This window comes from Hemitrygon akajei, chromosome 2, assembly GCF_048418815.1.
Source record: "Hemitrygon akajei chromosome 2, sHemAka1.3, whole genome shotgun sequence".
In the NCBI taxonomy this organism is placed as follows: Eukaryota; Metazoa; Chordata; class Chondrichthyes; order Myliobatiformes; family Dasyatidae; genus Hemitrygon; species Hemitrygon akajei.
The window spans coordinates 76,513,194-76,637,985 of NC_133125.1; the positions used below are offsets into that span (position 1 = coordinate 76,513,194).

Consider the following 124,792-nt stretch of genomic DNA (forward strand, 5'->3'; position numbering starts at 1 on the left):
GTCCTCTACTTTTCTAAGGTCCATGTACCTATCTAAGAGTCTCTTAAAAGACCCTACTTTATCTGCCTCTACCACCGTCACTGGCAGATACCCACACTCTCTGTGTAAAAAAATACCTCTGACATCTCCCTTGAAGCACCATAAAGCTATGTTCCCTCGTGTTAGCCATCTCAGCCCTTGGAAAAAGCCTCGGGATACCCAGATGATCAATGTACCTCATCATCCTGCCGACCATCAAAGCCTGCCTCCCATATAACCCCCCACCTTAAATTCCTCCATATACCTGTCTATTAGTCTCTTAAACTTCACTAGTGTATCTGCCTCCACCACTGACTCAAGCATCATGCATCAACCAATCTCTGAGTGAAAAACCTCCCTCTAATATCCCCCTTGAACTTCCATCCCCTTACCTTAAAGCCATGTCCTCTTGTACTGAGCAGTGGTGCCCTGGGGAAGAGGGGCTGGCTGTCCACTCTGTCTATTCCTCTTAATATCTTGTACACCTCTATCATGTCTCCTCTCATCCTCCTTCTCTCCAAAGAGTAAAGCCCTAGCTCCCTTAATCTCTGATCATAATCCATACTCTCTAAACCAGGTAGCATCCTGGTAAATCTCCTCTGTACCCTTTCCAATGCTTTCACATCCTTCCTATAGTGAGGCGACCAGAACTGGACACAGTACTCTAAGTGTAGCCTAACCAGAGTTTTACAGAGCTGCATCATTACATCACGTCTCTTAAACTCTATCCCTCGATTTATGAAAGCGAACATCACATAGGCTTTCTTAACTACCCTGTCCACCTGTGAGGCAACTTTCAGGGATCCTTGGACATGTACCCCCAGATCCCTCTGCTCCTCCACACTAACAAGTATCCTGGCATTTACTTTGTACTCTGCCTTGGAGTTTGTCCTTCCAAAGTGTATCACCTCACACTTCTCCGGGTTGAACTCCATCTGCCATTTCCCAGCCCACTTCTGCATCCTATCAATGTCTCTCTGCAATCTTCGACAATCCTCTATACAATCTACAACACCACCAACCTTTGTGTCATCTGCAAACTTGCCAACCCACCCTTCTACCCCCACATCCAGGTCGTTAATAAAAATCACAAAATGTAGAGGTCCCAGAACAGATCCTTGTGAGACACCACTAATCACAACCTTCCAATCTGAATGTACTCCCTCCACCATGAACCTCTGCCTTCTGCAGGCAAGCCAATTCTGAATCCACCTGGCCAAACTTCCCTGGATCCCATGCCTTCGGACTTTCTGAATAAGCCTACCAAGTGGTACCTTGTAAAATGCCTTACTAAAATTCATGTAGATCACATCCACTGCACTACCCTCATCTATATGCCTGGTCACCTCCTCAAAGAACTCTATCAGGCTTGTTAGACACGTTCTGCCCTTCACAAAGCCATGCTGACTGTCCCTGATCAGACCATGATTCTCTAAATGCCCATAGATCCTATGTATAAGAATCTTTTCCAACAGCTTTCCCACCACAGACATAAGGCTCACTGGTCTATAATTACCTGGACTATCCCTACTACCTTTTTTTGAACAAGGGGACAACGTTCGCCTCCCTCCAACCCTCCGGTACCATTCCCGTGGACAACGAGGACATAAAGATCCTAACCAGAGGCTCAGCAATCTCTTCCCTCACCTCATGGAGCAGCCTGGGAATATTCCGTCAGGCCCCAGGGACATATCCGTCCTAATGTATTTTAACAACACCAACACCTCCTCTCCCTTAATATCAACATGCTCCAGAACATCAACTTCACTCATATTGTCCTCACCGTCATCAAGTTCCCTCTCATTGGTGAATACCGAAGAGAAGTATTCATTGAGGACCTCGCTCACTTCCACAGCCTCCAGGCACATCTTCCCACTTTTACCTCTAATCGGTCCTACCTTCACTCCTGTCATCCTTTTGTTCTTCACATAATTGAAGAATACCTTGGGGTTTTCCTTTACCCTACTCACCAAGGTCTTCTCATGCCCCCTTCTTGCTCTTCTCAGCCCCTTCTTAAGTTCCTTTCTTGCTACCCTATATTCCTCAATAGACCCATCTGATCCTTGCTTCCTAAACCTAATGTATGCTGCCTTCTTCCAGCTGACTAGATTTTCCACCTCACTTGTCACCCATGGTTCCTTCACCCTACCATTTTTTATCTTCCTCACCGGGACAAATTTATCCCTAACATCCTGCAAGAGATCCTTAAACATTGACCACATGTCCATAGTACATTTCCCTGCAAAAACATCATCCCAATTCACACCTGCAAGTTCTAGCCTTATAGCCTCATAATTTGCCCTTTCCCAATTAAAAATTTTCCTGTCCTGTCTGATTCTATCCTTTTCCATGATAATGCTAAAGGTCAGAAAGCGTGATCGCTGTCCCCCCTGATGCTCACCCACTGACAGATCTGTGACCTGACCCGGTTCGTTACCTAATACTAGATCTAGTATGGCATTCCCCCTCGTCGGCTTGTCAACATACAGTGACAGGAATCCATCCTGAACACACTTAACAAACTCTGCCCCATCTAAACCCTTGGAACTAATCAAGTGCCAATCAATATTAGGGAAGTTAAAGTCACCCATGATAACAACCCTGTTATTTTTGCACCTTTCCAAAATCTGCCTCCCAATCTGCTCCTCATTATCTCTGCTGCTACCAGGGGGCCTATAGAATACCCCCAGTAGAGTAACTGCTCACTTCCTGTCCTGACTTCCACCCATACTGACTCAGAAGAGGATCCTGCTACATTACACACCCTTTCTGTAGCTGTAATAGTATCCCTGACCAGTAATGCCACCCCTCCTCCTCTTCCCCCCCCCCCCTCTATCCCTTTTAAAGCACTGAAATCCAGGAATATTGAGAATCCATTCCTGCCCTGGTGCCAGCCAAGTCTCCGTAATGGCCACTACATCATAAATCCATGTATGTATCCAAGCTCTCAGTTTATCACCTTTGTTCCTGATGCTTCTTGCATTGAAGTACACACACTTTAGCCCTTCTACCTTACTACCTTTACACCCTTTACTCTGCTTCTCTTTCCTCAAAGCCTCTCTATATGTTAGATCTGGCTTTACTCCATGCAGTTCTTTCACTGCTCTATTGCTCCGGGTCCCATCCCCCTTGCAAATTAGTTTAAACCCTCCCGAACCATGCTAGCAAACCTACCTGCAAGGATATTGCTCCCCCTCGAGTTCAGGTGCAACCCATCCAATCTGTACAGGTCCCACCTTCCCCAGAAGAGATCCCAATGATCCAAAAATCTAAAACCCTGCCCCCTGCACCAACTCCTCAGCCACGCATTCAACTGCCATCTCCTCCAATTCTTACCATCACTATCACGTAGCACTGGCAGCAATCCTGAGAATGCCACCCTTGAGGTCCTGTTCTTCAGCCTTCTGCCTATTTCCTGAAACTCACACTTCAGGACCTCATCCCTCTTCCTACCTATATCGTTGGTACCAACATGTATCACGACTTCTTGTTGCTTTCTCTCTCGGACCAGGATGTCATGCACATCCCGGACCCTGGCACCCAAGAGGCAACAAACCATGCGGGTGTCCTTCTCACGTCCGCAAAATCTCCTGTCTGCTCCCCTGACTATTGAGTCTCCAATGACGATAACTCTCCTCTTCTCCATCCCATCCTTCTTTATACACCTGCATAAATTTCCTGCATGATTTTCTCCAGGCTAAATAACAGGATGTGGTTTTGCCGTGGCTCCTTCCCTGCTCTTTTCAACATTTTGGATCATTTTCACTGATTTCAAAAGACTGTGCCTCAGACAGCTAGGTTGTTGCAATGCGCCTCTAAAGTCTGACAGCAGACTAGTGAGTGAATCTTCAATGGAGTAGAGTCAGAAACCAAAGAGTTGCCAGCATGAGTCAGGACTTCAGAAAGAGATGAGGCCTAGAGTTTACGAGGAGGAGGAAGAATCAGACCAGCAGGATGTGGCTACAAATGAAAGATCAGAAACATTTGGAAACCGATTGATTGAAAAAAAGTGGTTAGTTTCTGCAAAATACTGGATGAAATTAGCAGATCTGTCAGCAAATGTGGAGAGGAGTAAATAGACAACGTTTAGGCCAAGCTCCTTCAGAATGCCTAGACTGTGTACTCCTCTGCTTAGTTGTTGCCAGCATTTCGTGTGAGTGCGTCTCTGTATTTCTAGCAACTGCAGAATCTTTTGTGTTTCATATCTGCATTTGTAAGAGGATTGTACTGTACTTTGTCATTAGACACACAGAATGCCTGTTGATATTGAGTATATTGTTTATGGGAGCCGCTTTCTGCGTTAAAACAGCCGCTGAGTTTTCTATACACACAAAAAAAACTGATGTATGAACAAGGAACCGGTGCTTGCAGAAACTTTTAAAGGCACAATCAAGCCCAGTGTTAAAATTTTCACCGTCTCTGCAGCTCCGATCAAATGCGCAGGCGTCGGGGTTGCTGCAGTCGCCTAATATCGCGCATGCGCGCAGTACACAACCGGCCACGGAGGATCGGACCAGGTAAGAGAACATCTTCGGGTGCTGGTTTCATACCGACTACGTGACAATTCCTGTGGCATCCAGACACAGCAGCCCGCAATCCCGGGACAGTCCTGCTCTCCACCCTCTTTCACTCAGCCCCACGATCCGTACACGGGCCCCGGGGAGCTTCCGGCTGATGAGGGAATAGGAGCCGATGGATCTCTCAGACAGAGCTGAGCTCCAGCTATCTAAATGCAAGGATTAGGAACTCGGAGAAAGGGAACAAAATCTTTTACATCACCAGTTGAGAAAATCTGCAGATGCAGGAAATCCAAGGAACAAAATGCTGGAGGAACTCAGCATTAGTACTCTTTTACATAGATGCTGCCTGGCCTGCTGAGTTCCTCCAGCATTCTGTGTGTGTTGCTTGTTCTACCTCCTCTTGTTCTGGACTTTTCTACTCGTGAGCACATGTTTTGACCCATTCTGTCTGGGTACATAATGATATCAAACACCTTTGTCCTGGGCAACAAGTAGCTTTCACATCACAAATGTGCCAGACTCCAATGAGACAGACTACTGCCCTTCCCTTCATATTCATTGGCATTGCCATCAATGAGTTCACCACTGTCGGTCACCTGGGGGAGGGTCCAGGGGAAACATTTATGTACAATACAGAAATTGGTGTTACCTGTGTGTATTGTGGTGATGCAAAAGTTGCTGGAGAATTTGCAAGTGGGAAGAAGTGGAGTGATATTTGGAAATCTGACTTTTTAAAGCATCACTTAGCAAGCAAATCACGTATGGACAGTGTTTAAAAGTTCTGGCGAGAAAATCCTCCATTACCCCCTACAGGCCTGCTACATAGGCTGTGTGAGAGTGCAGATGAACTCAATCAAACCCAAAGGAGATCAAAGTTCTTATCAACAGTGATTTGCTAACTGTTAAAATGAATACCTCTCCATATAAAATTCACTGTGCACATGTTGTCGCTGGGTAAACAATTGCACAGCACAAGATTTTTGTGCACACTAGTCATTACAAATTAGAGAGGACATTGGTGGGAAGGTGGAGAGGCCTCCAGTGTCCCTGATGCCCTCACCTACAAGATGTGCATCCAGCTACAGCTTGTAACCCTACACTTTACGGAGTTGGAACTTGAAATGGATGCACGGAAACGGATCATCCAGGAGTTGGAGGGGGTGATAGATATGACATGAAAAGAGGTGAGTTGCACCCAAGGTGCAGGATACAGGAAACTAGGTGAGAGTCAGGAAGGGGAATGAGTTTAAATAGCCATCGCAGAGTACTCTTCTCTCTCTCTCTCTCTCTCTCTCTCTCTCTCTCTCTCTCTCTCTCTCTCTCTCTCTCTGCCCATCACTCTGCCTGTTCTCCATCTCCCTCTGGTGCTTCCCCTCCCCTCCTTTCTTTCTCCCAAGGCCTCCCATCCCATGATCCTTTCCCTTCTCCAGCACTGTATCACTTTCGCCAATCACCTTTCCAGCTCTTAGCTTCATCCCACCCCCTCTGGTCTTCTATCATTTCGCATTTCCCCCTCCCCCCACTACTTTCAAATCTCTTACTATCTTTCCTTTCAGTTAGTCCTGACAAAGGGTCTCGGCCCGAAACGTCGACAGTGATCCTCCTTATAGATGCTGCCTGGCCTGCTGTGTTCCACCAGCATTTTGTGTGTGTTGCAGAGTACTCTTGTTGCTATTCTGCACAAAAGCAGGTGGACCACTTTAGAAACTTTTGGGAGGATTACCTGGCAGAGGAAAGTCAAAGGTGTGATAGGGGATTTGTTACTTAGGGCAACAGAACAGGAAGGGGGCTAATATCCTAGTGGTAAGGCTTGCTAGAGCTAGTGTGTGGGGGAGTGGGTGATGTGGTTAAAATAAGGTGTAGGGGGAATGGGAGACAGAATGACAGAACAGATAGTGGAGAGGGTGAATTGAATTAAAGTGACTTTATTACATGCATCCTTTATTTGCATGAGGAGTAGAAATCTTTACGTTATGTCTCCATCTAAATGTGCAATGTGTAATTTATAGTAAAGGAAAGGCACGTCATATCCGGAGTTTCTCTGGTTAGTGGACGATTTCTCTCCATGTGCCTCTGACATAGTGGGGAACCACATACAAGGCAAGTTACAGCAGTGGTTTGCCATTGCTTTCTACCGGGTGAGTTTCTGAATGGAGAGCGTGCAGGGGAGCTGGCTGGATTCGACCTGGGACCTTTCATCCCGAAGTCCGGTGCTGATGCCACTATGCCAACAGCCAGCTTATGGTAATTTATAATAAATAGTTTGTTCATAGGACAGTCAATAAGTTAGTCAGTTAATCAGTCTGAAGGCCTGGTAGAAGATGATGTCCCCGGAGCCTGTTCATCCTTTGCTGTGGTCCTGTTTCCCGGATGGTAGCAGCAGGAACAGTTTGTGGTTGTGGTGACTCGGATCCCCAATGATCCTTTGGACCCTTTTTACACACCTGTCTCTGTAAGTGTCCTGAATAGTGGGAAGTTCACATCTACAGATGCGCTGGGCTGTCCACACTACTCCCTACAGTGTTCTGCGATTAAGGGAAGTACAGTTCCCATACCAGGTAGTGATGCGGCCAGTCAGGATGCTCTCAACTGTGTCCCTGTAGAAAGTTATTAGGATTTGGGGCCCCATCCCAAACGTCTTCAACCATCTGAGGCGAAAGAGGTGCTGCTGTGCTCTTTTCACAACACAGCCGGTATGTACAGACCGTGTGCAATTCTCAGTGACGTTCATGCCGAGGAACTTAAAGCTGTTCACCCTCTCAACCCCAGATCCATTGATGTCAATATGGGTTAGCCTGTCTCCATTCCTCTTATTGTCCACAATCAGCTCCTTTGATTTTATGACAGTGAGGGAGAGTTTGTTTTCTTGACACCAGTTGTTCAGACCTCAGGTAGAGTCAGCAATCAAATGGTTAAGCATGATGCGATGAATGTGCTTAGCTGTGTATATCACAATGCAAGAAGCATTGTAGGACAGCTAGATGAGCTCAGAACAGGGAATTATGATATTGTAGCCATTATTGGGATTTGGTTGCACCCAACAATCTGAGGGATTTAGAGAAACAAATTTCAAGTCAAGTCAAGTCACTTTTTATGGTCATTTCGACCATAACTGCTGGTACAGTACACAGTAAAAATGAGACTACGTTTTTCAGGACAATGGTGCTACATGAAACAATACAAAAACTACACTGAACTACGTAAAACAACACAAAAACTACACTAGACTACAGAACTAGCCAGAACTGCATAAAGTCCACAAAACAGTGCAGGCATTACAATAAATAATAAACAAGACAATAAGCACAGTAGAGGGCAGTAAGTTGGTGTCAGTCCAGACTCTGGGTATTGCAGAGATTGATAGCTTGGGGGAAGAAACTGTTACATAGTCTGAGTGCCTTTTTCCCAGATGGCAGGAGGGAGAAGAGTTTGTATGAGGGGTGTGTGGGGTCCTTCAGAATGCTGTTTGCTTTACGGGTGCAGTGTGTGGTGTCAATGTCTGTAATGGCGGGAAGAGAGACCCCGATGATCTTCTTAGCCGACCTCACTATCCACTGCAGGGTCTTGCAATCCGAGGTGGTGCAATTTCCATACCAGGCAGTAATGCAGTTGCTCAGGATGCTCTCAATACAACCTCTGTAGAATGTGGTGAGGATGGGGGGTGGGAGATGGACTTTTCTCAGCCTTTGCCAAAAGTAGAGAGATCATAGACCATGCCAAGAAACAAAGGTTGATACAGTAAGTGATTTTAACTTTTCATATATTCTTTATGGTGGCGCAGTGGCATCAGCACTGCACTTTGGGGTGAGAGGTCTGAAGTTCGAGTCCAGCCGGCACACTTGCATGCTCTCCATCAGTACTGGGTTACATAGTTGGTGATCCCTTTAAAATAAAACTCATCTGGCAGAATGCAATTGCAAACCACTGCTGGAACTTGCCACGTACATGATTTCCCAATATGTCAGAGCAGCATGGAGGGAAATAGTCCACTAATTGGTAATTCCAGATGCAGTCTTTGTCATCCATCATCCATATTGACTGGGACTCCCATACTGTAAAAGGACAAGATGGGGTAAAGTTTGTCAAATGTGCCCTTAATCACTACGTAGAATTCCTGACGTAAGTGTGCAAAAAGCTGTTAGGAAATGATCCAGGACTGGTGACAGAAATTAGTGATCATAATGCCATGAGATTTAAAGTAAATATGGAAAAAGAGAGGTCTGGACCCTGGGTTGAGATTCTAAATTGGAGAAAGGTTAATTTTGATGGTATCAGAAAGGATCTGACAAGTGTGGTTGGGGACAGGCTGTTTTCTGGCAAAGGAGTACTTGGCAAGTGGGAGGCCATCAGAAGTGAAATTTTGAGGGTGTAGAATTTGTATCTGCTTGCCAAAATAAAAGTTCAAAGGTAACTGGTGCAGGGTACCTCGGTTTTCAAGAAATATTGAGGCCCTGGATATTTAGTTCCTCTAAATGCCTCAGACTGTTGGGTATGACCAAGACTCATTAATGACTACAACTTCATAATTCCACACCCTGAGCTCATCTGACTGTTTTTTAGTCGTCTTCTGTTGGTTTCTAAAAGCTTCCCAATAGTTTTTGCTCTTTTGTTTGCCCTCTCTTTCACTTTTATGTTGGCTTTGGCTTCTCATTTCAGTCACGGTTGTGCCCTCCTGCCTTTTCAATGCTTCCACTTCTTTGGGATGTATCGATCACTCAGCTTCCGACTTGCTCCCAGAAACTCCAGCCATTGCTGCTCCGTTGTCACTCCTACCTTGACCCTTCCAATCAAGTTTGGCCAGCTTCTTTGTCGTAGAAACATGGAAAAGTTCAGTATGGAAACAGGTTATTGGACCCATCTAGTCAATGCTGAAAAAACATTTAAGCTGACTAATGCAACTACCTGCACCGGGACCATCGCCCTCCATACCCCTACCTTCCAGGCTCTCATCCAAACATTAAATGGTGAAACCAAGCTCATATTCACCACTTGTATTGGCATCTAATTCCACACTCTCACGGCCTTTTCAGTAATGAGCTTTGCCAAATATTCCCATTAAATGTTCACCTTCCCCGCTTACCCATGACCTCTGGTCGTCATCCCACCCAATCTCAGTGGGAAGAACTGCTTGCATTTACCCTATCTATACCCTCATAATTTTGTATACTTATAACAAATCCCCAAAGCAATGCGAAATTTCCTTGTTTATGTTTAGGTGTATAAGCTGATGAAGGACATTGATCGTGTGAATAGCCAGAGGTTTTTTCCCAGGGCTGAAATAGCTGACACGAGGGAGCATAGTTTTAAGCTGCTTGTAAATAGATACTGAAGGGATGTCAGGGGTAAGCTTTTTACACAGAGAGTGGTGGGTGCATGGAAGGCACTGCCGGCTACATGTGTGAGAGTGTTTCAGTCACTGTGGGGCCAGGATCCCATGCAGTTCAGTGGGAACAGGGAATAATACCAATGGAGAGAGACACACTGAGCCAGGTCACAGATTGGAGATGGCAGAAATGCCCCATTCTTATAGAAACAGGATGAGCATCAGAGAGTTTGATGGTCATTCCAGATACCAGCACTGTGCCCAGTTAGAAGATGATTTCTCTCTCCAACTTGGGTTGAACTTCACTGTAACAGTGTGCTGTCAGATCACACCTTGATAGATCAAGTGATCTCATCTGAAATGTTGTCCTACACCCACAGATAGATTTTGTAAATCTTTTTACAGGTTAAAAATGACACGGATTTTGACTATGGAAATCTCGAACACTTTGAGATTTGAAGATTTGTTGTCTCTGTTCAGATATTTAAGAAGTGGAGCAAGAGATTCACTCGATCATCCTTCCTGCTGAGACTGTGGGGAGGGATTCATGCAGACATCTGACCGACTGGCATGCCCAACATTTTACACAGGGGAGAGGCCATTTACCTGCTCAGACTGTGGGAAGGGATTCAGTTGCTTATCCCACGTGTGGATACAGCAGTCAGTTCACACTGGGCAGTCATCTGATGAATTTGTGGGGAAGGATTCACTTGGTCATATGACCTAATGGCTCACCAGCGAGTTCACACTGGAGAGCAGCTGTTCACCTGCTCGGACTGTGGGCAGGGATTCACTAAATCATGTAACCTGAAAGTACATCAGCGAGTTCACACTGGGGAGCGGCCATTCATCTGCTCAGACTGTGGGAAGGGATTCACTCGGTCATCTAAACTGAAGGTACATCAGAGAGTCCACACTGAAGAGAGGCCATTCACCTGCTCGGACTGTGGGAAGGGATTCACTTGCTCAGATAAACTGAAGATACATCAGAGAGTTCACACTGGGGAGAGGCCGTTCACCTGCTCAGACTGTGGGAAGGGATTCACGCAGTCATCCACCCTAATGGCTCACCAGCGAGTTCACACTGGGGAGAGACCATTCACCTGCTCAGACTGTGGGAAGGGATTCACTTGTTCATCCCAACTAAAGGTACATCAGCGAGTTCACACTGGGGAGAGGCCGTTCACCTGCTCAGACTGTGGGAAGGGATTCACTTTGTCATCTCACCTACTGAGACACCAGTCAGTTCACACCGGGGAGTGGCCATTTACCTGCTCAGACTGTGGGAAGGGATTCAGTTGCTTATCCCAACTGAAGGTACACCAGTCAGTTCACACCGGTGAAATGCCGTTCACCTGCTCAGACTGTGGAAAGGGATTCACTCGATTATCTAAACTGAAGGTACATCAGAGAGTTCACACTGGGTAGAGGCCATTCACCTGCTGTGAATGTGGGAAGCGATTCACTCAGTCATATATCCTTATGTAACTTTCACTTCGGCTAGCAGCTTAATAAAGGGGGTGATAGCCCTCCAGCCCGGCCAAACTTAAGAAATCTCTTTTGGGTGGATGATGTGTGATGTGTCCCCTGTTACAAATCAGTACCCCGAAATAACAAACAGTACAGAATATGTGATTAAACTATTGAGCTTTATAATTCTTACTTTGACAATATGGTTAGTGAAGTAAACAAAAAAAAAGAAAAAGGGCCCACTCTCTGCATTCGCGTCTTCTCATCTCTCCCCAGCAAAAGACCACAAAAATCTCTCTTCCAGACTCACAAGAAAGAACATTACTGTCATTGGATAGCCCCACACTCCAAATCCCTGTTATTTCTAGGCATAACCTAAACATTGCTGCTACAGAGAAACCATTACCTCAGTAGTGAAACATTGCAGAGAGGTCATTGCATGAACAGTGAAACATTACAGCGTGTTACAGGTTCACACTGGGGAGAAAGTTTCAATGAGCTGCATGCTGAATATTTATCCATCCCCGTTGCTGAATGCAATTTTGAGAGTGACTGTCAGTCCTGAACTGTGTAATTATTGCTGCTGCTCACCACATCCAGTTCTGCACCCTGGTCACTGGTCATGGGAGGAGTTTCTTCTGCTGCACATTCACCTTTAATGGGACTGGAGTTTAATATTCTAAATCTAATACAAATAAATCAGTTCTATTTTAAACTCTGTCTCCAGTAATTAGTGAATTTATAACACACCTAATGTACAGTAGAGAGTCAACTCAGGCCGGCTGGACCCTGCTAGTGATTCAGTTCCATGACAGTCCTTTTAAATCCTCCCCTGTTGTTCATCTCTCACTCTCCCTGTGGTGATGGGTTCCAAACAGTGAAGAGGTTTCCTTTCAATTTTCTGCAGACTGAAGAAGTCGAGCTGACTACAGTTCTGTCTGAGATGTTCTTCGCCCCTCTAATCTCTGGGCTAAGGAAGAATGACATGGTAGTTAACCTCCTTAATCACGACTCATTTCCACATTATGAGTCATTTCCCCTGCTTCTAAAGGGTTGTTAGAAAACACCCCTGTCCTCTAAAGACTGAAAGCAGAATGGGAAACCATTAGTTGGATGTTCAATGAAACAGGGTCAGAAACCAGAGGCGTTCTGCACAGGGCAGAGTTTGGAGCACTGGACAATGGTCGGGGTAGGAACGTATCTTGAGAAGAAGGGAATCAGCAGTGGGGTATGGCAATGAATGACAGAGTAGCAACATTTGAAAGCTGATTGACAGAGAAAATCTTTCGGTTGTCTGACTGATGACACAAACAATACCTGTGGTGAGGTGCTCCACTGGTCGAAGAACATGTGTGTGTTGGGAATGGTTTTATCTATTGAGGGAGTTTTCCTGCTTGTTTATCCTGTAATATTATATCCAGATGGTTATTATGGATTGTCCTATCTGAAATAATGTATTGATTATCATATAATTTGTAAGATTCTGACTCTAAAACTGGATCAGGCTTGAATTTATGGTGCCTTTATGAAGTGATGGAGGGCATTCATGAGTTTGCAATTTAAAGCAAAATTTTGATGAATGATATTTGCCACTTGATTGTACCTTTGTAAGTAATCAGAGTAGGATGGATAAGTCCTCGGGGCCTGACGGAATATTCCCCAGGCTGCTCCATGAGGCAAGAGAAGAGATTGCTGAGCCTCTGGCTAGGATCTTTATGTCCTCATTGTCCATGGGAATGGTACCGGAGGATTGGAGGGAGGCGAATGTTGTCTCCTTGTTCAAAAAAGGTAGTAGAAATAGTCCAGGTAATTATAGACCAGGGAGCCTTATGTCTGTGGTAGGAAAGCTGTTGGAAAAGATTCTTAGAGATAGAATCTATGGGCATTTAGAGAGTCATGATCTGATCAGGGACAGTCAGCATGGCTTTGTGTACAGCAGATCGTGTCTAACAAGCCTGATAGAGTTCTTTGAGGAAGTGACCAGGCATATAGATGAGGGTAGTGCAGTGGATGTGATCTACATGAATTTTAGTAAGGCATCTGACAAGGTACCACATGGTAGGCTTATTCAGAAAATCAGAAGGCATGGGATCCAGAGAGGTTTGGCCAGGTGGATTCAGAATGGGCTTGCCTGCAGAAAGCAGAGGGTCGTGGTGGAGGGAGTACATTCGGACTGGTGGGTTGTGGCTAGTGGTGTCCCACAAGGATCGGTTCTGGGACCTCTACTTTTCGTGATATTTATTAACGACCTGGATGTTGGGTTGGCAAGTTAGAAGGGTGGGTTGGCATGTTTGCAGACAACACAAATGTTGGTGGTGTTGTGGATAATGTTGAGGATTTTTGAAGATTGCAGAGAGACATTGATAGGATGCAGAATTGGGCTGAAAAGTGGCAGATGGAGTTCAACCTGGAGAAGTGTGAGGTGGTACACTTTGGAAGGACAAACTCCAAGGCAGACTACAAAGTAAATGGCAGGATTCCAAAAGCTTTCCAAAAGTTCCAGCACATCCTCTTTCTTAATATCTACATGCTCAAGCTTTTCAATCTGCTGCAAGTCATCACTATTACCACCAAGAGCCTTTTTCCATCGTGAATACTGAAGTAAAGTATTCATTAAGTACCTCTGCTATTTTCTCTGGTTCCATACACACTTTCCCACTGTCACATTTGATGGGTCCTATTCTTTCATGTCTTATCCTCCTGCTCTTCATATACTTGTAAAATGCCTTGGGGTTTTCCTTAATCCTGCCCACCAAGGCCTTCTCATGGTCCCTTCTGGCTCTCCAAATTTCCTTCTTAAACTCCTTCCTGTTAGTCTTATAATCTTATAGATCTGCAACATTACCTAACTCTGAACTTTTTGTAAGCTTTTCTTTTCTTCTTGACCAGATTTATTACAGCCTTTGTACACCACAGTTCCTACACCCTCCCTGTCTCATTGGAATGTAACTATGCAGAACTTCACACAAATATTCCCTGACCATTTGCCACATTTCTTTCGTACTTTTCGTTGAGAACATCTGTTTACAATTTAAGCTTCCAATTTCCTGCCTGACGGCCTTATAATTCCCCTTACTCCAATTAAATGCTTTTCTAACTTGTCTGTTCCTATCTCTCTCCAATGCTACGGTAAAGGAGACAGAATTATGATCACTATCTCCAAAATGCTCTCCCACTGACAGACATGACACCTGACCAGTGCTGGAATTGGACAGAGTCCAGAGGAGGTTGCTAAAAATGATTCCGAGGTTGACAGGATTAATGCATGAGAAGCATTTGCTGTCTCCGGGCCTGTATCCGATACCATTTAGAAAAAAATGAGTGAGGCTCTCGAATACTGAAAAGCCGAGTAAGAGAGCACATGGAGAGGGCTTTTCCTGCAGTTGGGACCAGGGGAACATACCCACAGAATAGTGGGACCTCCATTTAGAACAGAGAAAGGGAAAATATCTCTCACTGTGTCTTTATGATCTTATGAATATTCAACCTGACCGTGTATGATCTAAGCTCCTGTGTCCATTCCCCTCGTTCCTCTAAATTAATTATCTATCTCCACCTCAAAAATACACAGCCAACTGTCTTTCACACCCTCGGGGCAGTGAATCCCAAAGACTGTACATTCAAATAGATAGATACCTCATTGATCACAAAGCAAAATTAAATAGAAGATATAGAATTCCAGGGATTTTCACACATCTCCATTTGAAATGAGCATCCCTTATCGACCCCTCTCTGTGCCTCTCTAACTGACAAGGAGAGATACTCTATCTAGATCACATATGTCAAACTCAAGGCCCATGGGCCAAATCCAGCCCGCGGTGGAATTATCTTTGGCCCGCGAGATAATATCTAATTACTATTAAAGCTGGCCCCAGTAATCGAAGCGTCTATAGCGTATGATATGGCTAATGCTGAGTTTATTCAGGTACCAGGTTTTCAGGGTTTTTAGTGTTTATTTGGCAGTCTTCTTCATAAGAAATGGAATTTGTAAAGTGAAACACTTTGTAGTTATAGCAGAGACTGAGACACATGAGAGCAGGCTGAAAAAACGGAGGCAACGAAAGCTGCGTTCGCACGCGTCCGTCTGATCCGGCCCGCATGAAGCTGCATTTTGCTCAATCCGGCCCGTGACCTAAAATGAGTTTGACACCCCTGATCTGGATGCTCCACAAGTACCCTATCATTTGTGAATATGTTCTAAATTCAGGGCTAAATCATCTCACCTCTGCTGGGAGATCATCCCATATATTACACTGGTAAAACTGCTCTGGCAGGCTCCATAGCTACACTTAAGATTTCTTTCTGCTTGGGGATTAAAACTGTGCATAGAATTCCAGGTGTGGCCTCACTAAAACCCTGTACAATGGTAGCTACACCAGCCCATTACATAATCTCCACTCCCTGTGCGGTGACGGCCAAAATACAATCTGCCATTTGACCTACTTGATGCAGAATCACGACATCGTCATTAGATTTCCTTCCTCTGTTTCTGTGTTATCAGCAGATTTGAACATCCTACATCTCATTCCTTCCTCCAGGTGATTAGGCAGTGAACATGTCACTGAGCATATAAACATGTACCTTAGCATGTCTGTAGGGTTAGTACTTTGCTCTGGGTGTAAGATGTGGGAATCCCAGGAATCTTCCAGACTCCTAGATGGCTATATCTGCACCAGGTGCACCGAGGTGCAGCTTCTGAGAGAACGTGTTAGGGATCTGGAGCTGCGGCTTGATGACCTATAGCTTATAATCGAACATGAGCAGGAGATAGCTAGGAGCTACAAGGAGTTAGTTACCCCGAGGCTGCAGGTGTGATAAGTGGATAAGGGGATTGGCTGTGCTGGATTGGGTGTTGTGCAATGATCTGGAGGTGATAAGAGAGTTTCAGGTTAAGGAAACCTTAGGGAACAGTGATCACAATATGAATGAGTTCACTTTGAAATTTTAGAAGGAGAAACTAAATTGCAACATGTCTTTATTTTAGTGGAATGAAGGAGATTACAATGGCATGAGAGGGGAACTGGTCGAAGATGATACAAAGGGACATTTGCTGGAAGGTCGGCAGAGCAGCATAGAAACATAGAAAATAGGTACAGGAGTAGGTCATTTGGCCCTTCGAGCCTGCACCGCCATTCAGTATGATCATGGCTGATCATCCAACTCAGAACCCTGTACCTGCTTTCTCTCCATACTCCCTGATCCCTTTAGCCACAAGGGCCATATCTAACTTCCTCTTAAATATAGCCAATGAACCGGCCTCAACTGTTTCCTGTGGCAGAGAATTCCACAGATTCACCACTCTCTGTGGAAGAAGTTTTCCCTCATCTCAGTCCTAAAAGGCTTCCCCTTTATCCTTAAACTGTGACCCCTCGTTCTGGACTTCCCCAACATCGGAAACAATCTTCCTGCATCTAGCCTGTCCAATCCCTTTAGAATTTTATATGTTTCAATAAGATCCCCCCTCAATCTTCTAAATTCCAGTGAGTATAAGCCTAGTCAATCCAGTCTTTCTTCATATAAAAGTCCTGCCATCCCAAGAATCAATCTGGTGAACCTTCTCTGTACTCCCTCTATGGCAAGAATGTCTTTCCTCAGATTAGGGGACTAAAACTGCACATAATATTCTAGGTGCAGTCTCACCAAGGCCTTGTACAACTGCAGTAGAACCTCCCTGCTCCTGTACTCAAATCCTTTTGCTATGAATGCCAACATACCATTTGCCTTTTTCACCGCCTGCTGTACCTGCATGCACACCTTCAATGACAGAGTGTACAATGACACCCAGGTCTCGTTGCATCTCCCCTTTTCCTAATCGGCCACCATTCAGATAATAATCTGTTTTCCTGTTCTTGCAACCAAAGTGGATAACCTCACATTTATCCACATTAAATTGCATCTGCCACGAAATTGCCCACTCACCTAACCTATCCAAGTCACCCTGCATCCTCTTAGCATCCTCCTCACAGCTAACACCGCCACCCAGCTTCGTGTCATCTGCAAACTTGGAGATGCTGCATTTAATTCCCTCCTCTAAATCATTAATATATTTTGTAAACAACTGGGGTCCCAGCACTGAGCCTTGCGGTACCCCACTAGTCACTGCCTGCCATTCTGAAAAGGTCCCGTTTACTCCCACTTTTTCCTTCAGCAGCAATGGCTGGAGTTTCTGTGAAAAATAAGGGAAGTACAAGACAGATATATTCCAAATAAGAATAAATTTTCAAAGGGAAGAAGGACACTACCGTGGCTGACAAGTCAAGTCAGAGCCAAAGTAAAAGCAAAATAGAGGACATACAAGGAAGCCTGGGCTAATGGGAAGATAGAGGATTGGGGAGCTTTTAAAAATTGCAGAAGGAAAGGAAGAAGGTCATTCAGAAGGAAAAGATTAATTATGAGAGGAAGCTGGCAACTAATATCAAAGAAGATACTAGAAGTTTTTTTCAGTATATACAGGGTAAAAGAGAGTCAAGGGTAGATATAGGACAATACAAAATGACGCTGGAGATATTATGAAAGATGCAGAGATGGCAGTGGAACTGAATACGTATTTTGCATCAGTCTTCATTGTGGAAGACATCTGCAATATTCCAGACATTCAAGAGTGTCAAGGAAGTGAAGTTTGTACAGTGAAAATTATGACAGAGAAGGTGCTCAGGAAGTTTAATAGTCTGAGGGTGGATTAATCTCCTGGACCTGATGGAATGCACCCTGGGGTTCTGAAGGGTGTAGCTGGAGAGATTGTGGAGGCGTTACCGATGATCTTTCAAGAATCGATAAATTCTGGAATTGTACTGGATGACTGGAAAATTGGAAATGTTACCCTACTATTTAAGAAGGGTGAGCGGCAGCAGAAAGGAAACTGTAACAGCACAACAAGACAAGAAGATAACAGAAGGTTTGCCTGCTGCAACTGCTCATCTCTCGCTCGTTCTCTCTCTCTTTCCAACGATACAACAGCAACTACCTCGACTTAAACTAAACTGAACTGAACTCTGCATCATCTTAAGACTATTCATTTACCCCTAGACTTTGAAAGAGCTTGGTTTTTATTTATATTTCCACACTTCTGTATATATCATTGCTAACCTGTTTTATATGTATATTTGCATTTTATTGTACTGTATTACTTAGTTTACTAATAAACACTTTTAGTTACAGTACCACTAGACTCCAACATATTATTCCATTTCTGCTGGTTTGGTAACGAGACAAATTGGGGCCATGTCCGGGATTTGAATACCAAATTGGGGGGCTGTTGAATTGATTGGGGGTAAATTCCCTTATTTAATCTGGTGTGGAAAGACAGCAGAAATGGACATTGATAAGCTTCTGAAGGGTCCAACCTCGGAGGCATTAGAGGATGCCAGGAAGTTGGAATTTATGACTATTGCGAGACAGTTGAAACTTTCGATGGTGAAACTGACAATGAGGAAGTCGGAGATACAGAGAACAATAGCCAAGTATTATCTATCCCAGGAGGTGTTCCAGGTAGAGGAGTTGGAGCTGTTTCCTGAAAGTAAGCCTGGTGGGGTTGAGCTTTAGCTTCAGATGGAAAGATTAAGAATAAAGGCCGAGGAGAGGAAAAGGGAGGATGAGTTCCGAGTAAAGAAGCTGGAAGCTGAAGAAGCCGAAAGGAGGAGAGAGAGGGAGAAAGGGGAAAAGGAAAGAGAGCGACAAGAAAGGGAGAAAGAAAGGTGGTTTGAGATGGATAGGATAAGATCGTTGCAGGCAGGGGGACAGGTAGTAGACCCAGTCAGGAGGTTCAAGGTTAGTCAGGTTAAGTTGGTACCCCCAATTGAGGAGATGGATGTCGGTAGGTACTTTCTCCATTTTGAGAAAGTTGCTATGAATCAGGACAGGCTGAAGGAGAAGTGGGCTGTTACAGAGTGTTCTTAAGGGGAAGGCTCGGCAAGCCTATTCGGCGTTGTCCGCAGATGAGGCAAAAGATTATGATGAAGTAAAAGGGGCTATACTGAGAATTTACCAGTTGGTCCCAGAGGCATACTGGCAAAGGTTCGGGAATTTGAGAAAGCTGTGGGACCACACGTATTTAGAGTTTGCCGGTGAAATGCACATGTATTTTGAGCGATGGTGCGCCTCAAAAGGAGCCAGTGAGGATTTGGACAAATTAAAACAGTTGATGCTGATTGAGCAGTTTAAAAGCTGCGTCCCTGAGGGTACTTGGACGAGAAGGAGGCGGAAACTCTGTCTGCGACTGCCAAGTTAGCATATGAGTATGCCTTAACCCACAAGGTAAAATTTCCTCCAAGTAAGAGCTACCAGAGGGGTAGTAGGGATGTTAGAGAAAGCCCACCGGCTAAGTCAGAGAATAAGCCGGGGACTAGTGGAAAGGGTAAGGAGGACGAAAAGCAGACTGGAAGGAAGTTTCCTAGTTTTTAAAATTGATGAAACAAGTTGCTCAAGATTATGTCTTGACAGTATGACAAATACCATATATAACCATATAACAATCACAGCACGGAAAACAGGCCATTCCAGCCCTCCTAGTCCGTGCCGAACTCTTAATCTCACCTAGTCCCGCCTACCCGCACTCAGCCCATAACCCTCCACTCCTTTCCTGTCCATATACCTATCCAATTTTACCTTAAATGACACAACTGAACTGGCTTCTACTACTTCTACAGGAAGCTCATTCCACACAGCTATCACTCTCTGAGTAAAGAAATACCCCCTCGTGTTTCCCTTAAACTTTTGCCCCCTAACTCTCAAATCATGTCCTCTCGTTTGAATCTCCCCTACTCTCAATGGAAACAGCCTATTCACGTCAATTCTATCTATCCCTCTCAACATTTTAAATACCTCGATCAAATCCCCCCTCAACCTTCTACGCTCCAATGAATAGAGACCTAACTTGTTCAACCTTTCTCTGTAACTTAAGTGCTGAAACCCAGGTAACATCCTAGTAAATCGTCTCTGCACTCTCTCTAATTTATTGATATCTTTCCTATAATTCGGTGACCAGAACTGTACACAATATTCCAAATTTGGCCTTACCAATGCCTTGTACAATTTTAACATTACATCCCAACTTCTGTACTCAATGCTCTGATTTATAAAGGCCAGCGTTCCAAAAGCCTTCGTCACCACCCTATCTACATGAGACTCCACCTTCAGGGAACTATGCACTGTTATTCCTAGATCTCTCTGTTCCACTGTATTCCTCAATGCCCTACCATTTACCCTGTATGTTCTATTTGGATTATTCCTGCCAAAATGTAGAACCTCACACTTCTCAACATTAAACTCCATCTGCCAACGTTCAGCCCATTCTTCTAACCGGCATAAATCTCCCTGCAAGCTTTGAAAACCCACCTCATTATCCACAACACCTCCTACCTTAGTATCATCAGCTTACTTACTAATCCAATTTACCACCCCATCATCCAGATCATTTATGTATATTACAAACAACATTGGGCCCAAAACAGATCCCTGAGGCACCCCGCTAGTCACCGGCCTCCATCCCGATAAACAATTATCCACCACTACTCTCTGGCATCTCCCATCTAGCCACTGTTGAATCCATTTTATTACTCCAGCATTAATACCTAACGACTGAACCTTCTTAACTAACCTTCCATGTGGAACTTTGTCAAAGGCCTTGCTGAAGTCCATATAGACTACATCCACTGCCTTACCCTCGTCAACATTCCTCGTAACTACTTCAAAAAATTCAATAAGGTTTGTCAAACATGACCTTCCACGCACAAATCCATGCTGGCTACTGCTAATCAGATCCTGTCTATCCAGATAATTATAAATACTATCTCTAAGAATACTTTCCATTAATTTACCCACCACTGATGTCAAACTGACAGGTCTATAATTGCCAGGCTTACTTCTAGAACCCTTTTTAAACAATGGAACCACATGAGCAATACGCCAATCCTCCGGCACAATCCCCGTTTCTAATGACATCTGAGAGATCTCCGTCAGAGCTCCTGCTATCTCTACACAAACTTCCCTCAAGATCCTGGGGAATATCCGGTCAGGACCCGGAGATTTATCCACTTTTAAATTTCTTAAAAGCGCCAGTACTTCCACCTCTTTAATTGTCATAGGTTCCATAACTTCCTTACTTGTTTCCCACACCTTACACCATTCAATATCCTTCTCCTTAGTGAATACCGAAGAGAAGAAATCGTTCAAAATCTCTCCCATCTCCCTTGGCTCCACACATAGCTGACCACCCTGATTCTCTAAGGGTCCAATTTTATCCCTCACTATCCTCTTGCTTTTAATATAACTGTAGAAGCCTTTCGGATTTACTTCCACCTTATTTGCCAAACCAAACTCGTAACTTCTTTTAGCTTTTCTAATCTCTTTCTTAAGTTTCCTTTTACATTCTTTATATTCCTCGAGCAATTCCTTTACTCCATGCTGCCTATATCTATTGTAGACATCCCTCTTTTTTCGAACCAAGTTTCTAATATCCCTTGAAAACCATGGTGCTTTCAAACCTTTAACCTTTCCTTTCAACCGAACAGGAACATAAAGATTCTGTACCCTCATAATTCCACCCTTAAATGACCTCCATTTCTCTATTACATCCTTCCCATAAAACAACTTGACCCAATCCACTCTCTCTAAATCCCTGCGCATCTCCTCAAAGTTAGCCTTTCTCCAATCAAAAATCTCAACTCTAGGTCCAGTCCTGTCCTTCTCCATAATTATATTGAAGCTAATGCTATTGTGATCACTGGACCCGAAGTGCTCCCCAACACATACATCTGTCAGCTGACCTATCGCATTCCCTAACAGGAGATCCAACACTGCCCCATCTCTAGTCGGTACTTCTATGTATTGTTGCAAAAAACTATCCTGCACACATTTCACAAACTCTAAACCATCCAGCCCTTTTACAGAATGAGCTTCCCAATCTATGTGAGGAAAATTAAAATCTCCCACAATCACCACCTTGTGTTTACTACAAATTTCTATTATCTCCTTACACATTTGCTCTTCCAACTCACGCTCCCCATTAGGTGGCCTATAATACACTCCTATCAGTGTTACTACACCTTTCCCATTCCTCAATTCCACCCAAATAGACTCCCTAGAGGAGCTCTGTAATCTATCCTTCCAAAGCACCGCCATAAGATTTTCTCGGACAAGCAATGCAACACCTCCTCCTCTGGCCCCTCCTACTCTATCACACCTGAAGCAACTAAATCCAGGAATATTTAGTTGCCAATCACACCCTTCCTGCAACCATGTTTCACTAATAGCTACAACATCATAATTCCAGGTATCAATCCACACTTTAAGCTCATCCACCTTTCTTACAATGCTCCTAGCATTAAAATAGATACATTTAAGATACTCTCCACCTCCTCCTCTCTTTTCATCCCTAGCAATGCATTCAAATTTATTATCCTTTTCTTTCTTCTCCCCTACAACTTCAGGCTGAGCGCATCCCTTCTCCATCACCTGCCTTTCCTCCCTCACACACTGTCTACTTACTTGCTCTACTGGTGAACTAACCTCCTCTCTCATAGTTTCCTCAAATTGATTTCCGCCCCCCCATCTTACTAGTTTAAAGTCTGCCCTGTAGCCCTAGCAAACCTCCCCGCTAGGATATTGGTCCCCCCAGGATTCAAGTGTAACCCGTCCTTCTTGAACAGGTCACGCCTGCCCCAGAAGAGGTCCCAATGATCCAGAAACTTGAATCCCTGCCCCCTGCTCCAATCCCTCAACCACGCATTCATCCTCCACCTAATTCCATTCCTACTCTCACTGTCGCGTGGCACAGGCAGTAATCCCGAGATTACTACCTTTGCGGTCCTTCTTCTTAACTGCCTTCCTAACTCCCTATACTCTCGTTTCAGGACCTCTTCCCCTTTCCTACCTATGTCATTGGTACCTACATGTACCACAACCTCTGGCTCCTCACCCTCCCACTTCAGGATATCTTGGACGCGATCAGAAACGTTTTACGTGTTATAATTGTGGGAAAGCTGGCCACATAGCATCTAAGTGTCTAGCTCCAAAGAAAGAGACAGGGAAGGGAAAGGCGCCGACCCCGACTGCCTGCATTAAGCCGGCTGCAGTGCCGCTAAAGGAGGAGGAGCCAAGCCAAGTTCAGGAGGGATGGGAGAAATTTCTTTTGACCGGGTTGGTATCTGTGAAGGAGGGGTCAACCCCAGTGCCAGTGAGAATCTGGAGAGACACTGGGGCTTTTCAGTCCCTAATCCTAAGCAGTGTGTTGGACTTTAGTGCTGAGACCGAGACTGGTGATGTGGTGATGTCCTTTTACTGGTGATGTGGGTTGGGAAAGGGACCGAGGCAGTACCGTTGCATAAAATCTTTTTGAAGCGTGACTTAGTGTCCGGACCAATCACGATCGGGGTGTGGTGCACACTCCCGATACGTGATGTGTATGTCTTACTCGGGAATGACCTGGCAGGGGGGTATGTGTTCCCAACAGTTCAGCTCACGAGTAAGCCTGTAAATGCTGAGAACCCGCTCACAGATTCAGAAGTTTATCCCGCTTGCGCAGTCACCCGGAACATGGCGAAAAGGGCTGCTGAAACAAACCCTGATTTAGCTGAAACGTTTTTACCGTCCCTGTATCAGAAGGGGTTAGAGGACAGTGAAGCTGAGGAGATAAAGAGGGATGAGGCGGATTTATCGTTGTCAAGGAAAGACTTTGTGAAGGCACAGCACACTGTTGATTTATATAGCTTGAAAGAGCTGTTTGCAGTTGAAGAATTTAAGAAGTGTGTTCCCGATAATGTAAGGGCATTCCGAGATGAAAAGGATGCCGCTACCTTGGGGGAGTCCGCTGGGTTGGCAGACGAGGTTGTTTTAACCCGCAAGGTTGAGTTTACTCCGGATGGGAGTTGCCCAGAGGGTAGCTGGGAGGATCATGGGAACCTGGAATTTGAAAAGGGGACTGGTATTGAAAGCCTAGAAGAGGCAGATGTCCCGTTTGCCTGTGTTCAGGTTGTTGAAGTTCTTGTGGATTCAAAGGGTACTGAACCTTGTGTTGAGACTCAGGAAAGGTCTGAGGTGTCTGACTTGGTTAAAAAGGAATGTGGTCCTTTTGGGTCAGATGGACTTGGTTCAATGAGTAAGGGGTTAACCCTGGCACCAGTGGAAAGTGAGGATTCTCAGTCACTTGTGTTGGAAGGTTTTCTAAAAGTTAGTGATGAGATTAAAGCTAGTGATGTGAATATTATTGAAGATATTGAGAAAAGTGGCACCGAACTTTTGGATAAGGTAAATTTAAAGTCTGGAGTGGCTGGCCATGCTGACAGGTCAGTGGTCAGGTAACAAGGTGCCTGCTAGTCTGTTACAGTTTGTTTTGGAATTTAAAGATAAACAACTTGGTGATGTTGTTCAAGTATGTGATTTGGAGAGGCAAAACTTGAAGTGTTGTTTTGATCAAGAGGGATCACCAGCAGGTGTTAAATTGGAAACTAACATACTTAAAGATCTTGAAGATAAAATTAATGAGTTGTTTGGAAGTTCAGCGAATGGGCTTAGTTTGGAAAACATTAGTGATAAGCTAGCACCTGTGAAGGCGTTATACAAGCTGATAAGCAAGCTGATCACGTGAGGGTTAAGTGCTCTGCTTCAAAGTGGAAAAGGGGCAATGGTTGACCAAACGCTGCTTTGAATAACAGGATCTAGTTTTGCAGGAATTTGACTTTTTTTTGTGACACAGCATGTGAAAGACAAAGCCAAAATCATGGTAGATTGACTGAATGTTAAGTTTAAAAGTGAAATAGAGATTAGTATTTGTATACACTTCTGTAATGTGTTACATGATAATCATACATGTGTTAGTTTAAACTCTGTAATATACACCTAAGTTAACATAGAACATAGAATAGTACCGCACATTACAGGCCCTTCGGCCCACAATGTTGTGCTGACCTTCAAACCCTGCCTCCCATATAACCCCCCACCTTAAATTCCTCCATATACCTGTCTAGTAGTCTCTTAAACTTCACTAGTGTATCTGCCTCCACCACTGACTCAGGCAGTGCATTCCACGCACCAACCGCTCTCTGAGTGAAAAACCTTCCTCTAATATCCCCCTTGAACTTCCATCCCCTTACCTTAAAGCCATGTCCTCTTGTACTGAGCAGTGGTGCCCTGGGGAAGAGGTGCTGGCTGTCCACTCTGTCTAATCCTCTTATTATCTTGTACACCTCTATCATGTCTCCTCTCATCCTCCTTCTCTCCAAAGAGTAAAGCCCTAGCTCCCTTAATCTCTGATCATAATCCATACTCTCTAAACCAGGCAGCATCCTGGTAAATCTCCTCTGTACCCTTTCCAATGCTTCCACATCCTTCCTATAGTGAGGCGACCAGAACTGGACACAGTACTCTAAGTGTGGCCTAACTAGAGTTTTATACAGCTGCATCATTACATCGTGTCTCTTAAACTCTATCCCTCGACTTATGAAAGCTAAGTTATGAAAGCCCGTAAGCTTTCTTAACTACCCTATCTACCTGTGAGGCAACTATCAGGGATCTGTGGACATGTACCCCCAGATCCCTCTGCTCCTCCACACTACCAAGTACCCTGCCATTTAATTTGTACTCTGCCTTGGAGTTTGTCCTTCCAAAGTGCACCACGTCACACTTCTCTGGGTTGAACTCCATCTGCCACTTCTCAGCCCACTCTCTGCAATCTTCGACAATCCTCTACATTATTTACAACACCATCAACCTTTGTGTCGTCTGCAAACTTGCCAACCCACCCTTCTACCCCCACATCCAGGTCGTTAATAAAAATCACAAAAAGTAGAGGTCCCAGAACTGATCCTTGTGGGACACCACTCGTTACAACCCTCCAATCTGAATGTACTCCCTCCACCACGACCCTCTGCCTTCTGCAGGCAAGCCAATTCTGAATCCACCTGGCCAAACTTCCCTGGATCCCATGCCTTCTGACTTTCTGAATAAGCCTACCATGTGGAACCTTGTCAAATGCCTTACTAAAATCCATGTAGATCACATCCACTGCACTACCCTCATTTATATGCCTGGTCACCTTCTCAAAGAACTCTATCAGGCTTGTTAGGCACGATCTGCCCTTCACAAAGCCATGCTGACTGTCCCTGATCAGACCATGATTCTCTAAATGCCCATAGATCCTATCTCTGAGAATCTTTTCCAACAGCTTTCCCACCACAGACGTAAAGCTCACTTGTCTATAATTACCTGGACTATCCCTACTACCTTTTTTGAACAAGGGGACAACATTCGCCTCCCTCCAATCCTCCAGTACCATTCCCGTGGACAACGAAGACATAAAGATCCTAGCCAGAGGTTCAGCAATCTCTTTCCTTGCCTCGTGGAGCAGCATGGGGAATATTCCGTCAGGCCCCAGGGACCTATCCGTCCTAATGTATTTTAACAACTCAAACATCTCCTCTCCCTTAATATTAACATGCTCCAGAACATCAACCTCACTCATATTGTCCTCACCACCATCAAGTTCCCTCTCATTGGTGAATACCAAAGAGAAGTATTCATTGAGGACCTAACTCACTTCCACAGCCTCCAGGCACATCTTCCCACTTTTACCTCTAATCGGTCCTACCTTCACTCCTGTCATCCTTTTGTTCTTCACATAATTGAAGAATACCTTGGGGTTTTCCTTTACCCTATTCGCCAACACCTTCTCATGCCCCCTTCTTGCTCTTCTCAGCCCCTTAAGCTCCTTTCTTGCTACCCTATATTCCTCAATAGACCCATCTGATCCTTGCTTCCTAAAACTCGTGTATGCTGCCTTTTTCCACCTGACTAGAGTTTCCACTTCACTTGTCACCCATGGTTCCTTCACCCTACCATTCTTTATCTTCCTCACCGGGACAAATATATCCCTAACATCCTGCAAGAGATCCTTAAACATCGACCACATGTCCATAGTACATTTCCCTGCAAAAACATCATCCCAATTCACACCCGCAAGTTCTAGCCTTATAGCCTCATAATTTGCCCTTTCCCAATTAAAACTTTTCCTGTCCTCTCTGATTCTATCCTTTTCCATGATAATGCTAAAGGTCACGGAGCGGTGATCACTGTCCCCCAGATGCTCACCCACTGGCAGATCTGTGACCTGACCCGGTTCGTTACCTAGTACTAGATCTAGTATGGCATTCCCTCTAGTCGGCCAGTCAACATACTGTGCCAGGAATCCATCCTGGACACACTTAACAAACTCTTCCCCATCTAAACCCTTGGAACTAATCAAGTGCCAATCAACATTAGGGAAGTTAAAGTCACCCATGACAACAACCCTGTTATTTTTGCACCTTTCCAAAATCTGCCTCCCAATCTGCACCTCGGTATCTCTGCAGCTACCAGGGGGCCTATAGAATATCCCCAGTAGCGTAACTGCTCCCTTCCTGTTCCTGACTTCCACCCATACTGACTCAAAAGAGGATCCTGCTACATTACCCACCCTTTCTGCAGCCATAATAGTATCCCTGACCAGTAATGCCACCCCTCCTCCTCTTTCCCCCCCCCCCCCCATCCCTTTTAAAGCACTGAAATCCAGGAATATTGAGAATCCATTACTGCCCTGGTGCCAGCCAAGTCTCCGTAATGGCCACTACATCATAATTCCATGTATGTATCCAAGCTCTCAGTTCATCACCTTTGTTCCTGATGCTTCTTGCATTGAAGTACATGCACTTTAGCCCTTCTACCTTTCTACCTTTACACACTTCATTCTGCTTCTCTTTCCTCAAAGCCTCGCTATTTATTGGATCTGGCTTTACTCCATGCACTTCTTTCACTGCTCTATTGCTCCGGGTCCCATCCCCCTTGCAAATTATGTTAAATCCTCCTGAACCATGCTAGCAAACCTACCAGCAAGGATATTGCTCCCCCTATTCCACTGTAGATAAAGAATTACTGTCACTTATTCTGGTGTTACAGCATTTTGAGGTTTACATTTGTCCAGTACAGAAGCCATTGATAGTTTATACTGATCACAACCCATTGGTATTTTTGGCTAACATGAAGGATAAGAATAGGCAACCACTAAGTTGGAGTCTGATGTTACAAGAATTTGATATAAAGATACAACATGTAAAGGGGACTGACAATGTAATTGCTGATTGTTTATCTAGGTGTTAGATTTGAAATTATATCTGTGTTACTCTGTTGGTTAATGATTACTTATGTATTATATTAAACTCTGTAATGTGCATTACTATTGAATTTTTAGCCCCAGTAAAAATTCTTTTAAGGGTGGGGGTGTGATGTGTGATTAGCAAACCAGGCGGAGGTGGGGGCCAGAGTTGACCCCCCTGTCAACTATGCTGCTAACGAGAGAGAGAGAAGAAGAGAGGGGAGGCCTCCTGCTGCAGATGCTGATAATGAGAGAGAGAGAGAGAGAGAGAGAGAGAGAGAGAGAGAGAATTATTTAGTATTATGGATTCTTCGATAATTGTTTATTTTTGCTCCAAGGACACTTTTACCTGCTTTTGTGAATCCCTGATGACACAGCAAGGCAGTGCCAGTTGCCAGCTGAGACAGCAAGACGGGGCCAGGTGATGGACATGGACAGTTGATGGATGGCTGGTACCCCATCAGGGGAGATAAAAGTGAGTCTGCTGAGACACAGGCAGACATGCCACGGAACACTGAAAGTGTGTTGTGCACCCACAGGAAGGTGGGGGTTAGGAGGATCGATTCGGGGGAATCGATCGGAGGCTCACAGTGGGGGCTTGTGTGTGTGTCCACCCTCGCCTGGGTGACAGGCTCACCACTGAAGGACGGTTTGGCTGGGAACGGAGGGTTCACAGTCGTTGACCGCAACAGCACAACAGGACACGAAGATGACGGAAGGCTTTCCTGCTGCAACTGCTCATCTCTCTCTCTCTCTCTCTCTCTCACTACCTCGACTTAAACTAAGCTGAACTGAACTCTGCATTATCTTAAGACTATTCATTTACCGCTAGACTTTGAAAGAGCTTGATTTTGATTTATATTTCCACACTTCTGTATATATCATTGCTAACCTGTTTTATATGTATATTTGCATTTTATTGTACTGTATTACTTAGTTTACTAATAAACACTTTTAGTTACAGTACCACCAGACTCCAATGTATTATTCCATTTCTGCTGGTTTGGTAACCCGGTCAGAGGGTACGTGACAGTTTCTTGAAAGAAAAATTCTTCCTGACAAGCCAACTGCAATTCTTTGAGGAAATTACAAGTAGGGTAGGCAAAGGAGGTGCAGTGAACGTGGTGTACTTGGATTTTCAGAAATCCTTTGACAAGATGCCGCACATGAGGCTGCTTAGCAGGATAAAAGCCCATGGAATTACAAGGAAGTTACTTGCATGGGTAGAGCAGTGCAGGTCGGCAGAAAACAGAGAGTAGGAATAAAGGGATCATATTCTGGCTGGCTGTCGGTTACCAGTGGAGTTCCACAGTGGTTGGTGCTGGGACCACTGCTTTTTACGATGTATGTGTATGATTTGGACTACAGTATTAATGGATTTGTGGCTAAATTTGCCGATGATACAAAGATAGGTGGAGAGTGGGTAGTGTTGAGCACAGAGAGAATCAGCAGAGAAGACTTAGTTTAGAAGTGGCAAGTGAAATAAAATGTTGGAAAGCACTTTGGTGGTAGAAATAAACAGGAAGACTATTATTTAGATGGGGAGAGAATTCAAAATGCAGAGACGCAAAGGGACTTGGGAGTCCTTGTGTAAGATACCCCAAAAGGTTAACCTCCAGGTTGATCCGGTTGTGAAGAAGGCAAATACAATGTTGGCATTCGTTACTAGAGGTATAGAATATAAGAGCAGGGATGTGATGTTGAGGCTCTATAAGGCACTCGTGAGACCACACGGAGTATTATGTGCAGTTTTGGGCTTATTTTATAAAGGATATACTGACATAGGAGAGGGTTCAGAGAAGATTCATGAGAATTATTCCAGGAATGAGAGGGTTACTGTTTGAGGAACGTCTGGGAGCTCTTGGGCGGTATTCCCTGGACTTCAGGAGAATGAGGGGGATCTCATAGAAACATTCCAAATGTTAAAAGGCCTGACAGATTAGATATGGCAAAGTTATTTCCCATGGTAGGGGATTCTAGGACAAGAGGGCACGACGTCAGGATTGAAGGACGTCCTTCTAGAACTGAGATGCAGAGAAATTACTTTCGTCAGAGGCTGGTTAATGTGTGGAATTTGTTGCCCTGAGTGGCTGTGGAGGCCAAGTCATTGGGTGTATTTAAGGCAGAGATGGACAGGTTCTTGATTAGCCAGGGCATGAAAAGGTATGGGGTGAAAGCAGGGGAATAGGGATGACTGGATGAAGTGGATCAGCCTATGATTGAATGGTCTAACAGCCCATGTCAACCCCAAAAGAATCCCACTGTCCCAGTCTCTCCCCGCAGCTCTGTGTCAGACCCAAAGTAATTAATTGTGCGAAGTGGAATTAAAATGCTCCCAGACTGGAACCTCAAAGCATAAACCGGGAACAGGTGCGCTCTGGGAAATGTGGAAGCATTGTTGGCAGCATTTTTCATGGGGCTCTGGATAGGTTTGTCCCATTGAGGCAGGGAAAGGATGGTAGGGTGAAGGAACCATGGTTGCCAAGAGATGTGGATCATCTCATCAAGAGGCTGGTTTAAGATTTTGGAAGCAAGGCTCAGACAGGGCTGTATCACTAGCCAGAGAAATAGTGTCAGAGCTTTGGGATATGGAAAATATTACTCCTTTGTTTAAAAAAAAGTAGAGATAACTCTGAAAATTATAGTCGAGTGAGTCTTAACTCTGTGTGCAAAATATTGGAAAAGATTCTTAGAGACATTCTTTATGAGAATTTGGAGACCTGATTTGAAATAGTCTTTATGGCTTTCAGAGGGGCAGGTCATGTCCCAGAAGCCGTGTTGTATTTTGTGAGGATATTGACAAAGGTAGAGATGTTGATCTGGTAAAAATGGATTTTAATAAGGCATTTGATAGGTTTCACCATGATAGGCTATTTCAGTATCCAGGGAAAGTTGTCTGGTGTATTCAAAACTGGTTTTTATCTAGAGAAGGCAGAAGATAATTATGCAGTGAGTGTGTGTGTAGGCCTCCATTAGTCTCGATAAACCATGGATTTGCACCTTGGAACGTTTCCAGGGCACAAGCCTGGGCAAGGTTTTTTTTTATGGAAGACCGGCAGTTGACCAAGCTGCTAGTCTCCCCTCTCCATGCCACCAATGTTCTCCAAAGGAAGGACATTAGGACCCATACAGCTTGGCACTGGTGTCGCAGAGAAATGTGTGGTTAAGTGCCTTGCTCAAGGACACACACCAAGCCTCAGTCAAGACTCGAACTACCGACCTTCAGATAACTAGACGAACGCCTTAACCACTTGGCCATGCGCCAACATATGCAGTGAGTATTTTCTCCCTGGAGGATGGTAACCAGGGATGATGTGCGGGGGTCTGTTCTGTGATCCCGTTTTTAGTGATTTTTTGATATAAATAATTTGTTTGAGGAAGTGGAAGGGTGGAATTTGTAAGTTTGCTGATGATATGTAGATTGCTAGATTTGTGGTTGGTGTAGAAGACGGGTGTTACAACAGGACATTGACAGGATGCAGAACAGGGATTAGAAGTGCCAGATGAAGTTCAACACAGAAAGTAGTGTACAGGGTTAACAGCAAGATTGTTAGTAGTGTTGTGGAACAGAGGGACGGTAGGGTCCACATACACAGATCCCGCGATGTTTCTTCACACATTGATAGGCAGCTTAAGAAGACGAATTGGGTGTCAGCCACATTAGTTAGGGGATTGAGTTCAGGACCCACGAGGTCATGTTGTAATTCTAAAAATCCTGGTTAGACCGCATTTGGAATATTGTGTTCAGTTCTGAGCGCCTCATTATAGGAAGGATGTGGAAACGATAGAGAGGGTGCAGAGGAGGTTTACCAGGATGTTTCCAGGATTAGAGTGCATGTGCTCAGATGATACTTTGAGCGAGCAAGGGTTTTTCTTTTTGGAACAAAGGCAGATGAGAGCTGACTTGATAGTGTTACATACCCGTAACGGGTTAAAAAGGACCAGCAGAAATGGACACACCTGGAGTCTGAGTCTTCCGTTATAATCACTATTTTTATTAGTAACTTCATAATCAAGTAATATAAAACCAGATAAGGCAAACAGGTTAGCAGAGTATATGCATATATAAGTGAGTAAATAAAGTTCCCAGACTTCTCCCAGCTCAGGTGATAAATGATACAGTCTTACCGTGGTATAGGTATGAAGTCAGTTCAGTTCTGGATATTGAATTGAGTAGATTGAAGAGTGAGATGTTTTGTCTTTCCAGTACCGATGCCATCGAATCTTCCACGTCATCCTCCTGCTCCTGAAACTTATTAAAATCATCGACAGTGACCACACAAAAGAGTGCCGTTTTCACGCGGTAAAGCTATCAACCCAGGCAAGGGTTAAACACACCGATACCTTCCCACCGATCACCCCTTTGTCCCCTGTGGTAAACTATGTGTATACCTGTCTGGACACACCCCTCTGCTGACTGCTCCTGTGGCTCCTCCCACAGACCCCTGTATAAAGGTGATTCGAGGCACTACTCCTCCCTCAGTCTCCAAGATGTTGTGGTCACTTTTGCTGCTAATAAAAGCCTAACCTTCACCTCCTGTCTCCGAGAGTTATTGATGGTGCATCAATTTTATTAGCAGCAATTTTAAAACATGGAGAGCATTTTATGACCCGACAGATTGGATATTGACCCTCAATCTCTGGAAGCCAGCATCACTTTTGAACTCTGGTTTGCATGCTTCCAATCGTACCTGGAAGATATTCGTTTGACCGAGCCTGCAACGATGGACAAAATTCTCCTCTCCAGGGTCAGTCCGTGGGTCTAATCCCTGATCAGGGACCTGCCGACCTACCAAGGGGCACTGGATGCCCTCAAAAGACAATACCTGTGGCCAGTGAACACCGTCTATGCAAGACATCGCTTAGCAACACGGCAGCAGTGGGCTGGAAAGTCAAACGCTGAGTTTGTCCGGGCCCTACAGACACTCGTGCGGGCCTGTTACTGCAGGGGACTGACGGCGGAGCAGCAAGTAAGAGACGCCTTTGTTACGGGGATCAGGTCAGTGTACGTGCGCCAGCGGCTGCCGGAACATACCGATCTTGCCTTACATTAGGCGATCGAGCTGGCCGACACACTGGAGGCCGCTCTGCACAATGCTGACGCACTCCAGGCGCGCAATCTCCAGCCGGCCCTGTGGACGCTGCAGAACCTGCAACCCGCCGACGAATCAACCTCGGCTGCTGCCAGTCACAAGTCCGCGCAGTTTTACTTCTGCTGACTCGTAAAGCACCCCTAAAAATGCTGCCTGGCCCGAGAAGCTACCTGCTCCAGCTGCGGAAAGAAGGGCCACTTCGCCAAGGCCTCTAAGTCCAAACCACGAGCGGGGTCGAGCAGCACCGCGTGCGAGGCATGGGGGTCACCATCTAGGTCGCCGCCATCTTGCCTGCCCGCCTTGTGCGAGGCATGGGGTCAGCCATCTTGGTCACCGCCATCTTGCCTGCCAGCCTCATGCGAGGCATGGGGGCGGCCATCTTTGTCGGCGCCACCTCGCCCCGCCCCCGACCCACGGGTGCTTACCGGTCACCCAGACGGCGATGCAACTCTGGCCTCCGTGACCCTCGACCAAAGCGCTCCACACCAGCTCGCAAGGTCAATGATGGACATCCTGTTGGAGGGGCACAGGACTAGCTGCCTGTTTGACACGGGCAGCACTGAGAATTTTATTCACCCGGACACAGTGCAACTTTGTGGACTCGTGACACAGCTGGTAAGCCAGAGGGTCACCATGGCTTCTGGATCACATTCCACAGACATCCGTGGGGGTTTGTGTAGCAACATGGTGGTGCAGGGCACAGAGTATCGGAACTTTGCGTTACTGGTCATGCCTCAACGGTGTGCCCCTGTGCTATTGGGGCTCGACTTCCAGAGCCACCTGAAAAGTGTGATAATGGGGTATGACGGGCCCCTCCCACCAATCACTGTCAGAAATCCTCAGTTTTGTGGGACTTTGTCATATACCCCACTACTGACCACACACACCAACCTGCATATCCCACCCAACACCGTGTCAACGGCTGCGCTACAGACACCACATGCAGCGTCTCCACCCTCAAGATCCCTACCCCACCGCTGTTCGCCAACCTGACCTCGGACTATAAACCTGTGGCAACTAAAAGCAGGAGGTACAGTGTGGGGGACAGGGCCTTCTTTAAGTTGGAGGTGCAGCGGCTACTCAGGGAGGGGATCATTGAGCCAAGCACAAGTCCTTGGAGGGCCCAGGTGGTCATTGTTCGGGCCGGGCAGAAAAATAGGATGGTCGTGGACTATAGTCAGACCATCAATAGGTTCATGCAGTTTGACGCGTACTCCCTACCCCGCATCGCGGATATGATCAATCAGATAGCTCAGTACAAGGTGTACTCGACCATAGACCTGAAATCTGCTTACCATCAGCTCCCCATCCACCCGGAGGACCACCCCTGCACCACCTTCGAGGCGGGCAGCAGGCTCTATCACTTCCTGCACATCCCCTTTGATGTCACGAATGGTGTCTCTGTCTTCCAGAGGGAAATGGACCAGATGGTGGACCAGTGCCAACTGAAGGCCATGTTCCCATATCTGGATAACATCACCATCTGCGGTCACAACTGGCAGGATCACGACACCAACCTCCAACGATTTTTCCAAGCGGCCAAAGCTCTTAACCTCACCTATAACAGGGACAAGTGTGTGTTCGGAACCACCCGACTTGCTATCCTTGGGTATGTCGTGGAGAACGGGGTCATTGGCCCTGACCCTGACCGTTGGAACTCCCTCTTCCCACCACCCTCAGAGCCCTCAAACAGTGCCTGGGCTTCTTTGATGGTTGAGAGGGTTCACCTACTTCATGCAAACCCCCAGTATGCCTACGTGGTCTTACCTGATGGGCGGGAGGACATGGTCTCCGTCCGTGACCTGGCGCCCCCTGTTGGAACTTCTTCTTCCCATCACCCTCAGAGCCCTCAAACGGTGCCTGGGCTTCTTTTCCTATTACGCCCAATGGGTCCCTCAATATGCAGACAAGGCTCGCCCCCTGGTCAAGTCCACTGCATTTCCCCTCTCAGCCGAGGCCTGCGCAGCCTTCAGCTGCGTTAAAGGGGACATTGCCAAAGCAACGATGCATGCGGTGGACGAGACCATTCCCTTCCAAGTAGAGAGTGACGCCTCCAACTTCGCGCTGGCTGCTACCCTCAATCAGGCAGGAAGGCCGGTAGCATTCTTCTCTCGTACCCTTCAGGGCCCTGAAATTCGGCACTCCACGGTGCAGAAAGAAGCCCAGGCCATAGTGGAAGCTATTAGGCACTGGAGGCACTATCTCACTGGCAAAAGTTTCACCTTGCTGACCGACCAGCACTCAGTTGTGTTCATGTTCAGCAACCAACAGCGGGGCAAAATCAAAAATGATAAAATTTTGAGGTGGAGAATAGAACTCTCCACCTACAACTATGACATCCTGTACCGGCCTGGAAGGCTCAATGAGCCCCCTGATGCCCTATCACGGGGAGCGTGTGCCAGCGCGCAGCTCGACCAGCTATATGCCATCCATGCAGATCTTTGCCACCCGGGGGTCACCTGACTTTACCATTTCATGAAAGCCCGGAACCTGCCTTACTCCCTTGAGGAAATCAGGACGATGACCAGGGACTGTCAAGTCTGCACTGAGTGCAAACCGCACTTCTACCGTCCTGAACAAGCACAACTTATCAAGGCCACCTGCCCCTTTCAGCGACTGAGTGCCGACTTTAAGGGCCCCCTTCCCTCCACCGACAGCAATGTCTACTTTCTCAACATAATCAACGAGTACTCACGGTTCCCCTTTGCCAACCCCTGCCACATCCATCATAAAAGCCCTGTGCCAGCTCTTCACTCTGTTTGGATATCCCTGCTATATCCACAGTGATAGAGGGTCGTTTATGAGTGTCGAGCTGCGCCAGTACCTGCTGGCTAGGGGTATTGCTTCTAGAAGGACCACGAGCTATAATCCCTGGGGGAATGGACAGGTGGAGAGGGAGAATGCCACTGTGTGGAAGGCCACACTCTTAGCCCTTAGGTCAAAGGGATTGCCGGTCTGCTCCCTGTTATGCACGTCCACCAATGCCACCCCTAATGAGTGACTCTTTTCTTTCCCAGGAAGTCTGCCACTGGGACCACCCTACCAGCTTGGCTGACGTCTCCAGGGCCAGTGCTGCTCCGGAAACATGCGAGGAGCAATAAATACTCCCCGATGGTCAAGAGGGTTCACCTACTTCATGCGAACCCCCAGTACGCCTACGTGGTCTTACCTGATGGGCGGGAGGACACAGTCTCCATCCGCGACCTGGCACCCGCAGGAGCACCAGACCCCTGGCCCGAACACTCCAGGGTGACTATGAACACCGTACCCACCGATGTATATACCCACCAGACACCACGCACACCAAGCCCTACACAGACTCCTCACGACACTCCCATACCGGGTGCCACGCACACACATGAGGGATTACTGATGCCTAACAGGCTGGCACCTCAAGTCAGGCCGGAGCCAGCACAACCACCGTCACGGTGCTACGTAGATCGCAACGACAGACTCGACCGCCTGATAGACTCAACCTGTAAATATACTTGTAAGAAACTTCGCCCCATGGGGACTCTCTTTTAAAACAAAGGGGGGATGAATGTGGTAAACTATGTGTATATCTGTCTGGACACGCCCCTCTGCTGACTGCTCCTGTGGCTCCTCCCACAGACCCCTGTATAAAGGCAATTCGAGGCACTGCTCCTCCCTCAGTCTCCAAGATGTTGTGGTCACTTTTGCTGTTAATCAAAGCCTATCGTTCGCCTCCCATCTCCGAGAGTTATTGATGGTGCATCATCCCCCCATGAGCAAAAACCCCACCTTTGTCATGGGCACATGAAGCTCAACCAGTGTCAGTTTCATCAGTGTCTTATATGTCTCTGGTGTGTGTCTGATTACAAAGCCAGCTCTCTCTCTTTTTAAAGGAAAAGTCCATATTTAATAATCCTTCAGATCTTGTCACAATACAATCAGAGGCATACAGTAGATTGAGTGAACAGCTAGAGACTTTTCCCCAGGGCAGAAATGGTGGTTATGACTGGAAATAATTTTATGGTGAATAGAGGGAAGTATGGGGAGAATGAAAAGTACAAAGGGGAATAAGCACAGACCTTGCTGGTGAGTATTAAACTGGAGCAGGGCAAATTGTGAGAGATTAGGCAGGAAGGAGGGAGAGTTAACAGGGAACAGCTGTTTTTGGACAAGTCCACCTCCAACAGGTTGAGGGTGTTTGAAGTCTAACTACACAGAGTACAGGACAGGTATGTTCCAGTCAGAAGGAGAGTGGTGGTACAGGGGAATTGGTTTGGTCTGGAATCCAAAAAGAAGTGAAGAGCTTCAAGACTGTCCTGGTGGGGTCCTCACCTACCACCCCACCAGCCTCCAGGTCCAACGTATAATTCTCCGTAACTTCCGCCACCTCCAACGGGATCCTACTACCAAGCACATCTTTCCCTCCCCCACTCCTTCTGCTTTCCGCAGGGATCGCTCCCTACGCGACTCCCTTGTCCACTCGTCCCCCCCATCCCTTCCCACCGATCTCCCTCCATGCACTTATCCTTGTAAGCGGAACAAGTGCTACACCTGCCCTTACACTTCCTCCCTCACCACCATTCAGGGCCCCAGACAGTCCTTCCAGGTGAGGCGACACTTCACCTGTGAGTCGGCTGGTGTGGTATACTGCGTCCGGTGCTCCCGGTGTGACCTTTTATATATTGGTGAGACCTGACGCAGACTGGGAGACCGTTTCGCTAAACACCTATGCTCGGTCCGCCAGAGAAAGCAGGATCTCCCAGTGGCCACACATTTTAATTCCATGTCCCATTCCCATTCTGATATGTCTGTCCATGGCCTCCTCTACTGTCAAAATGAATCCAAACTCAAGTTGGAGGAACAACAATTTATATACTGGCTGGGTAGCCTCCAATCTGATGGCATGAACATTGACTTCTCTAACTTCCGTTAATGCCCCTCCTCCCCTTCTTACCCCATCCCTGACATATTTAGCTGTTTGCCTGTTCTCCATCTCCCTCTAGTGCTCCCCCCCCCCCATTTCTTTCTCCCGAGGCCTCCCGTCCCATGATCCTTTCCCTTCTCCAGCTCTGTATCACTTTCGCCAATCACCTTTCCAGCTCTTGGCTTCATCCCACCCCCTCCGGTCTTCTCCTATCATTTTGCATTCCCCCTCCCCCCACTACTTTCAAATCTATTACTATCTTTCCTTTCAGTTTAGTCCTGATGAAGGGTCTTGACCTGAAACGTCTGACAGTGCTTCTCCTTATAGATGCTGCCTGGCCTGCTGTGTTTCACCAGCATTTTGAGTGTGTTGTTTGAATTTCCAGCATCTGCAGATTTCCTCGTGTTTGCTCTTTAAAGAAGAGAATTAGGAAAGCCATGACGGCCCATAAAACTCCTTGATTAAGAAGATTCTCAAAGCATTCCATACATAGATCAGGAGCAAGAGGATAACACGGGAGAGGGTGGGACCACTCAAGGACAAAGGGGGAGGGGAACATTTGGTTGGATACAAAGGATGTGGCTGAGGTTTATAACAAGAGCTTTACATCAATAGTTACCAAAGACAAGGACGTGGAGCATGTGGAGATCAAGGCAAAGAGTATTAATATGCTTGAGTATTTTGAAATAATTGAGGAGGTAGATTTGGGCTTTTAAATAGCATTAAGCTGGATAAACCCCAGAGCCTGATGGGATACACCACAGATTATTGACAGAGGCAAGTGAAGAGATTGCTGGGGCCTTAGCCAATATCTTTGAGCCCTCCCTAACCACTGGCGAGGTCCTGGAGGACTGGTGAGCAGCCAATGTTGATCTATTATTCAAGAAGGGAACCAGGGATAATCCTGGAAGTTATAGACCGTCATTGGTAGGGACAGGATTTATGAGTATCTGTAAAACCATAGATTTATTAGGGGGAGACAACATGGGTTTGTTTGGAGCAGATGAGGATGATTGATGAAGGTCGAGCTCAGGAAGTTGTTTTCACACATTTTTGTGAGGCCTTTGATAACGTCCCACCAAGGAAGCTCATCCAAAAGATTAAGATGTACGGGATCCATGGTGAATTGGATTCAGAACTGGGTTACCCATTGAAGACAGAGGGTGGTGGTTGAAGGGAGCTATTCTAACTTGAGGTCTGGGTTAATGGTGTTCTGTGAGGATCTGTACTGCGACTTCTGCCATCTGTGATGTATGTATGTGACAATCCGGATGAAAATGTCAATGGGTGTACAGCGGGATATCCTGTAAATTAGCCGCAGATATGGGCAGAGAAATGGCAGATGGAGCTTAACCTGGCCAAATGTGAAGTTGTGCACCTTGGTAGGTCAAATGTAAACAGACGGAACACTGTTAAATGCAACAGTGTCAATAAGCAGCAGGATCTTGGAGTCCAAGTTCATCACTCCCTGGAAGTGGCTACACAGATTGATGGGGTGGTTAAGAAGGCAAATGGTATGCTTACCTTTATTAGTCGAGGCATTGTGTTCAAAAATCAGGAAGTTATGTTGCAACTTAAAAAACTCTAGTTAGACGACATCAGGAGTATTTCATACAGTTCCAGTCGTCCCGTTCTTGGAAGAAAGTCAAAGAGTTGAAGAGAGTGCAAAAGAGTTTACGAGGATGCTGCCTGGATTAAAGGGCTTGTGGTTGGACAAACGAATTGTTTTCTCTAGAGCGGTGGAGACTGAGAGGAAATCTGATAGAGGTTTATAAGTTTATGAGGGATATAGATGCAGTAGACAGACAGTATCTCTTTTGAGGGGTTGAAATGTCTAATACCAGAGGGCATGCATTCACTGTGAGAGGGGGTAATTTAAAAGGAGAAAGGCAACCACTGTGTGAAAGGCAAGTTCTTTTACACAGATTTGTTGGTGCCTGGAATGAGCACCTGGGGTTTGGTAGAGGCAGATACAGTAGGGACTTCAAAGAGACTCTTAGATAGGCACATGAATGTGAGGAAAATGAAGGGATATAGATATTGTGTCTGCATAATGGATTAGTTTAGTCGGCCATTTGATGATTAATTCACTTGGCCACTTTCAGGAAGCAGAGAACACTGAGGACTGAAGGGCCTGTTCCTGTGCTGAACTGTTCTATGTTCCATGTCTATGTTCTGTAACATTGTTCAGTCTACAATGTTTCAATGTGATTTTCAGTTCAGTATGTTGTTTTAACTTACAGAGCTCCAGAACTTCTTTCAGCATTTTGTCCAACTTTGCCAACCCATTCCTCATTTCCACAAAGGATTCCCTCATCACTCTCTGGGACTGGGAGCCTTCCCCCATCACCAGGCTGAGGAAGAGCGGGGAATCCCTTCTCCGTGAGTTTGGTGATTTCCTGTAAACAATGAACTTGTTGAGTGACAGACTGAGTGAAAGAGAATGGAGAAGACAATATCAGCTCAGTAATGGGTCGTCCCAGTGACTTTGAACACAGGAACGGTCACTGGGCAGCCTCTTCACCCATTCTGTAAATTTCTGGGTTCAGTCATTAGTAGCAAAGCACTGACTGTGGAAATTACAAATCATAATATTATTGGAGTCACAGAGCCCAGCAGCACTGAAACAGGCCCTTTGACCCTTCTAGTCAATGCTGACCTGTTTTTGTTTTTACTGCCTATTTCCAACTACCTGCACCACAGCCTCCATACACCTCCCATCCATGTCATCACCCAAATTTCTCTTTAGTGTCTAAATCGAACTCACGTCCACCACTTCCGCGGGCAGCTCATTCCACACTCCCACCAAACTCTGAGTGAAGAAACCCCTTCAGATTCCCATAACACATTTCACCTTTCACCCTGAACCTATGTCCAATGTGGGGGTAAGAGGGAAGACAGGGTGGAGAGGGAAGGCAGTAAGGAGCAGGCAAGGCTGATTGGGGACAAATAAACAGAGTTTATACTATTTTTCAAAAAAGTAATTGTTTGAACTTACTTGCTACAAACTTACTATCCATACCCTGTACATTCTCAACCAAATTACTGATTACAGATGACAAATAACATGAAGAGCAGTCTGAGCTGCCTTAATGACTGTCGTCCAGTGGCTGTCACATCTCTGGTGATGAAATGTTGAAGGGTTGGTCATGGTGAGAATGAACTCCTGCCTCAGCAAGGACCTGGACCCACTGCAATTTGCCCATCACCACAATAGGTTTACTGCAGATGTGATCGCAATGGCTCTTCACACGGCCATAGATCACCTGGACAATACAAACACCAAAAGAGTTCTGCAAAACAACTGACAATTGCACCTTCACAGACTGCTCACATGAGACGACTGTCTATACCCGTGACACAGGAAATCACATCACTGTCACTCTCCTGATACCGTCTCTGACCTGCTCACCTCCGGGTATCCTCCCTCACCAAGCCTCTGCCTCAGTCACCATTTGTGAGATTATATAAAACAAAAACAATTAAAACGATGTATCAAGCAGCTCCTGTACCCCTCCAACCCTGACCATGTTTCACTGGTTAAATCTCCCTCCTCAGCCCCCTTCCTTTTTCCCTTTCCCATTGTAACTGCAGATATGCCAACAAATCCGAATCCGCTGTACAAACCCATGTCCTTTGACGCAGAAGTCACACCACCCCCAACTCCCCACCCTCTTCCTAATCTGCACTCGCAGCCCATGACGGTGACAACTGTTCACAGACTCTGGGGCTCTGTAACAAGCACAATGTTAACAGCAAGACCAGTCAGTGATTAATATAAAAAAGAGAGTTGCTGCTTCCTGCGAGAACACGCGAGCGTCCGATACAATGGACCTTGTCTCCTACTTCATTTGACCCGGTCACGGAACCTCCGATCATCCCACTTTCTCACATCACCACCCTACCGTCCCCCCACCCCGATCGCCTATCGTCCCACACCTTTCCGATCACTCACCCCGCACCCACACGTCCAGCTCTCCCCATGCACACACACAGACAGATCCCCAAACCCCTTCCCCGCTTTGGGAGCCACAACTAATTGAGCCCGGGCTCGACAGCAAAGCTAAAAACGCGTCTACGATACTGGAGAGGGTGAAGTTCGACAAAGCTCGGTCCCGACCCTTTCCCACTGCAACCTGCCCCCGATTTACAGGAACCCGTCATTAACCCCTTTCTCACCGGAGAACCACGGCAACACCTGGGGTCAGCACTGCGCCTGCGTCCGGCAGAGAACTCGGAGGTTGCCACAGCGCCACAAGCGGCCGGAGGTCTACACATCGCCACCGGGGTTGTCGGAGGTCTCCGCAGCGCCTCCGGTGGCCGTAGTGACGACGGAGAATAAATCACAGCTGAGGGAAATCCTGCAGATCGGGAAAATCCAAAACAACACTCACAAAATGCTGAAGGTACCCAGCAAATCAGGTAGCATCTATCGAAAAGAGTTGACTTTTCCACTTGAGATCCTTATTCAGGACTGAGAAGGAAGGGGAAAATATCTGAATAAAAACTGGGCGGGTGAGGAAAAGGCTCGCTCGAAGGTGACAGTTGAAACCAGGTAGGTGGGAAATCTCAAGAGCAGGAGGAAAAAAATCTAATAGGAGAGGAGATTAGACAATAGGAGAAAGGGCTGGAGGAGTGGTCCCAGGGAGAAGTGAAAATCGGGTGAGATGAAGTGAAATGTCGGAGGAAGTAAATTGTGAATTACTGCCTCAGCTGGAAAGACTGTTTGGACAACGGGGAGTTCTGTCTTGCCGCCCTTTCACTGTGACACCCCCGAACTCCGCACCAAATCCATCCAAACGAATCTGGGCGAATGTTAATGATCAACAAATATAATACCACTCAGTAATCAGCTGTCTGAATGAATAACTGACTTTAAAGAGAAAGTGGTACCTGTGGTTCACATTGTCAGGGTGTTGAGTTTACCAGGAGACAAAGACTGCAGGGACGAGAAGTGACCAATACACTGCGTGTGGAACCCCGCTGGCAATTCTGGTGTTGTGAACCGAATCGAGACAAACACCACGCTGCCCACTCCACCAACAACACGGCACAGCCGGACACATAACAGGGGACTTTACATCTCACAACACTGGATTCAGTGATGAAACCCGTGATTAATATTGTTGTCCCACTGAAATCATAAGAAACGTCCAGAAAGGTGCTTTTAAATACAAATGCACCCCACACGTGACGTCACACATGGGTCACCTCGTGCGTACCTGACGTCACACACGCGCTGCTATGCTCGCGCTGAGACAGTTCAACGGCTGAGCTACCGACCACGAGACCCCCTCCACCCCACCCCATCTCCGCTGACGAAGGGATATTAATCACTGTTCGTTACCCCGTTGAGAAATTCCGCAACCGCGCTGCACTCCCCATCAAAGAGGAACAAATCTCGAAGTAAATGTCCCGCTTTCTGATTTATTTCCATTTCCCTCTGAGAGAAGTTGAGGCGTTTGTGAAGCGTCTCCTGCGGCCGGAGTCTGATGTAACGCCGAGAGGTAGGAGGAGCCGCTCGGCCCGTGGGTTTGATGGCGCCTCCCCGGGGAGGGAGTGGGAGGGACCCCATATGAGGAAGGAGGGAGAGAGGGGGGATTTTATTGAAAGGATGAAGATGGTGTGAGAGGGGGCGGACAGGATGTTTGTCACGTGGGGACAGGAGGGGCTCATCTGTGGAAATGTCTGAGCCCACGGTGGTGTTGAGCAGAAGGATTCACCACATTGGGGGCAAACACCGGCAGACTGTTGCCCTGCAAGTGGGGCCAATGATCGGGTAAAGTGGGGATAGGAATGGTATTGGGGGCCCGGGTCTTATTGAATGACAAGACGTGCTAGTGGGGCCGAGTTCCCTGCTCCTGTTCCTGGTGACTATGTGTTTAAATACAAGGAATAACCAGACTCTTCCTGGGCCTGCAGGATGTCCCAGTCGGTGTTTAGGAACCGGGGCTTGGAGCACAGTTGTTCCCAAACTGTGTCAACAAGTTTGCTGGGGGACTGAATCAACATTCCCAAGTCTGTTATTAACAAAAAAATGTACATTTATATCCTGAAAATGACACCAACTGAATATTAGATCTCGAGAGTGTCGGGAGTTTGGAAAAATTAAATAAGGGTCTCTGTGCGTTTTTGTTTCCCGGGGTTTGTTTCCACGCCCTGATAGCAATGGAGTGAAGACGGAGTTCAGAACCGACACAGCGGGGTCCGATACAGGTCAGACGGGGTAAGTTACAGGCGACACTCCGCTCAGGATCAATGAGCGCCGCAGCATTTAGAATAACGCCGCAGTAATCTGGAGCAGGTTAGGGAGAATTTTAAATAAAACGAACATGGGGACTTTCTGGTCCGATCCCTTGACAGAGTGTGAGGGAGCCGCGGCGAAGGGTAGTTGCGGTATTTAAAATAAGCGAGCCGAGCCGGGCCCGTTTGGGCGGAAGCCGAGGAGGAGATCAATGTCCGCGAACGGGGTAAGTAAATCTGCAACGAGCTTTGGAAACTGTCAATGGACAAAGTCGGAGACAGCGGGGCTGAGCGGGACCGAACAGTGTGAACATACGTGATGGGATCGCGGGAATCACTGTCGCTGAGAAAGTTACCGAGGCTTTCCCGGCTTTGCATATCAGTCAGAAATCTGATGGACAGAGATTTACATTGATTTTGCAAAGCGTTCCCTGTCTCCTTCCCGAACCTTGTAGCACCCTGGACCGTAACGTTTCTCCCGGCATGGGCACCTCTGAGGCGCCGGCGATCCCCGCCTTCCGCGTTTTAAACCTGCGGGAATGAGCGGCTTGTGGCGACCCACTTTCTGCGCAGGCGAACCGGCTCACAAATAGCCAGCACGCGGGGAGAGACTTTGGTAATGCACCTCGACGTCATTTCCGTCCGGAGAGGGCGGGCGCTCGGGATTAAATGCCAGCGCCGCGAAGTTTGAATAAACTAGTCTCGAAACGATTTACCGACTGCGTGTCGTTATTTCAGCGCTGTGTGTAGCACATCGCTACATTGGTGACCCCGACCGTCCAAACGGGATTTGGACCAAAGATGACCGACTCTTCATCTGTTCACGCTGTTTCGCTAAAACTGCCAACTTTCTGGACGCTGCGATCTGTGTGGTTTAGCCAAGCAGATGCCCAGTTCCAGATTCGGCAGATATCCTCTGAATCCACGTGTTACTACCACGTGGTGAGCGCCCTTGACCAGGAAACGGTCGCCCAGGTTGCGGATTTCATACAGTCGCCCCCGGAAGAAGGCAAATATGAAGCATTCAAAGCGCTGCTCATTGAGACCTTTGGCCTCTCACGGCGTGAGCGAGGTGCCCCCCTGCTTCACCTGGACGGTTTGGGAGACAGACTGCCGTTAGCATTGATGAACGAGATGCTGTCCCTGGCTGATGGACACAAGCCCTGCCTCATGTTTGAGCAAGCGTTCCTGGAGCGACTGCCCGAGGACGTACATCTGCTGCTGGCCGACGCAGATTTCAGCGACCCCCGGAAGGTGGCAGCCCGGGCAGAGGTGCTGTGGAAAGCCAAGAGGGAGAGCGTGGGGTCCGTCGGTCAGATTACCGGGCCACGCGCCCACAGCAGACCAGACCAGGCCCGGCAAGGGGGCACACACAACACAGAGGCAGGAGTGAGGAGGCCAGTGAACAGTGGTGTTTCTACCACCAGCGATGGGGCACAAAAGCCCGCGGTTCTCGCCCGCCCTGCAAGGGCCAGGGCCAGGGCCGGCTGCCGCTAATGACTATGGCGGCTGGCCACCAGGACAGCCTCTTGTACGTCTGGGACAAACAGTCGGGACGCCGCTTCTTGGTCGACACTGGAACGGAGATCAGCGTCTTGCCCCCGACGGGGTACGACACCCGCAACAGGAAACCAGGACCCACCCTGAGGGCCACAAACGGCAGCACGATACGGACCTACGGCACCCGCACAGTGCAGCTGCAGCTCGGCGCCAGCCGGTTCACGTCGGATTTCACTCTGGCCGCGGTGGCCCGACCACTCCTGACTTCTTGCGAGCTCACAACCTGCTGGTCGACTTGCCGGGACTTTCCAGACGTTCTCCCTGGATGAAGCCAAGTTGCCGGCCCCACACCTGGACTCCATCACGCTGTCGGACAACGAATTCACCAGAATCCTGGCGGACTTTCCATCGATTCTGGCACCGCAGTTCACGGCAGCCATGCCCAGACACGGGGTACAGCACTACATTCCGACCCAGGGACCACCCCTCCACGCCCGCGCACGAAGGCTCGCCCCTGGAAAAGCTCCGCCTGGCGAAGTAGGAGTTCAAGAGGATGGAGGAATTGGGGATCTGGCAATCCGGCATTTCAGGTACTTCTTAGAATGCAGGCCATGAAGGTCTCCGATCCCTGGTCGGCTCGCCAGCAGCGACATCTGTCCTACATATCCGAGTACACGACGGACATCCAGCATGTCTCGGGAAAGGACAACGTCGTGGCGGACGTACTCTCCAGACCAGCTGTCCAGGCCCTGTCCCTGGGGGTCGACTATGCAGCACTGGAGGAAGCGCAGCAGGCAGACGACGAGATGCCCAGCTACAGGACCGCAGTCTCGGGTTTGCAGCTGCAAGACTTTCTCGTAGGCCCAGGTGATAGGACCCTCCTGTGCGACGTGGCTGCCGGCCAACCTCGCCCCATCGTCTCGGCAGCCTGGAGGCGGTGAGTTTTCGACTCCATACAAGGTTTGGCGCACCCATCTATCAGGACAACCGTCCGGCTGGTCTCCAGCAAGTTCGCGTGGCACGGACTTCGCAAACAGGTCGGCTAATGGGCCAGAATGTGCACACAGTGCCAAATAGCCAAGGTACAGCGGTACAAGCTAAAGCCCCGCCGCAGCAGTTCGAACCCACTCACCGGAGGTTCGACCACATTCATCTGGATATCGTGGGCCCCCTACCAGTGTCCCGAGGAGCGCGGTACCTCCTAACTATGGTAGACCGGTTCACGAGGTGGCCAGAGGCGGCCCCGCTCACCGACACATCTGCCGATTCCTGCGCCCGAGCACTGATCGCAACCTGGGTAGCACGCTTCGGGGTACCGGCCCACATTACCTCCGGCAGAGGCGCCCAGTTCACCTCCAGCCTGTGGTCGGCTGTGGCCAGCCTGTTGGGAACGCAGCTACACCACACAACTGCCTACCACCCACAGTCGAACGGGCTGGTGGAACGCTTCCACCGTCACTTGAAGTCGGCTCTCATGGCCCGCCTGAGAGGACCTAACTGGGTGGACGAGCAACCCTGGGTCCTGCTTGGAATTCGTACAGCGCCCAAGGATGATCTACACGCCTCGTCGGCCAAGTTGGTGTACGGCCCCTGGCTGTCACGGAAGAATTCATACCAGCCCCAAGGGGGCAAGAGGAAGAACCTGCAGCAGTCCTGGACAGGCTACGCGAAAGGTTCGGCAACCTGGCCCCCGTACCAACTTCGCAGCACGGATGGACCCCGACCCATGTACCCAAAGACCTGCAGAACTGTAAGTTTGTGTTTGTACGAAAGGGCGGACACCGGGGACCGCTACAGCGGCCCTACGAGGGGCCGTTCAAGATGATCAACAACAACGGGTCCAGGTACGTTCTGGACATTGGAGGGAGAGAGGAGGTTTTCACAGTGGACTGATTCAAACCAGCCCATGTGGATTTGGCGCAGCCGGTCGAGGTTCAGACACCGCGGCGCGGAGGCAGACCTCCCAAACAGAAGCCAGAAGCTGATCCAGACTGTGGACATTGGGGGGGGGGGTGTATCGCCGGTTCTGGGGGGGGGGGGGGTTATGTGGCGACCCACTTTCTGCGCAGGCGAACCGGCTCACAAATAGCCGGCGCGCGGGGGGTAGACTTTGGTAATGCACCTCTGATGTCATTTCCGCCCGGAGAGGGCGGGCGCGAGGGATTAAATGCCAGCGCCGCGAAGTTTGAATAAACTAGTCTCGAAACGACTTACCCATTGCGTGTCGTTATTTCAGCGCTGTGTGTAGCACATCGCTACATGCTCTCCATTTCCAGCATTTCCCTGCCCCGAGATTCACTCGCTCTTTCTGTTGTTTCCCCAGTGAATTTAGTGGCGATGGTGATCCTGTCCCAGGGGAAGTGCGGCATCTCCAACCGCACCACTCGCTACCTGGTGGCAATGACAGCAATGACCATCATGTTTGCGGTGATATTGTGGCGGCTCAGTTATTATTTCTTCCCCGGGACATTCCTGGAAATCACCCCCGTGTGCAGCGCGATCTCTGCCTTGGGAGAGGCAGCCACTGACTGTTCTGTCTGGTTCACCTTCAGCTTTACGTTTGATCGGTTTGTCGCCATTTGTTGCCAGGAGCGGAAAACGAAATATTGCACCGGGAAAATTGCGGCTGAGGTTGTGACAACAACCGGCGTTCTGCTCTGCTTTAATAATGTGCCGTTCATCTTTATATATCGTCTGTGAAAGTGGTTGACAATATACCCTGGGACTGCATTGAAATACCGGGCTACTATACGGATCCCGGGTGGCTGGGATATGACTGATTTCTACCGTCCTAACGCAATTACTCCCGTTCGTGTTAATACTGCTGTTCAACGCTCTGACAGTCAAACACATTTTGGTGACTAGTCGCGTCCATAAGGGGCTGAAGGGTCAGAGCAAGGCGCAGAACCGCAGTGACCCGGAGATGGATCTGTTATCTTATTTCTCACCATCTCCGGCAGCTTCATCATTCTGTGGTCGGTGAGTGGTGCCGAATTCCTTTATAACACCATCGCCGGACTGGATCAGAATAATTACAGCAATTCTGTATACATTTTTCAACGCACCGGATACATGTTGATGATATTAAGTTGCTGCACAAACACATTTATTTATGGGGTAGCTCAGTCCAAGTTCAGAGAGCAGCTCATCCGCGCACCGAAATATCCGCTCATGTCAATTATTCAACTAATTAACAAACTGTAACGGTGTGCTACACGCAGCGCTGAAATAACGACACGGAGTCGGTAAACTGCAGTTAAAAAAGATTTTATTCGAACTTCGCGGCCTCGCTTTAAAGCCTCCCTGATCCCGCCCTCCCCGGGCGCGAATGCTGTAGGGGGCACGTATTCACAGTCCCGCGCGGGCTTTTCCCCTTGCTGGTGAAGCAGTCTTGGCGCCCTTTTGGGACTGGCCTTTATGCCGGCGCGCTGGCTACTTGTGAGGCGGTTCGAGTGCGCTAGGAAGTGGGTGGCCACATAACCCCCCCCCCCCAGAACCGGCGATACACCCCCCAATGTCCACAGTCTGGGTCGGACTCTGTTTGGGAGGTCTGCCTCTGCGTCGCGGTGCCAGAATCTCGACCGGCTGCGCCAAGTCCACATGGGCCGATTTGAGTCGGTCCACCGTGAAAACCTCCTCTTTCTCCCCAATGTCCAGCACGAATGTGGACCCGTTGTTTCTGATCACTGTAAACGGCCCCTCGTAGGGCCGCTGTAGCGGTGGCCGATGCCCGCCCCTTCGTACAAACACAAACTTACAGTTCTGCAGGTCTTTGGGTACGCAGGTCGGGTTCTGCCCATGCTGCGAAGTGGGTATGGGGGCCAGGTTGCCGAGCCTCTCGCGTAATCTGCCCAGGACTGCTGCGGGTTCTTCCTCTCGCCCCCTTGGGGCTGATATGAACTCCCCGGGGACGACCAGGGGTGCGCCGTACACCAACTCGGCCGACGAGGTGTGCAGATCATCTTTGGGCGCCGTGCGAATGCCGAGCAGGACCCAGGGAAGCTCATCCACCCAGTTAGGCCCTTTGAGGCGGGCCATGAGAGCCGACTTTAGGTGACGGTGGAAACGCTCCACTAGTCCGTTCGACTGTGGGTGGTAGGCAGTTGTGTGGTGCAGCTGTGTCCCCAAAAGGCTGGCCATAGCTGACCACAGGCCGGAGGTGAACTGAGCGCCTCTGTCGGAGGTAATGTGGGCCGGTACACCAAAGCGAGATACCCAGGTGGCGATCAGTGCCCGGGCGCAAGATTCGGAGGTGGTGTCGGTGAGCGGGATCGCCTCTGGCCATCTGGTGAACCGGTCCACGATAGTGAGGAGGTGCCGCGCCCTGCGCGACACTGGCAAGGGGCCCACGATATCCACATAAATGTGGTCGAAAAGCCGGTGGGTGGGGTGGAACTGCTGCGGCAGAGCTTTGGTGTGCCGCTGCACCTTGGCCGTTTGGCAGTGCATGCACGTTCTGGCCCAGTCACTGACCTGCTTGTGGAGTCCGTGCCAAACGAACCTGTTGGAGACCATCCGGACAGTCGTCCTGCTGGAGGGGTGCGCTAAGTTATGAATGGAGTCGAAAATGCGCCGCCGCCAGGGTGTCGGGACGACGGGGCGAGGTTGACCGGTGGTGACGTCACAGAGTAGGGTCCTCTCACCTGGGCCTACGGGGAGGTCCTGGAGCTGCAAACCGGAGACTTCGGTTCTGTAACTAGGGATCTCCTCGTCTGCCTGCTGCGCCTTTAAGTCTACCCCTTGGGAAAGGGCTTGAATGTTAGGGCGAGAGAGCGCGTCCGCCACGACATTGTCCTTACCCGAGACGTGCCGGACATCCGTCGTGTATTCAGAGATGTAGGACGGATGGCGCTGCTGGCGGGACGACTAGGGATCGGACACCTTCGTGAACGTAAAGGTAAGCGCCTTGTGGTCCGTGAACGCGGTGAAGGGCCTACCTTCTAAGAAGTACCTGAAATGCCGGATTGCCAGGTATAGCGCCAACAGTTCCCGGTCGAAAGCACTGCATTTGAGCTCGGGTTTGCTGAAAAACGCCAGGGGTTGCCAGCGACACGATGAGTTGCTCCAGTACCCCATCGACTGCCGTGTTAGATGCGTCCACTGTGAGGGCGGTAGGGACGTCCATTCTGGGGTGCACTAGCATCGCGGCGTTTGCCAAGGCTTCTTTCGTTTTAATGAAAGCGGCGGCGGACTCCTCGTCCCAGGTAATGTCCTTGCCCGGACCCGACATCAGGGCGAACAGGGGGCGCATGATTCGGGCAGCTGAAGGGAGGAAGCGGTGGTAGAAATTTACCATACTCACGAATTCCTGAAGGCCTTTGATTGGGGTGGGTCGGGGAAAATGGCGGACTGCGTCTACCTTAGCGGGCAGAGGGGTAGTGATCTGTAGTCTGTAGTGATCCTGTGGCCCAGGAAGTCGATGGTGTCGAGCCCGAACTGGCTTTTGGCCGGGTTGATTGTCAGGCCATATTCACTCAGTCAGGCGTAGAGTTGACGGAGGTGGGACAGATGCTCCTGACGACTGCTGCTGGCTATGAATATGTCGTCCAAATCGATGAAAGCGAAGTCCAGGTCGCGTCCCACCGCGTCCATTAACCGCTGAAACGTCTGTGCGGCATTCTTCAGGCCGAACGGCATGCGGAGGAACTCGAAAAGACCGAACGGGGTGATGAGTGCCGTTTTGGGAACGTGTCAGGATGCATCGGGATTTGATGGTATCCCCGGACGAGGTCTACCTTGGAGAAGATCCGTGCGCCGTGCAGGTTTGCTGCAAAGTCTTGAATGTGCGGCACAGGGTAGCGGTCTGGTGTTGTAGCCTCGTTCAGTCTGCGGTAGTCGCCGCATGGTCTCCAGCCCCCTGTCGCTTTGGGCACCATGTGCAGGGGGGAGGCCCATGGGCTGTCGGACCGCCGTATGATCCCCAATTCCTCCATCTTCTTGAACTCCTCCTTCGCCAGTCGGAGCTTTTCCGGGGGAAGCCTTCGAGCACGGGCGTGGAGGGGTGGTCCCTGGGTCGGGATGTGGTGTTGTACGCCGTGTCTGGGCATGGCTGCCGTGAACTGCGGTGCCAGAACCGATGGGAAATCCGCCAGGACTCTGGTGAAGTCGTTGTCGGACAGCGTGATGGAGTCGAGGTGTGGGGCTGGCAACTGGGCTTCACCCAGGGAGAACGTTTGAAAGGTCTCGGCGTGGACCAGTCTCTATCTCGGCTGTGAGACCGCAAAAAATCCGCACCCAGAAGCGGTTGGGCTACGGCGGCCAGTGTGAAGTCCCACGTGAACCGGCTGGAGCCGAACTGTAGCTGCACCGTACGGGTGCCGTAGGTCCTTACTGTGCTGCCGTTCGCGGCCCTCAGGGTGGGACCCGGTGCCCTGTTGCGGGTGTCGTAACTCGTCGGAGGTAAGACGCTGATATCGGCACCGGTATCGACCAAAAAGCGGCGTCCCGACTGATTGTCCCAGACATACAGTAGGCTATCCCGATGGCCAGTCGCCGTAGCCATCAGCGACGGCTGGCCCTGGCGTTTCCCGGGAACTTGCAGGGCGGGCGATAGCGGCGGGCTTCTGCGCCCCACCGCTGGTGATAGAAGCACCATTGTTCGTTGGGCTCCTCACCCCGGCCTCTGGGGTTAGCGGGCTCTGTGGCCGGGCCTGGTCTGGTTTGCTGCTGGGAGCGTGGCCTGGTGATCTGTGCGACGGACGCCCCACTCTCCTTCTTGGCGTTCCACAGCAAGTCCGCCCGGGCTGTCACCTTCCGGGGGTCGCTGAAATCCGCGTCGGACAGCAGCAGGCGTATGTCCTCGGGCAGCTGCTCCAGGAATGCCTGCTCAAACATGAGGCAGGGCTTGTGTCCTCCGGCCAGAGACAACATCTCATTCATTAAAGCCGTTGGAGGTCTGTCTCCCAAGCCATCCGGGTGCAGTAAGCGGGCAGCCCGCTCACGCCGTGAGAGTCCGAAAGTCCTTATGAGCAGGGCTTTGAATTCCGTGTATTTCCCATCCGCTGGGGGAGACTGTATGAACTCCTCAACCTGGGCCGCTGTGTCCTGGTCGAGGGAGCTCACCACGTAGTAGTAACGAGTGTCCTCCGAGGTTATCTGCCGAACGTGGAATTGAGCTTCTGCTTGCTGGAACCATAGGTGAGGTCGCAGCGTCCGGAAGCTTGGCAGTTTTAACGAAACTGCATGAACAGATACGACGTCGGTCATCTTCGGCCCAAATATCGTTTGGGCCGTCGGGGTCACCAAATGTAGCGGTGTGCTACACGCAGCGCTGAAATAACGACACGGAGTCGGTAAACTGCAGTTAAAAAAGATTTTATCCGAACTTCGCGGCCTCGCTTTAAAGCCTCCCTGATCCCGCCCTCCTCGGGCACGGATGCTGTAGGGGGCACGTATTCACAGTCCCGCGCGGGCTTTTCCCCTTGCTGGTGAAGCAGACTTGGCGCCCTTTTGGGACTGGCCTTTATGCCGGCGCGCTGGCTACTTGTGAGCCGGTTCGGGTGCGCTAGGAAGTGGGTCGCCATACATTATCCCTAGACAACTGTAGAGCTTATTTCTGATTGATTATTACTATACCTGTGCTTTAGATTGAGTTGTGACGACGTATATGATCTGAATGTTTTGTATTAACCATACGTTTGTGCCCCTTTATAAATAAAAACGTTTGAAAATAGTAGCATCAGGCTTCGGTGGCTCCATCTATCTTTGCTGGAAAACTACCCGGTTACTGGGGAACGTAACACTACGTAGCATGCACACCAGGACTACCAAACTCTGAAACAGCTAATTTCCCCAAGCAATAAGTCTGATCAACAACTCCACCCACTAACCCACCTTTTCACACCTCCAAACTCCACTAGTTTATCATTTTCTGTCAGTGACTTTATGGACAGACAACCTGTGTCTTACGTCACTTCATCGACATATGTGCAGTGTATAAGCTGTGGATATATATTTTTATTATTGTGTTTATTTTTGCTGCACTGGAGCCGGAGTATTAATTATTTCGACCTCATTTACACTTGTCTGCTGGAAATGGAATTAAACAACCTTGAATCTTGAATAAACATTTCAGCAGGCTGCAGCATCACATTTCTGTCTCTCAGCGTTATTGCGGCAGAGCGCCACCTGGTGACAATGGTGTCCACAAATCAGGGGGTCCTGTTATTATGGCAAATCACCACCAAGTGGAAGTGTTCTCCACAAAAGAGAGAGGCTTACAGTGGTAAGGAGGGCTGTAGGGAGCTGGAAAATGGCTAAAGTGCTGGACCTCCCCCCAAACCATTCTCCTCACCACGATTCAGGGTGCCAAACTGTCCTCTGTATGAGGCAACACTTCAGCTTGGTGCCTGGTGCAGTCATCCACTGTTTCCAGTTTTCCAGGTGTGGCCTCCTCGATGTTAGTGAGACCCGATGTAGTCTCTGCATTCTGCACTCTGACCTGATGAGATTCTGCAGATGTTGGAGATGCAGAGTAACATACACAGAATGTTGGAGGAAGTCAGGTGGTCTGGCAGCACCTACGGAGGGGGGATCAAGCATAACAGACATTACTCGCTAAGACCCTTCCTCAGAAATGGAAGGGGGTGGGGTGTGCGGAATAAGATGTTGGGCGGAGGAGGAGTACAAGCTGGCAGATGATAGGTGAAGCCAGATAAGAGTGGAGGTGAGTGGGTGGGGGAGGGGCAGATGAAGTGAGGAGTGAGGTGGTAGGTTGAAAATGCAAAGGGCTGAAAACAAGGAATCTGAAAGGAGATGAGTTTCGACCATGGGAGAAAGGGATGGAAAGGAGGTATCAGAGGGAGATGCTCTGCAGTGGACAAGAAAAGAGGTAAGAGGGGAGTCAGAACCGAGAGGGCAGGGTGTGGGTGGAAAAAAAAGTTGAGGTAGAAGTTAAAGATATTGATGTTCATGCCGTCAGGTTGGAGGCTGCACAGATGTATTATGAGGTGTTGCTCCTCCAACCTGAGAGTGCTGTCATCACGGTAGTCCAACAATGATCCAGCATGTTCGAATGGGAAGGGAGAGTGGATATGAAATGATTGGCCACCGGGAAATACATTTTTTTGCGGATGGAACGAATGTGCTTGACAAGTTGGTTTCCAATCCACATCGAGTCTCACTGAGTACAGAAGGCCGGATACAGTAGATGAACCTGGCAGACCCGCAGGTGATGTTTGTGATCCTGAACCGAGTTGAGGGAGGAGGTAAATAGGAACGTGTAGCACTTTCCTCGATTTGCAAGGATACATTCCAGGAAATAGATTAGTAGGGGGAGACGAGTGGGCAAGGAAATCCCGATGGAAAGCAGGGAGTTGGGGCGGGGAGTAGAAAAAGATGTGTTTGATTGTTGGAGATAGGAGAAGTTGTGGAGGTGACTGGAGTGAAGGCAGATTTTCAGGAAATAGAGCAATTGGGTGTGAGATCAGAATCAATGGCGGTGGAAGGGAAACTGCATTCTTTGAAGAAGGAGGACTTCTCTGACAACCTGGAAAGGAAGGCCTCACCCTGTCAACAAAAGTGGTGGAGACGAAGGAAATAGCTTATTTTTTTTTAAAAACAGGAGGCTTAGTCAAAATATCCATGCAAATCAGTAGGTTTACAAAGAGAAAGTGTGAGAGTGTTTTCTGAGACCTGCCATCTGCCACCGGCAGTGTCTTTCTCGGGTCAGCTGTCGCCTGAATGCACCAGGGTGGATGGTGGAGGGTTTTGCAGAGATGGTGATTGCTGTAGGGGTCAGAGGGGCTTACAGAAATGGGGAGTGTTATAGGGCTCCAAAGGGTTTGTGCAACATTATGCTGAGGGAACTGGAGTACCTGAGTGTAGACCCGCAGTCCCTACACTGTATTTCAGCTGCTACTTTTATTTCTTTTTCCAAAGTGCATGACTCTACAGTTCCCTACACTGTATTCCATCTACAATTTTTTTGCCCATTCCTCTAATCTGTCAAAGTCCTTTTGTAGCCTCTCTACTTCCTCAAAACTACCTGTCCGTCCACCTATCTTGGTATCATCAGCAAATGTTGGAACAGAGCTATCAATTCTGCCATCTAATTCATTACCATATAAGATAAAAAGAATCGGTCCCAACACAGATCCCTGTGGAACACCACAAGTCACTGGCAGCCAACCAGAAAAGGTTCCCGTTATAACTAGTCTTTGCCTCATGCCAATCATCCACTGCATTATCCATGCAAGAAACTTTCCTGTAATTTCCTGTCATAACTTGTTAAGCAGACCCATGGGAAGCACCTTTTCAAGGACCTTCTGAAAATCCAGTTCTGAAAGCACATCCTCAACCGATTCTCCTTTGTTGATCTTGTTACTTCTTCAACGAATTGAAAGAATTTCAACATACTTGCTAGACAAGATTTTCCCTTGAAGACAACATGCTGAGAATGGCTGATTTTATCATGTGCCTCGAAATATCCTGAAAACACATCCTCAATAACTTGACTCCAAAATCTTCCCGATCAGTGGGGTCAGACTAACTGGCCTAAAATTTCTGTTCTGTCACCTCTTTCCCTTCTGGAAGAGTGGAGTGATATTTCCAAATTTCCAGACTTCCAGAACCATACCAGAATCCATTGATTCTTGAAACATCATTACTAATCCCTCCACAATCTCTTCAGCCACCTCTTTCAGAACTCTGGGATGTACATCTGGTCAAGGTGCCATATTTACCTTCAGACCTTTCTGTTTCCCAAGAACCTTCTCCCAAGTAATGTAACTTTACACACTTCTGACCACTGACATCTGTACTTCCACTGCTAGTGTCCTCTATAGTGAAGACTGATGCAGAGTACTTATTCAGTTCATCTGCCAGCTCCTTGTCCCCCATTACTACCCCTCCAGCCTTGTTTTCCAGAGGCCCAATATCCACTCTCACCTCTCCTTTACACTTTCTGTATCAGAAGAAACATTTGGTATCCTCTTTAATATTACTGGCTAGCTTAACTTTGCATTCCATTTCCCCCTTTCTTTCTTAGTTCCCTTTTGTTGCTTTTTAAAAGCTTCCTAATCTCCTAACTTCTCACCATTGCTTGATCTGTTACATGCCCTTTCTTTGGCTTTTATGTTGGCTTTGCCTTCTCATTAGCCATAGTTTTATCATCTTGTCTTTGGAATTCTTCCTCTTTGGTACATGTGGTTTATCTTATGCCTTCTGAATTGCTTCCAGAAATTCCAACCATTCTGTCGTCATCCCTGCCTATGTTCTTTACTAAACAAGTTTGGCCAATTCTTCTCTCTGTAATTCTCTTTATTCTACGGTTATACTGGTACATCTCACTTTAGCTTCTCCTTCTCACATTTCAGGATAAATTCCAATATTTTAAGATCACTTGCCCCTGTGGGTTCTTTCACCTTAAATGTTCTAATTATTTTCTGTTCATTGCACAACACCCAATTGAGAATGGCTGATCCCCAGCTGGGCTCAACCAGGAGCTGCTCTAAAAAGCAATCTTGTGGGCATTCTAGGAAACCCTCCTCTTGGGATCCTGCACCTACCTGATTTTCCCAATATATCTGCATGATTATCTCTCATGACTATTGTAATATTGCTGTTTTGGCATGCATTTTCTTTCTCCCGTTGTAATTTGTGGATAATATACCTACTACAATTTGGCGATCTCCAGAAAACTCCCATCAAGGGCTTTTCACCATTGCTATTCTACCCACAATGGTTCTACCCACAATGACTCAACACCTTCCAACCATATGTCACCGCTTTCTAATGATTTGATTTTATTTTTTTACCAACAGAGCCACACCACCCTCTCTCCCTACCTGCGTGTCCTTTCAATGAACATATAAGTATCTGGGACACAACATACTGCAGATGCTGGAAGTCTGGAGCAATACACACAATGTGCTGGAGGAGCTCAGCAAGTCAGGCAGCATCTATGGATGTGAATCAAAGTTTTAGGCCAAGACCCTTCATCAGAACTCTCGACACCCAGCTATCTGGAATATCAAAAAACAATGAAAATAAAAAAAGTGCAAAAGGAATACTTTTAACATCATTTACTTCAAGGTTTAAGAACATTTGCCAAGCAGATATCCATGGTATAACAAATGGAACAGAGAAAATAGAAATCTACAGTACATTACAGACTCTTCGGCCCACAATGTTGTGCCTGACATGTAACCTACTCTAGAAGCTGCCTAGAATTTTCCTACCACATTGCCCTTTTTCTAAGCTCCATGTACCTATATAAGAGTCTCTTAAAAGACCGTATTGGAAACACCTCTACCCCCTTATCCTGCAGTGCATTCCACGCACTTACCATGCTCTTTGTGAAAAAATTACCTCTGACATCCCCTTTGTACCCATTTCCAAGCACCATAAAATTACGCCCCCACGTGTTAACCATTTCAATCATAGGAAAAATCCTCTGGCTGTCCACGTGATCAATATTTTATCCACAGGATCAATGCCTACAACAAAGGCAATAAACACTTTCGCTATACCCATATTAACGTATTCCTTAGGCAAAATATCTCGGTCCCATTCCAATCTGGAAACTTTACAAAGAAAAACAGAAACTGAAATGACAAATTAGGAAAAGACTATTTACACTCAAAGACACTTAGATTAACACTACCGAGGACAGAAGGAGGAAGAGCTGTAACAAGACATTAAATAAAATCACCAATAGTCTGATAAGACTTCTAAAGTATATATTTTCATACAAAATAAACAGGATTCAGCACACCATGCAGGTATATGCAATTCTGATGAGAAATACAGACCAGAAAACTTAATGAGAGGCCAACTCAGAAAAATTAATCATCACTATGGAAGAAAACATTAACCAGTGGAATGAGTATGACCCTCCATGGGAGACATCCCAATGATCTGAGCAGACAAGATGGTGACAAGGAAGCATCCAGCACCTGACTGAGAGTTGGAGACCTCTTCCCAGAAACAGGGGTTCTTGGGGAAATACTGTACAGGACAAGGTGGTTAACATTTTAAAAAATGAAAACTACATAAAAGACAAACAAAACAGGCAATAAATGCAGAAAATGCCAGGAGAAACCAGACACAATCCAACACATTCCAGGATCTTGCAGCAGTTTAACTCAATCTGATTACTTACAAAGGTACAATCAAGTGGCAAATATCATTCACCAAAATTCTGCTTTAAAATACACTCATGAATGCCCTCCATCACTTCATAAAGGCACCATATATTCAAGCCTGATCCAGATTTAGAATCAAAATCTTACAAATTACATGATAATCAATACATTATTTCAGATAGGACAATCCATAGCAAGCATCTGGATATAATATTACAGGATAAACAAGCAGGAACAACTCCCTCAATAGATACAACCATCCCAACACACACATGTTCCTCGACCAATACAGCACCTCACAACAGGTATTGCTTGTGTCATCAGTCAGACAACCAAATTATTTCTCAGTCAATCAGTTTCCAAATGTTGCTACTCTGTCATTCGTTTCCATGCCCCGCTGCTGAGTCCCTTCTCCTCATCATACGTTCCTACCCCGACCATTCTCCAGAGCCCCAAACTCTGCCCTGTGCAGACCCACCTCTGGTTTCTGACCCTGCATCGTTGAACATCCAACTGATGGTTTCCCATTCTGCTTTCAGTCTTTAGAGGACAGGAGTGTTTTCTAACAACCCTTTAGAAGCAGGGAAAATGACCCATAATGTGGAAATGAGTCATGATTAAGGAGGTTAACTACCAATGTCATTCTTCCTCAGCCCAGAGATTAGAGGGGCAAAGAACACTTTAGACAGAACTGCAGTCAGCTCGACTTCTTCAGTCTGCAGAAAATTGAAGGGAAATCTCTTCACTGTTTGGAACCCATCACCACAGGGAGAGCAAGAGATGAACAACAGGGGAGGATTTAAAAGGACTGTCGTGGAACTGAATCACTAGCAGGGTCCGCCTGAGTTGACTCTCTACTGTATACTAGGTGTGTTATAAATTCACTAAGTACCAGAGACAGAGTTTCAAATAGAACTGATTTACTTATCTCAGATTCAGAATATTAAACTCCAGTCCCATTAAAGGTGAATATGCAGCAGAAGAAACTCCTCCTATGCCCAGTGACCAGGGTACAGAACTGGATGTGATGAGCAGCAGCAATAATTGCAGAGTTCAGCACTGACAGTCACTCTCAAAATTGCATTCAGCAATGGTGATGGACAAATATCCAGCATGCAGCTTACTGAAACTTTCTCCCCAGTGTGAACCTGGTAGTGTGTCACAAGGTTAGATTACTGAGTGAATCCCTTCCCACACTCACAGCAGGTGAATGGCCTCTCCCCCGTGTGAACTCAATGATGCACATTCAGTTGAGATGACTGAGAGAATCTCTTCTCAATGTCTGAGCATGAGATCGGTCGCTACCCAGTGTGAACTCGCTGGTGTCTCTGTAGGTGAGATGACCACATGAATCCTTTCCCACATTCACAGCAGGTGAACGGCCTCTCCCCACTGTGAACTCGCTGGTGTGCCAGCAGATCAGATGACCGAGTGAATCCTTTCCCACAGTCTGAGCAGGTGAACGGCCTCTCCACAGTGTGAACTCGCTGGTGTGCCAGCAGATCAGATGACCGAGTGAATCCCTTCCCACAGTCTGAGCAAGTGAACGGCCTCTCCCCAGTGTGAACTCGCTGGTGTGCCAGCAGATCAGATGACCGAGTGAATCCCTTCCCACAGTCTGAGCAAGTGAACGGCCTCTCCCCAGTGTGAACTCGCTGGTGTGCCAGCAGATCAGATGACCGAGTGAATCCCTTCCCACAATCTGAGCAGGTGAATGGCCACTCTCCAGTGTGAACTGACTGGTGTGCCAGTAGTTCAGATGACTGAGTGAATCCTTTCCCACAATCTGAGCAGGTAAACCGCCACTCCCCAGTGTGAACTGACTGGTGTCTCTGTAGGGTGGATGATTGAGTGAATCCCCTTCCACAGTCTAAGCAGGTGAACGGCTTCTCCCCAGTGTGAACTCGTTGGTGACTCTGTAGGTTGGATGACTGAGTGAATCCCTTCCCACAGTCTGAACAGGTGAATGGCTTCTCCCCAGTGTGAACTGACCGGTGTCTCAGTAGGTGAGATGCCTGAGTGAATCCCTTTCCACAGTCTGGGCAGGTGAACGGCTTCTCCCCAGTGTGAACTCGCTGGTGACTCTGTAGGTTGGATGATCGAGTGAATCCCTTCCCACAGTCTGAGCAGGTGAATGGCCTCTCTCCAGTGTGAACTCTCTGATGTACCCTCAGTTTAGATGAACAAGTGAATCCCTTCCCACATTCCGAGCATGTGAACGTCTGCTCCCCAGTGTGAACTCGCTGGTGAGCCATTAGGTCAGATGACCGAGTGAATCGTTCCCCACAAATTCAGCAGATGACCAGCCTCTGGCCAGTGTGAGCTGACTGGTGTATCCACAGGTGTGAAGACCGACTGAATCCCTTATCACCCACAGAACAGGTGAATGGCCTTGTCCCAGTGTGAATTTGCTGATGTACTTTCAGTTGAGATGACCAAGTGAATCCATTCCCACTGTCTGAGCAGGTGAATGGCCTCTCCCGTGTAAAATGATGGACATGCCAGTCGGTCAGATGTCCACGTGAATCCCTCCCCACAGTCTCAGCAGGAAGGATGATCAAGTGAATCTCTTGCTCCACTTCGTAAATATCCAGACAGAGACATCAAAGTGGTGTTTTGTGTTCGAGATTCATGGAGATAATTTCCTTGTCATTTTTAACCTGTAAAAAGATTCATAAAATCCATCAATGAGTGAAGGACAACATTTCAGATGAGATCACTTGAGTTGCCAAGGTGTGATCTGCTATCAAGATTCAAAATTGAAAAACTTTATTGTCATTCTAACCGTACATCAGCTCTGCAGGGCAGAATGAGACAGCGTTTCCCAGGGGCAGTGCAATCATAACATAACAAACGCAACACTAAATAATAAACATAACAATAAGTAGTTAAACACAACAACCACATGTCAGTTAAAATCAAGTTCTAAGTGTCCAGTGCAAGTTAAAAGTGTCTAAAGCAGAGTCAGGTAGAGCAGCTATTTAGCAATCTGACTGCCTGTGGGAGGAAGCTGTTTAGTAGCCTTGTGGTTTTTGTTTTGATGCTCCTGTAACATTTGCCTGATGGCAGAAGAACAGACAGTACATGGAGAGGGTGTGAGGGGTCTTTAATGATGTAATCACAATGTTACAGTGAGGTTCAACCCAAGTTGGTTGGTCTGCACAGCTGTTACGAGGGGTCACAGTTTAAGGATAAAGGGGAAAAGCCTTTTAGGACCGAGATGAGGAAAAACCTCTTCACACGGAGAGCGGTGAATCTGTGGAATTCTCTGCCACAGGAAACAGTTGATTGGTTCATTGGCTATATTTAAGAGGAAGTTAGATATGGCCCTTGTGGCTAAAGGGATCAGGGGGTATGGAGAGAAAGCAGGTACAGGGTTCTGAGTTGGATGATCAGCCATGATCATACTGAATGGTGGTGCAGGCTCGAAGGGCCGAATGGCCTACTCCTGCACCTATTTTCTATGTTTCTATGTTAAAAGGAATTTGAGTGAATGTTAGTATTACTTAAGGTTTTTGTCACAGTCATGGAAAAGTACAACACAGAAACAGGCCCTTTGGCCCATCTAGTTTGTGTTGAACTATTTAAACTGTCTACTACCATACCTCTACCATCCAGAAACCTATACAAACCTCTTAAATGTTGAAATTGAGCTCGCGTGCACCACTTGTGCTGGCTGCTCATTCCACACCTGGATGACCGTCTGTGTGAAGAAGTTTCCCCTCATGTTCCCCTTAACTCTTCACCTTTCACCCTTAATCCATGGTCTCTGTTTGTAGTCCCACTCCATCTCAGTGGTAAAAGCCAGCTTGCATTTACCCTATCCATAACCCTCATAATTGTGGTACATCTCCATCAAATCTCCCCTCAATCTTCTACGTTCCAAGGAATAAAGCCCAGACCTGTTCAATCTCTCCGTATAACCTTAGGCCTCCAGACAATATCCTTGTGAATTTTCTCTGAACTCTTTCAAACTCTTTTTCATCTTTCCTGTAGGTTGGTGACCAAAAGTGCACACAATATTCCAAATTAGGCCTCACCAATGTCTTGTACAAAGTCAACATAACATCCATCTCCTGTACTCAGTACTTTGGTTTATGAAGGCCAATGTGCCAAAATCCTTCTTTCCATCCCTATTGAACTGTGACACCACTTTCAGTGAATTATAGACCTGTATTCCCAGATCCCTTTCTTCAACAACTCTCCTCAGTGCCCGACCAGTCACCGTGTAAGACCCACCCTGATAGTTCCTACCAAAGTGCAATACCTCACACTTGTCTCCATTAAATTCCATTTTCCATTTCTCAACCCATTTTTCCAGCTGGTCCAGATCGCACTGCAAGCCATGATAGTCTTCCTTGCTGTCCACTACACCCCCAGTCTTGGTTTCATTCACAAATTTGCTGATCCAGCTAAGCATGTTAACATCCGGATTACTGATATAGATGACAAACAACAACAGATCCAGCACTGATCCCTGTGGCACACCACTAGTCACAGGCCTCCAGTCAGAGAGGCAACCATCTGCTACCATACTCTAGCTTCTCTCAAAGACAGTGTCGCATCCAATATACTGTCTAATCTTGAATGCTGAGTGACTGAACCTTCTTCACCAACCTCTCATATGAGACTTTGTCTAGTGCTTTGCTAAAGTCCATGTAGACAACATCCACTGCCTTGCCTTCATCCACTTTCCTGATAACTTCCTCAAGAGACTCTATAAGACTGGTCAGATATGACCTACCATGCACAAAGCCATGCCGTCTATCCTTAATCAGTCCACATCTATTCAAATAATTATATATCCGATTCCTGCAAATATGTTCCAATAACTTTCCCACTACTGATGTCAAGCTCACCAACATAAAATTTCCTCATTTATTTTTAGAGCTTTTCCTGAACAGCGGAACAACATTGACTGTCCTCCAATCCTCCAGTCCCTCACCTGTCACTGGGGATGATTTAAATATCTGTACATGGGGCCCCTACAATTTCTGCACTTGTCTTCTGCAGGGTCCTAGGGAATAACTTGTCAGGCCTTGAGGATTTATCCATGGTAATTTGCCTTAAGACAGCAAACACCTCCACCTCTGTAATCTGTACAGGGTCCATGAAGTTGATGCTGCTTTGCCTCACTTCTATAAACTCTGTGTCCATCTCCTGAGTAAATACAGATGCAAAAAAAATCTCCCCCATCTATTTTGTCTCATTGTATGGATTACCATTCTGATCTTCCAGAGGATTATTTTTTATTTCCCTTGAAATCTTTTTACTTTTACCATATCCGCAGAATCCCTGAGGATTCTCCTTCACCTTGTCTGCTGGGGCAACCTCATGCCTTCTTTTTATTTCTTTCATAAGTGTTCACTTGAATTTCCTGTACTTCATATGTAACCCATTTGTTCTCATTTGCCTGTACCTGGTATGCATCTCTTTTTTATTGATCTGGGAGATGAAAGCCAAAGGGGTGATAGAGCTGCACAGTGGGAGGTGGGGGTAGGGGGGGTTAAACTATAGTTGCATGGGAAAGGGAGCCTGAATAACAGAACAGATAGTGGAGGGGTTGTGGAGACAGATGTTGTTCAGACCCCAAAGTCAGGAATGAAAATGTTGAGCATGGTGCAGTGAATATCCTGATCCCTGTATACTTCAATACAAGGAGCAGTGTAGAAAAGGCGGATGTGTTCAGGGCATGAATCAACACCTGGAATTATGACACTAGGACCTGGCAACTGTGGACTGGGACAGGCTGTTTTATGGCAAAGAAATGCAAGAGAACAAATAAGAAATAAATCAGGATGGCTAAAAGAAGGCATGAGATTGCCCTCGCAGAAAAAATGAAGGATAATCCTCAGGGATTCTAGAGGCCATTCACCTGCTGTGAATGTGGGAAGGGATTCACTCAGTAATCTAACCTTGTGACACACTACCAGGTTCACACTGGGGAGAAAGTTTCAGTAAGCTGCATTCTGGATATTTGTCCATCACCATTGCTGAATGCAATTTTGAGAGTGACTGTCGGTGCTGAACTTTGCAATTATTGCTGCTGCTCATCACACCCAGTTCTGCACCCTGGTCACTGGGCATAGGAGGAGTTTCTTCTGCTGCACATTCACCTTTAATGGGACTGGAGTTTAATATTCTGAAACTGAGACAAATAAATCAGTTCTATTTTAAACTCTGTCTCCGGTAATTAGTGAATTTATAACACCCCTAGTGTACAGAAGAGACAGATTAAGAGCAAAAGGATTGCAAGGGACAAAGTTGGCCCTCTGGAAGACCAGAATGGCAATCCACATGTGGAACCAAAGCAGATGGGGGAGATCTTAAATATTTTTTTCATCTCTATTTACTCAGGAGATGGACACAAGGTATATGGGAGTGTGGGAAAGTGGCATTAAAATCGTGGACCCTGTATAGATTAAAGAAGAGGAGCTGTTTGCTATCCTGAGGATAAATCTTCAGGGCATGACAAGGTGTTCCCTCAGACCCTATGGGAGGCAAGTGAAGAAATTGTCGGGGCCCTAGCAGAGATAATTAAATCATCCTTAGTGACGGGGGAGTTATCAGAGGATTGTAGGATAGATAAAGTTATTTCGCTGTTCAACATAGAACATAGAAATCCAGCATACTCCAGGCCATGCAACCCACAATGTTGTGCCAACCATGTAACTTACTCTGCCATTTCCCTAGCGCATAGCCCTCTACTTTTCTAAGCTCCATGTTTTCTAAGAGGTTGTTAAAAGACCCTACTGTATTTGCCTCGACCACCGCTGCTGGCAGTACATTCCACACACCCACCACTGTCTGTGTATAAAACTTACCCCTGCAATCCCCTCGGTACCTATTTCCAAGCACCTTAAAACTATGCCCATCCTATTAGCCATTTCAACCCTGGGAAAAGCCTCTGGCTATCCACACAATCAATGACCCTCATCATCTTATACATCTAAAAAGGCTCTAAACATAAACAACAAAATTATACATTGCTTTGAGGATTTGTTGGAAGTATACAAATTATGAGGGTATGGATAGGGAAAATGCATGCAGGCTTTTTCCACTGATGTTGGGTGGGATGACAACTAGAGGTCATGGGTATGTGGCTTCCCCATTTAGTGAAGATTTAATGGGAATATGTGGAAAACCTCTTCACTGAATTGACCGTGAGAGTGTGGAATGAGAACTCAAATTCACGATTTAAGAGGAGTTTGGATAGGTACCTGGATGGTAGGGACATGGATGGCTATGGTCCCGGTGCAGGTCAATGCATTAGGATCTCACCTGGTCTGTACAAAGCCCTGTATGGTGAAAAAGGCACCTTTTTCACCTAAGACTGTTGAAGAAGTTTCGTATGGTTCCCCAAATCCCAGGAACTTTCTACAGAGGCACACTTGAGAGCATCCTGAGAGTCTGCACCACTGCCTGGTGTGGGAACTATACTTCCCTCAGTTGCAGGACACTGCAGAGAGTGGTGCAGACAGCCCAGCACATCTGTAGATGTGAACTTTCCACTATCCAGAATATTAATATTATTGTGTAAAAAGGACCCGTAAGATCATTGGGAGCTCAGTCACCCCAACCACAGAATGTTGCAGCTGCTACCATCCGGGGAACTGTACTGCAGCATAAAAGCAAGGACCAGCAGGCTCCAGCACAGCTTCTTCCACCAGACTGCTTAATTCATGCTGATCCAATTGCATTTCTATGTTATGTTGAATGTCCTGTTGTACATATTAATTATTATAAATTACTATAAATTGTACATTGCACATTTAGACAGAGACATAACGTAAAGATTTCAACTCCTCATGTTTGTGAAGGATGTAAGTAATAATATCAATTCAAACTCTTCACCATCTGTTCTGTCATTCTGGCTCCAATCCTCCCTGCAACTTTAGTTTAACCACCCACCCCACAGGGAAGCACAAGCAAACCTTACCACTAGGATATTAGTCCCCTCTTGTTCTGTTCCCTAACAAATCCCCTATCACTCCTTTGACTTTCCTCTGTCAGTTAATCCCCCCGCCAACAGTTTCTAAAGTGGTCTAACTGTAGTTGTGGGGGATGGCCACAAGAGTACAATGGCTATTTAACTTAATTCCCCTTCCTGACTCTCACCCAGTTTCCTGTGTCCTGCACCTTGGGTGTAATCCACCTCTCTTTATGTCATATTTATCACCCCCTCCAACTCCCAGATGATCCAGAAGCCATCCATTTGCAGCTCCAACTCCTTAAAGTGCAGCTGAATGCATATCTTGTAGGTGAGGGTGTCAGGGACATTAGAGGTCTCCCTGCCTTCCCATCAATGTCCACTCTAATTTGTAATGACCAGTGTGCACATAATCTTGTGCTGTGCAATTTTTTGCCCAATGACAACAACATCTGGGCAGTAAGTTTTATATTTTGAAGTATTCATTTTAACAGCTAGCAAATCACTGATGATAAGAACTTTGATCTCCTCTGGGTTTGATTGAGTTCATCTGCACTCTCGCACAACCTATGTAGCAGGCCTGTAACAGGTAATGAAGCATTTTCTCGCTAGTTTTGTAGACCATGCATACGTGATTTACTTGCTGAATGACGCTTTAAAAAGTCATATTTCCAAATATCACTCCACTTCTTCCCACTTGCAAAGTCTCCAGCAACTTTTCAATCGTCAGAATACACACAGGTAACACCAGTTTCTGTATTGTACATAAATATTTCCCCTGGACCCTCCCCCAGGTGACTGATGGTGGTGAACTCAGTGATGGCAATGCCAATGAATATGAAGGGAAGGGCAGTAGTCTGTCTCATTGGAGTTTGGCACATTTGTGATGTGAAAGCTACTTGTTGCCCAGGGTAAAGGTGTTTTGATATTATTATGTACCCAGACAGAATGAGTCAAAACATGTTCTCACGGGTAGAAAAGTCCAGAAGAAGAGGAGGTAGAACAAGCAACACACACAAAATGCTGAAGGAACTCAGCAGGCCAGGCAGCATCTATGGAAAAGAGTACTAATGCTGAGTTCCTCCGGCATTTTGTGTGTGTTGCTTGGATTTTCAGCATCTGTAGATTGCCTCCTGTTTGTGATTGGAGGTTGAACAAAGGTGATTTCCTCAACTGGCGATGGAAAAGATTTTGTTCCCTTTCTCCGAGTTCCTAATCCTTGCATTTGGATAGCTGGAGCTCAGCTCTGTCTGAGAGATCCATCGGTTCCCATTCCCTCATCAGCCGGAAGCTCCCCGGGGCCCGTGAACGGATCTAAAAACGCAAATACGAGGAAATCTGCAGATGCTGGAAATTCAAGCAACACACATACAGTTTCGGGCCAAGACTCTACTTCTTCCTTTTGATGCTGCCTGGCCTGCTGTGTTCCACCGGCATTTTGTGTGTGTTCCGTGTACGGATCGTGGGACTGAGAGAGAGGGAAGTGAGCAAAACTGTCCCGGGATTACGGGTCACGGTGTCCGGAGTTGACAACACGTAATCGGTGTTCAAAGTCCATACCTGCAAATCTGCAATAACCTGCATCGATCTCCCGAGGCCTTTTGTGCACTGCGCGCATGCGACATATTATAAACGTCACAACCCTAACGCATGCGCATTTGATCAATACTTCAGCGACGGTGAATTTTTATCGCAGAGCTTTCTGGGTAATCACGATGCCATTGAACGTTTCTGCAAGCACCTGTTCCATGTCCATACCTCAGTACTTTTTTTTGTGTATAGAAGACTCAGCAGCTGTTTTAATGCAGAAAGTGGCTCCCAGAAACAATATACACAATATCCTGCAGCTAATGTCAAAGTACAATCCTCTCACAAATGCAGATATAAAACACAAGAGATTCTGCAGTTGCTGGAAATACAAAGCTCTCTGGCACTGAGTCTGATGCCGCGGCTCAGAAGAGCAGAGAGATGAAGATAATTGCGGTGTTGATAGGAGATTCTTAGTCAGAGGGACAGAGACGATGTTCTGTGGGCGCAATAGAGAGATCCACATGGTATGTTGCCTCCTTAGTCCCAGGACCAGGGGTGTCTCAGATCGCGTCCATGGTATTCTCAAGGGCGAGGGTGAGCAGCCTGGAGTCTTGGTGAATATTGGAACCAGTGGCATACGTAGACAAGATCTTTAAGGAGGTAGTTAAAGTGCTGAGAAACAGGACTTCCAGGGTAGTAATCTCTGAATTCAACTCGAATCACCTTTATTGTCATTTCGACCATAACTGGTGCAGTACATAGCAAAAATGAGACGACGTTTTTCAGGACCATGGTGTTACATGACACAGTACAAAAACTAGACTGAACTACGAAAAAAAAAGAGAAAAAAAAACAACTACACTAGACTACAGACCTACCCAGGACTGCATAAAGCGCACAAAACAGTGCAGGCATTACAATAAATAATAAACAGGACAATAGGGCAGTAAGGTGTCAGCCCAAGTGCTGGCTATGGAGGAGTCTGATAGCTTGGGGGAAGAAACTGTTACATAGTCTGGTCGTGAGAGCCCAAATGCTTTGGTGCCTTTTCCCAAACAGCAGAAGGGAAAAAAGTTTGTATGAGGGGTGCACGGGGTCCTTCATAGTGCTGTTTTCTTTGCAGATGCAGTGTGTGGTGTAAATGTCCGTCATGGTGGGAAGAGAGACCCCGATGATCTTCTCAGCTGACTTCACAATCCGCTGCAGGGTCTTGCGATCCGAGATGGTGCAATTTCCGAACCAGGCAGTGATGCAGCTGCTCAGGATGCTCTCAATACAACCCCTATAGAATGTGATGAGGATGGGGGGGGGGGGGGGGGGTGGTGGGAGATGGACTTTCCTCAGCCTTCGCAGAAAGTAGAGACACTGCTGGGCTTTCTTTGCTATAGAGCTGGTGTTGAGGGACCAGGTGAGATTCTCCACCAGGCGAACACCAAGAAATTTGGTGCTCTTAACTATCTCTACCGAGGAGCCGTCAATGTTCAGTGGGGTGTGGTCACTCCGTGCCCTCCTGAAGTCAAAAACCATCTGTTTTGATTTGTTCACATTCAGAGACAGGTTGTTGGCTCCGCACCAGTCTGTTAGCCGCTGCATCTCCTCTCTGTAAGCTGACTCGTTCTTACTGATGACACCCACCACAGTTGTGTCATCAGCAAACTTGATGATATGGTTCGACCTGTGTGTTGCAGCACAGTCGTGGGTCAGCAGAGTGAACAGCAGTGGACTGAGCACACAGCCCTGGGGGGCCCCCGTGCTCAGTGTGATGGTGTTGGAGATGCTGCTCCTGATTTGAACAGACTAAGGTCTCCCCCAGTCAGGAAGTCTAGGATCCAGTTGCAGAAGGAGGTGCTCAGGCCCAGTAGACTCAGCTTTCCAATCAGTTTCTGAGGGATGATTGTGTTGAATGCAGAACAGAAGTCTATGAACAGCATCTGAACGTATGTGTCTTTTTTTGTCCAGGTGGGTGAGGGCCAGGTGGAGGGTGATAGCAATGGCGTTGTCTGTTGAGCAGTTGGGACTGTACGCAAACTGCAGGGGGTCCAGTGAGGGGGGCAGCAGGGTCTTGATATGCCTCATGACGAGCCTCTCGAAACACTTCATGATGATGGATAATGGATGGTCTATTGCTGCCTATGCCACGTGATGGAATGATTTGGCAGGTGATGGCGAGGCTTCACTTGGAGCATTGTCAGCAGATTTGTGTCCCTGATCATAGAAAGGATGCACTGAACCTTGGAGAGGATTCAAAGGAGGTTCACAAAAATTATTCGAGGTTTGAAAGGCTGTCATATGAAGAGTGTTTCCTGGCTCTGTACCTGTATTCACTGGAATTCAGAAGGATAAGGGGTGATATAATTGAAACCTATCGAATCGTGAAATGTCTTGACAGAATGGATGTGGGGAGGATGTTTCCTATGGTGGGAGAGTCTAAAACCAGATTATACAGCCTCAGAATAGAGGGTTTAAGAACGAAGATGCAGAGGAATTTCTTTAGCCAGAGAGTGGTGAATTTGTTGAATTCATAGCCACAGGTAACTATGCAGTCCAAGTCTGTATGTATATTTAAGGCAGAGGTTTATAGATTCTTAATGGTCAGGGCATGAAGAGATATGGAGAGAAGGCAGGAGATTGGGGCTGAGAGGGATAATGGATCAGCCATGATGAAATGTCGAGAGAGGCTCGATGGGCCAAATGGCCTAATCCTCCTCCTCTGTCTTATGGTCTTAAAACATAGCTGCACATATCTGAAGTTTCATCCCGCATTCCCGCCCGCCCACTCATACTGCAATATGCCCCAACCTCTATATTCAGCGTCTGGGCCTTGATTATAATCTAAAACTTTAGTTCTATTGGCCATTGAGAGGGTTTCCAAACACTCAGAATAAAATGGCAAGAATAAAACAAATTTAAAATGTGTTTATCTGCTGTACAACATTTTCAAAATGGATCAGCTGTTGTTAATACAGTTCTTTCTTTTAAACCGTTGCTCATCATTTTAGAACTGATATTAATCTTAACATAAATTCTGGAAAAACTCAACCACGCAAACAGAAAACAAGAGGAAAATTTAGAAGCGAGACGATGACATAAGACTATAACATATAGGAGCAGAAGTAGGCCATTCAGCCCATCGAGTTCGCTCCGCCATTCAATCATGTAATGATCCAATACTTCCAGTCATTGCCACTCCCCTGCCTTCTCCGAATACCCTTTGATGCCCTGGCTAATCAAGAACCTATCTATCTCTACCTTAAATACACCCAACGACATGGCCTCCACAGCCGCTTGTGGCAACAAATTCCACAGATTTACCACCCTCTGGCTAAAATAATTTCTCCGTATCTCGGTTCTAAAAAGGACGTCCTATGATCCTGAAGTCCTAGAATTCCCTACCATGGGAAATAACTTAGCCCGTTCGACTGTGGGTGGTAGGCAGTTGTGTGGTGCAGCTGTGTCCCCAAAAGGCTGGCCATAGCTGACCACAGGCTGAAAGTGAACTGGGCGCCTCTGTCGGAGGTAATGTGGGCCGGTACACCAAAGCGAGATACCCAGGTGGCAATCAGTGCCCGGGCGCAAGATTCGGAGGTGGTGTCGGTGAGCGGGACCGCCTCAGGCCATCTTGTGAACCGGTCCACAATAGTCAGGAGGTGCCACGCTCCTCGCGACACTGGCAGGGGGCCCACGATATCCACATAAATGTGGTTGTAACGCCGGCGGGTGGGGTGGAACTGCTGCGGCAGAGCTTTGGTGTGCCGCTGCATTTTGGCTGTTTGGCAGTGCATGCACGTTCTGGCCCATTCACTGACCTGCTTGCGGAGTCCGTGCCAAACGAAACTGTTGGCTACCATCCAGATGGTTGTCCTGATGGATGGGTGCGCTAAGTTGTGAATGGAGTCGAAAACGCGCCGCCGCCAGGGTGCCGGCACGACGGGGCGGGGTTGGCCGGTGGTGACGTCACACAGTAGGGTCCTTTCACCTGGGCCTACGGGGAGGTCCTGGAGCTGCAAACCAGAGACTGCAGTCCTGTAACTGGGGATCTCCTCGTCTGCCTGCTGCGCCTCCGCCAGTGCTTCATAGTCTACCCCCGGGACAGAGCTTGAATGTTAGGGCAGGAGGGGCGTCCGCCACGACATTGTCCTTACCCGAGACATGCCAGACATCCGTCGTGTATTCGGAGATGTAGGACGGATGGCGCTGCTGGCGGGATGACCGGGGTCGGATGCTTTCGTGAACGCAAAGGTAAACGGTTTGTGGTCCCTGAACGTGGTGAAGGGCCTACCTTCTAAGAAGTACCTGAAATGCCGGATTGCCAGGTATAGTGCCAACAGTTCCCGGTCGAAAGCACTGTATTTGAGCTCAGGTGGTCGTAGGTGTTTGCTGAAAAACGCTAGGGGTTGCCAGCGACCCTCGATGAGTTGTTCCAGCACTTCCCGACTGCCGTGTTGGATGCGTCCACTGTGAGGGCGGTAGGGACGTCCATTCAGGGGTGCACTAGCATCGTGGCGTGTTCCAAGGCTTCTTTGGTTTTAATGAAAGCGGCGGCGGATTCCTCGTCCCAGGTAATGTCCTTGCCCTTACCCGACATCAGGGCGAACAGGGGGCGCATGATTCGGGCAGCTGAAGAGAGGATGCGGTGGTAGAAATTCACCATACCCACGAATTCCTTTGATTGTGTTGGGTCGGGGGAAATGGCGGACCGCGTCTACCTTGGCGGGCAGAGGGGTTGCCCCGACTTTAGTAATCCTGTGGCCCAGGAAGTCGATGGTGTCGAGCCCGAACTGGCATTTGGCCTGGTTGATTGTCAGGCCGTATTCACTCAGTCGGGCGTAGAGTTGACGGAGGTGGGACAGATACTCCTGAAGACTGCTGCTGGCTATGAGGATGTCATCCAAATAGATGAAAGCGAAGTCCAGGTCGCGTCCCACCGCATCCATTAACAGCTGAAATGTCTGTGCGGCTTTCTTCAGGCCGAACAGCATGCGGAGGAACTCGAAAAGGCCAAAAGGGGTGATGAGTGCCGTTTTGGGAACGTGTCAGGATGCATCGGGATTTGATGGTATCCCCGGACGAGGTCTACCTTGGAGAAGATCCGTGCGCCGTGCAGGTTTGCTGCAAATTCCTGAATGTGCGGCACAGGGTAGTGGTCTGGTGTTTTAGCCTCGTTCAGCCTGTGGTAGTCGCAGCATGGTCTCCAGCCCCCTTTTGTTTTGGGCACCACGTGCAGGGGGGAGGCCCATGGGCTGTCGGACCGCCGTATGATCCCCAATTCCTCCATCCTCTTGAACTCCTCCTTCTCCAGTCGGAGCTTGTCCGGGGGAAGCCTTCAAGCACGGGCGTGGAGGGGTGGTCCTTGTGTCGGGATGTGGTGCTGTACACCGTGTCTGGCATGGCTGCCGTGAACTGCGGTGCTAGAACCGATGGGAAATCCGCCAGGACTCTGGTGAAGTCGTTGTCGGTCAGCGTGATGGAGTCTAGGTGTGGGGCCGGCAACTGGGCTTCACCCAGCGAGAACGTTTGAAAGGTCTCGGCGTGGACCAGTCTCTTCCTTGGCAGGTCAACCAGTAGGCTGTGAGCTCGCAAAAAATCCGCTCCCAGGAGCGGTTGGGCTACGGCGGCCAGTGTGAAGTCCCATGTGAACTGGCTGAAGCCGAACTGTAGCCGTACGGGTGCCGTAGATCCGTACTGTGCTGCCGTTCGCGGCCCTCAGGGTGGGACCCGGTTTTCTGTTGCGGGTGTCGTAACTCGTCGGAGGTAAGACGCTGATCTCGGCTCCGGTGTCGACCAAAAAGCGGCGTCCCGACTGATTGTCCCAGACATACAGGAGGCTATCCCGATGGCCAGCCGCCGTAGCCATCAGCGGCGGCTGGCCCTGGCGTTTCCCGGGAACTTGCAGTGGCAGGCTTCTGCACCTCACCGATGGTGGTAGAAGCACCATTGTTCGTTGGTCTCCTCACCCCTGCCTCTGGGGTTAGAAGTTCTGCGGCCGGGCCTGGTCTGGTTTGCTGCTGGGAGCGTGGCCTGGTGATCCGTGCAACGGACACCCCATTCTCCTTCTTGGCTTTCCACAGCACGTCCGCCCGCGCCGCCATCTTCCGAGGGTCGCTGAAATCTGCGTCGGACAGCAGCAGGCGTATGTCCTCGGGCAGCTGCTCCAGGAATGCCTGCTCAAACATGAGGCAGAGCTTGTGACCTCTGGCCAGGGACAACATCTCGTTCATCAAAGCCGACGGTGGCCTGTCCCCCAAACCATCCAGTTGGAAAGTCCCTGTGGATACCACTTCGTACGAAATGAAGGTCTGAACGGGCAGGGAAAGGAAAAATAGAAAAATCTTTGTGGATACCGCCTTAAGAGATAAGGGTCTGAACAGACGAGGTGCAAAGAGAAAGTTCTGTGGATACTGCCCTAGGTAAGGGTCTGCACGGGCAGAACGGAATAGGAAATAAGGACAGTCCGATAAATAGTTTAATGCGCTGGTAAATAAACGATAGACTAGGCATAAGAATTAGAGTAAATAGTATTATCCAGTAAATGAACTGTGAATCTCTAAAATACCTTAAAAAGTGAGAACAACATGACAGATAAAGGAATGGCAGTAGAGATTCTGAACAAAAAATTCCCGGTAAGTAAAAGTGAGATCACAAAAACTTCAGAAAAATGGGAAAAAAGAACCAAGAACCTGGTCAAAATGGCCAAGAGAAGGAACGTTTGATGTAAGCTTGTGCGAAGAAATGGAGGCACTAATTAAAAATTACAAACCAAAAGATAAATCTAAGAAAAGAGAGCAAAAAAGAGAATGAGAAATAGAAGTACTAAAACTCTTCAAAACGGAGGGAGAGAGGCTGAGGAGGACAGGTAGAATATAGATTACAAGCGAGGAAGACAGTAAGGAGAAGGAGAAAACAGCCTGTTAAAAAGAGAGGAAGGTACAGTGAGAAGCTGGCTTCAGCTCCATATCCGGATGTGAAAGAAGCAGAAAGGCCCCCTCCCTATTGTGAGGAAGGAACCCCTAAGTAGTGCCCCATGCTGACGGGTACAGTAAACATGCAGGGCAAAGTACAAGTTTGGGATAATGAGGAGGAAGAAAGATGCCGTTGTTAGTAAAAGGATCAGGACAAGTGCAGTATATCCCTTGGGGATCCCAGGACCTAGAAGGGCTGAAAAACATTCTGCCCAGTCTACATGAAGGAGCAGGGAAATGGATTAGAGCCATTGAAGAATAAACCACGGGACGATTATTGGCTATGGGAGATTTAAAAGCACTATTGATAAGGTTGATGGGAACCTCCAAAGTTAATGAACTAATGGAAATGGCTGGCATAATAAACCCAAACGACCCAAGAACTGACGGAGACGGGTTTGACAGAGTGAGGCAGAGGGTATGGCAGGCCCTCAGGAAGCTTTATCCACCCACAGTGGACCCCAAAGCCTTAAAGGAGGATCCAATGGGAGACACTGAAAATCCAGCAGCCGATGTAGAAAACCAGTTGAAAAGGAGGAGACTGGAGACTGAGCAAGAGGTGGAAAATTGCTTATTTATGACCTCACTGTTCCAACATAGCATTTTGGATGCAATGCCTCTGCAAGTTAAATCCAAACTGAAGGAAGTGGTTGGGTTGACGTCAATGACCCCACAAGAATTCAGAGACCATGTAGTCCATGCAGTTGAGAAATACTGGAAAGACAAACGAAGGTTGGCTGAGCAGCAAGAAGAGGTGCAAAGAAAGTTAATAAATGCAGCTCGAAGAACACAAAAAGAAGGAAAAAGAGAAAAGCAAAAAGATGCTGCCAGCAACCACCGGTCCGAGTACAGCCATCGAACTGGATGAAGCACCGCTATATGGAGGAACCGATCATACTGTAAGACAAGGGCTGGAAAACCCCATGCCAATAATCAACGTCTTTGGAGGAGCATTCCCACAAATGCCCTATCAGGAACAGACTAAATTCAAACAGCCCAGACAGGACTGGAAGTCCCAAGGAGGGGAACAGAGGAGCTTTGGGCAGAGGGGACCAGTGAGGAAACAGGGGGAAAGAGAGGTAGAGAAATTGTGCTGGGGTTGTAATCAGCCAGGGCACATGAGAAGAGATTATCCGTTTAACCATGGCCTGTCACACACCAGCAGGAACCGAAAAGAAGGGAACTACAGTTTAGCCAAGGACTAGCCCCCACAGGCCCAAGCGGATCCGTGAACCCCTATGTGAGGTATTAGGGGTGCCCCAAGAACTCGAATGAGAAGGGACATTACCCAATGATAACAAGGGAGGCAGAAGAGGAACCCATTGTTCAGGTTATGCTAGAAGGCCAACTGACACCAATGATGATAGATACTGGAGCCACGTACACTTGTGTACAGCCACAGTATGCCCTTCACCTTCCCATGTCAGGAAAGTTTATTAAGACGGTAAGGGTTCTCAGGGAAAACACAGCTGACACAGCGCACGGCTCCAGTGCAGTTGAGAATGGGAAATAAAGGAATTGTTTTGCCAGTGCTAGTATCTAAAAGAACTCCGATTAATTTGTTAGGCAGAGATGCCTTATTGAAACTGGAATTAAAGTTAGAATGCACCAGAAATGGACTGAGTGTGGAAAGAGCAGGTGCTCAATTGATAACACGAGAAGACAAGAAGGCTAATGTCTTTTGGATAGGAGACATAGCAGATCAGATTCAGGAAACCTGGGAAAAATGGAAAAAGGATGTGCAGGCTATATTACCTAGGGCTGTAATGCCCAAATCTGAGCTACATTGTACAGTGTTTTTTGGCGAGATTCAGAACAGGGAGTTAGAGGAGAGGTGGCACGTGGAGGCATGTACCCAACAGCGCCTGGAAGGGGAGGCTGTGATAATTGGAAAGCAAGGGGCAGCTTTACAAGTTAAGTGGAACACCTTTTTAGAAAAATGGTACAGGATACCGGAGGCTGCACCCCTCGTAACGTTGTTGGTAAACAGGGGATATCAGTCTAAGGACTTAGGACCCTTAGTTAAGAGTGTTGAAACCGTAACAGTGTGGAGGAAAATCACGCTGGAGGTGTGGATATCAGAAGACAACAATTGCATTAAAATAATGGTAAGTGTAGATATGGTAGGGACAGTGAGAGAGGTCGAAATAACTCCCCAACCTCACATGCCATTGCTGGGAAAGGAGAGAGGCCAGCAGAAAGATAGAAGGTTAGATGAGTTGCCATCTATTCTGTGATCGCAGCTTGACACGGACGTAGGGAAAATAAAAACAGCTAGTCCGGTGGAAATAAGGCTGAAAAAGGGAGCAATTCCACCCAGGAGACCAAAATACCCTCTAAGACCAGAAGCAGAAGAGGGAATAGTATCAACAGCGCAGGGGTTGTTTGAAACCGGAGTGCTTAAAAGAACAAACAGTCCATACAATACCCCGTTGCTGCCAGTCTTAAAAGCAGAAAAATCTAAATGGAGATTGGTGCACGATTTGCGAGCGGTAAATGACGTGGTGGAGGACTGGCCAGCGGTAGTCCCCAACCCACACACGCTTTTGACTAATGTTCCGCCAGAAGCAAGTTACTTTTCAGTGATTTGTGTTCGGCTTTCTTCAGCATTCCTCTGGCCGACCTGTGTCAGTATCTGTTTGCATTTACTTACAGAGCTGCTCAGTATACCTATACCAGAATGCTGCAAGGGTTTAAACATTCACCACGTGTTTTTAATCAGGTGTTAAAGGCAGACCTAGAGGGCATACTATTGGAAAGTACATTGTTACAGTGTACAGGATGACCTGTTGATTTGCTCCCACCGCGAAGAACAGTGTGAGCAGATGTATCCAGAGATACCGGCCACGTGACAGACACACTGCCACCTGGCTGGTCGGAGGACACATAATCAACATTTGGTCCCTCCCAACTAATCAATGCACACCTAAATTATTGGTCACCTTAATTGGATTATCTCGCCCAGCCCCATGCTATAAAAGGTGAGACATGTGCCTGGCTCACTCTCTCTTACAGACCACCTCATTGAAGGTAAGTGCATTGATTTATGTTTGGAAAGGTTTATCGTTTGTCCTGCTAAGGGAGCCGCAACTATCCAAGGTCAAGGGGTATAGCTGTCGTAGTACTTTTCCCTTGTTCTTTGTATGTGTAACTGTACCCTGTCCCCACACCGTCTCAGGTACGCTTACATACACCGCCCCCCAGGTAAGCCTAGCTCCAGAACCTATGGTAGAGGACCTAATTGAAATACAAGGTAAGGCAACCTTGGCAGAACAGACAATGTGGAGACGAAGGGGGGCCAAGCAGAACCCGGAAGGCTTGTGGAGCATGGAAGATGGTTTTCTGGTAGCACCCACCCCTCTATTGACAATTCTGATTTCAGAAGCGCATGGGATTGACCATTGTGCAAGTGGGGAAGTGATAAAGAAAATAAAGAAGGATAGTTTTTGGTTGCTTTATTTACAGGCTTCAATGGACTTTGTCTTGTCACAGTGCGAGGTATGCACACAGAATAATGTTCGGAAGGGAATTTCAACCCCAATAGGTCACATTCCCGTACCTGAAGGACCATTTAAACATCTAGTGATCGATTACGTAGACATGATAAAGACAGTGAGAGGGAAAAGATACATGCTGGTAGTAATTGATCGATTTAGCAGATGGGTGGAGGTGGTACCTTCGAAAGATCAAGGGGCAAAGACAGTGGTAAAATTTCTGACAAATGAAGTGATCCCAAGGTTTGGAATACCTACAGAAGTTAGCTCAGACAATGGTTCAGCTTTTATCCAGAAAGTGGTCAAATTGGTACTGCAAGCGCTGAGGATAAAGCAAAGATTTGGATGTGTATACCACCCTCAGTCGCAGGGCATGGTAGAGAAAATTAATGGAACCCTGAAAGCCAAACTGAACAAAATCTGTGCAGACACTAAACTTAATTGGGTCGATGCTTTATCGTTAGTATTGATGAGTTACCACATGCAAACTAATCAAATGACATGCCTGACACCACATAAGATGCTAATTGGGAGGCCCATGCCAGTGCCCCAGATGAGAGGGCCGTATAAAGGACTTAGTTTGTAACAATTGGAAATAGAATTGAAACAATCCATGCAGCAGCTAACTATGATACATAAGTCTATTTAGGCACAGGAGAAACAGAAAGAGCCAGGGACCGTACAAGGGGAAGGACTGATCAAACCAGGAGACCAGGTTTACATGCAAGTTTTTTGGAGAAAGTGGAACGAGCCGAGAAGGGAAGGACCCTTCTCGGTAACCAAGGCATCACCCACCGCAGTTCAGGTAGAAGGACGCTCCACCTGGTACCATCTGAGCCACTGCACGAGGCAGTCCCGCAAGGACAATCAGGTGAGGAGTCCGAGGTAAGTAATGTGGAGGAACATTTAGCAGGAGACAGACAGGAGGAACAAGAAGCCAGACACCTGCACTGGAACAGTTTATAAGCAATATCAGTTGAGCTATGAATGTTTTACGCAGACAGGTGCTCATCCAGTGGGTCATTTCAGAGGTAGCTGCACTCAGATGTGGAATGTGACCCCAGGCGAAAGACACGTAGTAGGTTCCCCTCCACCCAAAGGTGCATTGGACGCCCAGACCATCCACTTAGCAGACACCTGGTGGCTGTGTGGTGAGGAAGGAGGTCTGAGATCCACGCTTCCCCTCAATTGGGCAGGTATGTGTACCTGTGTTATGGTACTTCAAGAAGTTATAGTATCCCCTGAAGTACACTTCAACACTGATAACTCTGAACAGCAGACACTATTGCGGAAAAGGAGAAAATATGAACCCAACTTGACGATTTGGATAGATAGTATAGGACAGCCGAGAGGTATACCTTACAAATTTAAGGCGAGGAATGAGATTGCTGCAGGCTTCAAAGCACTTCTACCCTTGATAGGAACTATTAAGAATGTTGAATGGATAAATTATATATATTACAATCAGCAAAGGTTCATCAAGTACACCGATAATGCATTGGAGGCCTTGGGACAACAGTTAGATGCAACTAGCAAAATGGCGTGGCAGAATAGACAAGCATTGGACTGGCTGTTGGCAGAAAAAGGAGGAGTTTGTGTGGTGTTTGGAGAGCAGTGCTGTACTTTTATACCAAATAACACTAGTCCAGAAGGATTGTTTACAAGTCTCAGAAAGGAAGTTAAACAGAATGCAGGGTTCAGACATCGGTTATTTGACTGGTTAGAAAGTAGATTTGGAGGATGGGGAGTATGGCTGACTAAGATGGCAATGACTGTCGGTATTGTATTGCTGAGCTGTGTGCTTGTTCTGTGCTGCTTTCTTCCTTGTCTCAAGTGTTACGTCCATTTTTGAGAATCGCAAGATCACTATTAAGTCAGTTCAGGAGACCCAGGAAATGAGAGAAAGACATACAGAATCCACAAAGAGTTTGGAATGTGTCCTGGCCTCTGAAAGGCGGAACCATTGATAACGGTTATTGTCTCTTGGAGACGGACTTGTGTATTGAATCCTGTACAATGCATCGAAGCCCCCAGGCAATGAACCGGGGCGGGGGGGGGGGGGGTTGGTGGAGGGATTGCATCATCCCACCCTGATTGACATCTGAGACCCTGTGAGTCAGGATAAAAGAGGGTCTGAGGAGCAGCCCCTTCAGACGCACCAGAAGAAACGCTAGCGATCCCGTAATAGCAAAAAACTGGTGGAAAGGCCATGTGCGTCCTTTTCCATTTGCCCTGGAATCGGTGGGCCCTTTACCACGGAAGAACGGCTTTTAGCTAACAACGAGGAAATCAACTCCCAACGACTCTCGAAGGATTGACATCATAAAAGGAATGGGCAAGTTTTAACTCGTCTTTCTCTCCAACCAAAAGGCTGCAGCCTACAGCTTGACTGAACTAAAGTGACTTTTATACTTCCATCGGACAATACATTATCCCCTAGACAACGATAGAGCTATGTCTTATTGATTATTATTATACCCGCGCTTTTAGATTTAGTATTGACGAAGTATATTATCTGTATGTTTGCATTGATATTGTGTACTTTTATCAATAAATACTGTTAAAAATAGTACCATCAGACTTCAACGGACCTCTCTATCTTTGCTGGTAAGTGACCCAGTTATGGGGTACATAACAATTGGGGTTCTCATCTCAGGATTTGACACCAAATTGGGAGGCCAGTGAATCGGGCTTGTAAGTCCAAACTTGGATCTGGTTATGTGGGTAGCCAGACGGGAAACCAGCAAAGATGGACGTGGGTGAATTTCTAGAAAACCCGACTCTGGAGGCGCTAGAGGCGGCCACCAAATCAGACTTGATAAATTTGGCGAAGGGGTTAAACCTCGCAGAGGTGAGGTTGACAATGAAAAAGCGGGAGGTGCAAAGGGCAATAACTCAGTATTATATTGGGAAGAATGTGTTTGCAGCTGAGGTATTGGAAAATATCCCTGAAAAGGTACCAGCTAGTGGGATGGCTCAGTTAGAGTTGGAGAAATTAAGGTTGGAACATGCAATTAAGTTAAAGCAGCTGGAAGCAGCTGAGAAGGAGAAAGAAAGAGCCGAGAGAGAGAGAGAGAAAGAGCGGGAAAGAGCTGAGAAGGAGAAAGAGAGGGAAAGAGCTGAGAAGGAGAAAGAAAGGGCCGAGAGAGAAAGGGAGCATGCGCTCCAGCTAAAGGAGATAGAGGTGAAACGGGAGCAGTAAAGAGCTGAGAAACAAAGAGAGCACAAAATACAGTTAAAACAGCTGGAAGCAGCTAAAAAAGAGAAGGAAAGGGCCGAGAAGGAGAGGGAGGCAGAGAAACAGAGGAAACATGACTTGGAGATGGAGAAGTTAAGGCAAGAGCAACGAGTTCAGGGGTCAGACCGAGAGGAGCTGTTTAATGTTAGTCGGGAGTTGAGGTTAGTACCTCCGTTCGAGGAGACGGATGTTGATAGTTATTTCTTGCTTTTTGAAAAGGTGGCAGTGAATCAGAAGTGGCCCAGAGATCAGTGGGTGTCATTGTTACAAAGTGTGTTAAAAGGGAAGGCACAGCGGGCATATATGGCGTTGTCCATGGAGGAGGAAGAGGAGGAGAGTTATGACAAAGTAAAGGCGGCCATTCTCCAGAGTTATGAGTTAGTACCTGAAGCGTATAGACAAAAGTTCAGAAATTTAAAGAAAGGGTGGAATCAGACGTATACCGAGTTTGCCTATGAGAAGGGTGTGCTCTTGGACCGTTGGTGCACAGCAGAGATAGTGGAAGAGAATTATTGGCGTCTCAGGGAGTTAATTCTGATAGAGGAATTTAAAGTTTGTATTTCAGAGGATATCTGGATGTATTTGAATGAGAAGCCGAATAAGTCCATCTCAGAATTTGCTAGGTTTGCATATGAATATGCCCTAACCCACAAGACAAGGTTTTCCTCAAATAAAAGTTCCCAGAGAGACCGTGGGAATGATAGAGAAAGCCCGCCGGCTGAGGCAGAGGTCCCGCCGGGAGCCAGTGGTAAGATTGAGGGGGAAAGGCAAGACGGCCAGAGATTTCCGGGCTTGACCTGTTTTAATTGTGGAAAGGTGGGGGGGCATATTGCATCTAGATGCTTTGCTCCGAGGAAAGAGACAGGAAAAGGGAAAGCAGCAGTCCCTATCGGATGTGCCGTGGTAATCAGTAAATCGACAAGAGAGCCCCGGGTAGACAGAGTACGAGAAGGGTCTGAGACTTGTATGTCAAACGGAACCGTGTCTGTGAGGGAGGGAGACACACCAGTTCCAGTATGGATCTGGAGAGACACGGAGGCTGAATTATCATTGATCAGCAGTAAGGTACTAGATTTTGGTCGCAAGACGGGAATGGTAGCTGTGAAAGGAATAGGCAAAGGGACGGAAATGGTGCCCTTGCATAGGGTCATTATGAATTGTGAGCTAGTCTCTGGACCAGTTGAAATGGGGGTGCGATCAGAATTCCCGAGAACTGATGCGGACGTCCTTCTGGGTAATGATTTAGCTGGTGGTAAGGTTTGGGTAGCAATGACGCTGACAAAACAGCCTGTGAGTGTTGAGGCTCCGCCCCTAGATTCCAAGATCTATCCCGCATGCGCGGTCACTCGCAGCATGTCGAGAAAGGCAGCTGAGACAGAGAGCAATTTAAATCAGGCCAGTATCGATTTGGCCGAGACATTTTTACCGACCCTGTACCACGAGGGTTTAGAGGGTGGTAAAACGAAGAGTAGTAAAGTGAAAGAGAGTAAGGGAGAGGAGGTAGACCTACCCTTAGTGAGGAGAAAAGTTCTAGAGGCAGGAGATAAAGATGAGAAACAGATAGAGCTGTTAAAAGGTCCAGAGTTGGACATGGATGATCTGTCTGGTTTGGCAGAACTGTTTGAAGAAGTTGAAAATTCTAAAGGTGTTCCTGATAATGAAATGAGGGCAGTCCTAGATGAAAAGGGTGCCCTCACCTTGAAGAAGTCTGCTGGGTTGGCAGATGAGGTTGTTTCAGCCCGCGGGGTTGAGTTTACTCTGGAAGGGAGTTGCCCAGAGAGTAGCTGGGAGAATCAGGGGAATTTAGAATTTGGACCGGGTACGGATATTGAAAGCCTGGAAGAGGCAAATGTCCCGTTTGAGTGTGTCCAAGATGTGGATGCACGTGGTACTGAACCTAGTAATGGAGCTCAGAAAAAGTCTGAGGCATTTGATTCAGTTGAAAAGGAAGGCAGTCCTTGTGGGTCAGATAGACTTGGTTCAGTGAAGAAAGGGTTAACCTTGGTAATAGTGGGAAGTGAGAGTTCCCAGGTGTTTGTGCTCGAAGGTGTGTTAAAAGTTAATGTGGAGATCAAAAGTGGGGAGATGAATATTATTATTGAAGGAAAAGGGAAATATGTAGTTCCCAAATCGAATGAAGAAAATTTAAAGGCTGGATTGATATCAAAGGCAGCAACCAGGCTCCAGTCATTTCAATGGTGTGGTACCACAAAGCCTGCGGATCACTTACAGGTTGAGTTGGAAGGTGATGGGGCCCCCCACGCTATTGTTATTCCAGAGCATGGTGTGAAAAGGCAGAATTTAAAATGCTGTTTGAACAAAGAGTTCGAACTGAAAACTAATAGCCTGAAGGGTCCTGAAGAGAAAACTAGCAACTTGCGTAAAATTAAAGAATTGGGTGGAAATTCAGAAGATGGTCTAAGTTTGGGACACAGTGTTGATAAAATAACTCCTATGGAAGAAGCGGACGAAAGCCTATTTCGCCAGGGTACCCAAGCTCCCCACGTGGGAATTAACCGGAAAAGAGGCGAGGGTTAATGGGGACGCCATTTTTAAAATAGCAAAAGCCAGTTTTATGGGATTTCGACAAAGCATGTGAATAATAAAGACAACCCCATGGAAGCCTGCCTGTTAAGTTTGAAAGCAACATAAAGATTAGTATTTGCATGAACTTTTGTAGTATACACGTAAGCTAAGATCACAACTCTTTAGTTTTTGTTTGCTGAAGGAAAGAAATAAAAATAGGTGGTTATTAAATTGAAGTCTGATGCTACAAGACTTTAGAAAGGTACAAGATGTTAAGATATTAAAGGAAGTGACACTGTAATCGTTAACTATTTAGGTGCTGAATTGAATGTATACCTGTATTACTCTGTAGAAAAAAAAACTTCGGTGTTGTGTTAGATTCTAAAATCCTGTAAGACTCTGTATTACTTCAATTTTTTCCGATGGTAAAAAAAACGTGTTGAAGAAAGGGGGTGTTACGTCCGTGGCCCCCTCCTTTTTGAGAATCGCAAGATCACTATTAAGTCAGTTCAGGAGACCCAGGAAATGAGAGAAAGACATACAGAATCCACAAAGAGTTTGGAATGTGTCCTGGCCTCCAAAAGGCAGAACCATTAATAACGGCTATTGTCTCTTGGAGACGGACTTGTGTATTGAATCCTGTACGATGCATCGAAGCCCCCAGGCAATGAATCGAGGGGGGCATTGGTGGAGGGATTGCATCATCCCACCCTGATTGACATCTGAGACCCTGTCAGTCAGGATAAAAGAGGGTCTGAGGAACAGCCCCTTCAGACGCACCAGAAGAAACGCTAGCGATCCCGTAATAGCAAAAAACTGGTGGAAAGGCCACGTGCGTCCTTTTCCATTTGCCCCGGAATCGGTGGGCCCTTTACCACGGAAGAACAGTTTTTAGCTATGTTACGTTCCCCAGTAACCGGGTAATTTTCCAGCAAAGATAGATGGGTCCACCGAAGCCTGATGCTACTATTTTCAAACGTTTTTATTTATAAAGGGGCACAAACGTATGGTTAATACAAAACATTCAGATCATATACGTCATCACAACTCAATCTGAAGCACAGGTATAGTAATAATCAATCAGAAATAAGCTCTATCGTTGTCTAGGGGTAATGTAGATATATTTTGTTTACTGGATATTTAAAAGTCTTTTTGCGGTCACTGCAGTTCCACCCGCTGCCGTCGTTGTGGTGTCGCGTTGGTGCACTTTTGTTAGACAGAGAGAGAGAGGGGGGATGAAAGAGTTACCCGACAGGTTTTCCAACCTGGAGGAGTTTGGTTTGTCGGAGCCTCGTTGGGGGAATGAACGCTCATCTGTGGCCTCCCCTGTAGCTAAGCCGTTCTTCCGTTGTGGGGTCGCCAATCCCAGGCAAGGAAAAGACGCACACGAACCCCACCACCGGCTGTCGCTATCAAAACGCTGTCACAGGATCTCAAGCGTGTCTTCTGGTGCGTCTGGCGCCCCGCCTCGGCAGCCCACCTTTTATCTGGACTGGCAGGGTTGTAGATGTCCATCAGGGGGAGGCAATCCTTCCCCATTCACCCATCTCAGATTGCCCTGAGATTTTGCACGTAGGCCAGTTCCTTATCCCACAAAGGTGTCTCCCAAGACAATGGCTATGTCTGAGGCTTTTGTCTTGTTGAGCGACCAGCCCACATTCCAAGCCGTAAGGCTCTCTCTCTCTCTTGCGATTCTCACAAAGGAGGGGGCTGAGGTCATGACAGCTAACAACGGGGAAATCAACTCCCAACGACTCTCGAAGGACTGACATCATAAAAGGAATGGGCAAGTTTTAACCCGTCTTTCTTTCCAACCAAAAGGCTGCAGCCTACAGCTTGACTGAACTAAAGTGACTTTTATATTTCCATCGGACAATACATTATCCCCTGGACAACGATAGAGCTATGTCTTATTGATTATTATTATTATACCCGCGCTTTTAGATTTAGTATTGACGAAGTATATTATCTGTATGTTTGCATTGATACTATTTTGTGTATTTTTTATCAATAAATACTGTTAAAAATAGTACCATCAGACTTCAATGGACCTCTCTATCTTTGCTGGTAAGTGACCCAGTTACGGGGTACATAACACAAGTCTCTTGTAGTGCGTGCTGCAACTAAATAATTTCCGATGCTCATGGCGATTACTGAACCAAGTTAGTGGAGAAAGAAGCACTGAAGAAGTATTGTTACAGCCTACAACACCTGCAGGATGAACAAGAGCAAAACGACAGTGTGGGAGTAGATTGTAAGGGCTACTGAGTTTTCTTCCTTGTCTCAGATACAAAGGGACAGGTTTTTGACTCAGCGGCCTAGGGTAACAGGGAGAGAATACTTTGAGGTCTTGGCGCAGAAAATTATAGTTTAATCCAAGATTTGGGAATAAGTGCTGGACTTTATTGGGGCTTTTGTGCGTGGACTCTTAGTCTTCTTTCTCTGTGTGAGACCCTATGGTTCTCAAAGTGGGGATTATATTGGAGAATAAAGTTGCATCGTTTGCTGTGTGGCCAGAACTATGTGACCAGCCTTGTGTTTGCTATTTGCTATGTATCCAATTTATTGGCCAGAATGTAATCTCTGAATTGCCTCTGTACTATTGAACACACAGAACTATGTGGCCAGCCTTGTGTTTGCTATTTGCTATGTATCCAATTTATTGGCCAGAATGTAATCTCTGTATTGCCTCTGTACTATTGAATGCATCAGTGCCTTAAGAATGTAGCTAGCCTTAAGAATGTAGCTAACAGTGAAAATAAGCATGTAGAGATAACGGTGGTAGATGGGATCATGGAGTGGTGTGATAGTATGGGGACCAGTCAAGGCCAGGAAGGGGGACATGTGTTCCAGGGAGTAGACTAGAACAAAGAAGCTACTGAACAAAAATACTGCTGGCGAATCGAGAAGCTAATGTGCTGGTGATAAGAGGGTATGCTAATGAAACTAAGGTAAGAAATTACTATAAAGAATACTGTGTACTAGGCTCGGCAGGCAATTAGTGACACATTCATTAATTGTCTCAGCTTTTGTTTGCAAATAAAGGCTTACATTTCTCAAAGAATCTTCTGCGTCTGCTGGTTATTTCAAGAAACCACGATAATACAAGACCAATCGCTCTCAATCTTTCAACATATGACAGTCCCGCCATCCCGGGAATTAACCTCGTGAACCTACGCTTGCACTCCCTCAATAGCAAGAATGTCCCTTCCTCAAATTTTGGAGACCAAAACTGCACACAATACTCCAGGTGTGGTCTCACCAGGGCCCTGTACAACTGCAGAAGGCCCTCTTTGCTCCTATACTCAACTCCCTTGTTATGAAGGTCGACATGCCATCAGCTTTCTTCACTGCCTGCTGTACCTGCATGCTTACTTTCAGTGACTGATGAACAAGGACACCCAGATCTCAGTGGACCTTCCTTTTTCCTAACTTGACACCATTCAGATTAATCTGCCTTCCTGTTCTTGCCACCAAAGTGGATAACCTCACATTTATCCACATTAAACTGCATCTGCCATTCATCTGCCCACTCACCCAAACTGTCCAAGTCATCCTGCATTCTCATAAACATTCTCACATTTCACACTGCCACCCAGCTTTGTGTCATCTGCAAATTTGCTAATGATACTTTTAATCCCTTCATCTAAATCATTAATGTACTGTTATGTGTGCTGAACAAACCAGATGGAAATGGGGGTCCAGAGCTGCCCCCCCCTTGGGAACTATGCTGCTAATGAGAGAGAGAGATGAAGAAACAGAGGTAGAGGCATCTGCCACAGATAAGAGAGAGACAGACAGCTGATTTAGTATTATGGCTTCTTCACTGATGGAAAAGGTAAACAATCTTTTGCTACGAGGACACTTTGCTCATTAACATTCTTGCTGAGATAGCACGGAGTGGACTAGTTTGATGGACATGGACATATTGAGTTGATGGATGGCTGATACCCCGTCAGTGGGGATAAAAGACTGATCTGGGGAGACACCCTCAGACACACCAGTGGACACTGAAAGAGTGTTGTGCACCCACAGGAAGGTGGGGGCTTAGAGGACCGAATCAGGAGATCGGTCACAAAGCTCACAGTGTGACGGCAGGGCCGGTGGGGGGTTTGTGTGTGTGTCCACTCATGCCAGAGTGACGAGCCCACCACGGAAGAATGGTCTAGCCGAGAACGGAGGAGTCATAACCGAATGACCACATCAGTACAACGGAAGGTTTGCCTGCTGCAGCTGCTTTTCCTCTCTCTCTCTCTCTCTCTCTCTCTCTCTCTCTCTCTCTCTCTCTCTCTCTCTCTCTCTCTCTCTCTCTCTCTCATCTCTCTCTCTCTCTCTCTCTCTCTCTCTCTCTCTCTCTCTCTCTCTCTCTCTTCCTCTCCTCTCATCTCTCTCTCTCTCTCTCTCTCTCTCTCTCTCATCTCTCTCTCTCTCTCTCTCTCTCACACACACACACTGCAACACAACAACTACCTCAGCACGAACTGAACTGAACTCTATATTCTCTTATGACAATTCATTTGCCCCTAGACTTTGATAGAGCTTGTCTTTCACTGTTGATTATTATTCCTACACTTCTGTTTTTATTATTGCTAACCTGTTTTATATGTATATTGGCATTTTTTTGATACTGTATTGTTTAGTTTACTAATAAAACACCTTTAGTTACAGTACCGCCAGACTCCAATGTATCATTCCATTTCTGCTGGTCTGTTAACCCAGTTACGGGGTATGTGACAAATTGGGGGAGCTCGTCCCAGGTTTTGATTACCAAACTGGGGGGGGGCCAGTGAATCAGGGTAGAATTCCCTTATCTGATATGGTTGTGTGGAAAACCAGTAGGGAAACCAGCAGAGATGGAGACTGAAACATTTATAAAAGGAACCAACTTTGGAGGCATTAGAGGATGCCAGAAAGTTGTAATTGTTGAGTATAGCGAGATGTTTGAATCTCTCCGGTGGTTAGACTGGTGATGCGGAACTGTCGGCAGTACAAAAGGGCAATAGCTGCGTAATATGTATCCCAGAACGTGTTCCCTGTAGAGGTGTTGGAGCTGTTCCATGAGAGTAAACTAGACGGGAGCGAGCTCCGGCTTCAGTTGAAAAAATTAAGGTTGACTGAGGAGGAAAGGAAAAAAGGAGCATGAGTTCCAGATGAGGAAGCTGGAGGCAGGGGGGAAGAAAGGAAGAGTGAGAGGCAGTTTAAGCTGGAAAAAGAAAAGTTAAAGGCATCAAGGGAAGAGGACCAGGCAGCAGACCCAAACAAGGGGGTTCAAGATTGGTCAGGAGGTTAAGTTGGTACCACCCATTCGGAGGAGATGGATATCGATAGGTACTTCCTCCATTTTGAGAAAGTGGCTATGAATCCAGACTGGGCCTAAGAGGAAATGGGCTGTTCTGTTACAGAGTGTACTTAGGGGGAAGGCTCAGCAAGCCTATTTGGCATTGTCTATGGAGGAGGCTAAAGATTATGATGAAGTAAAAAGAGCTATACTGAGGAGTTACGAGTTGGTTCCAGAGGCATACCAGCAGAAGTTATGGAATTTGAGAAAGCCATGGGACTGCACGTATTCAGAGTTTGCCCATGAGATGCAAATGTATTGTGAGCGCTGGTGCACCTCGAAAGGGGTCACTGGAGATTATGACAAACTGCTACAGTTAATGCTGATTGAGCAGTTCAAAGGTTGTGTCCCTGAAGGTATGCAGACCTATCTAGATGAGAAGGAGGCAGAGACTCTGTTTGCGACTGCCAAGTTGGCAGACGAGTATGCCTTAACCCACAAGACAACATTTCCCCCAAGTAAGAGCTACCAGAGAGGGAGTAGGGACGGTAGAGAAAGCCCACCGGCTAAGTCAGAGAATAAGCCACGGCCTACTGGAAAAGGCAAGGAGGAGGAAAAGCAGGCTGGCAAGAAGCTACCCAGCTTTACATGTTATAATTGTGGGAAAGCTGGTCACATAGCATCTAAGTGCATGGCTCCAAAGAAGGAGACAGGGAAAGGAAAGACGACAACCCCGACTGGTTGCATTGAGCCTGTCAGGAGACCGATGAGGAGGGCAAGGTTAGATAGAGCCCAAGAGGGGCGGGAGAAGTTTATTTCAGAAGGGATGGTATCTGTGAAGGAAGGAGAAACCCCGGTTCCAGTGCGGATCTGGAGAGATACTGGGGCTGGTCAGTCATTGATCTTAAGGAATGTGTTAGAATTCGGTGCTGAGACCGAGACTGGGGAGGTAAATGTGATAAAAGGTATCAGAAAAGGGACTGAGGCCGTACCTTTGCACAAGATATTTCTGAAATGTGACCTGGTATCTGGAACAAACGAAATAGGGGTGCGGTCGGAACTACCGATGGACGGTGTGGATGTCCTACTCGGTAATGACCTTGCAGGTGGGGATGTGTATTCAGCAGTGAAGCTGACGAGCAAGCCTATAAGTGCTGGGGACCTGCCCATAGACTCCAAGATTTATCCCACCTGCGCAGTAACTCGCAGCATGTCTAGAAAGGTGGCTGAGACAGAAACCAGTTTAACTGAGTCCGGCATTGATTTAGCTGAGATGTTTTTACCAGCCTTGTTTCAGGAGGAGTTACCGGATGAGGAGAAAAAGGATAGTGGGGTTTAAGAAAGTGAAGGGGAGGAGGTGGATTTACCATTAGCGAGGAAGGAATTTATAAAGGAGCGGAGACGTGATGAGGAGCTTGTGGCATTAAAAGAGACAGCTCTCTCTGAAGCAGAGATTAACAAGGAACCAGTGGGTTACTACCTGAAGGAGGTAGTGTTAATGAGAAAGTGGAGGCCGACCATGGTGTCAGTAGATGAGGACTGGGTGGTGGTACACCAGGTGGTGGTTCCGAAGGTTTATTGGGACGAAATTTTGAACCTGGCCCATAAGATACCCCTAGGTGGACACTTAGGAGTGAGGAAGACAGTAGATAGAGTTATGAAGGATTTTTACTGGCCAAATATGAGGAAGGATATTACCGACTATTGTAGAAGGTGTCACACCTGTCAGGTGATAGGAAAGCCTGGTTATCACTAAGGCACCCCTTAGACCGATACCCACCTTTGAGGAACCTTTTTCCCGAATCCTCATGGATTTTGTGGGTCCTCTGCCTAGAACTGCGAGTGGGTGGCAGTACGTGATGACCATGATGTGTGCTGCCACTAGATTCCTGGAGGTTGTGCCCCTGGGGAGCATTAAAACTCCTGTGGTGGTAAAGGCACTCATTAAATTCTTCACCACGGTAGGATTGCCTAGGGAGATACAGTCAGATCAGGGGAGTACCTTCACGTCCCGTACATTTCAGCAGATGTTGACTCAAATGGGAGTTAAACAAATTCTGGCCTCTGCATACCATCCAGAATTGCAAGGGGCATTGGAGAGATTCCACGCTACTTTAAAGACCATGATTAAAACATACTGCCAGGAAAATACTCGAGACTGGGATGATGCATTACCACTTCTGTTATTTACAGTGAGGGACACGGTTCAGGAATCTCTGGGGTTCAGTCCATTCGAGCTCATTTTTGGTCATAGGCCCAGAGGACCCCTAACCTTACTCAAAGAAAAATGGTCTAGCCCGACAGTGCATGTCAATGTGATTGACTATGTTTTGAAATTCCGTGAGAGGCTCCACAAGGTTCGCGACCTTGCAAAGAAAAACCTCAAAGACTCCTAAACCAAAATGAAGCAATGGCATGATAAATGAGCCCAAGAACAAGAATTTCAGGTGGGCAATAAGGTTTTGGTCCTGTTTCCTGTAGTTACCAACCCCCTACAGGCGAGATTCCAAGGGCCGTACACAGTGATCAAGAAAATAGACTCTCTGAATTATGTGATCGAGACTCCTGATAGAAGAAAGCCGAGCCAATTAGTACACGTTAATAAGCTGAAAGGTTATCATGATGCTGAACCCGCGCCAGTCGGTGCTGTCACGAAAACAGATGAGGCAATAAGGATAGATAAGGAGGGGCCTGAACATTTTGAAAAGATAAACATCGTGCCCACCAGACTAGAAAACTCTGTTATTTTAGCCAACTTTGCTGATAAGGTCAGTCATTTGAAGCCTGGACAAAGGGAGCAGCTGACAAAGCTAATTAACCGGCATGCAGATTTATGTCCAGATGTTCCAAGGAGGTGCAAGGAAACAGTGCATGATGTTATTGTTACTTCAGACCAGCCTATTAAGCAACCCCCTTATCGGATGAATTTGGAAACAACCCCCTTATCGGATGAATTTGGAAAAAGAGCAAGCTAGTGGAAAAAGAAATTGAACATATGTTAGCTGCTGGTATTATCCGGGAATCTTCCTCAGCATGGGCATTTCCATGCATGGTTGTCCCGAAGCCGAAGTGCAAGGTTCTGTACAGATTACAGAAGGGTGAATGCCATCACAAAATCTGATGCTTACCCTATCTCCAGGGTGGATGATTGCATTGATAAAGTGGGTAAGGCTAGATACATCACCAAGATTGACTTGCTAAAAGGATACTGGTGTGTTCCTTTGACTGACAGGGCACGAGAAATTTCAGCATTTGTCACTCCATCAGGATTATATGAGTACAATGTTTTGCCTTTAGGAATTAAAAATGCTCCAGGGACATTTTGGAGAATGATTGACTCAGTGATTAAAGGGTTAATGAACACAGAGGCTTGCATCGACGATTTAGTGGTTTGGAGTGATACGTGGGACGAGCACATTGCGGCTGTGGAGGAACTGTTTAAACGAATGTCTGCAGCCAATCTCACAGTGAACCTCGCCAAAAGTGAGTTCGGCCATGCCACCGTCACGTACCTGGGATATGTGGTAGGACAGGGGCAAATAGCTGCTGTGCAGGTGTACAGGCTATTTCTGAAGTTCCTGTCCCAACAAATAAGAGGGCACTGAAAAGGTTTTTGGGAATGGTGGGGTACTATCAGAAGTTTTGTAAGAACTTTGCAGATATTGCCCTCCCGCTTACAAAGCTCTTGCAGAAGGATGAAAAGTTTGTGTGGAACAATCCTTGCCAAGAAGCCTTTGAGAGACTGAAATCTATATCATGCTACCACCCTATGTTAAAAGCACCTGATCTTTCGAAACCCTTCTCCCTGGCAACCGACACAAGTGACGAGGCTGCAGGGGCAGTCCTATTGCAGAAAGCTGGGGATGAAATTGAACACCCAGTGGTGTATTTCTCTAGGAAGTTCAATGTGCACCAGAGATGCACATCTCTGTAGAAAAAGTTTTCACTGTAGAAAAAGAATTACTGGCACTTATCCTGGCATTGCAGCATTTTGAGGTCTACATTTATTCAGCACAGAAACCGTTGATAGTTTATACTGATCTCAACCCCTTGGTATTTTTGACTAACATGAAGAATAAAAATAGACAGTTATTAAGTTGGAGTCTGTTGTTACAAGAATTCGATATTAAAATACAACATGTAAAGGGGACTGACAATGTAATTGCTAATTGTTTATCCAGGTGTTAATTTGAAACCATGTTACCCTGTTGATTACTGATCACTTCTGTATTATATTGGATTTTGTAATGTGCCTTACTAGTTAATTTTCACCCAGTGAAAATTCCCTGAAGGGTGAGGGTGTTATGGGTGCTGAACAAACCAGATGGAAATGGGGGTCCAGAGATGCCCCCCCCCCTTGGGAACCATGCTGCTAATGAGAGAAAGAGATGAAGAACAGAGGTAGAGGCATCTGCCACAGATAAGAGAGAGACAGACAGCTGATTTAGTATTATGGCTTCTTCACTGATGGAAAAGATAAACAATCTTTTGCTACAAGGACACTGCTCATTAACATTCTTGCTGAGATAGCATGGAATGGACTAGTTTGATGGACATGGACATATTGAGTTGATGGATGGCAGACACCCCGTCAGTGGGGATAAAAGACTGATCTGGGGAGTGGACACTGAAAGAGTGACACACACCAGTGGACACTGAAAGAGTGTTGTGCACCCACAGGAAGGTGGGGGCTTAGAGGACCGAATCAGGAGATCGGTCACAAAGCTCACAGTGTGATGGCAGGGCCGGTGGGGGTTTGTGTATGTGTCCACTCATGCCAGAGTGACGAGCCCACCATGGAAGAATGGTCTAGCCGAGAACAGAGGAGTCATAACCGAATGACCACATCAGTACAACGGAACAAGAAGTCAACGGAAGGTTTACCTGCTGCAGCTGCTCACAACTCTCTCTCTCTCTCTCTCTCCAACATTGCAACACAACAACTACCTCAGCACAAACTGAACTGAACTCTATATTCTCTTATGACAACTCATTTACCCCTAGACTTTGATAGAGCTTGTCTTTTATTGTTGATTATTATTCCTACATTTCTGTTTTTATTATTGCTAACCTGTTTTATATGTATATTGGCATTTTTTGATACTGTATTGTTTAGTTTACTAATAAACACCTTTAGTTACAGTACCGCCAGACTCCAACGTATCATTCCATTTCTGCTGGTCTGTTAACCCAGTTATGGGGTACGTAACAATATATTGTAAATAGCTGCGGTCCCAGTACTGAGACTTGCAATACCCCACTAGTCACTGCCTGTCATTCCGAAAGTGACCCATTAATCCTTTGTTTCCTGTCTGCCAACCAATTTTCTGTCCATGTCAGTACCCTACCCCCAATACCATTTGCTCCTAATTTTGCCCACTAATCTCCTATGTGGGACCTTAACAAAGGCTTTCTGAAAGACCAGGTACACTACATCCACTAGTTCTCCCTTGTCCATTTTCCTACTAACATCCTCAAAATATTCCATAAGGTTAGTCAGGCATGATTTCCCCTTCGTAAATCCATACTGACTCAGACCGATCCTGTTACTGCTATCCAAATGTGCCGCTATTTCATTTTTTATAATTGACTCCAGCATCTTCCCCACCACTGATGTCAGGCTAACTGGTCTATAATTCCCTGTTTTCTCTCTCTCTCCTTTCTTAAAAAGTGGGATAACATTAGCTACACTCCAATCCACAGGAAATGATCCTGAATCTATAGAACATTGGAAAATGATTACCAATGCGTCCATGATTTCTACAGCCACCTCTTTAAGTACACTGGGTTGCCAACCATCAGACCCTGGGGATTTATCAGCCTTCAGTCCCATCAGTCTACCCAACAGCACTTTCTGCCTAATGTGAATTTCCTTCAGTTCCTCCATTACCCTAAGTCCCCTTGCCACTATTACATCTGGGAGATTGTCTGTGTCTTCCCTAGTGAAGACAGATCCAAAGTACATATTCAACTCATCTGCCTTTCCTTGTTCCCCATAATAAATTCACCTGTTTCTGTCTTCAAGGGCCCAACATTGTTCTTAACTAATTTTTTCCTCTTCACATACCTAAAGAAGCTTTAGCTATGGGTTTCCTGAAGGAAACTCACCGCATATCTCCCCTCCCTGAGGACTGAGAGATTGTTATATCTGCGGAGAGAACCCCTGCTACCATTTACATTTAGACTAGATATGGTAAGTTTCATGTTGGGAGCACTCTAGGCCTCAGCACCAGTACCCTTCCCAGTGAGAACGGAGGCGCTATTCCGAAGAAAACCAAGAGTATTTTTTTGTTTTCTGGGCCCGAGTGGTACCATCTCCCAAAGGAATGAGGCTGCTTCTCACTCTGCTGTCCCTCACCAGGTCATCCAGGAAGGATTTCAGCTGCTGCCTGTCATTCCCCGACACAGCATTCCTCTTCTCCTTCCCCTTCCATCTGAGGATGACTTGCAGGGACTTCAACAGCCTCGGCATGCTAGACCAGTGAAGCGAGGCTAGCTTAGGCCAATGCTTTGCACCCTCGGAGGTGAGAATGAACTCTCTAATTTCCTCCACAGGTATCAATATGGATTTCTCAGGAGGGGTGAGGATCTCCATTGTCTCGCTATGAAAGGAGTCTCGCTCCAATCCCTCACTGCAAATAGGTCCCCCACCTTCCTCCTCATGTGTTCTAATAGATGGCTGCACTTGTAACCCACACTGCACACCGAGTACCTCACGTGTACCTGTCCGCTCCACCGTCACATCAGTCTTATCCACAGTTACAACAGTGGAGGGATAATCCCCAGGGACTCCCTGCAGGCTATTAGTTGATGGGGTCAGCATGCAGAGTATATCACCCTCCCCAGGAGACAGGTATGAAGGAGACCCCTGCACTTCTGGTCCTAGGGATCCACAGGTAGCCTGGTGCTCAGAGTGAGAGAGCTTGGTCTCCTCTCTGCTCATATTATTCGATACACTTGCCTGTAGGGAGGCACTTACTACTAAGTCCTGGGTGGAGGGCTCCAGGTTAGTTGTGCAAACAGGACTAGCACTAGCTTTCTACACAACCACACCACCTACTGCAGGACTGATGGCTACATCTGGGGATTCCCACCCCTTCCTGGGACTCCCCCGCATCTACATTCCCTGCCCTTTTGGGGGAACATTCCCTTCTCCTCTTCAAGACAGAGGAGCACACAGGTGCAGGATTCACTGATGGGGCGGTACTCTCCACTTCCATCACCCCATCCAACTGCACACTTCCTCGAGCCTCCCGCTCCACTTCAGGACAAATGGGCGTGAGCTCTGCGGTCTGGGGGACCGACTTCTTAGGGTGTTTGGATGTACTCTGCACAGGCTCCACCGCATCCCTTGCCTGAACCTCCCTGCACGTAGCCTCAAGATCTCCCACCTGAACTACAGGCGCAGAAGCAGGGACTGAAACAGACATAGGAATAGGGACAGGGGTGGGGGTAGGGCCAGGGGCAGGTGCAGGCGCAGGAATAGGATCAGGGGCAGAGGTAGCTCGGGCACTGGTGCCCGAAGTGGACTCCCTAGGGTTTCGGGTGTTAGGACAGTCCCTCCGAAAATGCTCCGCCTCCCTGCACGCATGGCACCATGGGCACTCAGAGCTCCAATACACCTGATAGTCTATCCCCTCGTACCAGACAGTAAACCGACCATGAACGTTGTCCTCCCTTTCCAGTTGCATGAATACCTGACGCTGGAAAGAGATTATGTTACGATTATGTTATGTTCTCTTAAATTTGTGTCTGATGGCAGTTATCTCTGATCTTACTTGTCCCAAGCGGGCTAGTGGGGGCAAACAGGTCCTCGTTGGGGATGAAAGGCTTAATGTGACCGAGGACAATACGTTGCGTAGGAGCTGTCACCAGGTCCATCTGTATAAAGATGTTTCCCACCATGATCCCCCTACTGAGAGCCTGATGCACCAACTCATCATTCCTCAGATAAAACTCTGCCTTCCTGAACTCTTTCCCGGTGGCTAAAATACCATCTTCCCCCACCAGGTCCTCCATGGCCTCCGTACACTTTTCCAGAGAAGTTCCAGGATGCAAATACATTGCACCCTGCGTTTTCCTTTCACCGACCGAAACAGGGCATTGTCCGAGCCTCAAGAGACAGCTACCTTTGCATAACTCCCTGAAGGCCTGCGACTCCCTGGAAACCAGTCCAGCTTGCTGGCACTATGTCCAAATCAAGAAATATTCGGCGGTGCTGATTATAAAGTCCTGGAGTGAGTTGAATAACTGGCCAGAAAAGTTTGTACTCAACAGTACCTTGCTGGCTCGGCACCAGAAATTCCAACACCAGGAAAGGCTCCGTCGGTCCTGCAGAACTTCCAGGCCGTGAGAGGTCGAGATGTCTCAGCAGATGCTTCAGCTCCTACATCAAATGAGAATCATGACAATAAAGGTGGAAGGCCGTTGCCCCGATGTTAGTGGGGGAACAACAGCGTTTGTCTCCGGTTTTTAAAGCGAATCAGCTTCCTGGCGAGTTGCCAGCAGCTGCAGCTAGGTGCTACATAGTTAGCAGCCGTCAATGAACCCAGTCCAAACTAGCAGAAAAACTCCAAACGAAGCTTCCACACTAACCCAGCCACTCACTCAGATATCCAATAGACATTTCGATCCATCTCCAAAGTATCTCACGAACTTCATGCAGTAGTTTTCCCTCGATTTCTCCCAGCTCAATCAGAACAGCTCCTAGCAGTGTCTGACACTGGGAGTGTGTGATGTGATGGTGTGGAGGGAGCTTCACTCTGTGCTGACCCCGGGAGTATGTAATGGGAGCATATGGAGGGAGCTTCCCCCTATCTGACCCAGGGAGGGTGTGATGGGTCAGTGTGGAGTGAAATGCACTCTGTCTCCTCCAGGGTGTGTGTGATGGGAGTCTGTGGAGTGTGCCGCACGCGGTGCTAAATGCCGGTATTCCATCCCCCATCCTATCCTATTTCTGAGCTTCTAACCTCTTTGGTCACTTTTTGTTTGCGTGGGTGAGAAGAGAGCTGGGTTGCATGGATGAACAGGATGAAATCTTATGCACCAGACGCTACCAGACTGACATCCCTTAGCCTGGAGGTGAGATGCCCTGGATCACTGTTTCTGATGCGCGGAGTAGCAGGCCCTCAGTTCAATGTTTCTCCTCAAATGTGACTCAAGACCGGCAGCAAGACAGGAATTTACTGCAGTGTATTGATTTCATCATGACAAAAATTAAACAATCTGTGAGCCCTTGAAGAATGAATTGGGTGAAATTGTTATGGGAAACAGAGAAATGGCATAAGAATTTAATGAGTACTTTAGATCTGTTTTCACTAAGGAAGACACAAGCAATTTCCCAGATGTATGGATGGACCAAGGACATAGGGTAACAGAGGAAATGAAACAGATTGACATTCGGAAGGAAACGGTGATGAGAAGACTGATGGGACTGAAGGCTGACAAATCCCCAGGTCCAGATGGTCTGCACCCTAGGGTACTAAAGGAGGTGGCCCTGGAAATTGCGGATGCATTGGTAATCATTTTCCAATGTTCCTTAGATTCAGGATCAGTCCCTGAGGATTGGAGAATGGCTAATGTTATCCCACTTTTTAAGAAAGGAGGGAGGGAGAAAACAGAACTATCGACCTGTCAGCCTGACATCGGTGGTGGGAAAGATGCTAGAGTCCATTATTAAGGATGAAATAGTGGCATATCTAGATAGCAGTGATAGGATTGGGCCGAGTCAGCATGGATTGACCAAGGGTAAATCATGCTTGACTAATCTGTTGGAGTTTTTCGAGGATGTAACCAGGAAGTTAGACGGGGGAGATCCAGTGGATGTAGTGTACCTTGATTTTCAGAAGGCATTTGATAAGGTCCCACATAGAAGATTGGTGGGTAAAATCAAAGCTCAGGGCATCGGGGGGAAGGCATTGACATGGATAGAAAACTTGTTGGCAGATAGAAAGCAAAGGGTAGCGGTGAATGAGTGTTTCTCGGAATGGCAGGTGGTGACTAGTGGGGTGCCACAGGGCTCGGTATTGGGACCACAGCTGTTTACCATTTACATTAACGATTTGGATGAAGGCATAGAAAATAACATCAGCAAATTTGCTGATGATACTAAGCTGGGTGGCAGTGTGACATGTGATGAGGATGTTAGGAGAATTCAGGGTGACTTGGATAGGCTGGGTGAGTGGGCAGATACTTGGCAGATGGCGTTTAATGTGAATAAGTGTGAGGTTATCCACTTTGGGAGTAAGAACAGGAAGGCAGATTATTATCTGAACGGTGTAGAGTTGGGTAAGGGAGAAATACAAAGAGATCTCGGAGTCCTTGTTCATCAGTCACTGAAGGTGAATGAGCAAGTGCAGCAGGCAGTGAAGAAGGCTAATGGAATGTTGGCCTTTATAACAAAGGGAATTGAGTACAAGAGCAAGGAAATCCTCTTGCATTTGTACAGAGCCCTGGTGAGACCACACCTGGAGTATTGTGTACAGTTTTGGTCTCCAGGCTTAAGGAAGGAACTCGTAGATTCACGAGGTTAATTCCTGGGATGTCTGGACTGTCTTACGCAGAGAGGTTAGAGAGACTGGGCTTGTACACGCTGGAATTAAGGAGATTGAGAGGGGATCTGATTGAAACATATAAGATTATTAAGGGATTGGACAAGATAGAGGCAGGAAATATGTTCCAGATGCTGGGAGAGTCCAGTACCAGAGGGCATGGTTTGAGAATAAGGGGTAGGTCATTTAGGACAGAGTTAAGGAAAAACTTCTTCTCCCAGAGAGTTGTGGGGGTCTGGAATGCACTGCCTCAGAAGGTAGTGGAGGCCAATTCTCTGGATGCTTTCAAGAAGGAGCTAGATAGGTATCTTATGGATAGGGGAATCAAGGGATATGGGGACAAGGCAGGAACCGGGTATTGATAGTAATTGATCAGCCATGATCTCAAAATGGCGGTGCAGGCTCGAAGGGCCAAATGGTCTACTTTTGCACCTATTGTCTATAACATATGAGCTGCTCGCACTTTTTTCACAAAACTATGTAAATTTATTTACACAAAAAATACACAAGGTACAGATATTCAGTATTTACAAGACAGTGAGTATACTCTAATTGAAGTATGATTACTACCAGTCAGTTCCATCTATTGTCCAGTCAATTCCGTTAGGGGCCCACCACTCCTGGAAATCCCCCAATGTACCCATTGCGACCGCATGCTCCCTCTCAGAGGACAGCCGGGCATGAATGCATCCTCACAAGAGGGGTGAGCAGTCGGCCCAGGCAGAGCCCTCCACTTTCCGCTAGCTAGACCTGTGAAAGACTGTCTTGGCCAGGCCCAGGGGCAAGACCACTAAGAGATCCTCCTTCTGACCCTCCCTCTTCTGTGCTGGGTGCCCGTATATGAGGAGTGCAGCAGAATCTGAGCAGCAACCCCGTCAGATACTCAAACAGGGACCGCAACCTCCCACAGTCACACTCAATTAACTGACCGGTGACAACGAGTGACAGGTTGAATAATCAGTCCCGTTTCTCACCATCACTCTGCATCGTGGAACCGATGAATATAAAATCACACTTCAGGGCAGAGTCCAAGATCGCTGCAGATCCAGGGTCACTGCCAAGGTATTTGTCAATATAACATCATTATAGTAGCCCGACTGTGGAATGCACTGTCCTCAGCAAAGTGAGCAAAAGAATTTTCTCCCCGGATAATCCCACCATGCGACACTGCTGACCCAGACTGAGCCTCGGTCCCCGGGCTCTTTCTGTCGGTGTAACTCCTCGGGATCTCACACGGGGAGCTCTCCAACTTGGACATGCACCAGAAGCAGCACCGCTGGACAGTTGGCAGAATTACATCACTTCAGGACAGCCTCTGATGTCACAGAGCACTCGGCTGGACCGAGGGTCCATTAAAACTGTTGGGATTTACAATGATCCCTTCTGTTTCTGGGAAGAGCTCAACAACTCTGAGCCGGGCATTTGATGCTTCCTTGTTGACATCTAGTCAGCTCTGATAGTGGGGATGTCCACCACTGGGAGCCATACTCTTCCACTGGTTAACATTCTTGATGAAAATATATTGTTACAGCTAATTGTGGATTTCAGAAAAGGTAAGATGAGGGAACGCAACACACCAGTCCTCAGAGGGATCTGAAGTGGAAAGAGTGAGCAATTTCAAATTCCTGGGTGTCAATATCTCTGAGCATCTAACCTGGATCCAATATATCAATGCAGCTACAAAGAAGGCACAATAGTTAGGAGTTTCCAAAATCTCTCGAATATTTCTACAGATGTAACTTGGAGAGCATTGTAACTGGCTGCATCACCGTCTGGTTCGTGGTACTATGGTACAGGACTGAAGTAAGGCACACACTCAATGATTCAGGAACCACTTCTTCTCTGCCATTCAGTTTCTGAGTGGACGTTGAACCCATCGATAGTGCCTCACTAATCTTTTTTTTATTTCTATTTCTGCACAACTTATTTAATATAATATTTCATATAATCATGCAGACAAGTGTAGCTAGATATGCTCAACTTCCAGGCAGCTGCTGATCCATGGCAAAGCCAAGAATTCTGAGGAACCCAGAAGAGTGACTGATGAAGGGAAGAGGAGATGCAAGAAGGATCCAAGTGCCCACATCCCAGCTGTCTCCTTGTCCCTACTGGTCCAGATACCAAAGATCCAGAATTGGCCACTACAGTCAACAATGATCGTGCCATTGCTCCAGAGGAATTCTTCCCTCCTGATCGTGTGTGTGTGTGTGTGTGTGTGTGTGTGTGTGTGTGTGTGTGTGTGTGTGTGTGTGTGTGTGTGTGTGTGTGTGTGTGTGTGTGTGTACACACACACACACACACACACACACTCACACCTATTAATGGCATTAATGGCCATTAATGCTTGGTGGAACCCCGGAATGTCCATGACCTCAAATCCTTTTGTTCCCCGGATCTGGAGTACCTGGTGCCGAGGGAGTCATGGCTGTTATTATCACAGCTGTGTACTACATCCCCCAACTGTGTGTTATTATCACAGATGGGGGATATTTTCCCCAGAAATCAGTCAGGTCTACCCAAACCAGAAACCCTAGATGAACAGTTCTGTATGAATAGCACTTGCCACACGGCAGGCAGACAGCTTACATTGCCGGTAATCAGCAGCAGCTCAAGAAATTCAGCTCCGATCTGTGCAAAGTCATCAAGGCAGCAAAATGACAACACAGGAACAGGATTCAAGACACAAATCTCCACCAACACACACAGCTTATGGCAAGGTCTGCACACCATCGCAGACTTCAAAGCTAGGTGTAGTGGTGCTGCCAACATCACTGCCTCTCTCCCAGGTGAGCTAAATCTTTTTTACGCTTGTTTTGATGTTGCAAACATAGAGCCGTTGTTGCAACCGGCAGCTTGGTCGTCTCTGAGGCTGAAGCACGCAGGTGTTTCCAACAAGTGGACAGTCACAAAGCTGCGGGACCGGACGGCAACCCAGGGCAGGTACTCAGGATGTGCGCAGCATGACTGGCAAGTGTGTTTACAGATATTTTTAATCTCTCCCTCTCACAGTGTAGAGTGCCCTCCTGCTTCAAAACATCCATCATTGTCCCTCTAGCTAAGAAGACCAAGGTAACACATCTGAACAACTGGCGTCCTGTCACACTCACCTCAAAAATAAGCAAGTTCTTTGAGAGGCTGGTCAAGGACTACAGCTGCAGCATGCTGCCACCCACACAGGACCACTACAATTCACCTACTGCCTGTTTCTGTGCTGTAATTGCTATATGGTTATATATGGTTATATGGACACAACTGATCGACAGATGACACAATAGCCACAGCTCGACACACCGTCCTTACATATCTGGAGAAGAGAGATGCTTATGTGAGAATGCTGTTCTTGAACTACAGTTCAGCATTCAACACCATAATTTCCTCCAGGCTTGACAAGAAGCTCAGCGACCTCGGTCTTGACCCTGCCTTGTGTAGCTGGATCCTGGACTTCCTGTCAGATCACCAGCAGGTGGAAGAGTGGGCTCCCTCATCTCTGCCCCTCTGAGCCTCAACACTGGTGCCCCTCAGGGCTGTGCCCTAAACTCCCTCCTTTACTCTCTGTATACGCACAACTGTGTTGCCATCCACAGCTCCAATCTGCTAATTAAATTTGTTGATGATACAACATTGATTGGCCTAATCTCAAATAATAACAAGGCAACCTACATAGAAGAATTCATCACCCTGACACAGCAGTGTCAGGCAAACAACCTCTCCTTCAATGTCGCAAAAACAAAGCTGGTTGCAATGTTGCAAAAACATGAGGAATGGAGACAGGCTAACCTCTACTGTTATCAATGGATCTGGAGTTGAGAGGGTGAACAGCTTTAAGTTCCTCAGCATACACATCACCGAGGATCTCACGTGGTCTGTACATACTGGCTGTGTGGTTAAAAAGGCACAGCAGCGTCTCTTTCACCTCAGACAGTTGATGAAGTTTGGTATGGGTTCCTAGTCCTAAGAACTTTCTACAGGAGCACAATAGAGAGCATCCTGACTGACTGCATCCCTGCCTGCTATGGAAACTGTACTTCCCTCAATCGTAAGACTCTGCAGAGAGTAGTGCGGACAGCCCAGCACACCTGTAGGTGTGAATTTCCCACTATTCAGGACATATACAGAGACGGAGGTAAAAAGGGCCCGAAGGATCATTCTGGACCCAAGTCACAATAACCACAAACTGTTCCACAAATGGTACCACAGCATAAAAGCCAGGACCAACAGGCTCCGCAACAGCTTCTTCCACCAGGTCATCAGACTGATTAACTCATGCTGATACTATTCTATTTCTACAATTGTACACATAGATACACACTCACCACACACTTTACTGTAATTGTGCTGGATCATAAAAACAATTTTCACGGCATATGTCGGAGATATTAAACCTGATTGAGAACTTTTATCTGACTATTGTGTCATTTTTTTAGATCTGTTATTCATCTTCCTCATACTGTCCTAGTTCATGTTAATCTAAGTGCGCTCGAGTGCAAATGGTGTTTTCTAAAAATTGTTATTTTAGTTCTTATTTTTCTTTGCATATTTTCCAGATCCATTCCAGACCAGGATATTATACCAAACTAATACATCAATATGGGCATAGGGAGTGTTTAGCACCTTTGTTATATTTTTACTGTTCAGTTCTGTTTGGCAGATTTTCTTAGGCCTTGATGTGAACTCAGATTTTCTTTAGGCTTGAAGTAAATTCAGTTTTTCTTCAGCCTACAAGTAAATTTTCGTTGAAAGATTTTCCTTTATCACATAATGATCTATTTTCTTTTCTTGTTGATATCCTCAATATACTTATATGTTTCATATTCATCCATCGGTTGTATTGTATGCTAATGCTCTGTTTTATATTCTACCAGCCCTATTGCACATTTATGTTTAATGTTCTGTACTTTTCTAGTCTAAAGTTCATGTTTTGTACCTTTGGAAATTAGTTCCATTATTTGGATTAATTGTTTTAGCTTTACTGATGCAAGGCAACTAATTTCAAATCATTCCATATAGATGCATCAAGGTATAATTCATTTGATTTTTTTTCTGATTTGATATCTGATTCTTTTCCGTTTTGGTAAATTAGAGAGCAGGTTTAAAGCTAGACAAAACCATAGGGGCTTAGTGAATCACTCTGGGGTGTGTGGGGATTCCCAGAGTGTCAGGACCTAGAGTGAAGGCTTCAGCAGAGCCAACAGCTGGACTAATAAAAAATACATTCTCAGAATTGTAACCTGAATCCATAGAGCAGCGAATGATTTATGGTAAATGTTCATTACCAGGTTTTGCCAAGTCACAGTCTAACATTTGAGATGTGGTTTGAACAGTGCATTTCAACACTCACCAATCAGTTGAGTGGATAAGTCAGATAACCCTTGGGCAATGTTCATGTATTCCTGTGGATCAGGACCAGTTTAAATCAAAGAAGTCCATGAAAACAGAGCTAAAGTAATTAGGACTGTTTATTTCAATGTGCCTTTGTGTTCAGTATATGTTTTTAAAATAGATAGATAGATAGATAGATAGATAGATAGATAGATACTTTATTCATCCCCATGGGGAAATTCAACTTTTTTTCCAATGACCCATACACTTGTTGTAGCAAAACTAATTACATACAATACTTAACTCAGTAAAAAATATGATATGCATCTAAATCACTATCTCAAAAAGCATTAATAATAGCTTTTAAAAAGTTCTTAAGTCCTGGCGGTAGAATTGTAAAGCCTAATGGCATTGGGGAGTATTGACCTCTTCATCCTGTCTGAGGAGCATTGCATCGATAGTAACCTGTCGCTGAAACTGCTTCTCTGTCTCTGGATGGTGCTATGTAGAGGATGTTCAGAGTTATCCATAATTGACCGTAGCCTACTCAGCGCCCTTCGCTCAGCTACCGATGTTAAACTCTCCAGTACTTTGCCCACGACAGAGCCCGCCTTCCTTACCAGCTTATTAAGACGTGAGGCGTCCCTCTTCTTAATGCTTCCTCCCCAACACGCCACCACAAAGAAGAGGGCGCTCTCCACAACTGACCTATAGAACATCTTCAGCATCTCACTACATACATTGAATGACGCCAACCTTCTTAGGAAGTACAGTCGACTCTGTGCCTTCCTGCACAAGGCATCTGTGTTGGCAGTCCAGTCTAGCTTCTCGTCTAACTGTACTCCCAGATACTTGTAGGTCTTAACCTGCTCCACACATTCTCCATTAATGATCACTGGCTCCATATGAGGCCTAGAGCTCCTGTATTTCCCTCAGTATTCTGTCCAACTTTGGTAACTCAAGGGATTCCCACATCACCCTCTGGGCCTGGGAGCCTTTGCCCATCACCAAACTGAGGAAGAGTCTGGAACTCTCTGTCCACTTCCCCTTCTCTGTCAGATCAGTGACTTTCTATAAAAGGGAAAAAATTAATTTATTGTGGAGCAGACAGACAGACAGACATGGAGAATGTGGAGGAACATATCTGTTCATGGCCCCAGTAGCTTCAGAACAGATGCAGTCACTGGGCTGCTGCCCCATCCTCACTGGGTTCAGTCATTAACAGAGAAACAGTAACTGAATGAAATACTAAATTAATATTATGAAAGAACAAGAATTTACTGACACCCTGCAACATGATTAATTCAACATGATTAATTTCCTCGATCTGTCAATGTGCAACATTACATCAAAAGGATGTGACAACAAGAACGGAACAGAGAGGAGATTGAGAGAGCAAAAATTGGGGGAGGGCATCACTGAATCATGGCTGAAAGAAGATCATAGTTGGGTGCTTACATCAAAGGATAAATATTGAATCGAAAGTATAGGCAGGTAGGTGAAAGGATTGGATTGACTCTGTTGTCAAAAAGAAGAAAAGTCCTTAGAAAAAGGTGATATCAGATGGAATGATGTAGATGTTAAGAAACTGCATTGGTAAAATGACCTTGATGGAAATTATATTCAGGCCTCTTAACAGTCACCAGGATGTGGGCCACTAATTCCAATGGGAGAGAGGAGAGGCATGTAAAAAGGTCAATGCCAAAATAGTCATGGGGAATTTCAATATGCAGGTAGCTTTGGAAAATCTGGTTGGTGCTGAATCCCAAGGGAATTTGCATAATGCCTATGAGATGACTTTTGAGAGAAGCTTATGGTTGAGCCCACTATAGGAAAGGCAGATCTGGATTCTGTGTTGTGTATTGCACCAATTTGATTGGGGAGCTTAAGGTAAATAAACCCTTAAGAGGCAGTGATCATCAAATAATGGAACTCACACTGCAGTCTGAGAGGGAGAAGGTAAAGTTAGATGTATCAGTATTACAGTGGAATAAAGGAATTACAGAGGCTCATGAGGGGAGCTGGGCAAAAATTAATTCAAAAATGACATTAGCTGGGACAATGGCAGAGCAGGAATGGCTGGAGTTTCTGGGAACAATTCTGAAGGCGAAGTATAAATAATTCCAAGGATGAAAAATTATTCAAAAGGGATGATGATCAACCATGACTGACAAAGAGGTCAATGCAGCACAAACCAAAAGAGAGGCCATAGAATATAGCAAAATATAGTGGAAAGCTGGAGGACTGGGAAGCTTTTACTAACCAGCAGAAAGCAACTAAAAAGCTATAAGTAGAGAGAATCTGAAGATAAGCTGGCTAATGATGTAAAACAGCTTACCAAAAGTTTCCTCTGCTATCTTAGGACAACTTATTGATTTTTGGGGTCCTGAGATATCAGCTTTGTTTATGGTAGTTCATGGCTTAAAGTTTTTCCAGGAAGTTACCAGGAAAGTCGATGAATCAAAGGAAGTGGATGTCATCTGCATGGACTGTGGCACGGCATTTGACAACATAGCACATAGGAGGGTGGTCAAGGAAGTTCAGTTGCTCAGCATTCAAGGTAAAGTGGTAAATTGGATTAGACAATGGCTTTTTGCAAGAACACACAGAAACATAGAAAACCTACAGCACAATACAGGCCCTTCAGCCCACAATGCTGTGCTGAACGTGTACTTTAGAAATTACCTACAGTTACCCACAGCCCTCCATTTTTCTAAGCTCCATGTACCTGTCCAGGAGTCTCTTAAAATACCAAAGGTTCTTTTAAGAGTGGTTATAGACTGTTGCAACTCTGATTTGGAGATCATAACTCATGCAGTGCCACAGGGATTGGTGTTGGGTCTGTTGTTGTCATCTATGTCAATGATCTAGATGAAGATGCGGTTAACTGGATCAGCAAATTTGTGGATGACACCAAGAGTGGGGACGTGTAGTGGACAGTGAGGAAGACTATCAAAGCTTGCAATGGTGTCTAAACCAGCTGAAAAATGTGCTGAAAAAGTGGCCGAAGCAATTTAATGCAGACAAGTGCAACATGTTGTAGTTTGGAAGGACCAAGCAGGGTTGGTCTTATACAGTGACCTGTAGGGCAATGAAGGGTATAGTAGAACAAAGTGATCTGGGAATACAGGTCCATAGTTCATTAAAAGTGGCAGCCAAGGTAGATAGATGGGAAAGAAAGTATTTGGCGTATTAGCCTTCATAAATGAAAATATTGAGCACAGGAGATGGGATATGATGTTGAACATGTATAAGACATTCGTGAGGCCTAATTTTGAGTATTGTCTGCAGTTCTGGTCACCTACTTATAGGTCAGATGTAAAGGCTGAAAGAGTACAGAGAAAATTTACAAGGATGTTGCCAGGACTGGAGGACTTGAGTTAAATGAAAAGACTGAACAGGTTAGGACTTTATGCCTTGGAATGCAGGAGATTGAGGGGAGATTTGATAGATGTACATAAAATTACGAGGGGTATTGATAGGGTAAATGCAAGCAGGCAATTTGTACTTAAGTACAACAACAAGAAGTCTTCAGTAAAGGATGGGTAATGCTCTGGGAAAGGTTTCATTGCTAATGTAATGGTCTTTCTGTAGAAGCAGTGCTTGGGCTACGGTTAACGATAACAAGTGCTTAGGAATGTGAGCCATCAAACGAGGGGAGGGTGTTTATGTGCTGTGTGCCCAACACTGGGCAATCTGGGTCTTTTGTTCAGTGGAAGATGGAGAGAGAAGTTGCCAGAAAGGAGAGGTCATAGTCACCAGAAAGGAGTGGACTTGGAGTGGGGCCGGGACTCGACGAAGCCCGGAGAAATCAATGGAGGTCCAGAGGAAGGGAAACCAGGAGTTCCAACTTGTTTCATTAAAATGGGCCCATTAGTCAAATTAAGAAATATAAAGCTAAATCGTTTAATTATATATGTGGTGTACTGTCTGTTATTTCATAGTACTGATTTGTAACAGGGGAACAAATCATGCAGCATCCACACAAACAGGAGGATTTGCATCTCAGTCTCATATGTTTGGTGGGGCCAGAGACTTTCTTCCCTAGACTTACGCAGCTGACAGAACCTAAGGGTTACAGATGAAAGGTGAAAAGTTTATGTGACACATGAGGGGAAAATTCTTCACTCAGAGGGTGGTGAGAGTGTGGAACGAGCTAGCAGTGCAAGTGGTACAAGCGGTTAAGAGAAATCTGGATAGATACATTAATGATAAGGGTATAGAACACTATGGCCCAGTGCAGGTCAATGGGAACAGGCTATTTAAGTAGTTCTGCGTGGAATAGATGGGTCAAAGGGCCTGTTTCTGTGCTGTACTTTTCTATGATTATGACAGGTCAGCCACTCATTGTTCAGGAGCACAAATGGAGGCCAGACCAGCTGTGGTTAGCAGGTTTCCCTCCCTCAGGTACCGCAGTGAAGCCGGTTGGCCCAAATTACAATCTGACAGTTTAATATTCATCCTGGATAAATGAGCTGAGGTGAATTTAACCAACAGTTCTGAAAAGATACAAAATTAGTATTAGACTGAATGCCTGTTGAACTGATAAATACAGCAGGTGTGTATGAAGTAATAATTTGTGTGTATGAAGCTTGTGTGGACAAGGAGTGTGTGTGTGTGTGTGTGTGTGTGTGTGTGTGTGTGTGTGTGTGTGTGTGTGTGTGTGTGTGTGTGTGTGTGTGTGTGTGTGTGTGTGTGTGTGTGTGTGTGTGTGTGTGTGTGTGTGTTTTTAAGTCCCAGATGAGTTCTCAATGTGACAGCATGGAGCATGGGAACTTGAACACGTATCTCACACACGTATATAAAATAATCAGGGGCATAGATAGGGTAGATGGTCACAGTCCTTTTCCCAGGGTAGGGAAGTCTGACACTCAAGTGCAGAGATTTAAAAGGGACTGAAGGGGCATCTTTTCTCATGTGGAGGGTGATCTGTATAAATTGTGTGCAGCCAGAGGATGGCTGCAATCACAAATAAAATTACAAAGTTGTGAAGATGTGATGTCAGCAGGAAAAAAGGATAGAAGTATTCTCGGAGGGAAATTTGGGGAAAGCTGCAGGAAAAATGGGACAATCTGGGCCGAAGGACCCATTTCCTGGCTATAATCTCTGTTTTATTCCAACTCGAATCACAGAGTTCAGCACAATCACAATGCCTACAGGAGACAGAGACAGCTGGTCACTGGTTATACTGGGTTTCCTATCAGTGATCCAAGGAATTTAAATTCAGGTAACAGACCATCTCAATAGGGAAATATTGAGAAACTCATGTTCACCATTTGTCCACAGCCCAGACATTCATTGAGGCATGAAACACCAAAGCAGACCACAAGTTTATCTACAATGAGCTGTCTTCTGATCCTCAGCAATTCCCAACACTGGCAATGTTCTCAGATCTCAGAAGCTCCCTTCATCTCCTTTGCACAGCAGCCAAGGAAATGGAGGCGGGGCGGGGGGGGTGGGGGGGGGGGAGGTGGTTAGTAGCTGCCCTTCCAAAACCTGAAATGCTGTGTTATCACACAATCTCTGCAATCCCGGAAATGTTCCTATCATCTGGCGTTGAGTTTTATAAATTAAATTTGGCGATGTCTCACACATCAGGGCCTGCTGGAGGTGAAACAGACCCTGACCCTGGACTTCCCCATTACCCACAAGTCCACTGTCACATTCCTGTCTGTGTTTCACTCACAACCACCTGATTCGGATCTCTTGCTCCTTTCACTCAGGTGAAGCTTTGTGCAATGAGCTGAGTGATTCGACCATTACCGGTGTCAGGTCCCTGCACTGCAACTGTTGGATTGATTGATTACTCAAGGCCTCTTTACCAATGTCTTCGTTTGATGAAACTTTTCTGTGCCCCCATTAGCATCTCTTTAAGTTTCTTCATCTGAACTACTGTGCACCAACAGGATAGACGTTTAATTATAATAATCCCAGTGACCGGTAAGTTTGTAGATGACGCAAAATTAGTAGATGGTATTCATAGTGAAGAGAGATGAGAGATGCCGCTTGTGTTTGTTTTGGTAACCTATTTAACACTCCTCTTCCCATTTAGATCCCCTATAAGCTACTATAATCTTCACTATACAAGCTGATAATACATTTTACTTGGAACTTCCTCAGCCTCCCGTATGAGGCAAATTACATCGAGCTGCAACTCCAGTTCCTTAACTCATTCTCTGAGGAGTTGCAGCTTGGTGGTTATCTGGGAGGCTGGAGGTCTCCCAGAATTTCCAGTAATTTTTCTTTTTGTTAATTTTAAACAATCCACAAACATTGACTGATTTCACAATGTTATGATGTCCTGAACAGATTTTGCAGAAATGCAGTTCCCGTATTCATTAGTTTTCTCTTCATTGCAATACAGTCGATACAACCAATGTTCAGAACATCCTCCCCCTACCTCCCCACCTCACTGTCAATCTGTTACATCTACTCCTGAGGTCACTTGTCTCTTCACCGAGGAGCAGTGATCAGAGAATGGAAAAACATGCAACACTCCTTTGTGGGCTGTTACTGAATAAGTGGCTCACGAAAAATAACCCCAAAAAAGCAAATAACAAAGCTTTAAATCATAGGTGAGTTTAATTATGACCAAGAGTAACGAGGCAGCATTCTTTAACAATGAAATTAAAGCTGTGATTTCTCCTTTTACCCTGCCTCACACTGCATTAAATTCAACCTGTGCTGGTGATCCATCCACCGGCTTCCTGCTTTGGGGGGTGAAGGTCCTCTCCCAATCTTGACCCCACAGAGGATCCCAACACAGAATGCAAAGGAAGCCACTGCCCATCCAAGGACCATGAGCATGTGCAAAGGGATTGTTGCATCATCAGTGTGGGGGCAGGGCCTCGAAATCAAACCTGCAGATGCTGCAGATCTGTGGTAAAATGAGAGTGGGATACAGGATCCTATGACTGGTGGAGGGGCTCCCGTAACAATAAACCGGATCCTCATTTTAATTGTGTGGAAATATTAGACAGGCTCGGTTGCTGCTTTGGAAATTGGGGAAGGAGGCTTAGCTGAAGTGTACACATTTTGGTGAAGCTCAGATAAATAGAAAAGGCTTAATTCTCATATAAATGGGTAATATACCCAGAAAATTTGGCTGCATTTCAACAGGTCATAACAGTGGAATGGAGTCAAGAAAAACATATTCCCCACCCATAATGAGAGGACGTGACAGATGTAGATCTCACTGCCTTGTCCAAACAGGCAAAAGATGGGTGTGGTCCCAGCATCACCACCTCATCCCCGCCCGTGCTGAGGAGGAGAACAACAGGGGCTGGGTGGCAGCTCATCTCAAGCGGTTCAGTGTGAATGTCTTACAACCCGTACGGACCCTGGCAGGTTCTGTCCAGGAAGCAGGGTGAGGCCACCAATTTGAGAATTTGAGTGAATGGGACTCACAGCACAGCATCAAACCTCCTCACTCGGGACTGATCTCAATACTTACCAATGGGAAGTTTATGTCTATACCCCACAGTCAGTGGGGGGGGGGGGGCAAGGCTTTCCCCAATACCGAAACCGAGCTGCTTCAACAAAGAATGCAAAGGAAACCACCGCCCATCCGGGAATGTGATCAATGCGTCATCAGACTGTCCGGGGTGATCTGCTTTGGGATGGAGCAGCTGCAGTCAGTGCAGAGACTTATTGTTCAGGATTTTCATAAACAGCAGTTTTATTGATGTAAACTGGAATTGCCAGCAGGGTGAACACAGTTTTGTATCGGCTAACAGAAGACCACTTGTCTATGCAGTCTTTGTCTCCTGGGAAGCTAAACACTTGACAATGTCAACTCTTCCTCTAAAAGTGAGTGAATCATTCAGATCGCTGATCACAGAGGGGTTATATTTGGTGATCATTAAAGTTCGCTCAGGGTGATTTGGATGGAGTTGATGTGGAGTTTGGGGTGTCATAGCGAAGGAACCGGACAGCTCTGACCTTGCGAACTCTGGCCACGGCGAACCTCTTGCAAAGCACAGACACAGTGTCGACCCCAGCTCTCGCCAGTGGTTCTCCTGTTCAGGTGGCGGAGAGGAAGGGGCTGATCTCGGGTTTGTGTAAATCGAGGGTCAGTTGCAGTGGGAAATGTTCGGGTCTGAGCTCTGCCAGATGGCCAAGGGTTCTGGGCTCTCCAGTCTGACAACACTGGTTTTAGATTTGCACCTGAACTGGGACTGTGGGATCAGTTAGTTGTGGGTCCCCTAGCTGGGAGGGTGGATATGGGTGAAGGGGATCTGTCTACTTGTGCGGGTGTGGGCTGAATGCTGGGAAGGATGTGGGGCGATTGGCAGGGTAGAGGGAGGTTGGGATACTGAGCATTATTGGACCCTGCGTGACATGAAGCAAATTGAGTTGTAAACAAGGGAGGATTGTTCCATTGGATCAAACAGCTCAGCTCTCGTGTCCCTTCAGTGAGCAAAAATTCTCTCTTCATATTAATTACTGTCTAATCTTGCTGTTAATATTGTGCTTGTTACAGAATCTCAGAGTTTGGGATATCTATCATCATCATGGGCTGCAGATTTGGAAGGGAGAGGGTGTATCAGTGACCTCTGCATCAGAGAAAGACATGGGTTTATACAGCCTCCTGTGAGATAGAAACTTCCTTACAGTGGATTAAAATCTGGTGGCATATCTGAAGAAAATGCAATCTTGCCCTCCACAATGATCACATTTCCTTCAGGTTAACAGGAATAAAATACTTTTAATATAAAATTGGGGGGACTTCCGGTAAGATGGCGATTGTTTAGCTGCTCCGAACTTTTGTTCCGTTACTGTCGCAATCTTTGCACTAAATGTCTCCATTTTTTAAACCTTAGTTAGGAATTTTTTCGGTATCTCTTACTTGCCTGTGAACATATCTAACTTACAATGTCTAGCCAGAGTTCTAAATCTGGGAGAAAGGAAGCTACGGCTCCCTCAGACGAGACCCTGGCTGTGCTCGGTCAGCTCCGAGACGATATTTTAAAGGAATTAAAAACCGCTTTCAAACAGTTGGAAGACAAACTGGATCGGATCAACGATAAAGTGGACAAGCATGCCGAACACCTATCTCGCGTCGATTCGACTTCTGAAGATTTAGAAAGTCGTGTTCGATACTTGCAGACTCTCTGTTCCAGCTTAGAGGAAAAATGTAACAAACTCCTTTCCAAAATGGTGGATCTCGAAAATTGCAGCAGACGCTGCAACCTTAGAATTCTTGGATTGCCAGAGGCGACCAAACATGGACCAACCGTGAAGTTTTTCGCCAAGTTTCTCTGTGCGATATTCGGGAAAGATTTGCTTCCGAACCCGCCCAAGCTCAAACAGAGTTTACGTACCCCCCGGAATTCTGGGCTCCCGTCCGTGACCAGTAATCTTGTGCTTCCATCAATACCAGGTAAAACACAGTCTGATTGTAGAGGCACGTCACAGGGGTTCCTTTCCTTTCCAGGATACAACCATTCGCTTTGTGGAAGATTTTGCACCCCAGACCTTAAAGATGCGCGCTGAGTTTAAAGGCGCAATGAAAGTGCTTTTTGATCGTGGTTTTAAACCCTCTCTTCGCAATCCTGCCAATCTACGAATCAAGCTTAATACCGGAAAATACAAGTGGTTCAAATCAATGAAGGAAGCTGAAGCATTTGTGGCAAGTCTTCCGGCTATCCAGTCATCTTCGGAATCCGATCGGACCTCCTAAAATGGTGGATAAGTACTCCTCGTAGTAAAATTACTTTTTCTGGACTCAGACTTCACTTGAATCACTCAGACATTATTCATTGAAACTCTAAGGGCTGTTGACAATCTCTCCCGGGATTTGGTGTGTGTGTAATCTATTTTTATTCTTGTATAACTTTATCTACAGAGTTCTACAACTGACTCTAACTTGTTTTGGAGGTTTGAAGTCTTTAGTGAAGGCCTCCCTGTTTGTTGGTTCACAGTTTAATTGCTGATTTATTTTTCCTTTTTTAAATATTTATTTATTTTATTGTTTTTTTTCTTTTCTTCACCCCTTTTTTCTAATCTCTGAATTTTTTTCTCTCCTCTCTGTAAATGGTTGATAAATACTCGTCTTGAATTTATAATTTTCCCCTTCCTCTCCTTTTTTTTTTACCTTTTTTTTCCCTTTCTCTTACTTTACTCTTCTATAATTTTTCACGGGTAGGTTAGTTTTGGTTTTCTTCCGATTTTCTCTGTATTAAGTTTTATATTTCTGCAGAAGGTGTTCTAATCTGTAGTTATGTTTTCTAGTGCATAAACTAGTTACTATTTGCTATAGTATTTATACGGAACTGTTGTTAATGACACAGATCTGGAAGTTGTATTTGGGTTAATTTTTTTGGTAGAGCTAGCTACTTGTTTTGGTAACCGTCTAGTTTTGGGTTGTGTGGGTGGGGTGAGTTTTCCAGTTCCAACATCACTCACTGTATTTATTGTTTCTCTTTATTGCTCAGGACATGTATATGTTTTGATTTTACGAATCTATGTTTACATCTCTGCTCCCAGACTGCTATTGTACTGCTTGACTTTTTATATGCCCGCTGCCTTTTATGCATTAGTAATTGATAATGGCTAGTGCACTTAAATTCGTGAGCTGGAATGTAAAGGGATTGAATCACCCTGTTAAAAGGAGGAAGGTATTCTCACATATCAAACAACTCAAAGCTGACATTGCTTTCCTTCAAGAAACTCATATTCGTTGTTTTGATAACTCCCGGCTTCTGTCAAAGTGGGCGGGTCAGCATTTTCATTCATCCTTTGCCGCTAAAGCTAGGGGAGTCTCCATTCTTATTAACTCAAATATTCCTTTTGAACTCCATAATAAAATATCTGATACAAATGGCCGTTTTATTATTGTTTCTGGTAAACTATATAACACTAAAGTTGCACTAGCAAACCTGTATGCCCCCAACTTTGATGATGTTAACTTTTTTGAATGGTTTTTTTTCCTCACTACCAGACTTAAACTCATACTCTCTTATACTGGATGGTGACTTCAACTGTTGGTTGGATCCTAAACTGGATCGATCGTCCTCTGTCACCAGATCACCTACTAAATCTGCCTTAGCTATCCAATCGTTTCTCTCTAATTTTGGTATCTCTGATATATGGCCTTTCCTCTATCCTACGGAGAGAGATTATTCTTTTTTCACCATACCTTTACTAGAATTGACTATTTCTTACTCGATAACCAACTTATCCCATTTGTCCACTCTTGTGACTATCAGAGTATACTGATTTCTGACCATGCCCCAATTACCCTCTCTCTGAACTTTCCTGGTCTCCCTCAGAGGAATAAACACTGGCAGTTTGATTCAACTTTATTATCGGATGATAATTTTGTAAAATTTATTAAGGATCAGATAACCTTTTATTTTAACACTAATACATCACCTGAAGTGCCATCCCAGATTGTCTGGGATGCCATGAAAGCATACCTGAGGGGTCAAATAATCTCTTACACAGCAAATCTCAACAGAAGATCCCGTGCAGATCAATCAGACCTCATTAACCAGATTAAAGATTTGGATCAAATATATGCCCAAACTAAGAACCCTGAATTATACAAGAAGTGCGTTGAACTCCAAACTAAATTTAACCTTCTGTCCACTCAACCTGTCGAACGCCAACTTCTCGAAAGCAAGAGTCGCTTTTACATTCATGGGGATAAGTCTGGTAAATTCCTAGCCAATCAGCTGAGGCGTTCCAAAGCCAAACAACATATTACAAAGATCCGGAAGGAGAACGGTGACTTTACATCGGATCATTTAGAAATTAATGACGCATTTAAAAATTTTTATTCTCGGCTTTATTCCTCTGAATCTCTGAATGACAATATCTCTGTTGATCAATTTTTACAGAATCTGAATATCCCCTCACTTTCATCTGATTTCAAAGCCAAACTCAATGCGCCTATATCATCAGAAGAAGTATCTTTTGCAATTTCTGCACTGTCCTCAGGGAAATCTCCTGGACCTGATGGGTTCCCTGTAGAATTTTATAAATCATTTTCTTCACTTCTTTCTCCTCAGTTACTTTCAGTATTATCTGACTCGTTTAATTACGGCAAATTGTCACCCTCTTTCAATGAGGCATCTATTATTCTTCTTTTAAAAAAGAGCAAAGACCCAACAGAGTGTTCCTCGTACAGGCCGATCTCTCTGCTCAATGTTGATGTAAAGATCTTAGCTAAAGTGTTGGCTCATAGATTAGAAACCATTATTCCCTCTATTATCTCTGATGACCAAACAGGCTTTATTAAAAACCGTCTCCCTTTTTTTAACATTCGGCGTCTATTTAATATTTTATACTCAGCTCCAACTGGGACTCCTGAATGTGTTATTTCCCTCGATGCTGAGAAAGCATTTGATTGTATAGAGTGGAACTACCTTTTTGCAGTCTTAGAAAAATTTGACCTCGGCCAAAGTTTCATCTCTTGGATCCAATTGCTGTACCTGTGTCCTACTGCTTCTGTTTTAACTAATTTTCAGAAATCCCAAGTATTTAATCTCAAACATGGCACCCGTCAGGGATGCCCCTTAAGTCCCTTTCTCTTTGATTTGGCTATAGAACCTCTGGCGATAGCATTTCAAAACTGTCCTGAATTGACCGGGATTTGGAGAGGGGGTGTTGAGCATAAAGTTTCTCCCTATGCTGATGACTTATTACTCTTTCTCTCAAATCCGTCTACATCCTTACCTCTAATGTTTTCACTTCTTGATCAGTTTAGCCAGATCTCTGGCTATAAACTTAATTTACATAAGAGTGAACTTTTCCCAATTAATAAAGAAGCACAAGAACTAATATTTCGTGATCTCCCTTTTAAAGTAGTCCATAATCAATTTACTTATCTTGGAATTACAGTCACAAGGAAGTTTAAAGATCTCTTTCGTGAAAACTTTGTCAATCTTTCATATGCTATAAAACAGAGTCTGGTACAATGGTCACCTCTATCTATGTCTTTGGTAGGTCGTATTAATGTTGTTAAAATGTATGTTCTCCCCAAATTTTTATACTTATTTCAATCTATCCCAATTTTTATTCCTAAATCTTTTTTTGATTCCTTAGACTCTATTATTTTGTCATATCTGTGGCAGAATAAGCGCTCTAGAATTAATAAAATCCACCTCCAAAAATCTAAAAAAGAGGGTGGCATGGCTTTACCTAACTTTCGCTTATATTATTGGGCAGCTAATATACGTTGTGCTACCTTCTGGTCTTTCTTCCACAGCCAACCCGAGTGCCCTAACTGGGTGGCAATGGAGTTGAGCTCCACTAAAGAATTATCTATCTCTGCACTTCTTGGCTCTGCACTCCCTAGTAGTCTGCCCAGATCAATAGCTAATCCTCTTGTTAGACACACTTTGCGTATATGGGCTCAGTTCAGGAAATGCTATGGTTTCCAGGGGTTTTCCGTTTCTAGCCCTGTTGCACATAATCACCTTTTTTTACTTACTACGTACGATTCAGCATTCCATGTTTGGTATAGGAAGGGAATTAGACATTTTGAAGATCTTTTCATTGATAATCACTTCGCTTCTTTTCAGCAGCTCTCTGTTAAGTTCAACCTGCCTAACGCTCATTTTTTCAGATATCTCCAAATCCAACACTTTATTGCTCCGTTAATTCCTAACTTTCCTGAAATGCCTGCGAAAAATGCTATGGACCTATTTCTTTCCATTAATCCACTAGGTAAAGGTTTAATATCAATTATCCGAGATAAACTAGCAGCCTTACGACGGGCCCCTGTGGATAAAATTAAAATGGCCTGGGAGCAGGATTTAAATATCTCCTTATCCGAGGAGAGATGGGACTCAGTTCTCAAATTGGTTAACTCAACCTCTCTTTGTGCTTGCCATTGCCTTTTACAGTTTAAGATTGTTCATAGAGCCCATATGTCTAAATCTAAACTATCTCGATTCTACCCTGGCATTAGTCCGCTCTGTGATAAATGCAAGAGGGGCGTGGCCTCTCTCATCCATATGTACTGGTTCTGTCCTAGCTTGGAGAAATTCTGGAAAGATATCTTCACTACATTATCGGGTATTCTGAATCAGCACCTAGAACCAAACCCCTTAATTGCTCTGTTCGGTTTTTGGGGTGAGACAGATTTATGTCTGGGTCCGACCAAATGCCGAAAACTATCCTTTGCCTCTCTCCTGGCTAGACGCTTGATCCTCTTTAGATGGAGAGATGTTGCCCCGCCCACTCATACGCAATGGCTTAACGACATTATGGCCTGCTTGGACCTCGAAAAAATTCATTATTCAGTTCTTAATTCAGATCTAAAGTTCCATAAGGTCTGGGGACCTTTTATCGAGTACTTTCATAACCTTCCTCTTGACTAGGGTTTTTTTTCTTTTTTTTTCTTCTTTTCGGTCCCTTGCTTTCAGCTCCCTTTTTTCTGGTAGTAGGCATTATTATCCTCTGTTGCTAAGTGTATTCACAGTCTGGGAGTTTGACTGTCCTGACTTATACTCTTTATATTGTGTTGTGGTCGGTCTGGAGTTGTTGTTTTTCTTCTTGTGTTGTGGGGCTTAGGGAGGACACTAAGCTTACTTGTCTTTAATTTAGGTGCTTTTTTGTTAAATTCTCTTCCTTTGTAGCATATTGTTATTGTATGCTTAATTTTGCACGGTATTAATGCTCCTCATTGGGATTTTGGGTTTTTAATTTGTAAAATGTTTTGAAAAACTAATAAAAAAACATATATAAAATTGAAAGTAAAGTGCTGGAAACTCAGTACATCAGATTGGATGTGTGGAAAGAGAAACTGTGGAAGACCCAGTATCAGAACTGGGGCTGTCCAAGATGCTGTCTGATCTGCTGAACGGTTCCAGCATTTTCTCTTTTTACTTCAAATGATACGCAACTATTGACTGATGTTTATGGCAGCCTGAACTAAGTCGCAGAAATGTAATGGCCACATTCTTTAGTTTTCTCTTCATTCCAACACAGGGCTAATACAGTCGATACAGTCAATGCTCACAGCATCCTCCCCACCCCACAATCAATCCCCACTAACTCTCACTGAGGGGAAGTGACCAGAGAGCAATAATAATGTGCACCACTCCCTGCAGATCCTATGGGCTGTTCCTGGCAACAGAGAAATTGGCTCTCCAAAAATGACCAAAACAGGCAATACCAGATTCAACTTTGAATGTGGAGAGTCTCCATCTGATAAAGACTAACATAGCGGCCATTTGGTAGCCTTAAAACTAAAATTGTGATGGCTGTCTTTACCTTACCTCATGCTGTATTCAATAAGTCAATCAACCACCTGATTCAGGACTGCTTGCTCCTTCCATTCAGGTGAAGCTTTGCGTGGTGAGCAGAGTGACTCGACAATTACCAGTGTCAGGTCCTGTGCTGGAACGTTTGGATTGATCTATTACTCAAGGCTGCTTTACCAGTGGGATCAATGACACTGCTTGATGAATCTTTTCTGGACCTGGTTAGTGCCTGCTAAGTTTCTTCATTTGAACTATTGTTTCACCAACAGGACAGAAGTTTAATTATGAAGGTCCCAGTGAACATACCCATAGCCATTCTGATTGATGATTGTCGCCTTCTTGTTTACACTTTGGTCCCAGTGCAAGAAAGCTCCACCAACTGGTGATTTCCTGAAATACACACAACAAGCAGACAGTGAGTCAGAGAGAGAATGATTACCGTAGATTCCGGATTATAAGCCGCTACTTTTTCCCCACATTTTGAACAGCTTTGAACTCTGCGGCCTTTAATCCAGGGCGGCTAATACATGGTTTTTTTTCATGCCGCCTCGTAAACATTTTGCCTCGTAACAGTAGACCAATAAAATTGATGAGTAGTTCACAGAGGTCCAATGAAATTGTACGATAAATCAAGCACACTTTCACAATTAAATTATTGTAAATCAGTCATTTGTACTCACCCTCATCAACATGGAAAACACTCGAAGAAAAGCATTGTGCTGCCTTTATGGCAGTTATTTAGTTTATAATATTTTCGCTTAGTAATTCATTTTCTAGTTAAAGTTAGAAGAGTTTTAACTATATTTGTTTTCTGTACTACATCGTGGGATGCTATGACGTCACACCCGGTTTCGCCGCGTCTTGTGGGAAAAATGCCGTTTGCGATAAACGGGAAGGTGGGGGCATTACGCGAGCACATCAGACCCGAGCACATCAGACCCGAGCTCATTAGACCCGATTAGACCCGATCGCGTTACGCGAGCTGATCAGACCCGAGCACATTAGCCGAGCTCATTAGACCCGATTAGACCCGATCGCGTTACGCGAGCTCATCAGACCCGAGCACATCAGACCCGAGCACATCAGACCCGAGCACATTAGCCGAGCTCATTAGACCCGATTAGACCCGATCGCGTTACGCGAGCTCATCAGACCCGAGCACATTAGCAGAGCTCATTAGACCCGAGCGAAAACGCTGCTTTTAAGTTAAAGGCGATCAATAACTTTTCCTGGTAGGCTGCAGTATATATATTTTTACCAGTCGCTAGGAGATATTGGAATGTTGTTCGTGCTGTTCAGTAAAAAAGTATATGCAACGTGATTTGTGTTACCGATACGTATGTATATTTAAAAGTAGCCGTATTACAGACACGGTTCGAAAAAAAGCATTTGCAATATATATTTGTTTGTTACCATATGGATTTAATTAAAAGTTAAAAAATCCTCACGTGTAATATCTTTCTGTGTAAATATCTCATATTACAACGTGGGACACCTGCGGCCGAAAATCCGGTGCGGCCTAAAATCCGGTGCGGCCTGTACAAGTAAAAAATTGATTTTATTTCTAAAATTAGAGCCAGCGGCTTTTAATCAGGTGCGCTCTGTAGTCCGGAATCTACGGTACTTTGCAAATATGACAGTATCTTCATCTCCTGTATCAGAGCAACAGTTGGCTAAGGGAGGAAACAGTCCCTGTTGACATCAACTCCCACACCATGTCTGTATGTCTGTCCAGTGATAACTGGTGCATCTACTGATAGAGCTGCAGAGCAACAGAGCAGATACAGACCTTTCAGCCCAATGAGACAATGCCAACCGCAATGACCACTGAGGTGGTCCCAATTTCTTGTGTTCAGCCCATTTCCCTCCTGGCCTCGTCACTCCATCTACACATCCCAACTACTTCTGGAATTATGCCTGTCTCATCCACTTCCTCTGGCTGTTTCGTCCACAGTCACCAACCTTTGCATGAAACCGTTGCTGCTTGTGTTGGTTTTGTAATCTGATGACACCACAATTGTAGGCCGTATCTTGGGTAATGATGAGTCTGAGTATAGAGAGGAAATTAAGAACCTGGTGGCATGGTGCGAAGACAATAACCTATCCCTCAATGTCAGCAAGACGAAGGAATTGGTTGTTGACTTCAAGAGTAGCGGACCGCACGACCGCATCTACATTGGTGGTGCGCAGGTGGAACAGGTCAAAAGCTTTAAGTTCCTCGGGGTGAATATCACAAATGACCTGACTTGGTCTAACCAAGCAGACTTCACTGCCAAGAAGGCCCATCAGCGCCTTTACTTCCTGAGAAAGCTGAAGAAATTTGGCCCGTCCCCTAAAACCCTCACTAATTTTTATAGGTGCACCATAGAAAGCATTCTTCTAGGGTGCATCACAACCTGGTATGGAAGTTATCCTGTCCAAGACTGGAAGAAGCTGCAGAAGATCATGAACATAGCCCAGCACATCACACAAACCAATCTTCCATCCTTGGATTCACTTTACACCGCACGCTGCCAGTGCTGCCAGGATAATCAAGGACATGACCCACTCAGCCAACACAATTTTTGTCCCTCTTCCCTCCGGGAGAAGGTTCGGGAGCTTGAAAATTCATACGGCCAGATTTAGGAACAGCTTATTTCGAACTGTGATAAGACTGCTGAATGGATCCTGATCCGGATCTGGGCTGTACCTTCCAAATATCCAGACCTGACTTGCACTACCTTACTTCCCCTTTTCTAATTATGATTTATAATTTAAATTATTATTATATTTACTTCAATTTGTACTTCAAGGAGCGTGAAGTGCAAAATCAAATATCGCTGTGATGATTGTATGCTCTAGTACCAATTGTTTGGTGACAATAAAAGTAATCTATTTACTACTCCTTTGTTTTTATAAGCTACGATAATTTTGACTGTGAACACCACCTACTAATTTTGTGTCATCTGCAAACTTTTATTAGTCAAGCCTTGTGCATTTATATCCAAATACTTGTAGGATAGTAATTGTTCTGGAACGTGGTGGTGCGCGTCCTAAGGCAAGTGTACTTCAACCTGATAGCAGCAGCAAGAAAAGAGCATGGCCTGGGCGGTGAGGATCTTTGATGATGGATGCTGCCTTTCTAAGGCAACATTTCATGTGGATGTACTCAATGGTTGGGAGAGCTTTAACCATGACACACTGGGCCAAATCCACTAGCTTTTGTAGGATTTTCTGCTCAAAGGCATTGGTGTTCCTCAACCAGTCCATAATGCAGCCAATCAGCAGATTTCTACCACATATCTATAGAGGTTTGCTGAGGTTTTCAATGACATACCGAATCTCCACAGACTCCTGAGGAAGTAGACGTGCTGATGTGCTTTCTTCGCAATTATACTTATATGATGGGTCCAGGACAGGACCTCTGAGAGAGTGACACCCAAGAATTTAAAGTTACTGACCCCCTCCTGCAATGATTACTGGCTCATGGACCTCTGGCTTCACTC

The 124,792-nt window shown here is 46.3% G+C and overlaps 2 protein-coding genes across 4 annotated transcripts; one reads left to right on the forward strand and one right to left on the reverse strand.

Moving 5' to 3' along the window:
• Window positions 1-4,504: 4,504 nt before the first annotated feature.
• LOC140714245 (uncharacterized) lies at window positions 4,505-38,894 on the forward strand. 3 transcript variants are annotated; one of them, XR_012095850.1, is made up of 3 exons: window positions 10,490-11,262; window positions 28,789-28,925; window positions 36,561-38,894. XR_012095850.1 is itself a non-coding variant. In XM_073025288.1 (2 exons), exons 1-2 carry the CDS (start codon window positions 10,588-10,590, stop codon window positions 28,873-28,875), a joined length of 762 nt encoding a protein of 253 aa, XP_072881389.1. In that variant the 5' UTR covers window positions 10,490-10,587; the 3' UTR covers window positions 28,876-29,416. The 3 variants fall into 3 exon arrangements, 1 of the variants encoding a protein (XP_072881389.1); XR_012095851.1 differs by lacking the exons at window positions 10,490-11,262; window positions 36,561-38,894 and adding an exon at window positions 4,505-4,535 and having other exon boundaries at window positions 28,789-29,416; XM_073025288.1 differs by lacking the exon at window positions 36,561-38,894 and having other exon boundaries at window positions 28,789-29,416.
• A 19,954-nt stretch (window positions 38,895-58,848) lies between these two features.
• LOC140714271 (uncharacterized) lies at window positions 58,849-68,861 on the reverse strand. The gene is made up of 2 exons (XM_073025350.1): window positions 68,759-68,861; window positions 58,849-61,928 (listed from the first exon to the last, which is right to left on the reverse strand). Exon 2 carries the CDS (start codon window positions 61,521-61,523, stop codon window positions 60,570-60,572), a length of 954 nt encoding a protein of 317 aa, XP_072881451.1. The 5' UTR covers window positions 61,524-61,928; window positions 68,759-68,861; the 3' UTR covers window positions 58,849-60,569.
• Between the last annotated feature and the right edge of the window lie 55,931 nt (window positions 68,862-124,792).

Coding starts and splice junctions, on each gene's coding strand:
- LOC140714271 (XM_073025350.1), bottom strand. CDS start 61,523: ATGGCTCACCAGCGAGTTCACACTGGGGAGCAGACGTTCACATGCTCG.
- LOC140714245 (XM_073025288.1), top strand. CDS start 10,588: ATGGCTCACCAGCGAGTTCACACTGGAGAGCAGCTGTTCACCTGCTCG. Junction 11,263..28,788: donor CTCGATTATCTAAACTGAAG/GTACATCAGAGA, acceptor TTTTGCTCCAAG/GACACTTTTACCTGCTTTTG.